Source organism: Miniopterus schreibersii, assembly GCF_964146895.1.
Source record: "Miniopterus schreibersii genome assembly, chromosome: 6".
Classification (NCBI taxonomy): domain Eukaryota; kingdom Metazoa; phylum Chordata; class Mammalia; order Chiroptera; family Miniopteridae; genus Miniopterus; species Miniopterus schreibersii.
In genome coordinates this window covers 71587273-71731451 of record NC_138107.1, presented here as the reverse complement: position 1 = coordinate 71731451, position 144179 = coordinate 71587273, and the positions used below count along the sequence as shown (strand labels likewise).

The following is a 144179-nucleotide window of genomic DNA, read 5'->3' as shown; positions in this document are numbered from 1 at the left end:
GTAACTTGCCAAAGTCATACAAGTAGGAAAGAGCGCAGCCATAAAAACCAGTGTTCTTAGTCACAACCCCAAATTGTGAAATTTGTTCAGGAACTAGAAGAAACCCTCTTCTTCCATCCGTGCCAGTTTGAATAAAATTCATAAAACAGGCCAAAGCAAAAGGAAAAACAAACCCTTCACTATGTATCAACCAAAATTTCATTTTGTAAGATACTGTAGCAACGTGACCAATAGATGGCAATGTTGGTTCGGAGGTCTGAGCACCCTACAGAGACCCTTACAGAAAGTTCTGGCCCTGAAGCAACAGCAGATCTTTATGGCTTTTTCAAAGAGGATTTTTGCTCTTGTTTACATGGTGATGCTGTTGCTTTCTTCCTTTATAATTTCTTTCTAACCTTCAAACATTAAATTAAGATTGGGAGCAAAGAAAAATTCTAGAAAGCTTAAGGTTTCACGAGATTTCACAATATTCTGGTTGGATACACTCAATGACAGAAACAGTACATACATGAAAACAGAAATTATGTTTTTTATATGTCATTTCAAAAACTCAAAACATTCATTTTTATCTTTATTTACTTGAAAAGAGAAGCAAAACATATTTTGCCCGTGATTGAAGAACTATAAAATCATAGAATTTAAAAGCTAGAAGGCAATTAAATTTTAAGTTCTTTATTATATTTCACACTCACTGAGTTGAAACACTGTAAAATAAGATAAATAAGATCTTTAATAGAAAATTCTTTAAATCATTTGTCTTATGTGATGTAAATATTTTTATAAATATTTACTTGCCTAATTTTTTCCAAGGCACTTGGTTGCATTATTCAATTTGTTTTCCACTAATAGTAGCAAAAATCACTTTCGTAATGAATTCATATCAAATTGCCATAAATGCTGAATATTTCAGGGAGTCACTGTGCCAAAATTAAAGGAAACTTCTCTAAAGCAGCTTTATTTTAAGGTTCAAGTACTAATTTATATGGAATCACCTGTTGTTAATGCCTGTCACAATACTAATCATGAACAAGTTTAGACAAGAAATACCTTATTTTACTTAGGATTAATTTCTTTTTAGCTGGTTCTACCTCTTTTGAGGTTAATCATTCTAGGGTTCTCATTACCTGTGTTGGTACCACCAAGTGATAAATTTGCATAGTGAATTTTCAGTTTCTGATACAGATAATAAGAACCTGTGGTTGATCTTCCAAAGTGGATGGTGGAGAAATTAGGATTTACTGTGAACCTAATTTATTCATTCACTACTTCATTCAATCATTCATTCATTCATTCAAAAAATACATACCAAGCACTGAGATACTAAGGCTAGAGGATTGAAAAAACTATTAAACCCCTGCCATTAAGGAACTTATATTCTGAGTAGCTTACAATGAAAACTAATATTTAACTATAAGATATACTTGCTGTTATAGTAACATCATGATGACTATTTAAAACAATACTCTTTAAATCTTCACAATAAACTTATTTGTTATCACTAATTTACATCAAGTGAACAGTGAATTGGCTTAGTATCTGAGCAGCAAGATATTATGACCTTGGAAGTGAGTATGAAATTTCCTTCTCAGTTGTCAAGAAATACCAATTGTGTAATTAGGAATTATCTATGGTTTAGATCAAACTGATTTACTCATCGAAGAAAATTCATTGAACATCTACTATGTGCAGATCCTATGTTATAAATTAGTGAAGAAATGTAAAATTAGTCTCTACCCATATGGAACATACACTCCAATGATATCACTGTTTATTTTTATTCCTTAATTTAATGTCCCATTTACTGTGGAGACTCTGATACATCTCTCTTCTTATTATTAAAATTCTTAGGAAAGGAGAAATATATGTGAAAGCATATAACACTGGAAATTAAGACTCTATGACAAATATCCCTTAACTTCAATAAATAACCTGGATTGAAACACCTAGCCCGTGCTATGACACAGGAAACGGAACAAACCTAATACCTCCCAAAACATCTGTCCCTGGCCGAGGAATGTAAGGCCTGAACTGAAAACAAAACAAAACAAAACAAAACCAGACATTGCCCCTTCTCCTTTGTGGCTGTTGTCTTTTTAGACTGCCAAATCGCCATCCCCACCTCCACCCTCCCTGTCCATATTCCTTTTAGTGCCTTTCTTCTTATATCCATTTAGGGACTGCAACTGGAGAGAAATAGACAAGACGGAGGGAGTGCACTGAACCTGGGGATGTGTAATTTCCATAACTAAAGTGTTGTGGACAGAGAGTGCCAGCTCTGGAGGGAACCATTTTTCATATTCTCTTTGTGATCAAAGTCAGGAAACTGGTAGAAGGGGTAGAATAAAATCCCATGGGTTTCACAGAAGAAAGCTAGATCAATGTAATTTGTTAGCTGCTAGAATTTGGGCTAGATGTAACCTATTAAATAGTTATAGATCTAAAGAGAAAATTTAGCCAGCATTCAGTCGTCAGAAAGTGAAACCAAGGGTATCCATCCACCCCACTTGGCAAATTCTGGATCTGGATCATGGGACTATAAACACACAGGCAAAGAAATGAGAAAACTAGGTATATCCATTACCTGTTAATGCATAACAAGCAACCACAAAATCTTAGTGACATACAACAGTAAGTATTTATGTTCATGGACCTGCGGATCAGCTAAGGTTTGGCTGATCTAGGCTGGACTTGATTGAACATATTCCTCCATAGAGGTGAATATTTTTTAGCAATACTCTAATCTATACACACAAACAAAAGCATGGAGCTTTTGAAAATGTATTATAGAACAAGAGAAGAGACTCCTAATATCAAAGACAAGAAGAAGAAACCTCTAAAAGTGATTTATGAAAAAAGATCCAAGATGGTGGCGGATTGAGTGGAAACTACACTGACACTCTCCTGGGACCAGTCTAGATTTACAACTAAAGAGAAAAACCATCCTGAAAACCATCTTGAAGACCAACTGAAGACAAGCTGGAGAGCACCCTCATAACCAAGGAGGAAAAGTGGAGACCACACAGAGACTGGTAGGAAGTGCAGACACGAGAGAGCTGGCTAAGCTCCCACAGGCAGCAGCTAAAGGTCCACAGGGATATTTCAGCTGTGGGGGTTCCCACTCAGGACTCTGGGGCCTAAACCCCAGGTGAGGCTCCCCAGCCCAGAGCACCAGGACTGAGAAAGGTGCCCACATAACATCTGGCTGTGAAAAGCAGCAGGGTTTCTGTCTGCCAGGGAGAGGCAACTGGAACTGCCAGCACTCTCTTAATGAGCCAACGCACAGTTTCCTGTGCAGCCACTCACCTTGGGTGCCAGTGGAGGGGGAGTGGAGTGGACTGGAGCTGTGTGGGGAGAGTCTGGGGAGAGTCATTCCCCCAGGCTGTGGGGGACATCTTTCTTGGGAGGCAAACTTTCGGCTTTTGCCTGAGGGGGGAAGCAGTTGGCCCCACCCTGCTGGAGAGCCTCTTGCCCTGCCCAGAGGAGTTTCTACAGCCTGAAGCTTGTTAAGAGACTGAAAACAACCAGTGCCCCATCCTGTGGAGCTTCTACAGCCTGAGGCTCATTAAGAGCATCAGATTAACAAGTCTGCAAACTGAGGCAAAGAGAGAATCTTAAAGGAAGCTGGAGAAAAGCAATCTGTTACCTACAGAAGGCTGTCATCTGACTTCTCATCAGAAACTCTACAGGCCAGAAGGGAATGGCATGAGTTATTCAAGGTAATGCAAAAGAAGGATGTGAAACCAAGACTACTCTATCCAGCAAGATTATCAATAAAGCTGTATGGTGAAATAAAGAGCTTCCCAGATAAAAAAGGTTAAAAGACTTTATCACCACAAAACCAACATTACAGGAAATGTTAAAGGGACTGCTATAATTAGAAGTAGAAATAAAGAGAATGAGAAACAGCTATAAAGAAACAAAATGTCAGTTGGTAAGTATCTTTCAATAATAACCTTAAATGTAAATGGATTAAATGCCCCAATAAAGATATATAGGGTGGCTGAATGGATAAGAAAACATGACCCAATATATGCTGTCTACGTACATAAAAATCCTGGAAGAAAACAGGCAGTAAAATCTCAGACATCTCTCATAGCAATATGTTTGCTGATACATCTCTTAGGGCAAGAGAAATTAAGGAGAAAATAAACAAATGGGACTGCATCAAAATAAAAAGCTTCTGCACAGCAAAGGAAACCATCAACAAAACAAAAAGGGAGCCCAGCGTATGGGAGAACATATTTGCCAACCATACATCGGATAAAGGGTTAATATCCAAAATATATAAGGAACTTATACAACTTAACAAAAGGAAGACAAACAATCTAATTTAAAAAATGGGAAATGGACCTAAATAGACACTTCTCCAAAGAGGGCATACAAATGGCTAAGAGACATGAAAAAATGCTCAATGTCTCTAATCATCAGAGAGATGTAAATTAAAACCACAATGAGGTATCACTTTACTCCTGTCAGAATGGCTACCATCGACAAGTCAATGAACTACAAGTGCTAGCGAGGGTGTGGAGAAAAGGGTACCCTAGTACACTGCTGGTGGGAATGTAGACTGGTGCAACCACTATGGAAAGCAATATGGAGTTTCCTCAAAAGATTAAAAATTGACCTGCCATTTGACCCAGTGATCCCACTTCTAGGAATATATCCTAAGGAACCCCAAACACCAATCACAAAGAACTTACGCACCCCTATGTTCATAGCAGTGCAGTTTACAATAGCTAAGATTTGGAAACAGCCCAAGTGCCCATCAGTAGATGAGTGGATAGAAAAGCTGTGGCACATTTACACCATGGAATACTATGCAGCTATAAAGAAGAATGACCTTTTAGCCTTTGGCACAGCATGGAGGGAACTAGAGAGTATTATGCTAAGTGAAATAAGCCAGTCAGAGAAAGACAAGCACCACATGATCTCACTTATATGTGGAATATAATAAACAAAATAAACCGATGAACAAAGTGGATCCAGAGACATAGAAGCTTGGAACAAACTGAGGGATCTCAGAGGGAAGGCAGGGAGGGGGTGTGGGTGGGGAGAGATTAATCAGGGAACTTGTATGTTTATGGTCATGGCCCATGGACGTGTACATTGGTGTGGGGAGGGCCTGGGGGTGGGATGGATGTGCAGTGGAGGGGATCAATGGGGTTAAAAGGGGGACATCTGTAATGGTCTCAACAATAAAGATAAACATTTAAAAAAAGATTTATTATAGAACTTAGAAGAAAAATGGAAACTTTCAATATGATCAAAATGGCATGGGCTATGTGAAATAAAGCCAGAAAGTTATAGAGAAAAGGCTGAATTTTAAAAAAACAAATGTATGCTAAGAGAATGAAAGTAAGAAGATAGTAAAACATTTTAATGAACCTAAAAATGCAGAAAAAATTAAAAATTTACATTTGAAGTAATAAGGAACAGACTTGATATTGGATAAAATTCAACCAGTGACATGTAGGTGTGCTTTTACAATGTAGAGAAGCTGGTAAAGAATAAACATTCATGATGTGAATTAAAGGTTTCCCTGGTTGAAACAAGAAATAATTATACACATTTGAGAAAAAAAAAGTATTCTGGGTTGTGTCACTGCCCTTCAGCCACCAGGAACATACTTGCAGTTAAACCAGGTTGGTTTTATTGGCATTACAGCAGGGAGAACACACATCATGAAGGACTGTGGCAAGAGGATGTAAGAACAGACATGGGATTCGGGCTTGTTACCTGATTCTGAGGAAAGTTCAATGAAGTAAGGTTTTGCTCTGGATCTGACGCTGTCACCAAAAAAAAGAGGTCATTTTGTGATTGGTTACTCATTAGTTCGTTAGGGCTGCCACAAACTGGGTGGCTTCAACAACAGAAATTTATTTTCTCACAGTTCTGGAGTCTAGAAGTTCAAGGTCAAGGTGTCAGCAGGGCCATGCTCCCTCTAAAGGCACTAGGAAGGCTCTGTTTAAACCTCTCTCCTGGCTTCTAGGTTTTCCTTGGCTTGTGTCAGCACAATGCTAATCCTCACATGGCATTTTCCCCTATGTAGTTGTGTCTGTGTCCAGATTTCCCTTCTCTCTAAGGACACCAGTCACTTTGGATTAAGAGTCCACCCCACTTCCGCATGACCCCGTCTCAATTTAACTATCTCTATGTGCAACAGCCCATTTCCAAACAAGGTCACATTCGGAGGAATTGAGGGCTAAGACTTCAATATATGAATGGAGGGGGGCACAATTCAATCCATAACAGGACTCTTATGGAATCTTATCTAGAAAAAACAGAATGAAGCTGAAGTTGTCAGTAGTAAAGAAGCAGCAGCCACGCCCACTAGCCAGGCTAAGGGGATGTTTGGCAATTTCTGTAGTAACTTGGAGAACGTGTATGTTTTTGTCCGTGCTCAGGCATGAAGCAGAGTGGATTCGTTTCTGTCCGCTCTGTCACAGTCAAGATCACAGACGGCCTTGTCTGGTGGTAATGTTCTGTGAAACTGTTCGTATTCAATAGGAAAGGACAAAGCTCGGCTGTGATTGCCGGCTGTGACTACCAGCAAAACTAAGGCCTGATTGATAGTATCAGGCCAGCTCCCTGCCACCAGGCGGCTGCTTTTCTCCTTCTCGGTCTACCCTTTTGATCGACGGTAGATGAAATTAGGTCACAGGACATTAACGTGTGATTTCCAGATCTTCTCCATGGCCAAAATTTTGCTGATTAGGTGGTTTTGAAGAGAACATAGTCCCTATTTCTATATTTGAACTATTTGAAGATTTCAGATTTAGCTCTTACATAACTCTCCTTTGAGCAGTATGAAGTTTTTGTTCAAAAATATTAAAAAGCCAATTTTACCCTAGTTTAAGAATTGCCAGTAGAAAGTCCAAGTAGAAACTGTACTTTCAAAATATATGAAGTAGTCAACCCCTCTGTTTTATAGAGAGAAAGAAAGGCTGATTCCATTCCATAGCGAGTGAAGGTCAGAGAACTGCGCTTTCAGAAGCCCCATATATTTTTGTTTTATTAAAGAAGTTCTGAATCACTGTGACAATGAGAATTGTTTCTTTTGAGTGTTTCAGCAAGGGTGAAGTTGTAAATGCTAGGTTTGGTCATTGCTGAGAAACTTTTAAATCAAAGCTGTGCAAAGATTTATCAGTAGCCAAAGGATATATAAATCTATTCTAAATCGGGATGAGGCAATGAGTTTTATTTTTTTCACTAAGTGCTGAATCTGCTACTTCATCATGTTTCAGCAATAGATTGGACAAAAATATAATTTCTGACAGAAATTCTCTGGTTTGATCATGAGATACATTAACATGGAATAATGGCAACATTTAAGGATTAAAGAACATTCATAATCAAGACATTGTTTCTAGAGTAAAGTCATTGTTTCGTTGAGTTGTACTTAGTAAACCCTTAAAATATGTACCTAGGTTGGACCTTATTAAACTCTAAAGTCACTTATATTGTATTCCTTTCATATTATTGCTAATTAAAGACCTGGTACCACTTTAGTAAGACGTAGAATGATGGTTTGTCTGTTTAATCAAACCACCCCCTTTCACTCCTTCTTCCCCATTCCTCTAAGAAGATTTTGTAAAAGAAAACAAACTGCTTTTTAATCTTCAGCTATATACTTCTGTGGCTAATAATTTTAATTCCAAAACACAAAGCAAGAGTCTGTAAATCCTATCCTTAACCACCCCCTTCCTTTCAAGGCAAACCTTAAACATTTTATCAGCATTTGGTATATGATCTCAAAACTGATAGATTCATTTCACCATTGGTCTAAATTAAATACAATAGAGATAGTTAATATTCTGCAGTTAAAGTCTTACAATCATAATGCAGTCTAAATGTCAACATAAGCAGTTTTGTGCTTGATGTTTTGGATATGGAGGATACTGCTGAGTAGTATGATGTAGCTGAAAAAACGCATCCTTGGTTCAGATTAGGCTTTTATTCTTCGTGGGCTCTATGGACTTAAATAATTTTTCAGATAACCAGGTTTCTCATCTATAAAGTGGGGATAAAAAGGTAGCTTGAGAGGATCCAATGAGAAAGTAGATGCCAGACATTATTTCTTCCTGTCTTCTTCATTTACCTAAGTGTGGATTAGTTATGCTAATCCTATAACAGAAAACATACAGTGCTCATCCCACTGGGCACTGGGAAACATAATATATTTCATTAATGTGGTCAAGGAGCATATGAAGGAAGGGGATGGAAAGTCCCTTAATTCCTACTTTTTCAGCCCCTTTCTGCTCCTCCACCTGTCTCGCCGCCTTCCTGCCTCAGCTCTCCTGTGTTCTCTGCTTCCCCCCTTTCAGACTGAGCCCCTTCCTCTACCATCTTACCCTGGGTCCTGTGGAGCTCATGCATCCTTGGTCTTCGACTCATTGTCTAATGAAGAGGTTCTTAAATTTTGGACCAGCAAACATTTTTAAAAATAATGTGGACCCTAATAAAGCTGCCCAATTTTTAGTTTGGATGGAGAATTTTTTTAAAGCTACTACTATTATTGCCATCACTCATGTTTTATGAAGGATATTTTAACACCAAAAAATGGTTGGAAGAACATAATCTCAGAATAAAGAACAGTCCTTTAAAACGAGTGACTTTACCTTCATGAAAAACTCTCTGGATGGTTTTTATTTTGTTTTAGTCTGATAGAATCAGGGTCCAGGGGCTGGCTCTAACAATAACTTTCTGCTTTTCTTCCTCCCCTCCCCTCCTCCTTCTACTTCTCTTTTTCTTTCCCTCCACTGTCATCAAAAGGTAACTGTCTTCCATTACATGTCTTGAAAGCCTACCAGGTGACAGGAATTAATTTAAAAAGTCAAATTCATGGTGAGAAATAGCTGAAGATGTCACCATGTCTTTTAAAATTTTTCTATCTACTTATTGGCTCAAAATAATAAATTTATTTTGTAGGCTTCCGAAACTCAAAATTTCAGAGGTAGGATAGGGTTGGTTTCACTTGCAAGTCCGAAGATGTCCTCAGGAACCCAGCGTCTCTCTTATTATTCTAACTGTGTAAATCTGGCTCCCCTTCGCGTTCACAAGGTTGTGGCAAATGATACCTGGGTGACCTGTTTCTTCATCCAAGTCCGAAAAGAAAGCCTGCCCACAGTTTATTTATAGTTATATTTTTATCCTGGCTGTCTGAGTCTTCCTTTCAAAGCAGAACTGTCTTGAAAGTCGTATTGAGTCAAACATACCTCCCCGCAGGCAGCTGCTTGTGCCACCAGAAGGTCCACTTCCAAGGGAAACATTAGGAATTGGCTATTTTATAACTGGCCAGGGTCCCATCTTTCCAAAAAGACTTCTTTCTGTCAACATACAAGTCCTGAGCTCCAGTGCTAAATCTTTAATGATGCATGAGTGAAAGGAAAGGTTAAACTTTTTCTTTCTTCTCCGCCATCAATGCTGAATTTTAAACCAACCCACCGAAAGTGCAGGAAGCAACCAGCCGATGTGTCACTCTCACATCGATGTTTCTCTCTCTCCCGCCCTCCTTCCCTTGCTCTCTCTCTGAAAAGCAGTGGGAAAATATCTTCAGGTGAGGATTAACAATAACAAACAAGCAAAAGAAGAAATGCAAATAAGCAGAATGAGATAGGAAAGGGCTGTCAAATAATTCTGCATCTATGTTTGTATTATGATATCACGGTGCCATAATTTGTTTGTCTATATGTCGGATTCTCCCACCAGACTAAGAATTGTGCAGCACAGGCTCCCTCTTATTCACATTTGTATTCCTGTGCCTAGCTCGGATTATGGCACACAGAAGGTGATCAATTTATTTTGGATGAATTAATAATGAATTAATGTTCTCACATTTGGATACTTAGATGACATATGTGCTATCTCTATTCATCTAAATTGCTACCTCAGGACTGCATTCAAACATCAAGAAGTCAAAAATCATGACTACAGAAGAATATGCTACTTTAACATAGACAATAATGACATGGAACTTGTTAATGATTTTTGCTTTCCTTGGTTCAATCATCAATTCAAATGGAGACTGCAGCCAAGAAATCAAGAGAAGGCTGAAACTCAGAAGGGCAGCAATGGAAGAATTAGTAAAGATCACCTAGAGCAAAGATGTGTATTCCCAATTACTACAGATGTGAAAGTTGGACAGTGAAGAAGATTAATAGAGAAAGATTGATTCATTTTAAACATGGGGTTGGAGGAGAGCTCTACAGATACCCTGGACTGCGAGAAAGACAAACGAGAAGGTCCTAGAGCAAATAAAGCCTGAAACACCACTAAAGGCAAAAATGACAGAACTGAAGCTGTCCTATTTTGAGCACATTGTGAAAAGGCAGGGTTCTTTGGAAAAACAGAAGGCAGCAGGAATAGAGGAAGACCACATACGAGATGGATTGACTCCATAAAAGAAGCCATAGACATGAGTCTACAGGAGCTGTGCAGGGCTGTTGAAAACAGGATATTGTGGACATCACTCATTTAGAGAGTCACCAGGAGTCAGAGCTGACTCAACAGTACATAACGCACACAATTCCAATTTCAGCTTTCCTCAAAAGGTACATTTGAAAATTGGATCAGAGTGAGCAGAATGGAAATGTAACTTCCATGGGGTGCAAGCAAAAAACAACTTTATTCTTTCTCTTCATTGCCCTTTCAAACCTGCCCTGTGGAGATATTTCTTCTCTGCCTGTTGAATAAAATCTAAGGCAGGCCCCACAAATCTTGTAATAACTCTCAGGAAATAAAAAAAGACCTCCAGTTATTTCTAGTCTTGGTAACAGCTTTATTTCAATATCAATATATCTAGTTCCATGCATATAGTAAGAACTCCAAGCTCTGTTAAGTAGAGGCTTCTTCTTTACCCAGCTCAGACCACCTTTGGGCTGGAAACTTGCAATAGAAGGAATGGGCATGGTCAGGTTCCTTTCTAGTTCCTTGAGCTTCTCTCTTCTTTCTATCAGCTGAGCAGGGGCTGTAAACAAGGATGGGTTATGGAGGTCCCAAATTAACTTTTTTCTTTGAGTGCACCTGTGGGGTCTTCAGAGGAGCCCTTATGAGACCTCAGATTGTCCAGTCCCCTGCCATGGGTGAGGCACTACCTAACTGAACTGTTGTGACAAGTCCCACCTGCAGACCCAGCAGGGTTCCTGTGCCCTGAGACTGATGGAATTGCCCCATTAGGGTGCTCTCCTGTGTAAGACTCCTTCCAGATCTACCCAGTCAAAATCCTTGCTGCCCACTTGGTCTACGTATGGCTCAAGCATCCTTGAGTATACCACCTGTCCCCATCACAGCCCTCTTTCCTTTCCTGTCTCCACATGTGGCTTCAGCACAGTATTTTAGCTTTGGCTTCATAGGCATGGCTCAAATATATCCCCAAACTCTAGGAAACACTTGTCAGTCTTTCCAAGTGTGCCTCTGAAGCTCTTCTCAGTAGGCTTGAGTAAAAAGGAAGCAGCCTTTTCCCTTTCCCAATGAAAAGAGCCTCAGTTTGCCAGCATTTTTCAAAGGAACCCTCTCTTCAACTTTAACCTCTTATATCCTTTGGTGAATAGCATAGGTCAAGAAAGCAGATCCTTTGCAACACCTCCCTCGGGAATGTGAGAACATTTCCACTTACTATTTTCAACTCAACCTTTTGAGGCCATAGTCAGAACTGAGAGCAAAAGTGTTCCATATTCGCTCCTTATACAAACACAAAAGGGAGGGTTCAGAGGACCTTCATTTCAAACCCAGACTCCTTTTAATATAAAGGGGTTAGGTTTCTGGTTCAAAATGTTGGATGAGCATATGGATTACAAGTAAAGAAATACAGGCAATTAGTGGATTAGAAATTTTGACTGATTTCTGGAATACAGAAAGAAGATTGAGGTGCATTGTACTGAATGACAAGACAAGCCATCCAGCACCTTCAGGGGGTGGCTGCCATACAGGTGGCATCTGTCTCCTTTGTAAGCTCCAGGAAGGCACTCAGCTTAGCATCAGCCTATTCAGAACAGAAGTGGGAGGCAGGCACGCCTTGGAAGGCTTTCTACAGAACAGTGGTACTGGTGGCTGCTTTCCCTTCTGTCTTCACATTTAACAAGCAACCGGCCACTATTGTCTTCAGTCCTAGGGAGAAAAACACGGAGATGTGGTAGCTGAAGAGAAAGTGTGGCCTATTCCACTGGGTTTAGGGCCCTAAGAGTGAACACTGTCACATCAGAGTAAAACCTCAGCTTTTTTTGTTAACAAAATTAGTATGTGTTCCCTGAAGGGCTTCCACCCAAAAGTAAGCCGTCATTCTCTCTCTCTCTCACACACACACACACACACACACACACACACACACACACGCTTCTCCCCAGACAGTATGCCAGTCTCAGATCTTCTTTGGTAGAACAGGTCTATGTAGGGGCTTTGGAAACCATGCCAACCACCCCCATTATTTAGACGAGCCTTTCATGTAAAAACAGGAAAGGACAACCAAGAGTCACTAGACCATCACCCAAGAGATGTGGGCAAGCACCAGAGGCTAAGTGTGGTGGAAGCTGGGAGGACCCTGGTCTCTCACATCCTGCAGAGAGACGTGATCTGAGGAGCAGCTGAACACACGGTGGGGCTGGGCTCCAACAGAGAAATCCTGATTTCCGTTGCTCTTTATTAAAGTGAGTATGACAGTGGTCTTGAATGCGAAAGACAAACATTTTGGCCTGGAGTACTAAGAAGTCTGAGCTTGGATGCCAGTTATTTAGGAACCTCCTGGGAAATGCCAGCTGTCTACATCTGAAAAATTTGAGGGTGCTTGCTACTGCGAGAAGTTGAATTTGGGTACCAGTCCTCCAGTGGAGGCAGGCAGAGCGCTTGATTACATACAAGATCTCAGGCTCTGCCCCCGAGAGGCGTGAACCCTCAGTCTCAGCTAGCTTGTTGCCAGGTAACCAAGAGCAATTTCCCAAAATTAATCATCTAAAGAGAAAGACCAAGAGGAATAAACAGAATGACTAATTATGAAGAAATCAAAGTTGGCCCAGGGAACCCACGAGAAGATACTGTGCCCACCACACTCCCACAGCTCTCCCAGGAACGTGCGCCGACTACCTGCCTGCAGAGAAGAGGCTGGGCTGTTGGAACAGACTCGCTGAACAATAGGCCTCACCCAGCACCCAACCGGACTGATCATTCAAAGGCGACAGAAGAGCCAGGCACTGGTGTGGCATTTCTTCTGGGAGGAGCCCAAATCTGTCAAACTCAGCTTTCAAAAACTCTCTTTCACCCTCATTAGAGTCCATTTTGTTTTCAGATTAAAAATTGGTTTCTGAACAATGTATATGTTCGTTCCCCAGCCAGTCTGCGGCGTAACTCCAGGCTTATTTACAATAAGTAATCTTGACCTGACGCTTTCTTCTTCCTTGAATGTATTTTAAGTTTTGCTGAGGTAGATCCTCAATTTTTTTTTCAAAAGGGTAAATAGTAGAACATTTTCTGAGGTATGTCTGAAAATGCCTTTATTTTGTTTTCATGTTGGAGTAATGGTGTGGGTTGTTGTATAACTCTAGGTTATCCTCTCTCTCTCTCTCTCTCTTTTTCTCTGTGTGTGTGTGTGTGTGTGTGTATGTGTGTAGTCAAGGTCAACCATCCCCCTCCTGTGTCCCCTCAGTGAGGCCACATTCCTGCTATTAACCTTCCCAACTATCATCATTCATCTCCTGCATCAGATCTTGTTGTCCTTTATCTATTAAAGATTATTGTTCCAGCTATTGTCCCTTGTCTCTGCTGTATCACTTTAATTTTTGCTCTTCTCTCCTAGATCACTGCCACCACCATATAAACATGTGAAGGGACCAAAATTCTGCTACCCTGAAGCTGCCCTTTTAGGATATGGATTTTTGCTGTTTATTAAGAAACAAAAGACTCTGAAGGAAACTTTGGCCCTTCCCTCTTTCCTGCCCAAGAGATTCAGACAGAGAAACCTGTTTCAGGAAGGACATCTTAGGATAATGCCTTAGCCTAATTTGAATTAAGTATAGTAAACAAGAGGGCTTCGGGCAGGTTCCCTGTTAGCTGGATGCCCCCTGTGGCCCATTGTTTCTGAGTTGCTTAGCAAGGATTTTCCTGCCTTGTGTGTTCTCCCTTCTCAATTTTCACCCGTTCTCTCTTCTGAAATCTAATACCCCATCCCCGCCCCTTTTCTCCTTTGTCCAAAAATGTCTTATATACCCAATGTTGCCTCACCATCTTTGGAATTTTTATGGAATTGTCACACCTATGTGAATTCCCCATGCACGTGTATTAAACTTTGATTTTCCCCTGTTAATCTGTCTCTGTTAATTTGGTTATTAACCCAGCCAGAAAAATTTAGAAGGTGGGAGAAAAGGTATTAATATTTTTTTAGCCCCCACACATATAATAGCTTTTCACATGTTAAATAATCTCTTCCCTTGTCCAACACCTGGCCCATTCACTCTGTTTCCTTAATAGAAAAACTCCTCCAGTATGTCAACTATTTTTCAATAAAACTGGAAAAAATTAACTAATTTTTTAAAAACCCACTTCTCCGTAGTTTCTCACTCTGGTTTGTCTCTTCCCATTCTCTTCTGAACCCACTCTAAACAACTTCTACCCCCATCATTCCACCAAAATCTTTCTTGCCAAGGTCACAATGTTCCCATGCTATTAAATACAATGGTGAGGCCATGGTGAGGCCGTGGGGGGTTATCAGTCCTCATCTTTCTTGACTCATTAACAAAAAATATACAGTTTTAACATAGTGATCACTCTCTCTTCTTTGAAACACATCCTTCAGTAGACATCCAGGACATCACAATATTGTGATTTTTCTCCTACTTCATTGGCCTACAATTTTCAGGAAGAGCAGGCAAATAAAGAAAAAGAAATCTTCCAGAGCACAGATTAAAAGAAAAAAAATTTTTCATAATGAAAATGTGTGTAGAGGGTGGGGCGTGACTAAGGGACCTGGGATGCAGCAGACAGATTCTAGGGTGGCCCCTCCATAATGCCCACCTCCTGGTGTTTATTCTCCGGTATAACCCCCTTCCCTTGAGTGTGGGCTGAACTTGTGATTTCTTCTAGTGCACTGACTATGTCTAAGGTGATGGGATGCCACTTTTGTGGCATTTACATTACATTATACAAGATCATTTCTTGCTCGAAGACTAATGCTAGGGATTCTCTCTTCCCAGCTGGCTTTGAAGAAGAAAACAGCCATGTTGGGAGGTCCACGTAGCATGAGTCTGAGGAAGGCTTCCAGAAGCTAAAGGTGGCTTCTAGCCAACAACCAATAAACCAGGGGCTCTCAGGCCTATAGCTGTGAGGAAATGAATTCTGCCAAGCTTGAAAGCAAATTCTTCCCCAGTCAGCCTCCAGATGAGACTACAGACCAGTTGATACCTTGACTATAGCCTTTTGAGACCCTGAGCAGAGGAGTCAGCTGAACTGTGCCCAGATTCATGACCCACAGAAACCATAAGATAGTAAATGTGTTTTGCTTTAAACTGCTTTTTGTGGTTATTTGTTATGCAGCCATAGATAACTGATACATGAGAGGTCAACCCCAAATCTAGTCAATGGGAGTTCCAGAAATAGAAACTAGAGAAAATAAAGGGGAAGAAATAATAAATGAAATAATACAAGAATATTTCTAAAATATAAAGAAGTTTAACAGCTCAAATTGAAAACTGCTGAGAGTGACTAGTCGATGGGGAGAAAAAATATTCATACCAAGATAAAAATTTCAGAATACCAGATTTTGAGAGTGGGGGAAGAAGACTATAATTTCTCTAAAAGGAATGAAAGGTGGCCATCCTATTTCTGGGTGACTTCAAAGTTCTAAGGTTGTTTTAACCTAAAGTTACATACCAACCCACATCATTACTCCAACATGAAGGAAAAATAAAGGTATTCTCAGATATGCATAGCTCAGAAGGCTTTCTACTACTTATTCTTCTGGAAAAAAAAATATTGAGTGTATATTTTAGGAAAACTTAAAAGATGAATTCCAGAAAGAAGAAAGTGAAATGTTAAAGCTGGTGGTGTGTGGGCAGGCTAAACGGCCATCTCAGACAGTGAATAAAGAAAAATTCAACTATTTAAGGAAATGGGGATGGGGAATGGGGATTTCCAAAGGGAAGGGCTACAGAGCGCTGTGCCAAAGGGCATTGGGTTCATGGTGGCAGCAAGAATACACTTAGGACAGTGAAACGCGGAAGGGCATATAAGAAGCAACAGGAAAGCCGATGCTGGGCTGCTTTGGCTACTGAGAAAAAGGGGCCTCGGAGACAGGTTCAGGGGGTTCATCCAGGATGAGATTCTGCCAGCCTTGCCCCCAAATGCCCAGGATACTGTGAAGGAGGGGCAGGTGTTGTCTCTCTAGGTGTGGAAATCACAAAGGCCCCGTTCCCTTCTCAGCTCTGTGGGGCAGTGCTCTCGGAAACCTCCCTCCCCTACAGCTGCTGGGGCCTTTTCAACTCACCTGGCTGGCTCTTCCTCTTGGGCAGCTTAATTCCCCTCAACCAGCCCAGGCCCGGGCAGGACAAAAGCCAGGTGCAGGGGTGTCTCTGGGTGCCCCGCAACCGCTGCTTCCCGGCCACACAAAGGCGCAGGGGCGCTGGACGCGCAGAGGCCCGGCTGCCGTCGGGGACGCGGCAGGTGAGCGCACCCTGGAGTGAAGGCCCAAACACCGACGGGTGTTCTCAAAGAGCGCAGGTTCCTCATTCGTCTCTCAGGCCCCCACCCCACGCGATGCTGAAGGCTGAAACTCCCCTACCCCGTGTCCCGTCGGAGAGGCTCGGGTCTAAGTTCCCCTGAGCTCAGTTCCCGTGCCCGGGCAGCTGACCCCTTGGAGAAGGGCCTTCCCCAGAGGGCCTCAGTGTCACACTCACGTGCATCACAGGGTTAGGATTTTCTTAGTCTGCTCAAGGCCAGATCACTCCCCTCAAGTCTGGGGAGGGCAGTGCTTGGCTTAAAGGAACCCGGCAAGGAAGAGAGTCAATTTTTTCACAAAAATAGACTTGGTTTGGGGTTAGAAGGCTCCTTCCATACTACTCTTCCTCCCATTTTTAGGACATTTGTAGGGTGGAGTAAAAGGAAAACTAGAGGAGGCAACTCTGCCTAATTTCTTATTGTTCAGAGTGTTTCCCCTCCCTGAACCCTCCCCGGTTCTCCAGGATCATCCACCAGTGTGACCAACCTGAATTCCTCTCTATGGTAAGAAAAGCGAACACAGGGCCTCTGGCTTCCCGAAACCCTCAGTGACTTGCTCTTAATTTTCCCACCTTGAGGCTAAGCAGGGCTCCTTGTCTTCACGGGAGCCACCGAGAGCCTCCTGCGTGTTGCAATAGCTTCACTTGGGTTCCAGGCTTCAAGGACCAAGTAAGAGCCACGTCTCTTCGAAGGGGTATCAGACCAGAGGGTAGTCTCTGTGCCTCAGCATCCAGCTTCCAGGAGGCCTGGGAAAGGGTGCCCACACCCAGCTCCGCAAGCCTGCAGGAGGTTGTCAAGGCTTTTTGTGGTTGTGGTAAATTCCCATTTATCACAACAGGCAGGATGTGTGCTACTGAAGTCAACCCATCCTTGATCCTATACTCATTGAAGTGAGCAATAGCTTCCTGGCCCCTCCCCTCCCCCTTTTCTTGGCTTCCTTCAATGGGCAAGAGAGCAATTGGGGTGGGGGAGGGGATTCACAGAGTCGGGGAGGGTGGGAATGCAGGAGAGTGAGGCTCACAGCTTTGCGTGTGCCCACGCCTGTTTTAAATTAGCAAGTTCCGGGCTCTAAGTGTCTAAATCTCCTTGGCCAGCTCCTTCTGTACCAAAGATTCTAATCTGAGTATAAATACAGACCCTGTCTTTTCAACATCCTTCAGGTGGGCGTCCAGGAATAGACAGGCCTGCGGTGTCCCCTGGTTTTCAGTGGGTCCTAAATCTGCTTCTAAAGTTCTTAGGCATCCCTCCGCTGGTCGGAAGAAAGGTGGTTCTGAGCACAGCCCTATTGTGCAACCCCATTAATATATTGAAGCCCCAACCCTAGGACCTCAGAATGTGACCTTGTTGGAAATAGAATCTTCACAGGTGTAATTAGCTAAGAAGAGGTCATACTGGATAGGGCGGCCCCCTAATCCCATAGGACAGGTATCCTTGTGAAAAGAGGACATTTGGACACAGACACACAGGCAGAACAGCACGTGAAGATTGGGGTTATGCTCCCACAAGCCAAGGACTCCCGGAAGCTGGGAGAGATATGAACAGAGTCTTCCCTAGCTCACCAGAGACAGCTCGGCCCTGCTGATACCCTCGTGTCCAACTTCTAGCATCCAGAACTGATAGTAAATTCTGTTGTTTAAGCCACTCAGTTTGGGGTGCTTTGTTACGGCAGCCCTAAAAACTAATACACCTGTGATATTCCATCAGCTGACATTATTTCTGGATTTGGATACCTGTGACCATGGCACCATCTACTTCTTATTCCCATTCTCTCAGCCTGGGACCTGCAGTCACTTATTTGCTGATTGATTTCTACCACAGGCTTCTTCCCCCACCAATTCCAACAGCTTAGCCTGATATTCAGGCAGCGTGGCTAGGTTGGAAGACACTGAGGCCGCTCTTGTGTTCCTGGAAAAGGTTAATTTTTCAAAGAAATTCAGAATCTGAGATACAGGCCTTAATGACCCCCATCTGTGCCCTTCCCTTTAGCAAAACAAATCTCTTCAATAAACTCAAAGCTCTCTTTGTGTTCTCTGTCTGACATTTTTGTTAAACATCTAGCCTAATGTTTGCCCAAGAGTTCTGAAGCATTTTGTAGTGTGTGTGTGTGTTTTAAACATATTATTTCAAAATTTAAACATATTATTTCAAAATCCCCCAAACCAACAGTGACTTCTGAAAGTTCTCACATAGCTCTGTTGACAATTCCCCAAAAGAGTCACGGTCTTGTCAAAAAAATTAATGGCGTCCAATTCTATGGGTTGTAATCAGCCATGGATTGTATAAGAATCAAGTAAATTCTGGAACTATTCCTCACATGCAGTTGTTACGAATTTCATTCTACATCGTGGTGTATAAGAAATGTCACATTTCTTAAATTTTTATAAATCTGCTATTTAAGTCCCAGTTGGCAAAAAAATTTATTCTCAGTCATTTGGAGATTCTCTCCCAGGTTTGCTAAATGGTGTGGTGGTCACAATGTTAAAAAGGACCCTCTGGTCCCGGGTCCACAATGGCCACTGTGGAGCTGATAGGGGCACTTATAATGTCCAAAGATTGAGCGCCTGAATTAATCTGAAATACAATTATATTACTTATAAAATTGTAGAACACATATACTTATGTGAGCAGGGATTTAAGGTTTTTTTTCCTTAAGTTTCTTTCTCCTAGGCCTTTGCACCCTACATTCCCCTTGATCCCAGACTGAAGCAATTAAGGAGGTGGCACAGCTGTGAGTGATGGGTTACGATATCACCCTGTGGAGTCATTGCCAGATGATCAAGAACAAAAGAATGATGTCTGCGGACTTCCAGGACTGCGTGTAGCTGCCCTCCATTCCCAGCCTCAGTTTGCCCCATATAACCCGATCCCGCAGGCTACTCCTTAAGACAGGTTGCGGATGCTCATATGCTCCCTGTCTTCTTGGTTGGCTAGCCTTCTCAATAAACACCTTATATGATTCAGCCCTGCCTCTGTTGAAGTGGATACAGTGACAGGTAGCCCAAGCCCCACCAGGGTTTTCCAGTTAACAGAGCCTTCTACTTGATAAGTCCCATGGTCCCTTGATGGGGTGATTTTGCTGCTTTGGGGTCACACTTGGACCCTAGGATCTTTGCTGAAGTGGTACTCACTGGGCTTTATACCCAGGCCCCTGTAACTTACCAGATAGCCATTGTAACCAAGGCCCTGGCACCACTCTAGGTCCCCCTGGGGGAGGCATTTGGGATCCTCACCAATTGTGGCATCAGAAAACCATCTACCTCCTCCCTCAACTCTCAAAGCCCCACTTGAGGAGGGTTGCTTCTGGTTCTTCAGCCTTGTACTAGATTGAATAGTGCCCCCTCCCCCTGAATTGATGTCCTTTCTGCAAACTCAGAATGTGATCTTATTTGGAAATAGGGGTTTTGCAGATGTAATTAATTAAGATGATGTCATACTGGAGCTGAATGAGTCCTAATTCTATATTACTGGCATCCTTATAAGAAGAGCAGAAAAAGATGCAGACATAAGAGAACACTAAGTGGCAATGAAGGAAAAGGTTGACATGATGTGTTTACAAGCCAGGGAATGCCAAGAACGGTCAGCAACTACCAGACACTAGAAAAGGCAAGGAGGAGCCCTTCCCTGGAGTCTTTAGAGAGAGCATGTCGACAACTTGATTTCAGATTTCTAGCCTCTAGAACTATGAGAGATAAATTTCTATAGTTTTAAAGCACCCAGTTTGTGATGCCTTGTTACAGCAGCCTTCAGAAACTAATATAAGCCCTCAAACACTGTCCCACCTTCCCTCTGGTTATTGTATAATTCAGCACAGTCCCCCTCCATCAGTTTAGACTTTGGCAAAAACAAAGGCAGGAAGCAGCTTGTTCTATCAGGGTCAGGTCACTGCTGTCTTCAGTCTGCTGCTGCTCAGGAGCCCTGAGCCCCGAGGCAGTGCACTCCAAGCCCTGCTTCCCTGTGGGAGGCCAGGTGGGGAAAGGCCAAGGGTGAGGGACACACTCAGAATCTCCATAAATTATTTATGTGAAATTCATACAATATTTGTAAAGCTGATGAGGGGAAAATGTTCTTTAGTGAGTCTTTAGATTTAAATTTTTTTAATCACCAGATATATTTGGACCCCACAGATCTGGTGTCATCACACACCAGTGAAGGGCTCAGACTCAGAAATAAGCACAAAATATGGCTTCAGCCATTCAAAAGAACTCTCACAATTCTGTGCATGTTGCTCACAGGAGAGGGACAGAGTTGCTCCTTCCTTTCTCAGGCTGAGAGCCTGTTTCACTAGATAGATGCTTTGGGGGTTTCTGTTTTCCTTTCGCCTGAGGTTCCTTCTTAAGTTCCAAGTATAGAGTGGAGATGTAGGGAATGTGAGGTGCAGGAATGGAGAGGGGTGAAGAGCTATAGCCTGTCAGGCCTCTCTGGCACTCAGCAGGCTGCTCAGCCATTAGAATTTATAAAGGAGGGAAAAGACAGCCTCGAGGTCCCCAGGCAGCTGCTGTTCTGCTCCGGTCTCAGACCATTGCCTTAACTCCCCACTATGTAGATGCAACCAGCTGAAATCTTTTGCCAAATCTGTAGACAGTGTAGACATCAAGAATAACAACAGCTCAGAGGCACAAGACTGGCCTCACCTTATCTTCATCGCCACCCACCCACCTGCCTCTGGATCCTGGAGCCAACTCCTCTCCAACCCTGGGCCTCCAGCAGGAATTCTCTGAGCACATCCATGCCTCTGTAACCACACAGGAGCTTCATTTCTTTAATATGACTTTTTCCCTAATTCAGGCTAGCCTTGTCCAGTCTAATAGCCCATAACTCACTTTTCAAGCAGACCTTTCCACCCTTGTACACACTACAGGTCTACTTCCATCCTTAATCACTAGGCCCTTAGGACATCAGATTCTGGCCAGCATCAAATGGTCTTAGGAACAAAGCCTCAAGCCTAGTGACCACAGAAATAGTTTCAATCAAACTAAAGATAACATCTTGACCTCAGTCATGTTTCAGCCCCAGGCCCATGAAAGTGGAATGACCCTACCGACCACACACTCATGAAACCAGACAGAATGACGCCATGGCTGACATGAGGATCTGATTCAATGATCAACTACTCTATACCCTGGCCCGAACCAATCAGTAGAGCCCACGACCTCAACTCCCTTAGTTACCATGATTAACAATTTTTTCCTATACACTCTGTCCCCATGTGGGCCACCAAAGAGCCAGGTTTTAGCGCACTGACCCACCTGTGTCTCCGGGCTTGGTGCCATTTTGGTAAATAAACCTTTACTTTTTATGCTGTAAACTCCTGTTTGCATTTTATTGGGCTCTGATGGGCACAGGCAAATGAACACCCTTTAGTTTGGTAGCACCTCTCCTCCCTGAACTTTTCTTCCCCAAAGTCCAAAAAAAAAATAATTTCCCTACTTCCTCACCCAGTCTCATCCCTTACTTCAAAGCTTTTGTTTTTTGGTTTCTAGATCTGCTCTTTCTCAGTATGACTGTGGAAATTTCCACCTGCTTCCTGGAGTTGCATCTGTATTCCTGAGGCGTTCACCTTCTTTACGGCAACCACACAGCAGACCAGCATTGGCGCAGTTGCTCAGGCCAGAGGGACTGAGTCTGGCACTAGAGCACCTGCCAGACATCCAGGGACCAGTTCAGATTGAGCTTAGTCAAATGTAGTCCAGTTGCTTTTTTTTAAAAGAATTTTTATAAATAGTAAGTTTAGATTCACAGCAAAATTGAGCAGAAAGTGCAGAGATTTCCTATATTCTCCTGCCTTCACTACCAACTTCCCCCACCAGAGTGGTACATTATTATGAGTGATGAACCTATATTGACTCATCACCACCAGAGTCCAGAGTTTACATTAAGGTTCACGCTTGGTGTTGTACATCCCATAGTTTTTGATAAATGTATAAAGCCATGTATTCACCATTATGGTATCATACAGAGCAGTTTCACTGCCCTAAAACTCCTCTGTGCTCTACCCATTCATTCTTCATTCTTCCCTTCCCCAATCCCTCACAACCACTGATCTTTTTATTCTCTCCATGCTTTTGCCTTTTCCAACAAGCCAATAGCTGGAGTCATACACAATATAGCCTTTTTATATTGGATTATTCTGCTGAATATATGCATTTAAGGATTCCTCCATATCTTTTCATGACTTGATAGCTCTAAATGCTTTTTTTTTTTTTTACAATTTTTCCAATATGAGATGGGATTTGGGCCTGCCTGCTCCTCATGGAATCTTCAGGTCTCAAGTTCCAACTCATGACAAATCCCCTCCTTTCTATCTACCATAGATCTATTTTAGAACAAGAATTAAAGACTGTCATAGGACATGCACATTAACATGGTTATTTGAACTTAAAAATCAGTTTAAATATTTCCTGATGGAAAATCAGTATTATTCAACTGTTTGGTGTGACACTAAAGCCTATCATGATATGTGACAGATATTATCCACAGACCGAATCTATAGTTTCTTGCTTTTAATGAATATATTTAAAGAATATATACATTATTCAGTACTCTAGAAAATACAGACTTTGCAACTTTTTAAATTTATGGTAAAACATTTAGATGTCAGCTTTAAAATACATAAAGAGGTATAGAAGTTTTCAAGAGTTTTTCAAATTATTTTAAGGTGTACTTGAGCAAAAATGTTTGGGGGCCACTAGCTAGAAGTAATTTAATGAAGGAGCAAAGTCAGCTTCATATTTCACACATCAGTTACTCTTTAGGACATCACTGTCCAGCAACTCAATACATTCATTACCCAGAATAATCTAGAAAATGTTCCATCAGTTCTTACCTTATGTTAACTAAGACAGGGAAACGTAGAATATTGCATAGGAGAATAATGATTAAAATAAAATTTCTTTCAGAATGTTCATTAAAAAATGTATTCATCATCTAATTCCCTGACCGTGGCAAATCTGGCTATTCTGTACATTTTTAATTGCTTGCTGTGGTATTTAAATGTTTTAGCATGTAGAGGAAGAAATAGAAAATACCTCAGGGAATAGGCAAGAGAAAACTATATTTACTGGGCCGTGATGTTTATCTTTGTCTTGTTCCTCACTTGCTCCTTGATCTTGGACTTGTCAGGCCTTCAGCAGGTTTGATTGGAAGTGAGAGTTGTTTCTTCAGGGCACAGCAGCCCCACATCAGGTAACTTGGAGCTAACAAATGTTTTTGTAAATAATTTTAATAATCAAAAATATCATGAAATTAATAATTCTACCATATAATAGTTAATGGCTTCCTTTGTAGTTCCGTTTTTTTACTCAATAATGATTATGCATCAGAAAAACACTCCTTGTACACCTGTAACTAATATAAAATAACATTAAATGTCAACTATAATTGAAAAATTAAAGAAATATATTAAAAATTATATTTTAGAAAGAAAAAACTCTCCTGAGCCCTAGAAAGGCTCATGCTCAGGATAATAACATCTTTACACCTGAAGAATTCCATGAAGATTTCTTCCCAGAGCGGATGCTCTTCCACGCTCAGGGTAGCTTCAAGTGGCAGATTCAGCTTCAAATCTTAGCATAAGACGATGAAATAAGAATTTTGGAGAGGAGGCCATTTATGACTGAAAAGGAAAGTGTCCTTACTAAACAGTATCTGGGAGTCTGGAAAACTGAAAAGATGGTCGTTGGATGTAAGAAGAAGAAAGAAGTTTCACTCAAAGGCTTCAGTCTTTGAGAGCCACATTTAGAAAGGAAGGAAATGAGCGTCAAAGGCAGGTCAGGCACAAGTGCAGTGAGCGTAGTCAGGCAGCCCGGAAGAGCCTCCCATTCTTCCACTGGGGTGCCTTGTTCTTTGTTCCACCCTCGTCACTTTGCATCGTACTAAGCACATAGTAAATGCACAATAAAGATTTGTATGGATGGGTGGACGGATGAGTCCATATTCCCTTTACTCCAGGCCCAAGGACACCTGGTCAGGCATAGACACAGCACAAACAAGTAGCCGGAGCCACAAAAACTGAGCATAACAGTTGACAAAAGCAATGCCCAGGACTGATGCTTTGCCCTCTCTTTTCCCAGTAGACATTGGCAGCCAAACTGCCATCCCCTCAGTCCCTTGCAGCTGGGAACCTGCTCTTCTTCCTATCTATCAAAAGGGGGCGGCAGAGAAGAGAAAAAATTCAGATTTGAGGCCTGCTGTGAGCAATGCCATCCCATCCCACAAGTATCTTAATGAAGATTTCCCAAACTACGCCTTTCTAAAAGTGAATGAAATTTTTTGGTTTTTAGTGGATAAATTAAGAGCTTGAAAGTAAAGAAGTTAGGAGAAATCTACATTAAAACTATTTAGTGTCTATACTTAAAATTGAGATTTTTATCTTTGAGATTAAGATGTTTTTGATGACTGAAAAACAGCATACAATATGGAGAATTTCTCAAACTTTTTAAATGATGAAAGAGCCCTCTCATTTTTTAACTCCTCAGAATGCCTATTAACATCTCAAAGGACACAAAAGCTCTGTAGAAGACAGATTAGGACGTTGTGTCCTAGCAAATTCATTTCCTCCTTAATACCTAAGTTGATTCTTTCAACTTTAAAGTATCAGCTCTACTTGTTAGTGGAAAGACAAGGACTGCAACATGGGCCCCTGACATTTCACGAGTAACCTCTCATATAGAGCAAAAGCACAATGTACTTTTGGGACAAATTTGACAACCCATTATGGAGTCAATGTCAGCCATGAGAGTTATGTCAAGTATTATGTCAAGGTTGTGGTAATGGGATGTAAAGGCCTGGAACACCCAAAACTACAAGCTTAAGCACTTAGATAAGGACTCCAACTGGACATCAATATGAGTGAGACCTCCACCCCTCACGGGCTGGAAGAACTCAGAGCTCCAACCGCTCAACACTTGAACTTGTACCACAGGTCACACCCAGAGCCCTGCTGGACCCCCACTGCACCTGACATGCTGCCACCGTAGCCTCCTGGGTTGAGACTGACGCCCGCCTCACCAGAGACGCGCTCTGCTCACTTCTATCCCATAAGCTCCTCCTCTCTTATGTAACTTGTGTGTGACTCTATTGGCTTACTGGGGAGTTCTCCCCTAATAAACCTAGCATTGTGGAAAGACACAAATGTGTGTGAGTGACTCCTTTGGAGGATATGTCCTTGCTCATGACACTTCTCTAAAGATGGAGGTTGAAAAATATAGATGTACCCCCAATCCTTTATACTTGGCACTTTCCCTTCTGACCTTCTCTCCTGGTAGGTAAGGCCAGACCCCAAGTTTTCATCTGAGAGTTTACGATCTCACCAGGGGCCTCCAGTTGGGTATGTGGCTCTGTGAAATATTCAGTCAGGTCATGCTATTGTAAAGGTGGAGGTTTGTGGACCTTTCTGGTTTATCACCACTGTATCAGTTGCCAGTCTACTGTCACATGCTGCTTCAGTTCTTATTCAGAAAGAGAGAGCATGATTTGAATGGATAAACAAATAGACTGAACATTGGTTCTCTTCTATAGTTACTATTACTGTCCTGTTGATGAATAAATTATATTTACATAGCACCTTAACAGTTTTTAAAATGCTTTCAAATACTTTTTTTAATTTTTTTCTTAACTAAAATCCTTTGAGAGAGTTTCTGTGAGGGAATGTTTGGACCCTGGCCAACACTAGCAAAAATGAACTTGTTGCTTGGCTTTGAAATGATTTACAGAACTGAAGGGAAAAATAAAGAACAAAGCCTTAGGAAGGGCAAGGGAGGTTCTGGAGAAATGGGTAATAGGAACCAGTGGATGGTCTTTTCTGGGTTTTGCCGTAGGGAAGGACTGACTTTTCCACCCAGATACAGTCCTGTCACCCGTCAAGACTCACATTCCAGAGATAGAACATCTGAATGTCATGGCAGGTAGTTACAGGTTACCCCTTGGCTAAGGGATGGTCCACCATAAAACGGCATGTAATTTTTCTAAAAAGAAATTATAAGAAGGTTGCCAAAAGAAGGGAGCTTGGCTGCTTGGCAAAAAGAATTAGTAGGTTAAGGCAAAGCAAGTGTTTGTCTCCCTATCTTAGAGTTGAGAAAACTGAGGGCTGATTTGAATTGTCCAAAGTCATGTGGATAATAAACAGAAAATCTAACATTAGAATTTATATTACTTTACTTCTGAACCAGTATTTTTTCTGTTATTACCTTCTACTTCTATGGAGCCCCTTGGATGCAGCAATAACAAAAGCTATCATTTATCGAGGATCACTGTGGTCAGACACTGTTCTAAATACTTTGTTAATTCATTTAATCCTCATAAGAACTCTATGAGATGGGTGGAATTATTTTCCCATTTTAGAGATGAGGAAAGGGAAACATAAAGAGTTTCCAGAGCTAGCAAGTGGTATAGTCAGAGCTAAAACTAAGACTAGTCCTAGAACCTACTTTCAAAATCATGTTGTAACAACACAACACAAGATCTATTTAAAGTTTTATTGCTCACACCCTTTTCTCCACCTTTTTTCTCGTATTTCCTTCAGCAAATATTTTGTGTGCAGCTCAAGGTTTCAGACGCCATGCTAGACTCTAGAGGACCTGCAGTGAGCAGGGCGGTCACAACGTGATCTCAAGCGTGTACAGTCTAGCAGGGAGAACAGGTTAGGGAATCGTCACGAGACTTCTATGCTCTATACCTAACCCCATGTCAGTGCTGCACCTGGGCTGTGGCCACCTGGGCCATGGCCACGTGGCCCAGCCTGGGGGACAGAGGTCAGAGAAGACTGAAGTAACTGGCAGAGAGGGATGGGGAGGGATGGAAAAGATCATACCACCCAAGCCCTCAAGTATCAAAGAGCTAGAATAAAACATAGCCAGTTCTCATAAACAAAAAAACAAAGCCCAAGATCATTCTCATGGGGCCATAGAGTTCCACCTCTCTGCTTCACTGTGATTTTGTTCTCTTGCTCTCTTTGTGCCTGGCTTTCTCTTATTTTGCATGTCTCTTTTGCTGCCTCTACCATAACTCTGGCTTGTACAAATTTTGGTCTGCCATGGCCTCGATCCATGTGTCCTATTAACCCAAACATTCACCATTATGGTAGATACAGTGAAGTGGCCCTCTCTACCTGCACCCCACCCTCCTTCTCATTAGGGAGATAAGAAAGCTACATGTCCCAGACTTTCTTGCATTGGGCTCTAAACATCACTTAGATGCATCTGCATGAAGGTAGATATGATGGGGTGGCTATTTCCTCTGCCTCTTTGGAGAGTTTCTGCTAGCCTATGGGATCAGGCACTGAACTGTGATACAACCAGTCTATAACTTAACTCAGAGAAAAAGATCCGAAAGAGAGGATCCTGGCCTATCCTATTGGTTTCCAGACCTCGAAAGGTCTGGTTTAGTTAGTTGTGCTGGGAGTGAGGTTGGGGCAACCACAGGGGTCAGGGGTGTTCAAGTCAGGAAGCAGTAGGAGATGGGTCTGGAGAGGTCAGCTCAACCCAGACTGCAGGGAATCACAGGCCACATTAAGAAATGTGGAAGCTGGTGAAAGGTTTAAAACAACTAGAAGCCATGTAAGGGACTAGAGTTTAAAAATAAATCTTGGCTGCAGTATGGAAAATGGGCTTCAGGAAGCAAGAATGCAGGCAAGGAGACCTGTCAGAGGCCATCATATATGTGCATGTGGGGGTGGGGGTGAAGTTAGAGTGTGGCAGTGGGGATGAAGGAAATAGATCAGGGAGATTTTTAGTAAGCACGGTCATCTGGAAAGAAGTCTATTCCCTAATAGATAAGACAGTGCCATTTAAAGGAAGATTATAATTTGAACAGCCCTATTAGTTGGCAAAATGCACCTTTGTGAAAATTAGATAAAGCCTCTGCTCCTTCATGATTTTGCTATTATTTTCTGGAAATTTTGTTTTATAGATAAATAAACAAACCTCTGCTGCTTATGAATGGGAATGGCCCACCTATAGTTGAGCAGTGTATATAAATTGTACAACAATATGTGACACCCCTAATTTTGAAGAACTTTTTTCAGAATTATATTTAGACATATAATATCATAACAACATTAAGGGAAAACGTGACAAAGAAGATGGCAGTGTCAGGATGCAAAGAGTTAGTAGTCTTAACTGACTGCAGTTAAATATTTTACTTTTGCAAACTTTACCGAAATGTATGATCGTATGAATGCATCGCTGGGCCCCTCCCAAGGCCTTGGAGGGGCCAGTGTGAGTGATGGGCCCTGAAGCTGAAACTATGTCAGCTTTGTGATTAATCCGGTTCTGCACACATAAGAAAGGACTCAGCTAGATAAGTTCAGAAACCAGCTCCAACTTGGAGACTTTGCAGTCAAAAATAATTCCCAAAGTCCTGCTCTGAGCTGGTCCAGCCACCACTGGGCACAGACCTCACAGGGTATATCTAGTTACCTTGAACACTGGCCATGGCGGCCAGAACCACGGTCACCGTCGTTGCTGGACTGAGGCCTGCAAATCCTGGTACTTTGTGCTGCCGGCTCCTGAGGCAGAATCCAGGGTGTGGGATCTGCTTGGCAGAGCCTGGTCCCAGGTGGAGAGGAAGCCAGAAAATAGACCTTTCCAGCTTCTGTGTGGGAGGCAGTCACTGTCCTTTGCAGGGCCCTCATCACTGACCGGAAAATAAGGCTACATGTAATGAAGGTAGACCAGAGCCCCCAAGCCAATAGACGCTGCTGTTGTCACACAACATTGAGGAACCTTTTCTGACATCATGGTCTAGAAGGAAGGATAGGCTAGTCATCGAATAACTAATGACTGCTTCCAGTCAAAGAGCATGGTAATAGTACTAAAGATTTAAAAATTAGAAGCAATTTATTTGAAAACATAGTTGATCAAATGGAGAAGGGTGTTCATTTTAAATAGATAAGCAATCCAGAAACAAACTCACAAAACTAATAAACAAGAGAGTGTCATTTAAAGGAAGATTATAATTTGAACAGCCTTATTAGTTGGCAAAATGCACCTTTGTGCAAATTAGATAAAGCCTCTGCTCCTTCATGATTTTGCTATTATTTTCTGGAAAATTTGTGTAATAAATAAATAAACCAACCTCTGATGCTTATGAATGGGGATGGCCCACCTATAGTTGAGCAGTCTATATATTGCACAACAGTATATGACACCCCTAATTTTGAAGAACTTTTTTCAGAATTATATTTAGATATATAATATCACAACATTAATACTTTTTACACATAATTAAGATTGGTCTAAATTCCTTAAGGTGATCTAAGATTACTATTGCAACATATTATTTTCAAATTTTCCAAGTTTCCTTCTAAATCTCTACCAATATGCACATAGATCTTAAAAAAGTATTGTAATGGTAGTCAGCATACAATTTTCTACTCTGATTTTCCCATTTAAATAACAGAAATAACAGGTTCTTACATTGCTATCTTTTACTTATTTACCATATAATTTTACATCAGGTGGACATAGAAATCATTTTAAGCAAACTTCTTCTGTAACCTGAGGAGCTTTAATCAATGCTATGATTGGTATTATTCTACACATGAGAAAAAAAAGTTACATTTAGAGAAAAAGAAAACTTTTAGAGAAAGGAGTTATTCAGGTAGTATAAACAGATTAAATAATAAATATCTTCCAAAAATCATACTAGGATGAGTATTTTATTGGAATATGGTTAATAAAATAGCTAAATTTGTATCTGGATTTTTTTTTTTTTTTTGGTCTAAAAATCATATATCCCCATTTGTGTTTACACTGTAATGAACCATTTTAGGAAAAAAATTCCGGAGGTACATTTTACATAACAGTGCAATAGGGTGCACCACAGAGAAGCAACAGGGTGTAGTGAAAAACATGTGGATTTTGGAATCAAGTGGACTTAGACTGCTGTGCTTTGAAATGTTATGTTGTGTGAAAAGACTTGCACAAGAATGCTTACAGCAGCTTTATTTATAATAGCGCTAACTAAACAGCCCAGGTGTCCATCAGTAGGGAAATGGGTAAATAAACTGTGATATATTCACCCATGGAATACTATTTAGATATAAGCAGAATGAACTACTAACCCACACAAAACCATGGATGAAACTCAAAATTCTGCCTTACACAAGAGCACACACTCTATGATTCCACTGTATGAAAAGCTGAACAGGCAGAGGTAACCCACATGGCAACTCATCAGAACATCAGTGTTTCTAGAAGAAATTTACTCAGAAGAGACATAAAGGAACCCTCTGGAATGACGATATTTTTAACTCAATAGGAATTTGGATTATACATATGTATGAGCTTCTCTGAACTCATATAGTGATACCCTTAGGATTTGTGCACTTCATTGTTCATAAAATGTCTCAAAGGAAGACAAAGAACTTAAACAGCTCTGAACTCCAGTTAATGATACACACACCAAAGTATTTCAAATTACTTTGACATGCACAAAAAGTAAGATACATCAGTGGTTGGATGGTGGGGTTGATATAGAGATAGCTGGGTAAAGAAAACACTTAGTAAAATGTTGATTATGGAATCTAGGTTTTCCTTATGATTGAAAATTTTTATGCTAAAACATTGGAAAGTGGTTTTTGATCTGAGAGATGTTCCATAATTTCTAAGGTGCAATTTCTGCAAAATGGACATAATAGTATTTACTTTACAAAGCTGTGAAGTTAAAGAAAAATTGCCACCAAAATAAGCCTGGTATATAGATGTTCACGCTGTGTGATGTCTGCTTGCCTTTTCTTTCATCCCCTCTTACCTGTCTCATCAGTTTCTAAGTGATGATATGTATTTTTGGATTTGATAGCAATGCCTATGGAACAAGTGGTCTAAAGTGGTATGTAGCAAAATAAACGGGGCTACAGGGGATGAATTGTCTATCTGCTGATTATACATTACTTGAGTGGAGGAATAGCTTTTAATGATGGTTGTGGCTCAAACTCCATGGAGGGGGGTCAGCCTTCGGTGAAAACTTATTCTAAAGAGATTGACAGGAAGGAGACAGAAAGGAAAAAGCATTATAAGCAAACCTCATATAGGTTTTGATATTAAAAAACTAAAATAAATAGTTATTCAGCTTACTAACGGCTCCATTGTGAGTGCTCATTTATATAAATATTTACTGAGGGTCTATTACATGCCTGGGATTGTTCTCAGAGATAGATGAGTGCACGAGACAGACATGTGCCTGCCTTCTTGGAGCTTACATCCTGGTAATGCTAAGTTAGTTGGATTTATAGGGATTGGTTTTTTAGCCAACAAATATTTACTGACTATTTACTCTATGCCAGGCACTTGGAATATCATAAAAAATCAAATAGACATAGTCACATGCTCTTGAATCTCACTCTAGCAGATCAAGTAGATTCAATAAAATCATTGTGTGTAACTATAATAAATACATTATAAGTGTGCAAAATTCTGTGAAGGGAAAGTGCAGAGTTATTAAGCAGATTTAGGCAGGAGAATATTCTGCTTTAGGCTAGGTAAAAATAACTTTCTTCCTAAACTTTTTTCTGAGTTAAGAGAGTCAAGTCGGCACAGAGCAGAGATCGGGATAGCCAGCGGCCCATATCAGGCAAACAATGGAATGTCAACAGAATTTGGCATTGTGGTCGGCAGCATTGTTCCCTTAGTCCTTTTGATTCCTTGTCTAGGAGTTCCTGTATAGTTGGCCTCTGGACAGCAAAGTGGGAATTGTTGAATTACTTCTAGCCATTGTAATGAATTCTGGAATTAGGTTTATCTTTTGCCTGGCCAAAGACTACAGCAAACACCCCAACACTTCCATGGTGCCAAAAAGCTGCTGGAGACACAGAGCTGGAATTAAAAACAAAGCAATTATACAACTGATTCATTGCAAGAACATGTCCCCCAGCTGAGATCATTGGTTCTGAACAGAAGGAAGATAGAAGCCAAGAAAATTTGGAGAGTTGATGAGAAATATGTGTCTCACGGAAAAAAACTGCTGCTCCTACAATTGTAACACATCCTGGGCACAAATAAAAATGAAACCATCATCGCATTATGCATTCTTTAGTGGGGACAAGCTGATCTGTAGGATTCTGAACTGCCCACCTCTTCATCGGGAGGGGGCTGGGCTATGTTTGGAGACTTCCATTTTTCAGCACTATTAAACAGACATACAATAGGTGCATAACAACTACTAGTTTAATTATTATAGGTTTGTTTTCATTTGCTACCTGATTCCCTGAATGATAAGAGAGAGATAGAAATATCTGGTGATGAGCAAAGGAAACGTACAAATTATAAATTAATTTAGAACTGTGTTATGATCCGGCCAAAATACTGAAAGTGAGTGCTGTGTGGGTTAGCTTCCGCCTCTACCAGCACAAATTTGTCCAGAGGAATGACTAGTCTAAAAGCCATATTTCATGGCATCTTCTTAAGGTCAAGATGGGCTGAAAATGAAATCAGAGGACAAGGCTGGGATTTTAGAATATAGGAGAGTTATAGCATTAGACCACCTGGCTTCATGGTCTCAGCTTCGCCACTGACTAGCTGGGAGACTAGGCAGGTTTCTCACCCTTTATTCCCCCTTCTGTAATATGGGCACCTAACTCACAAGTTTTTCTCAAACGAATCCTTTGAGTTCATGCCCTGACCACAATTTCTGGCACATAATAGGTGCTCCATAAATTGTAGTTTTCACTCCTAATGGTTTTCTAAAATAATTCTAATTTCTGCTCAAGATTTTTCAATAAATATGGTTTCTGAACACATAGCTGAAGGCAAACCGTCATAAAATTCTGTAAGACGTTTTCTACAAATATACTCACAAACCAGGAAACATCCTCTTTTTCACGGCCTGATCTTGTTACAGATTATATGGCCACCACACCCACCCAACGGGGCGCTTGTCTGGCCTCTCTGAATGGGAACTAGCCTCCTCCTGCAATCGGCTATCACACAACCCGGCAGAGATTTAGGGTCGGTTCCCCTCTTAAGGACGACTGTGCATGCATAACCTGCATTATTTTGCTGTGATCCGAGGGGCACGGAGTCCAGAGAGCCTGTGCACTCCGGGCGTGTGCATGCTCGGTCTCAGGCCTTGGGGAGGCGAGCACAGAAGGCTTTCACCTAGAGTGAAATCAGGCTGAGCCCATAAAGATGTTTTATGCTTTGTGTAAGCTGCGAAGTGTCATGACTCTTGGAATAACAACAGCCGTGCTGAAGATTTGACACACTTTCCCGCCTGGTATGCGTTGGCATAAACGGTCCCTGTCCCCGCAAGAGTAACTGACACCATCCGGGAGGCTCCGGGCCCTCAGCGCAGCCAGCGCCTGAGTCTCCGCGTTTCTTCTCTGTGTCTCTTTCCAAAGGTGCAGGGACCCAGCGAGCCGCCCCCCCGCCCCCCCCGCCCCCGCCGCCCCCGCCGCCCCCGCCGCCCCCCGCCCCCGCCGGCTCGGGGCCCGTCTCTCCGGCAGCCGCTCCGCCCCCGGAGCCGGCTCCGAGTCCGCGGGGCGCAAACAGCGCGCACAGCCGGGGAGCGGCCCGCCCCCTGCCTGCGATAGGCCGCTGGGAACGGCAACAGCTGTGTCACCGAGAAGGGCAAAGCCCTCGGAGGTAGAGACAAAGTTGGTTACAGATCACACCGGCTTTGCCCGAAGTTGTGGTTTTTTTTCTTTTTCTTTCCACCTTCTTTAGCGGGCGACATGGGGGCGGTGACCGCCGCTGTCGCGGGGGGCAGCCGGGGCGGCTCGGGGCGGAGGGAAGGGCTGTAGCTTCACCATGGTCCCTGCTGAGAACGCCGAGGGCCCCGGTCCGCTGAACCCCAAGGGGACCCCCGCCGAGACGGACGGCAGCGACGGAGCCCGCGGCCGCCGGCACCCCCCCTGGGCCAGAGGTAAAGCGAGGCCGACGGGCTGAACTCGCTCTCTCTCGCGTGTGCGTGTGTGTGCGTGTGTGAATGCGTGTGTGTGCACGTGAGCGTGTAGGTGCACGGAGAGAAGGGGACAGGGTCTGCTGGGACGAGTGACAAGGAGCTCTAATGTGAAGATTGAAGTCCCACAGATTGCTAAGCTGGGTCCCCTCGATTGTGCTGACGGTGTAACGTGCCAATGTTTTTTCATTTGGGGACAATTCACCGGCAACACAGTCACATATGTAAACACACACACGCACCCACCCACCCACGCACCTTTTCACTTGTCACAAATGGACAATCTGTAACAAGTGGACCTGATAACCACCATTTGTTAAATCAGTATTTTAAGTAGGATTCACGAAATTCTTAGTTACATAATCAATGAACACACCTTTGCTTTTTTAAGTTCGCAGCATCTGTTTGTAAGGAACTGGAGCTTTATGCCACTGGGAGCCTAAAACCTCTGCTTCCGTGCTCCTGCTTTCTTTAAACGCGGCCCTCTGAACTGAGGCGTAATGCTTTTTCTCCTGGAGGTGGAATCTGCTGAAGTTTTCATTCATTTCCGTTGTCTCGGCTACACCGAAGCTTTTCTCCAGTCCCACACTTACCAGCCCCACAGGCGCTCTGACACCTCGGCGGCCTCTGCCCTTTCATTCGGGTTCTTCTCAGAAGCACAGAGACAAACTCGTGTGAAATGAAGCCGGGCACAGAGTACAGCCTCCTTCCATCCCTCCCTCAGCTCCCTCCGCTCCTCCTAAGCGCGCGCACATCCCCAGGCCATGCCCTGGAATTTCATGGATAATCCCAAACCCGAAATGACAGGAGAGCGCTCGCCTTGGGTGGGTCTTTCGCACTGTGGGTGCGGGCTCCAGGGACCCATTCCACAGCCTCCCTCCTGGGGGCACAGAGCGGCCTTTCTCCCTGTCCTGCTCCTTGCTCAGCCTTCTGTTGATTTCCCACTTCCAGTCAAGAATGAGTAATACACGGGGCCATCTTTCAACATGGCCCAGCTCTCTCTTAAGCAGAGCTTTCTCCAAGTGTGTTCTCCGGCCCCTGAGGCTGAGAGCAGGCAAGGGAAACTCGTACTGGGGGGTGAAGGGAAAGAGTTACAAAGTTCTCTCTGAACTTCTGCAGGATGGAGCTGAAGGGCAAACTGAGGCAGTGACAGGCACAGAAAGGTGACCTCAAATAGTGTCAGTGATAATGACACAGAGATGAAAAGAAACTTTTTCCTGGAGGGGCCTCCACTGTAAAAATTGAAAATTGACTATTTATTATTGATATGGCTTTGAAAGCATAGTGTATTCTGAATAGGTTAAGTCACACAAGTTCATAGTTATCCCCAGGGAAGGTAAGATGTGTATACATTTGCAAAAGTTGAATACATACGCAAAATATAAAGTGCAGCTGTTTATGTTGTTGAAAAGAAGTGATAAGTGAATAGATACTATAATTTTTTTTTTTTAGTGAAACTTTATTATGTAGAAGGGGAAGCCTAAATGTTTCCGTAAAAGTTTAAATGAAATCAGCTTGTTTCCGTAAAAGTTTAAATGAAATCAGCTTTGATTTATGGTACATATAGTTCGTATTTAGATGAAGCCAAACCTTTTATTATGACTTTTGTAATTTTTTCTAAGTTGTAAACATCTCTTGGTACCAAAGCTAATTATACATATATATGTATATAATTAATGTGTAGTGCAGACTGACTCTGTAGTTTTGACAGGTTACTTAACCTCAGTTATTGGGATTATATTTTAGTATGTTTGATGAAAATGTTGAGATTTAATGAAATAATATTTGACAAATACTCCTTTCGACTTCTTTATATTTTTAAATTTCCAAGTTTCATTCAGAGTATTTAAAATATGCTTAATAATTATCACACAATTCCTGCGTTGAAGGTAGCAAATTTTTCTCTAGTCCTGGATGGAACAATTAAAACACAAGGAGAAATGCGTTACACAGTCAGGACAAGGTAATTAAATCATTTGAGATACTGAAAAATGAAACAAATGTCCTAAGCTCTGTGACTGCACCCCCTTAATGCTATTACACACAGCAAAAAGTGTTGACAGTTCTTCCTTGACCAACCTCTTTTAAGCTGGAAAGAATGCTTCGTTTCAATGACTAGAAGATAATGAATTTAAATTCATTTTCAAAAATCTATGACTCAAAATGGGTGCATTTTAAGTAAATTTTTCAGTGTTCATAGACATGTTATAACTGACTTCATAGGGCAGGGTTGAGCTCAATTTGAAACCCTGGTGCCTAGAGCCGACAACAGATATAGGTGAATTGGGAAACCTCTGCATGGCCTTCTAGAGCATCTCACCTAAGCAGGACATGAGGCCAGAAGATGTGTGGTTGGCCCAAGTTCATGCAGTGGCTGGTGCAAAGCTGGCCCTGGCCATCTCTGGCCTACACCTAATGCCTGTTCCTTCATCTCAGTTGCTGGGTCTCCTAGGCTCTTTCAGTTTCATGATTCAAACACCTGGCTAGGGTGAAGATTTCCTTAAACCTCTCTTTGCCCCACCAGCACTGCTTTTTCTTCTTGGATCTGCCCTAAAGAGCAGAAACCAAGAACAATATTCATTGTATGAGTGCAGGTTCTCAGCACTGCAGGTCGAGCTGATCAGGCAGAGAGGGCTGCACTTCATGCTCCCTAAGACTCTTCTAAATCCCAGATGCCACAGTCTGAGATTTAATAAATGCACACTTCCACTAATCAGATAAATACTCTAAAGAAATCTCAAATATTTTTAAGGCTGTGAACTTTTTACAAATGGAAGCTGAGTAGGTGGTCAGTACATAAAACAGGTAAGCATGGCCAGCTCTAGTGGAAAGAGGGGAGATGGAGAAAGGAAGGCCCTGTGTCCTGGCTCCCTCCCTGCTCCCTCCCATTCCTTCTAGCCCTGAACAGGCAGGCTCCTGGTTGGGGATCACACTGAGCAAACCGCAAGCCCATCACTACTCTGGTTAGGCAGGCCATGGTTTTTTGGTTGGAGTATATTTACAGTGTTCTTACTGAGTATTGGACTCCCAGATTTAGCTTAACCTGGCCCCTTGAATTCAGTCAGGCCCAGCTTCCTTTCTCAAGCTTCCTTGGGCAGCCTGAGGGGAAGTCTACTTGTAGGAGACTTTGGGGAACACACTTATCCCCAGGGAAGAGAGAGTCAGGTCAACCAGCTTGATCTAATATCAAAGCTTTAATTATGAGAGGAGCAATTCTAACAACAGACTAGCCACTTTAGGAAGATCCAGGTCAGGGCCATTCCCAATTTTCCAGACTTTCCATATATTAAAAAGAGAAGTTACAAAAAGTCTAAACTTGAGGTTTTTCATTACTGTAAGGCCTGGACAGATGGCTTCTTCAAGATCTAAGAAGCGAGAAAGCTCTAAATAAACATGGTAAGAACTGTTTCAGGACAAACTCTGGATGGTGTTTGGTTCACCCAGATCCCTTTTTTTTTTTTTTTTTTTTTTTTTTTTGAGAATGAGCAGCATTCATTTGTGTGGAATTAAACCCCTGAGTTTCCAAGGTCTCTTCTCCCTCTGTCCCTCCATGAAAGAAGTCCAGCTGTGTCATTAGCAGAGTAGGATGAAAGCCCTTGCCCAAAGTTTCTGTTCCATATTTACACAGTTCAGTCCAGCATCAGGCTAGCTAAGCTTGTGTTCCCACCTGCAGTCCTTCAGTCCATTGCATGTGGGGTCTGCATGGCCCATGGCTTCTGGGATAAACTGCCACTGCCCATTGCTGTCCTGGTTGCAAACCTCATGGGGTCCCTTAAAGTTTAGGAGATGCATGCCCCTGGGGAAGGGGAAAGGTACGGGTGTGCTCTTGGGAGGGAAAGAGCACTGGCTCACCCAGATCTTAAAGAGCTCTTGTTCCACTTTAAGATCATGTCACCAAGAAGGGCAGAGAGGCTGCCACTTGCCACAGACCACCTCTTGGCTGCCACGGCAGCAGCAGACACACATTCATGGGAACCTGTGGTGGCAGGTCTTGGCAAATATGGATGAAGGTAGGCCAAGGAGCCGCCAAGCAGTGCTGCTGACCTGGATTGACTGAAATTAGCTGGCAGGCACCAGGGAGCATGAGCTTGTTTTACAGTCAATGTCTACTCTGGTAGCTCAGTGCCCCTGTTCCAGTTGTTAATTATTTTAAACATTACTCTTCTCTCAGTAAGATTGTCAGCAGTAGTTGAGGCCTGGAGATCCCAGGAACAGGCCTGATGGTAGCTGATAGGACCCTAATATGAGCTCTCGAGACATGTTCTTTGTGAATTCTCAAGGGATTACTTTCTAGTGGTCTAGATCTTAGAGTAGGTGGTAAAAACAGAACTCAAAATACAATGAATCCACCCTGGAGCTGCCTAAGGAAATGTCAGTTTACAGGTATATATAAAAGATAAGTCAGCTGATTTAAAAATGTAATTTTTAATTGCTATAGCTGTGCAGGATTATATTTTTCATTCAAGAATAGTTAGCTCTTAAGCCTGGTTTTGTAGGTAACATTTTCTCAACAGGAGTAATTCAAGCACTATTTTGCCTCAGGCTTCAAAGAGTTCTGAGAGCGCCAAAACTCCCTCCATTAGAATGCAATTAACTTGGGCTTCTAAGAGCTGAAGCAGCTATTTTCTCAGATTTTATGAGCAAGAACTGGTTCTATAAGATTCTTAAATAGAGCTGAGTTCGGGCACCCTACTTCAGTTTTGTTTCTCATAAACAGTCTTCCACAAGAGGATGAGTTGTTGAATAAAATAAGGGAATGAAACAATGTAAAAGGACACCAAGTTATGGTCACGAGAAAGGAAAAGTTGGAATGGGCTTATTTGACCTATGGCAGCAGAAAAATAAATTTTCCTTTTACCTTTCTAAGTTCTGGCTTGACTAATAAATTAACATGAAACAGATTAACAGCAGAAAATGACCAAATTTATTACATATATACATACGGGAGCCCCACAAGAATATGAGACTGGAGCACAGATGAGACGGTTGAGGCTTACATGCCACCGTCAGCTAAGGAGGGAGAGGGGTGTTGTGGTTTGGGACATCACAGAGCAGGAAGGCAATTCATATGGAGATGAAAAGCAAAGGTTTGGTAAATAAATGTTTGCTGGGCCACATTTAATAGTGGGACACAGAGAAGACTGATCAAAGGGGCCTTGCTAGGTTCCTCTCTGTCTGTCACACCTAGTTCATTTTAAACTGTGGTTGTCTATGATGGTAGTTCTCTTCCTGGGTCAGGCCCTCTCTCTAAATTCTTTTAGGCAGTTAGGGAGAGGTCAAGGATTTTTTCCTGAGTCTTTCTTTTCTTAAAAATAACCAGGTTAAAATAATCAATGTTCCAAAAGGCATACTTTGGGGTACCAAACCCTTTTTCCCCTCAGACCAAAGACCATGTAAGGATGATTTCCCATCCTATCTTCCCTCAAAAAGTACCAGTTTCAGATAAAGGCACAAAACCTGAATTCACCGCCCTCCCAAATATTTCCCAGCTGAAACTTTGAGTCAAATATATTGCCTTTATAGTAAATCATAAGTTCATATGGATTATTTTCTATTTTAATTTGGTTCAATGGTATCATTTTCCTTCCTATGTCACAGCACACTCATTTAAGCATTTGCTAACTGTGATATACTAATTTTTCCATACAATTTAACTAGAAGCAATAATAAGACTAAAGTAATTTATCACATTATTCTAATTTTAGGAGGTTTGCCTTCATGCTGTTCTGCCAAAATATCAGGAGAAAAAATGCATTCTTTTATTTAACTTATAGGAGCATGTTTTTTTCCTTAAGTAAATCAAGTGCAATTTACCTTTAAACTGTTAAATTGTGTTTCCCTTGGAAGTAACGGCTTCTCAGAAACACATATGACTCAGGCCTGCCTGGCATTGTTAGGTTCTGGAAGTGTTAACTATGTCTGTATTATTTTATCCAAAATGTTTTGCTCTTGCACACACCTGTTGCCACACTTTGTGGAAGTTGGAGTCAGGAGCTCTGTGCAGTGCTAACTCTGCATTCCCACCAGGGATCACACACATGTGGCACAAGTGCCACCATCTTGTGCCACCAAATTCAGATGTAACCTAGAAAATGCCTCAACACAGTATTCACAGTGACCATCCTGCTGACTGCACTGTCCACCCAGATAAACCTCTCTGCCATCTATGTCTAAGATAGTGCTGGCACATGGTACATGCTGAATTGTTAAATGAGTTAAGAAGTGTTTGTTGAGCTGAACTAAAGAACAATTCAACAGTACTTATAGATAGGCACGGTGCTGGATACTTCAAGGTAAAAAACAAAACTAAGATGTTACTCATGTCTACAGAGTTTACCAACCCATGAGAAAGGTAAGAATCTAAATAACTACAAGACAATTATTTAACAAATTTTGACTGTCTACTAGGATTCAGACATAATGCTAGACCCTGGGTCCAATGGTGAACAAGAAACACCCATGCAGATGCTTATTAGCAATTGGTGGAGAGAAACAAGAGATCAGGACGCCTACAATGGAGTGGGTGGCCAGACAAATAATATTATGATAGTGCACAAGGGACAGCTCGGCCAGTTTTCAAAGGAGCTTGGAAGACAGTGTTGCTAAGCTGAATCAGGAAAGTATAACTGAGGCCAATAGATTTACAGAGAGCATTCGAAGCAGAGAAATTAGCTTGTATATAAGTTTGGAGAAGAATGTCACCTTCAGGGAACTGCAAATAATTTTGTATGATGAGAGCACAGAGTTCAAAGAAGGGAAAGAAGATGACAAAGGAACCTGAAGATGTATGCAGGGCCAACAGCGTGGGCCTTTGTGGGTTAAGTACCACAAGAGGAGGAATCCTCAGAGAGGATTCTCAGTTTCAGGGAAATCAAGAAAGTTCCTGAAAGCGATGGTAGTATTGACAGAATTAGGGAGTCTTGGAGAACCTCACCTGCAAGTCTCCAAATCCTCCAGCTTTATGGGCCCATCATTCTTTTACCATTTAAATAAAAATAACTCCAGCCCCCCATAAGGTTAAATTCACATGCCTCTTTGCCCCCCACTCCTCCTCCTGCCTCAGGGGACTTGTTCTTCTGATGGCTTCTTGAATCCACTTCCTGCTTCCACCGGACCCCTGCTCTGCCCTTCCTGCAGCTAGGCTTTTCCCTGTGCTGAATCCGTATGTGGCCCCCTGTACTTCATATACTCAAATGCCATTCATACAAGCTCTTTGTAGGTTTTTACTGATGATTCGAAGAGGGCTCTAGTACAATTAAGTATTAGCTGGGCCCATTCTTAAAATCCTCTTGTCAAATCCACAATAAGGAATTTCTTGTAAACCAACTTTTAAAAAATCCACAGACCTTTTGCCTATTGTTCCCTTGTGTTCTCTCCACATCCCCCACCCCCATCCCACCCCCCACTTGACAACCTGTCCTGACCTTTTTTCTTATTTCTGGACCTTGTAGTCTCCCTCCCTCTCTCTGTCTCTCTCTCTCTCTGTCTCTCTCTCACACACACACACATCAGCATTCTGCCTTTATGTTGTGCAAAACATCTTGGCGTCTCCTCCTTCTCTCCCCCCTTTTCCTGTATATTATCAATGTGCCATCCAGGCATTTATTTTTAGTAAATAAAATGCTCTTCCTAAGAGTTTTATAGCCACAGGCTTTACAAAGTTATTTATTTTCTTCCCATTTCACTTCCCTACGTAAAGAATTTTAAAGAACCAAGGCTGATTCTCAACCTTTTTTAAGTACACGGACTCCTTTTAAAATAGTAAAACAAGTTCAAATTCTCACATAGTAGTCTTCACAGTTTTTAATTGACTAGAAAATATAAAATGACAGAAAGCTACTATGCAGTCACTAGCACTTTGAATTTAAAAAAATTATCACATTTACATGTTTAAAATCTTGACGTACAGATATGTATGTTACTTACTACTTTTTCCAACAGTCAGTAATCATTGATGGAATGAAGATGCTTTTAAAAGACCTTGTCAATTTTAAAATGTCCTATACTGACCACATCTCATATGCGTTGAGAACCTCCACCCTAGAGGTTTGTTCTCCAGATTCACCCCTTTTAACTATCTATTGAAAATCCCCACAAAACATTGAAAGAGATGAAAAATTATAATAGCATTAAAGTCAGACATATTTGCCAATGAGTTCTGACTTAATCCTAAATAAAAGGCAAACATTTGGATGATGTATAAAATAGGGCAGTAAAATGTTAGATTTCCACAGGCTCTCACTGTGCATCCCTCGTTGAAAGAATGTTCACCAGCCAGAGAAAGAGAAGATGTCTTCATAGCCCCTAGAGCCGCTTACCTAGGTGGTCAGAGTGCAATTCTTCCCATCCTGTCTTGTCATTATTCTTTTTCTATATCTCTTCAGGAGCTACAATTTCTAAGATTTCAGCAATCTTGGGCTAGATAGGAAAGAGTACTCATTGCATTTTGAGATATGAAATCAGTGTAAGAAGGGGCAAAGCCCAGAGGAGCCACTGGAATGGTGCAGTTTTGCATGTACTGTTTTTGACAAGCAAAAACCTACAGGCTGCTTTAAATAATGCAGGAATAATATCCCTTATTCAGAGTCAGGAGGTCAAATAAATTTCTTTCTGAGTCCAGTGGAGCCACACCAGAAAAATAACTTCTAGCTGTGAGAAATTTGGCTAGCAACTGTGCACATCAGTTGCTCCTCCAGGTCTAACTAAGCGGAGTTTGCAACTGCAACTGGGTGGCTAGAATGAGGTCAGGCACAGCCAACCTAACAGCTGTTGCAACTCCCTTCTGACTTTGTGTCTTTCCTACTTGGGGAACTAAAAGATTCAGATACTCACTTCTAAGTCTCTCTTGCAGCCAAATTTGACCATGGATCCCACTGGTTCTGGTCAATGAGACATTAGGATGACTTTGTTAGAGAAGAAAAAAAGTTTTCCTCAATCCTCTTAGGGTCCCATGACGGATCTGAAAATAAACTGACAGAGTAACCAGGAGAAAAGCATCCAGGTTTCTTTAATATAAGTTTGATGAGGTGTGGGAGTCTTCATAAGGAAATGAAGACCCAAAAAATCATTGAACTTGAGTATATTTATGCCAGGTTTGATGTAGAAATATGATAGATGAGGGAATGTGAGATAAGTGTAGTAAACTGGGAGAAATTTTATAAGACCTGCTTGTTCGGATTCCTCTTGGCGTCTCTTTGGAGATAAGATCGGTCCTTTTCTTCTAGTATAGGGAGGGCACTTCTCACAGGGCTTTATGACCCGCTTCAGGGGGAGAGCGAGGGGAAGGCCAGAGGGACCCTCCTGCATCTGCCATTTTCTTAAACTCCTTCAGTTTAAAATATCCAATATGCCATGGTGCCATATTTTGGAGCATTGTGTCCTGAATCTCATTATCTTCCAAGGTACTTCTGGAACTTTCCTTTCCTGATAAAAGGAAAGGTCTTGCCCTAAGACTTCTTCCATTGTCTCTTGCCTTTGGATCTGGTTGTGGGCGAATCTTATGCTTAATGCTATGGCAGCCACCTGGCACCTATGATGACAAGTCTGGACAAAAGCCAACCCTCTGAGGAGGTGGGAACAGAAGGATGGCCAGAATTCTTGGAGACACCAACCTCAACTTGGTCTTCTCGCTAATTAATCAATAGGTGCCACAGTGTTTGAGGCCCTTGTTTGTCAAGCTTGGGGTTTCTTGCAGTCCAAAACATCACCACTGATTTGTGGGGACTGTGTAAAGAGAATGCAGCAGATCTGGTTTGGGGCAAGTATGTTTTAAATACAAAGGCAATGCATGCATTCTAAGATTTCTTTTTACAGGAAACATAAATTTTGTAGAGCACCTCATTTGTTTTCTATAGTTTTTTTAAAAATCAACTTTGAAAAAAGAAATGTAGGTCAACCTCTAAGAGTAAACGGAGGTGAAGCTGGAGCTCTCGCAGAACCAAATGCAAACAGACCTAGAGAAGACGCGTAAAGAGCGTGAGGGGGCTAAAAGTGCAAGAGAAGAATTGTTATCTGAAATCTGTGATGTGGAGGGTAAATATGAGAAGTTATTCTAGATGCACATGAAAGGACGAGGAGAGAGAGATAAGAGAAGAAATGAGTATATATAACTAACGCTAAAACAATTATTCTTAAATAAATTGGGAGAAAAGTACCCCAAACTACTAGAAGAAATCTTTTTTGAGTAAAAGAACTCAACTAGTTGCAGAAAAATGTAGAAGAAACAAGCACTTTATCTTCATTGAAGTTCCACATTGAAGGAGGGAAGAAAGGAAGAGCAGTAGAGAAAAGCCTGGAAATCGTACATGTAATTGGGCAGAAAGGATAGTTTAAAACAAAGTAAAATGCAGGGAAGTACTAATGTGCAAACTTAAACAATGTCTCCTGTTTAAGCACCCTGAGTCAATAAAATTTAGAAAAAATTAGTTCCAGGAAAGTGTGTCTGTGAAAGTACTACTAAATCAAACCTAGGATTGGAAAAATAAAAAAGAAAGCCAGCAAAGCTCCTCTCTTTTTGTCGGAGAAAGATCCAACAATGGTAGGTACGGAGAGGCCCAGTAGTCTTGTCTGAGTTGCATTGTATGCTAAAGAAGGAACTGACTTACAGGGGAGGAGGGGATAGCAGTTAAATAAAGGCTGGGACCCAATATATACTACCAGGTGGGGTGCCACGCATGGCCCAGGGACAAGGGGCAGCACCTGGGACCTTTGCCAGCTGTTGGAAGCACCACAGCTCGTCTCTCCGCGGGGCGGGACGTGCCCTCTGGGAGATTGTGCGGAAGCTTTCTGGTTAGGTCAGCGCTCCTCCTTCCCTCCTCCTTCCTGTGACATCCAACACTTCTGCCGAGCTCTTGCGACAGGTACAGTGTGGGACCCCCCCATACAGACACGTCTGCTCTCAAGAAACACCCAATCTAGGTGGGAAACAGATGTAACTGAGTATAACCCGAGGTGCTGTAAGGCCATGCAGTAATGCTCACCAAAGAGAGGGGGTCTGGGAAGGTTTCGGAGAGGAAGGGATGTTCCAGTTGGATCTTCCAAGACAAAGCAGGTTCCCTAGGCTCTGAACTAAGGGGAAGGGCACGCTGGGAGGGGGAACAGCGCGAAGAGAAGCACCAGTCTGGAGAAGTGCACCGAATTTTCCAGAACCAGCATGTGGTACCTGAGACTGCAGGGGGATACCTGGTCCACTGAAAGGGGACTGCTAAGTGCCGAGTCAGGGGTGATGCACTGGGTTGACATTTAGTAAAATATAAATACACGAGTGACAATGAAACGCTTTATGGTCTGTGCAATGCTTTTCATGTTAGCAGGCTCGTAATAATAGTGTTGAAAGCTTTATAGAAACGCTAACAGTGTGCTTTTCAAGGCTCGGCATTTATGTAAACATAAGTGTCCGTATGCTAGCCATTACATAATACTAGGTATTAAACTTAGTCTGCGGACAAAACTGTGCAGAGGAGGGGACCAAGGGTGGGTATTCTAGAGTGCTGCTAGCATTCATCTATTTATTCCCTCAATAAACATTTTTTGATTGTTTATCTGGTGCCAAAAGCCAGAGGCAGGAATACAGATAAAAGTAAAGCAGAGTCCTTGGCTTCAGGGGGCTTTCAGTCTAACAGGGGATGACAAACAGGTGAATAAACGAATCCCTTAAAAAGTGGCAGGCACCTGAGAAACATGTTTCATGCACAGTGGAAGCAGAGGGGCCTGTGGCTGTCATAGAGGAGATGGCACTTGAGAGGACTCTTGAAAGATAGGTTGTTATTTGGGGAGGAGCAGAGAAAGGGGAGACCACAGCTGCAAGGACATTTTGGAGCTACTGCAAGTTTTTCTCAAGCCAAATAATAGGGGTGTCTTTTAAACTTGTGAAGCCTTCACACACAGTGGGCCAGGCCATATAGTTCCCTGGCCGCCTGCCCCAAACAACCTGGGCCTGCACGCCTTCCACTGCCGTGGGACCGAGGCAGCCGGCCAGTGTTTGTTGTGTGCGCATTATGGACATACTCTGGAATAGGCATGTAATAGGGGAAAAGAAAGCAGGCAGAAACTCAAATATTGTGGAAAAGTTGAGTGTTTCAGTGCATTCCACTTAGTTGTGGTTTCATCTGAGTCACTGAGAGCTGGGCAGACAATGCGGCTATTGTAGTGGCGGCTGCAGTCTCATGGCTTCTGGGGGCTGCGTGTCCTTGGTGCCCTCACGGAGGGTCTCAGTGCCCTTGTTTGCAAAAAGCCTCCTGGCTGTGATCTCATCTTTGATGGGAACAGTTTCGCTCCATTACCTTAGTGAAGAATCCTTATTGCATCATCAGTTTGCTGGTCTTCTACCGGAGCAGCCACACAGGCGGTAGGCTTGACCCAGCAGCCCGTGGGGACCGGCTGCCGGGCTCCAGACAGTTGCCACTCCTGTGATGTCCAAGAAGGCTGAGCATTCCTTATGGCACTTTTGGAGAACACAGGGATGTCAAGGAAGGGCCCCTGTAAAGCAAGGCCATGAGCAAAATGGCTGGGAAAGCTAAACTTCATCGGGAACATTAAGTGCAGACTGCTTGACTTCAGGGTTGGTGTTTTGTTTAGTTTTGTTTTGTTTTTTGAAAAGGCACTAATTGTGATTCCTTACCCTGCTCTCTCCTTCAGCACTGGCTGCTTCTCCTGTCCACCCAACTGCCCCAAACTCTCCCATCGTGTTTAGGCCAATAGAAATCTCACCTTCCTGCCACATCCTTTCTCTCCTGTTCCCTGACAGATTTCTTGGAAAAGTTCTCTTTCCTTTTTGGCATTCATAGGATAACATCTTGCTTCTATCATCAAAAATAGACACAGGAAAAAGCCCACTCTTTAGGTCTCTCTTTATGGTTTTTATGTGGTAAAACAGCACCAGGAAAATTACCTGTGGGGAAGTTAAGAGGGAGGAAAAAACTTTCCTCTACCCTTAGGGTTCTTCTGGCTGGTCTGATAATCAGATATGAGACAGAATAGCAAGGGAAAATAACCAAATTTAATTACATACATGTGTATGGGAACCCCACATACATGAGCTAGCCAGAGACCCCACGTGCACAAGAGGTTCAGAGATAGAAAGGGGGATTGAGGTGTATATGACATTCTGAGCTAGGTATGAGGTTAAGGCACTTTGGGGCTTCAGGAAGCAATTGCAGGGAAAGAACATGTTCAGTAATTAAGAGTTTGCCCTGCTATATATGTAGGTAAAAAGTTATTTCTGGTGATAACTCTTATAATGGGTCAAACTCCAAATTTAAATTCTTCTAGGTAGTTAAGGGGAGGAGCAGTTTCTCTTGAGCCTGCAGAATCTTGGTTGCCTTTAGCTCACAATAATCTGCATACCCCTGAGGCACATCTTGGGGTAGCTCATTCTGAATCTCTACTAAGTCCTAACGTGTCACAGGGCTTCAATCTTGAGAGCATTAAGGACTAGGTTTCCACACTGAATTGGAATTCAAAACCCCAAATGGGCAGGCAGCTTGAGGACTGCAGTAGAAATTCAGCAGTAACAAGGGGCAGTCATGAGATGAGTGGGGAAGCTAGTTTTGGGCAGTACCTCTTAAAGCACACAACAGGAAAGGTGTACTCCCCAAATAAAATTCAGACAATGAAGACCTTAGCTTGATTCTGAAGCATATAACTCAGCTGGTATGCCCCCTTCCATGTGAGAATAGTGTCATAGAATATCCAGGGACAACTTTTTAAGCTTTTAAAGGCAAATTCCCTAAATAGATTAAAGTGATATATAATTTTGTAAAAAAAATTTTTTTAACCAATTCTTATAGAAATAACTTATTATATCTCTGAAGAATTATACTCAGTACTAGCTGCTGGGTCCCAAGAGGAACATTGACAAACTGGGATGGTTTCCAGACCCTTTGCACACATCCCATTTCGTCAATGTCCTGTGAGCCCTGGCTAAAGTAAGTAAGCCTATGACGTTAAATCCAGAAAGAAGAAGAGAAAGTTGGATCCCTTTTCTCTTGGAAGATATTTCCCTCAGACTGCAAGAAGCTGGTTGGCCCCGGCCCTTACTCCTGCTCCTCCTTAACGTGCCAGCTCAGGCTCTCTCTAAAGTAGGTTAATAGAGATCAAAGGCAGGGACTCTGGTATTTCACAGGCTCTTTCCTTTCGTAGGGAAGCACTTGTTCCCATCTCACAGGAAAACTAGGAAGGGGAGGGGACGGTCAAGGTTACAAGGACAATCTTCTGCTACTCAAGCTGCTCCGGCATCTATCCCCCTGCTCCCTTGACTCGGTGTCCCCATGCTGCCCTCTGTGACTCTAAATCCCCTTCTGGGGTGACTCACCCCATCTATCTCATTCTCCAAATCACTTATTTCTCCAATCTGAATATCAGAGACCAATGGCTAAAACATACATGCTAATCAACACATCAAACATAAATAAAATGAAGGATGACAAGTGGAGATACGAAGCGATATAATAATGTTCTCAAACAAATGTGAGAATTTGGCCCAACTCTCCTTGTGTAGAGGGATTCGTTGAGGATTTTAAGATCACAAGGGAAAAAGAATATGTGGAAACTGAGGACATAAGTGAACCTACAAGAGAGTGCTTTCAAGTCATTTGTATGTAAAAATTAAAACAGTACATCGTAAATAATAGATAATAGAGACTCACTAGAGGGACTAGGACCACATCTGTTTTGTTTCATTGCTATATATGTACCCCGGAATATTTAGGAAAATATCTGCCATGTAATGTTGCAAATATTTATTTGTTTTCATGATTAGCTGGATAAATGGCTGATTTAATTTCAACTCAGTGTTTATGTTTGGAGTACTCATGAATTACTTTCATTTCGATTATGGATTATTACATTTGCTCCTTCACCTACATATTCAATTCTTTTTATTTTTTAGAGTCTCCCACTTTTCTGTTTCTCACCAGGATCCTGGAAATGTAAAGCACTTTAGATATTTGTGTTGGGAAGAGATTTAGATCACCTTTATTTGACCTGTTTCTTTCACTAGAGCTAAACAGCATTTTTAACCACACGCTCTACCCCCTGCCTCACCTGTTGAATCCTGCATCCATTTCTTCCTTCCTTCTTTCTGACACAGCCTTGACCTTGTTAAGGCCCTCACACCTCCTCCCCCCCTCCCCATGCCTTCTTGTGCTTCAGCAAAAGCCAGCGGTGGCCCAACTGTGCCAAGGTTTCCTGGGGGCTGTGCTTCATTCTCCCTGGGGTACACAGTGGGTAGCTGGTAGCCCTTCTTGAGGCTCCTATCCTCTCTCTATATCCTGCCCTCAAGCATTTGCCTTTAGAGCACCAGGGTGGAACCAGAGGAGCCAGGCTATCTAAATTTCTGATCCAACACCAAGGCAGGAACTAAAGGTGTTCTCCTTTGTTCAGTCTTCATCATCTTCTGCTTATCTTGCATAACTGTTGGCTCAAAACTTAAAATAACATCATCATCACAAATAGAAGGAACCGGCTTCCTAAATGTCTCCACCCTTCTCCCAAAAATGAAAGAAAAAGGATTTTTTTCTTTTATAGCTAACCATTTTTTTTGATTAGCATATTATTTTACTGTACTTACGGATGTGTTTATACTCAGTGCTATGAAAACTTACTTATACAAGATTAAGTCCCCATTCAGACATAAAATGTTTAAGATAACAATTCAGAACTGACCCCTCTGTTTCTCCTCTCTGCTTGTAGGTTGTGGCACGTTTACCCTCTTGTCATCTGTCACAGCTGCTGTCAGTGGCCTCCTGGTAGGTTATGAACTTGGGATCATCTCTGGGGCTCTTCTTCAGCTGAGAACCTTATTAGCCCTGACCTGCCAGGAGCAGGAGATGGTTGTGAGCTCCCTCCTCGTCGGGGCCTTACTGACCTCTGTCATGGGAGGGGTCCTCATTGACAGGTACGGAAGAAGGGCTGCCATCATCTTGTCATCCTGCCTGCTTGGACTTGGAAGCCTCGTCCTGGTGCTCAGTTTATCTTACACGGTTCTTATCGTGGGACGCATTGCTGTCGGGGTTTCCATTTCACTCTCTTCAATTGCCACTTGTGTTTACATCGCCGAGATTGCCCCACAACACAGAAGGGGTCTTCTGGTGTCACTGAATGAGTTGATGATTGTCATTGGCATTCTTTTGGCCTACATTTCAAATTATGCATTTGCCAATGTTTCCCACGGCTGGAGGTACATGTTCGGCCTCGTTCTTCCCTTGGGAGTTTTGCAAGCGATTGGAATGTACTTTCTTCCTCCAAGTCCCCGGTTTCTCGTGATGAAAGGACAGGAGGAAGCTGCTGGCAAGGTTCTCAGAAGGTTGAGAGCCATCTCAGATACCATGGAGGAGCTCACTCTGATCAAATCTTCCCTGAAAGATGAATATCAGTATAGTTTCTGGGATCTGTTTCGTTCGAAGGACAACATGAGGACCAGAATAATGATAGGCCTAACATTGGTATTTTTTGTACAAATCACTGGCCAGCCAAACATATTATTCTATGCATCAACTGTTTTGAAATCTGTTGGCTTCCAAAGCAATGAGGCGGCTAGCCTAGCCTCCACAGGGGTTGGGGTTGTCAAGGTCATCAGCACCATCCCGGCCACCCTTCTCGTAGACCATGTCGGGGGCAAAACCTTCCTCTGTGTTGGCTCTTCCATGATGGCAGCTTCATTGGTGACAATGGGCTTTGTGAATCTCAACATCCACATGAACTTCACCAGTATCTGCAGAAACCATAGTCCTATCAACCAGTCCTTGGATGAGTCTGTGTTTTATGGATCAAGAAACTTGTCAGCCAGCAATGAAACTCTTAGAGAGCTCTTTAAAGGGATCACTACCCACAGTGTAAGCTCACTAACACCCAGAAGAAATGATGTGGATAAGAGAGGGGAGATGACCTCAGCATCCTTACTAAATGCTGGATTGAGCCTAACTGAATACCAGTCAGTCACCGACCCTGCGGAAGTGTCACCGTCTTTGCGATGGCTGTCCTTAGCCAGCTTGCTTGTGTATGTTGCTGCTTTCTCAATTGGCCTAGGACCAAGTAAGTACTTTATTACCCATTCCTTCCTCCTCACCCCTTATAAATGCTAATGAACTGCTTCTGACCTGTGAGAGCATCCCACTGCTATGGTGTGTCGTACATAGAACTGCTCTGAGCAGGACTGGGATAACCCTGGCAGAAGCATGCCTGGTTTATAGCTGCTTAGTGAAATGCGCAGGGCCAGTATTCACCCGAAGGGTAAGTTTGCCATTGTCTGTTCCCATGAGGATACTTTTAACACCAATTGATTGGAGACGAACCAGACCTTGAAAGATATTCATGGCCCAACAGATTATATTGTTTTACGAAAACAAAGTTTATTGGGATAACATTTTTTTTTTTTTTTTTTACAATATCATTCCTGAGTTTCTTCATTGGTGAAAGGGGGGAAAATCAGGATTTTTCTTAATGACACAATAGTGGGTGCATTCCAGTAACAATGAAGAAGAGAAGATTATGAGGTGGGAAGGAGGGCACAGTAGTTCTTTAAGTATATTTTATCACTCGAGTAACCTCCCAGGGCATGTCACTCTCCTCTATTAAACAGGACAGCGGAGTCAAGTTACTCCTATTAAACAAAGTACAAACCATCTACAGGGAGATAGCCACAGGGTGTTTTATTTTATGTAGCCAGTCTACTCCAATGATAAAGTTGAAACCCTTCTCTGCAGCAAACTCTCTAGGGTTTGCTAGAATAGGTGGTTTGTTGAAGTTCCCTAGTCTTTTAGCCTCAGCTGAAAGCCTAACCCTCTCTTCAGAGAAGCTGAAAAAGGTCTTTTGTAGATCTCCCTAGAAAATAAAGTGCTTAATCTATCATCCTCAACTTCCACCATTCCTCTCTCTCTTTACCCCCCCCTCCCACCCTCCTTTTCACTCTCTCTAAAAATCAATGTAAAATATTCTCTGGTGATAATTAAAAAATTATTCTATATGATTTTTTTAAAAATTTAAGCTTTATATTCAACTAATATTTATTGATACCTATTATGTTGAATACAGTGTTAGAAAGTTTTTACATAGTTTGGAGGACTTCATTTTACTTTCACAATAAGCCTGTGAAGAAAAGGTTTTCACCATATTTTACAAATAATGGCACCGAATCTCAGAGAAGTTAGGTGATTTGCTCAAAAAATGAAAACATCTCTTGTCTTCTGAAATTCAGTATTCATCCCTGTCCAAGACAAGAACAAGCAGTCTTGTGTTGGTTTTGATAGCAAAGGTTAATTACTTTTAGTTTGGCCCTCTCCATGAAGATGCATTAGATGTAAGAATGAATGAAAATAGTGCATCATTGTCCAACACATGAGGCTATTATATGGGCCACCCTGCATTTTATTCAAAAGAGAGACAGTCTCTCTTTTCTTGAAGCTCTGCTAGGTAAGTAAGCATGTAATTTTTATAAGGCTGAGCTACAGGATAAAAGAGAAGGGTAATGATAAGAAGACAGAAGTTTTTGATGTGCATTTGCTTGAATAACTAAACTTGGTTAAAATAATGTTTAAGGTGTATATTGGTTAGAATTCAAGCTCGGCTAAACAAAGACCAAAAAAAACCCAGTGGCTTAAGCAAGATAGAAGTTTCGTTCTGTCTCTCACTCAACAACTGAAGCTGGGTAGTTCTGGGTGCTGTGGAGGCTCCAGGGTCAGGCACCTACCTAAAGCCTATGGATAATGTCCCTCGGTCTCATTGGAGCCAGAATTTTAATATTAGTTCTCAGTCTATCATGATGGCTATTTAATATGAATATGCATTTTAAAATGTTGTCACCCTTTCCTGGTAGCTAATTGTCCCTGAGAATAAGTGAAGTGCATGAAGTACAGTCAATTAAAGGGAGGCGGGGTGTAGAAGGCCTAGACAATAAGACAATGTGAGCAATTCTGTCCAGGAAGCAAAAGCACTGCGAGTGCCATGCGACAGGGAATTTCTCACAGGGCTTAGACCCAGCACAGTTGTGGGGATGCTGAGAAAGCAAAGGTCTGGAAGGGACAATTGGGGGAGAAGGCCCTGAAGGGAAGCCGGTGAAGATGCCTGGGTAAGCCTGAAGTCTCCGCAGGTCAGCAGGGGAGGCAGGGGGAGCGCTGGACTCCCAGCAGGGAAGCAAAGCCAACAGACCTTGCTCGGAGAAAGTGGAACCCGTGAGAAGAAACTGGAACCCACAGCTGTCTCTCACGGCCGCAAAGCCAATGACGATGCGGGCCACCTGGAGAAAAACGGGCGTTCCCCATAGGGACCCGGCCGTGCGGCTGGCCGAGTAGTGGGAGCCTCTGGAGGAGGCGATCTGGTCCACTAGCTGTGCCCCATCAACAGGGAGAAACAGCGGCTCACAACAACGTGCAAAAGCTACAGCCATGTCTAGGGTCCTGTACCCCCCCCCAAGCATGGGGCTGAGATGTCACTTGGGCCTTTCAAGTCTCATGCACATTTCTCCTCCTGCCAACCCTCACCCAGGACGGTACCGGGGAGGGAATTCTGGGGAATGTGGTTTCAGCTTAGCTAAGTTGACGCAGCACAAGACTGCCAGAGTAAATATGGAAAGAAGTATTTCGGGATGTCAAGGGCCCTGTATTCTGTTTTCAGTTGTTGTGACATTTATTTCTTCTCATGAAAACATTAATTATTAAAATATATGGCTAGCTTACATTCCATCTACTTATAAAGAAGGGGTGAGGTCATTTCATTAATGTCTCTTGGCTTTTGTTTCTTTAGCTGTAAAACCAAAAAACCACTCTCCCGCTAATGCGTTATGAAAGCTTTCATGTTTATTTTCTCAGGATCGTTAATTATCTCCTCTGAGCTGCTGAATCTCACTTACCTTTAGTTCTATCGGCTCACGACTTCTAGTTTCTTTCTTCCCAGTGCATGCTGGACTTTTCCACTTTGATGCTTCACTGTCGGCACACACAAGAAGCCCAGTGTTGGATTCTCATTCCCCTCTCACCAGGGCAACTTTCTTTTTCTTGGGGCAGTCACTCTGCCAATCACTCAGGTTTGATGCTTTGGACCTTTTCCCAATCCAGTCAGTGACCAAATGCTCTTGGATTTTCCTCACAAATGGCTCTGGTGTTTATCTTTTTCTTCCCATTTCTGCTAGCCTTGCCTATCCCTTGTGGTCGTTCTTAGAGTGCTAGGAGACTGTAGTTCCCTCCTGTTCCAGGCCTTCCTCATGCCATCCATCCTCTATACCAACATTTCTTAAATACCATTTTCCTCACGCCACCAATGTTCCCTCACCCTCCATGGTGTCCTACTTTCTACCACATCAGGGAAGTCAAATGCTTTACAAGATGAAAAGTAGATTAGAAATGATCTTCTCCAGCATTTTCCTTTTATCAAAAAGAAACAAGAAACACCAGGAGATTGAGATCACACAGATTTAGAAATATAACCCCAGGCTTTGGAAGCCTAATTCCATGCTTCCTGTACTACTATATCACACATCTTTGAGGGAGAAATTGCATGACTTTCAAGGCCCTCCATCATCTCACCCAACTATATCAGGGTGTTTGCACCACCCCGGGGGCACCATTTACACTGTAGTTTATGGAGTTGTGCTCCAGGGCCACCATTCATACAGAAGTACAGACAGACTCCACATAGGCTACAAAGTGAATGGTGCCCCCTGGCGGTGTGCAATGAGCCAATACCTTACCTCTTTGAGCTTCTTTATTTCCCACTGCTTTACACTTCCTCTACTCAAATCCTTCCTATCCTTAAAGCTCAGTGAAATTCTTCTCTCCTCTGTGAATTCACATCATTTCTTAGAGGTCTTTATTTATATGAACTACTAGTTATTTCTAGTGTAGAGTAGGTCAATTCTGGGCTATAAGAAGCCTGAATTTAAAATCAGAAAACTTGAGTTCTAATCCCAGGTCTTCTACCTTCTGGCTGTGTGATATTTAAGTCATTTATCTTCATGAAGCTGTTTCTAATCTATGAATTGGGCATAAAAATACCTGTCTTATGTCACCGAGTGAGCATCAGGTAAGGGAATGCATGTGTGTTTTGGATGCTATAGCGTATGATATAAATGGAAGTGACAATGTAATACATACACAGGGTAATGCCCAGTGTAACATAACTTAGTCCTTACTGATACAGTTATTGCTTCGGTGTGTTTGTCTTGGTTTATTAGCCAGAATATGGTTACTAGGTTATAAGCTCTTTGAGGAAAGAAATGATATCTTATATTTTTTCTTCTCTCCCTTTAAATGAGCACAGCATAAATCTGTTTGAAAACTATACAGGAACACATTTGTCCTTCTAAGGGGGGACTTTAAAAATAAGATGCAGATAAAGGGAAAATCTCAAAGTATGCTTGTTTACATGTGTCAGGCTATGGGGCAAACTAAGCAGCACATAAGTTAGAAATGCTAGGTGGCCAAAGAAACTCCTGTTTCTACCAAACTCCATCATGAGTTTTTTTCTGCAGAATAATTCATCTCATGGGCATGAGTTCTATAAATCTCTCGTTTTGTTCATAAGAAAAGATGCAAGGGGTGTTAGTAGTGCTTGGAAACAAGTAGTGGGAAGCATTTAGGGCTTTTCTTTGTTAAATCATAGTTATTGGGAATTTCAGAGACAGACGACCTAAAAGTAGTCCCAGATATATGTATATATGTAAGAGACACCTCTACTTTTTGCTACAACATGGAGAAGAGAGTCCTTTTGAGAATTTCTTAGACCTGCACCAATACTGGTGAGACAGAGAATCTCAGGGTTGAAGGAGGTTTGGGTATGGGAAAGGGAAATAACCCTTCATCTCGTGGTTTCTCCAACTTATAATTGCAACTCAGAGGACTGAGCTGGGTATTAACGCCCAAGGCTGGAAAGCATGCAGCCCGAGACAGAATTCCCAGCCAGCCCTTCGCTCCAAGCAGAATTAGCAGCTATTTCCCATCTGTGGTTTGGGGCTACTGGCTCTCCTCGAGTTTTAGAAGGGATTTGAATAATTGTCCTTTTTTTTTTCTTGCTAAGAGTCAGTCATTTCTGTCCATATTCATGTTGTAGCTTATTTTTCTTTTCTAAAGAAAGCGTACCACAGAAATTCCAATTCAATCACCAAATTTGTATTCTAGAGCATTGATATAAACTACAAAAACCAGTTGGAGTTTAAAGAAGATTTTTATTAGGAGCAAGATTTTCATGCCAGATCCTGAATGCTTTCTAAAGCTTATAATTAACTATTGTGATTATTGCTCAGGTATTTCATTTAGAGAGTTGGTTGCTTGTAATAAAGCAAATCCTTTCTGTAAATACAGGTATGAAAGAAAAGTACTTGCTGTTCTAAAGTAAAATCGAAAACAAGATTACACCATCTTTTTAAACCTTCTTAAATATGGGTTGGCTTAGAACAGCAAAATTAATTGCATTAAATCACAGCATAATTTCTTCTGCCAAAGACATGTTTCTGTTTTTAGGTTAAAGTGTATGTCCTACATCCTTTTGCTCTCGGGTCCTTTATCTCCTTAACTGTAAAATAATAGGGTTGCCCTAGAATCTGGAATTCAGGAGGGGAAGTAAATTTGATGCCAAGTAATCTCATGTATTGTATTTTATGCACTTAAATTATTGCTCTAGCCCTGCCAGTGTGGCTCAGTGGTTGAGCACAGACCTATGATCCAGGAGATCGTGGTTCGATTCCCAGTCAGGGCACATGCCGGGGTTGCTGGCTCGATCCCCAGTAGGAGGCGTGCAGGAGGCAGCTGATCAATGACTCTCATCATTGATGTTTCTATCTCTCTCCCTTTCCCTTCTTCTCTCTGAAATCAATAAAGATATATAAAAAATATATTGTTCTAAGAAGGAATTCACAAGCTTCAGCAACCTGCTGAAAGGGTTCACGGCTGAAAGAGGTTAAGAACCTCTGCCTCGCATTTCTCTATAACAGTGAAATTCTCCCATCAAATAAAATCAGGATATATACTCCATTGTTTTTACTGGAGACTATGATTAAACATTTTGTTTTCCATACCTGAGCTTTCACTTTAAAATATGTTCAAAATCTTAACCTTACTCTCCATGGTGTTTCTGGGGTGGTCCTGGTCATCAATTTAGCTTCTTTTAATAGCTGAGTATTTTTCTATCATGGTTCAAGCTTCTGGGTAGAACCAAAGAGTCTACCCAGGACTTAGAGCCACATGCTTTAAAAATAAAGCAGAAATGAGCCCAAACACAAGGCATGAAGTTATTATCTCATGAGTTCATTTGAGGTGATATGTGTGTAGAAACCCAGCCCTTCTTAAAATAGCCACCATAACTCAGAAAAATGTGTGTGGCTGCTTTGTTCAAAATAATTAGCAGGGCTTTTTAAATTCACAAATCCCTAAACCTCCTCTTCCGTATCAGGAGTAATATATTTTCCTTATGAGCAAATGAAAGGAATTTGTCTAAGGTCACATATCAAGTTTCGTTATGAGACTGTGATTGTCATTCTCTAACTACCTTTGTATTCACACATTTGAACAGAACCTTACACTGAAGACTGAGTGACGGGTGACACCCAATCACCTCCCCTATCAGATAAGCAGGAGTTCCAGCAAGAAGTCATCTTGGAGTGACCAACAAGAGAAGAGAGGGGGAGAAAGCCTGGGGGTTTCACTGAGTCACATACTCATCCAGCACGTGTGTGTTGCTCACCCAAGATGTAGCGGGCCTGGTGCCCGGTGCTGGAGATGGCTCAGCGAGAGCCACACCCTGCCCTCACCTAGCGAGCATGGGGACAGGCAGTGAGCAAGAAAATGAAGATATGTATAATTTAGGGAAAGAGAAGTGTTAACACTTAGGTGGAGGAAGAGTGATATAGAAAAATGAAGATGGGTAGGTAAAAGAGCATGCTTGGAGGAGGGTTATTTCAGATAGGGTGGCCACAAAAGGCCTTTCTGAGATGGTGACGTTGGGCCACCGCTTGTATGAAGTAACTGCATAGTGTGAAACTCTGGCAGGAGGAAATTTTAAGCAGGGAGGTCAAAATGGCTTTGAGGAGGACACGTGTTGAAGGTTTAGGAGAACAGCAAGACAGCCTATCAAGGCTGTATAACATGGTGTTTGAATTTGCATGAGGCTTTGGCATCATTTGTGTCCCAGCTCCACAAGGTAGGACTTTGGGCAAGTCAATTCATCGCTGTAGGCATCAGTTTCCCCATCTAGAAAATGGGGAAGTACTTTCTATCTCACAGTGTAATTGTGAAGTTGAATGAAGCAATCTGTATAAAGTGTACCTAGTTTAGTGTCTGGTTTGCAGCATGGACTCAATACATTTAGTTCTTAGTACTGTTAAGTATCTGGCTATGGTCAGCTGAGATGAATAGTTCTGATAATGCCAGCACTGACCTCAGCAGGCATTTTGCTTCTGTCATGTCAGGACACACAGGAAGTGCTCCATAGCCTCATGCTGAATTACAATGCCATGATCCCCCTGACCTCCCTTCTATAAACCATTCTAGTTGGGTCAAGACTAAAAAAAATACATTGGTGATTTGAAGTATAGCTTAAATCTGGATTACCTATAGTTAAGAGAGCTTCCTAGAAAACCAGACAGATTGTACAGAAAATCCCAAGGCTTTGGTGAAAGGTGTACGATGTGATGTAGGCTGAGAAACACCCAAAAGTCTTCTCTTATAAGTTGGTACAACTAATTTAGACTATATATATGTCCTATGTGCACAAAAACTGTCTTGTTTGCTATTGTTTCCTAAGGCCTGCCCCACAATAAAGGCTTAATAAATATTTTTAAATGAGTCGAAAACATCTCAAAAAGAGAGGGAGATGTTTCTGGACCTCTCTCAGCTTCTGTGATGAAAGTGGAGCTCTCCTTCAAGTCTGGGGTAGATACATTTCAATCTTCTCAGGCATGTATCTGAGTCAGTATCTAAGGAGTAAGAGATAAATGTGGTTTGTCTTGAATCCTCTGGACATTTGATCTAAAATTATATCTGAGCAAAGCTACTCAGTTGAGAATTCAGGACCATCTCCAATTCAACTGATGACTAAAGAAAGTTCATGTTTTGAATATACTAAAATTAAAGCCATTTAAAATTTTATGGTATTAGAAAAAAAAAACATTCCAAATATCTATTGTTTTCTCCAAATATGAGATTCAGCCCTTCTCTGGGGAAAAAAAAAGATTGAAATTAGTCATATCATGGGGTGGTTGTTCCTACCATGGTTTAATAATTGACTGTTTTAAAACTTGACTCTTTACCAAAAATAGCTTACGGTAATTTTTTCATGGTTTTCCTAAGAGAAATATGTGAAAATCTGAACCTGGAATTTGAGGATTGTTTTTTGCTCACTTAATTAGTAGTAGAGCCTAGAGATTTATTTCAGTGGATTATTTCAAGGCTTAAGAATCACATTAAATCATTCAGATATGAATGGGCAGTCCAGGTTAATAATAGTAATAAAAGATCTTTGTAGGAAAATTATACCGTAGTCATAACTAATCAAACTCTCAAGAACTGCAAACTGAATGGTATTTTAGCCCACTTGCAAGCTAGCAAATTGGCCTGTCACAGTTTTATGGATATTGGCAAAAGACTGCTTGGTGAGAGACAAAGAACCATTTATTACTCCTAGAAATAGCAATAGCCAAAATATCAACATCTGCACCAGGTCCCCAAACCCCAGTACTCACAGGACCACATGAGGAGGGCCAGACAACACCTATACACATGATGGATTATTTTAAAGAAGAGGAACCCCAAGTTTAGGGAACCCAAATCTTTTATAATAGGCAGTAAGCCAGCTTGATTTCTTCCCTGCAGGGAGACTTTATCTTTAATTTACTGGATAGTAAAAACACCTTTGCTCCAGATGAGATACTATGTCTATCTTCCAAGGCTATTTGTATAACAAACATCCTTGGAAAGACAGCCTGGAACAAAGACAGTGAGTGTCTTTGCTTGTAAGATATGCAGAAATACAAGAGACCCATGGAGAATTGTCTCTCACCTCAAATATCCTAAAAAGGCTGCTTTTCTGTTTTAAACAAGAAAGTAGAATTTTTTAAGGTTCAAAGATTATAGAGCCTAGCTTTGTTTGGTTTGGTTTTATGGAGTTTAACCAGCCTTTTGGATGGGTATCAATAGGAAGCATAAGACTCTTCTGCCATAACACTTAAATTTAGACATTATACCTAAATAACTCTAGCTCTTCAAAAAGAAATTTTTCATGTGCTGTTTGCACAGTTAAAGATTATGACAGTCCCAGGGATGTGGAACAGAAGGTTCTAATTTAGAAGTTTATATAGCTGTTTCACTCCAAAATATATTGGGTTTAGAGCAGAGAGGCTTACACACTAGAAGTTCATCAAATGTTTCAAAAGAGATTTTAATATTCTTCATGTTTCTCCCTAGACCCCAGGCCCCTGATATTCAGAACCACCACAGTCAAAGGTTTTATTGGTGTTCAGCATTCTTTTCCAACATTCTTGTGATAATTACATATCTTTAGAGAAAAAGTATATTGCATAAATTATTATTCTTTAAACAGGAGAGTTTTGTTATCAAGTGCAGTCACCACACAATCATATTCACACACTGGGGTTGTGCTAAATGTAAGCGTCTACCTTTAAGATCTTGCAAAACTTCTTTTTTTCCTTTTAAACCTTAGGTTTCAGTTATTACCAACATTCACACTGCCACTGCTCCTTTATTTTAGCTAATTAAGTTAATGGTCATTTTGATTGAATAAAGTGGTGAATTATTTGGTCCTCTGGTGTCAGTCATTAAAATAATAACAAAATAAATTTAAAAAATAGTATCTGAATGATTTTAGACTAAATTTGCACACAAGAAAAAGAGGAAAAACTTGAAGAAATGTGTGTCCTTAGCTAATTGAATCTCATTTTCCTCTTTGGAATTAGATGATGAAGCGATAGTACCTAACAGAATCAAAGTCTAAAACTGCATTTTGTAGCATAAGCACAGCTAAGCACACGGTGGAGTGACACCATCAATTCTATTACCATCAGCAACTGTTCACATAATACATTAGTGCTGAACGTTATTTGCAGCCCAGCACAATGACAGTCCTATGCCCTTGCAACTTATGAATATTGGACAGTAAAGATATTCAAGAAACAGTCCAAGGTTTTAACACTATCTTAATAAATACAAGCATTCATTTAGACCCTGGCTCCTGGGCAAATCAAGCTGTTGAAAACTCTGCAGCCTAAGCATAGAACTTCCTCCAAAGTTGATAGGCGTTTTCTGGTAAGAGTTTCAAAACTTCCATGAGACTTTCAAACCTGGGCCTACCATGTCAGGTGGTTGAGGAAGAGCTCAAGCCAAAAAGAAAGTGTGCCTGGAGAGCCACAAGGTTTAAATCTGAAAACACAGGGAGTGAAACAACAGCCTCTGGGAAAACTGTATCAATGACAGAAATACAGAGGAGATAAGCATGGCTGTTTACATGCAGTAGGGCTCAGTCATTTCCATTGACTGCCCCTGTTAATCCAAATACATGTCTCCACTACACATGGAGACACTTCAACTTATTTGCCCATCATGGTCTCTTTATGACACTCTGTGCAGTCATAAACACTGTCTGCAGATTGCATCAGGACCAGGCAAGTTCTGACGGGCAGCCTGATTTAATACCCTGTGAAATGTGAGTTCCAATATCTGTGCACAGTTGTCTCCCAGCAAATCCTTGCAGCATAGAAAAGGCCTTAAAGACACGTGCTGATGCTGACATTTATAGAGACATATATTGTTGAGGTAGTCCTGGGGTGATGAGGTTAAAGGTGGAATAATAGGGGTCAGGGAGAATTGCTTCAGGACCTGCTAAACTGCAGTGGCTGTGCTCTCTGTAGGCGTTCACGATGTCTCTGGAAACTGTGGATTCCTCACAAGCAAATAGCACACAGCATCTCCTGTGGGCCTATCATCAGGGATGGGGGCAATGAGGAGAGCCAGAGACAGCCACCACTTCTTTACTGTGGCATGTGGCAATAATTTGATTTTCCTTGGTGGAGAAATTAGGCCATCTCATTAGAAAAGCATCAGTGATTTTAAGAAACTTTACACTTGTCATTATAAATATCAACATATTAAATCCTCAAGTGATGGTGTATACCTTTATATGAACTGAAATAAAGCTTCTCTGTTTCTCCTGTTTGGGGTATTCACACAGAGACCTGTGAGATTCTGGCACTGTCTTGCTCCTAGGTCTGCGTGGAAAGCCTATTGTCCTTTCAGTTAATTGGTCCTATCTTGCTGCAAGTGCCAACTTGATTTTTATTTCACTATCTCTGGATCTGAAAACCTGTGATTTTATGGTTCTGAAATCATAATTAAAATAATATCTTCTTTATTTTTGACTTGACAGGCTCCATATTAGGAGGTGAACTATCCTCATCGAAACACTTGTCAGTTGTTGCAACATCCATTCTATTAGATAAACCAAGGTATCAGTTCTTCATTTCTTTCTATTAGAAGAAGAATTTAGAAAGAATTTCAAGTTCTTTCTAAAAAGAAGTAGGAGCTTTCAGCAATGATACATCATCTTTTGAACTGTCAGGTGCAAGGTTTGCCTTGAGAGACTGAAGGACGTCTCTCTTTCAATATTCAGTTCATTGCTCACTGACCGGTCAAACTGCACAGGGATGTGGCTCAGTGCTGCACTGACTACATGCCTAGGAAACGCTCTGGGTTTGTTCTTAGGCAGGCCCTCGGCAGTTCAGACTGAATGCTTTTAACTAGTACTTTGTGCATCTGTCCCATCTTGTTGGCGACCCATCACTTTCTGTAATAGCAGGACTAGCTCATTCTCATCTGTGGCCAACATGACTCTGATGACCACAGCAATGATTTTCCCCAAAGCCACCAAATGATTCCAAGAGGCCATGATGAGACATGATGAAAGGTGGGGAGGGGAAGAAGGGGGTTTCGAGGTGATGAGGTGGGGATGGAAATAGATCAAGAAAGCCTGTGCTAATGCCTCCACTAAAAGAAAATGTGTCCCTTCCCTCACCTCCTCCTCATGGCTGCTAGAGCAAAAGGCTATAGGGACCCTCCGCTCCGCTTGAGCCATATTAAATACTCACAGCAGGGAGGGACACAGGGGGACTAGTCTTGGTATAGATTGTTTAGCGTCAAAAAGTTGGATTTACATAATTGTATCTCATATTTGCCCAAGGACAGATTTTACAGAGGCTTCACCAGAATTCTGCAGCTATCATTCTACTCAGAGCCAGATCCCTAGTCTTGCAGCGCTCAAGGCAAGTTACCTGAGCAATGCACTGATTTCTAAGGATAGAATCTGCAAGAACCTATCGAAGATCTTTGGGAGCAGGAAGTGGAGGGGAGGGATATGGAATTTTGTGTCTGAATTCCCTGCTAATTAGAACAATAACAATCATGGTCCTTTTCTTAACAATTTTATTCCAGGCTCTAAAGGTAACCCTATATAGATTTACTTGGAGAAGATATTCAAGAAAAAAATGTTTTTCCTGCCCTCTTCTATTATTTATTTTTTTCTTACTTTAAAACAGCAAATTTACTAAGAGCAGATGTTTTCTCTACAGAGAGTGATGGTGTCATGAAAGACATTGTTAAATTAGAGGCACAGCTGACTGTGTGGTTCTGGCACAGGTGGCCCAAGTGGTTGCTGGAAGGTGGGACTCCTCCCTGGCCTCCTCTAGGCTAGGGTGGTGCAGCTGGTCCATATATAATCGATGGCTGTCCAACACAAGGTGACTTAGTCAGCAGTAAGCCAGGGCTGGGCAGCTCCTAAATCCTTCTTTCAAAGGTGTTTGTACTCCAGATTTAATTATTCATTAACTAATACTTATTGAGTCACCCCCAAGAGAGCACCGTGATTAAAAAGCATGAGTTCCAGAGTGATTTGCCAGGGCTTAATGCCACCTCCGCCACTCATGAGCCCCATGACCTTGGCTAATTATGAATTCCTTAAGCCTCAGTTTCCTCTTCCATAAAAGAGGGAGAGTAATAGTTCTGGTCTTGTAAGATTTTGTGAGGATCAAATGAGATAAGGTCTGTAAAGTGCTCAGCTCGTTGTAGGGACTCGCAGCCAATTTATTAGGCAAACTCGGTTAGATAGGCTGTGAGCAGGAGACAAGTTAATTTGCTCCTCGGCTTCCCTTTCTAATTCCATGGAGCAGGTCCTATTAGGTTCCCTGTCATTCTCAGATAATAAAAAGTCCTTTGATGAGTTTTCATGCCAAGAAGAGTCTCAGAAATTCAAATGTTTAGTCTGGTATACTAATCAAACCTTGGCGCTCTATTTAATTTAGAGGTTCTCTCTTCCTAGCTCGCCCCAGGCCAGGAGGCCCAAGCAGAAATGAGAGAAGCCACGTCCCTCCTCCCAGCCTCAGAGCTTTATTTCCTACGCACTCGGTAGCTATGATGCTGGATTTCTCCAAGGTCACAGGCAAATAAGATTGCAGAAAAGGGCCCAGAGGGACTGACTTTGAGGTTTTGTGCTTGGCAGGTGGCCCCACCCCTTGCCCCTCTCATTTGCATTTGTCAGGCCTGTGTCACATACAGCACTTCAAATCCCTGCCCCTACTCTGGGGACCACTGTCAGGCTCTCTCAGGGTTCCTCCTGAACCCTTCCTCACTTGGCTGGAGGTAAGGAGCAAGCACGTGGCCTGCTCTCCAGCTGCGAATCACACAGGACGAGGGTGGAGGTTGGGGGGCTGCCCTCCGTTTCAGTGGTTTCTGATCATTGTGCAGTGCCCGCCCCCTCTGCCTTTCCTCTAGTGCCCTGGCTGGTGCTCAGTGAGATTTTTCCCGGTGGAATCAGAGGAAGAGCCATGGCTTTAACGTCCAGCATGAACTGGGGCATCAACCTCCTCATCTCGCTGACATTTTTGACCGTGACCGGTAAGGCTGTGTCTTCTTCTACTAATGCCTTTGGGAAGCACATTCAACTAAAAAACATTTTACTGTGGGCATTTTCAAACACATTCCAAAGTAAAGAGAGTGGCAAGGAACCTGATGTACCCACCACCCAACTTAAAGGGTTGTCAACCTTAATTCATTTAAAACATCACCTGCTCTTCCCCCCAACATTGTTTTATGACACATCTCAGACAGAATGTCATTTGTCTATAAAGTTTCAGCATGGACCTCTAAAAGATAAGACATTTAAGAACTATAACCACAATATCATTATCGACCTAAAAATATTAATAAAAATCCCTTGGTATCAATATCCAGTCGGTATTCACATTCTTCAAAGTGTCTTATAGTTACTTTTTTATATTTTGTTTGTTTGAATATGTATAACTTACAGTTGATTGATATGTCTCTTGCATTTTGTAGGTTTCATCTTCATTTCTCCTCCCCTCCCTCCCCCTCACTTTATATTTTTAATGAAGAAACTGGATCATTCATTTCATAGTTTTCCCCAGGCGGGATTTTGCTGATTGTCGTCATATCGCAGGACCTCTGTCCTTTGTATGTCCTGAAAACTGCTGTTTAGATCTAGAGGCTTGAGGAGATTTAGATTTTCTTGTCCCTTTGTTTGCAAACTCCTTTGTAGGTGACAGCTCTGCCTGGCCATCGGAGGCCTATCTCATTTGCTTGTCACATGGGCTTCCTTTGAGGATCATTGCCCAGATCCATTATTTTTATTCTGTCATTCCTTCTAAATTTTTATCTCTAATACCTCTCTAAGAAGAAATGTCTTGTGTAACTATTAGAAGGAATTTCTAATAACTATCAGTTATTTGCCTATCCTGAAGTATGGGTCATTTAAGAAAGAAAAATTAAATACTTGAAACTTTCTCTTTATTTTTTAGTTTTTGAAATAATGCGTGGTTCCGTAGCATCCTCCAAAACTGACCAAGGAGTTGAGTTTTCGTTCTTTCCTTTTTAAAAAAATATGTAGAAATACATATATATATAAAGGTTGCAAAAAAAAAATCTAAATCTCCTCAAGCCTCTAGATCAGCAATTTTCAGCTGATCAGCAATTTTCAGCTGATGTGCTGCAAGAATTTTAAAACATGCGATACCTGGCTATTTCATCAGGGCACTGACCTCTTTTCTCTTAGGTTGTCAAATAAAAAAAAAATGACAACAGCCAACACAACAATAGCTGTCCAGTGTGAATGAACCAAAATTAAACCTATTTTTTTCAGATCAGCAAAATATATAATATATTTTTGGTGTGCTGCAGAATTTTAGTAATTAGTTTATGTGCCAGGAGATGAAGAAGGTTGAAAATCGCTGCTCTAGATCTCAACAGCAGTTTACAGGAAACAAAGGACAGAAAGTCATGCGATATGAAGACAATCAGCAAAATCCCACCTGGGAAAACTACAAGGTGAATGACCCAGTTTCTTTATTAAAGATATAAAGTGAGAGGGAGGGAGGAGAGGAGATATGGAGATAAAACTTACAAATTTTAAGGGACATATCAATCAATTTAAGTTATATGTTTGAGTCACGATTCAAACAGAGTATAAAATATAATTATAAAACCATTGGAAGAATGTGAATAATATGTACATATTATGTATAAATTTTCAAAAATGGATGTATATGCAAAAGTGTATACATCTATATATCTCTATATAGTACTTCTTAATCTTGTCAAGCACTTTTTTCCAAATACATCTACATCTGGAACTTTGGGAGTTGTTAAATAAGCATGGATTGAGTTTTATATAAAATTTTAAAATGTTTGTATCCTTCCTACTTTTTTAGAAATAGCCCAATATTAAAAGAAACAAAGGAACTGGTCATTAACACCCACCATACCTCTCCTACTCAAATCACACCTAGAGACCTGTGCCCTTCACCTTCACACACACACACACACACACACACACACACACACACACACACACACCCTTGTCTGCTGTTTGGTGTGGAAAAAGAGAAATATAAAAGGAAGAATGGAAATCATAAGAGACAAAAACAGATGGCACGAACCTCTGGGAAGGATAGTGAATATATAGGATGACTAAAGAAGATTCCCAAGTTCTTCAGGGGCTCTTAGAACAAATGTTGGGATAATCTGAAATATGTAGATGACTTTTAACTAGGCTAAGCCTGAAATTCTACACTTGCTTTCAGAAGGGTTGTAGTGTGTCCACCAAGCAAGTGCAACCTGGATGACATGGGCACGTGATGGAACTCAAGGGGTTCGCTGGTTAGATGAGACATGTGAGACGTGTTTGTCACAAGGGAGTTTTATTTACTTGCAGCAGGTAAAGGAGGCAGGGGATTGACATCCAAAGCTCTGCCTCCCTGAAGGGGGGCTTAGCCATTGCTTATATACACTATTAGGTCAGTTACATGTTGTTACACGTATTAGGTTGGGTTCAGGTCAAGCTTATTCTCCTTGCTGGTCTGCAAAGTGCTGTACTACATTTTAACATTTAGCAAGAATAGCATTTAGCAAGAATGACCCAGACCCTGAGAGGCTTGTCCTATCTAACATTGTGGTTGTGGAGAACAGTTGCAAGAGTTCAGGGTGTTTGACTTGGACGAGAGGATGCTCAGGGAAGGGATGAGGGTGCACAGAAATATTTGAGTTCTGTCTTGGAGAGGGACGGGGAGAGCTGATCCAGAAGACAAAGCAGAACCTCTGAACCGGAGTTCCTGGAGGGCAGGCTTGCACTTAGGAACTGGTAAGGAGCGCCTTTCCAACAGGTAGGGCCGCTCACCTTGCACAGACAATCTTTGTAAAGTGGTGAGCCCCCCGTTACTGAAAGTGCTCAAACACAATAGGGGACAGACAACCTTTGGGGGTTTTTCACTCTTCATATACTGGTTTTATGCTCCAGAATGAAATACACTTTACTAGCCACTCACTTGGGCAAAACCCTGTGCCAGCAGCAAGAAGAGCACAGGGCCATCAGTGTAGATAGAATGCCGGGACAGCAGTGCTGTTCCTCCTTCCTGCCTCTCCCCCCCGCGGCACAGCTGACTGTCTGGTGGTTAATGTGCTCAGCTCCTTCCACACTGCGCTTATGAAGCTGCTTCGTATGGAACTGTTTGGTTAGTTTTCCTGGTTGGCCGGTCGGGATTAGTGGCTGCAGCTGCTGAGGACTGTTTGCAAGGCTGCAGCCTGTGGTTGGTCTGAGCCTGTGTGCAAAAAGAGCCAGCTTCCTTCTCACCACTCTCAGCAACCCTGGACTCTCTGCTGCTGAGCCAGGGACGGCCTGCTGCAAATGCAGGCTCAGGTGCATGGGGGGCCATCTCTCACCAGCTAACGTACTTTGACCTTGGTCAGTAACTACAAAGGGACTGTACCTTTGGCCAGAAGTCAGAGGGAAAACTAGGCTGGCAGGTGAGATCCATCTGGCTTCTTGCTGCTGCATCTGAGCAAGCAAATGACTTTCATCATCATTGCTTTTTTCTCTGAATGCAGGAAGAAGCATTGCAAATACGCTAGCTACTAAATGATAAAATATTGCCAACATGACATGATTTATTGACTCAGAGTAAAGAAGGGTTTGTTCCAAGAAAATCTATCTGTATCAATATGTCTTTTAAAATGTCCATTAATAGGAACCAAACTGCTACCGCAGTGATTCCCAGAGAGGAATTGTGGAGCTGAGGAGAGGAGGTATTTTACCTTCTGCTTTATGTTTCTGTTGTTTCAGGTTCTCTTTGCAATGAGCAAAAAGAAAAGCATGCTCACCAAGAAGACAGCATTGGGTTTAAATTGTGATGGTTACACGACTGCTATTTATTCTGCCAGAGAAAGTTGGGTGGTTTGTAAACATGAAACTCTCAGACCCTGGCTATCTCGCTTTCATTTGTATTGCTGTTTCCCAGGACACTACCTGCATGCTTGAAAATACATGTTTTATGCTCTAAGAAGCAGCTGTCCACAAGCAACACAAAACACATTTCTAACCAATTCCTTTTGTCCTTTATAGATCTCATTGGCCTGCCATGGGTGTGCTTTATATACGCAATCATGAGTCTTGCAGCCCTGGGCTTTATTGTCATGTTTATACCTGAGACAAAGGGATGCTCTTTGGAACAAATATCAATGGAGCTGGCAAAATCGTAAGTAGGATGTGCATTGCTCTCTGAACAGCACTCTTTGGTAAAAATGCAGCTTTTATATACAACTAAATCATAATACCTGACAGTATTTTAGGATATTCCCTTTTGTGTGAAACCATATCTCAAAGCATAATTCCAGTTTCTCTGCCATATATTTAGTTTGGGTGACTCAGCTAAGGAATTAGAACCTTTTAAAGCTCTTTCCAGCAATGATCAAAGAACCCTTCGCATCTCCCTAGCGTCCCCTGACGCAGGGTTTTTTTGTTTGGGGTTCAGGGTAGATCCCGGAAAGTCAGGCTCACCTGCGCTAGACCCTTCTCTTCAGTTCTCCCATCTCTACCATACTTGCCGGTCTCTTTAAGCCGTAAGCACTTGTTAAGGCTAAGATTATCAGGAAAATTAAGGCTTACAAGTCTACAATTATTCCAAATAGGCCACAAAGTAAATTATTTTTTTTTAATCTTCACCCGAGGAGACTTTTTTCCATTGCTTTTCAGAGAGAGTGGAAAGGGGAGAGAGAGAAACAGCAATGAGAGAGAGACACATCGATTGGTGTGTATAGTGGGAGTGGGGAAAGGTCTGTGCTCAGCTGAGTGAGACGCTGGCTGTCCCAGAGCACTCTCTCCTCCGCCCCTGCACATGTCACTTATTGAGCACTTTGCTGACCATCTCCTGGCCAGGCACCGTACCAGGAAAGAACTGAAGGTACAGGAGATAAAGAGCCCATCGCTTCTTTAAGAGGCAGGCCAGCAAACAGGCCACGGCAATACGCCGCGTCGGGAGGCAGGAAGGAAAGTACATTGGAGGGTTTCATCTCTCAGCGCTCCCCGAAAGAGAGAATGCCAGAGCAGGGTCCCGAAAGCGCTCCCTGGCCAGAGGAACGTGTGGGCCGCAGAGGAGGGGTGCCAGGCAGAGGCCAGCACGCTCACGGGTGGGATGAAGAGGGCAGCTTCCGAGCTGGGGACCGAGGGATGAGCCCAGAGCACAGGGCGGAGCCGTCAGCAAGGGTCTTATTCGTCCTGGGAAAGGATTTGGATTTTATCCTGAAAGTAGTGGGACATGGTTACAACAACAGTGCAGGGGGAAAGTAGGCAGATTTTTGAAGAAGCACGCCGGCAAAACCTGGGCAATGGGAGGGGAGATGCCGAGCGAGGGAGGCCTTGGAGGAGCGTGTTGGGGGAGTCAGGACACTTGGGGGAGTCAGGACACTGCGTGTGGGGATAGAAGTCACACAGCTCGGAGCCGGACTGGAAAGGCCGCGAGGGAGCAGAGGGAGCTGGGATCTCTCGCTGGCTCAGGGAACTAACCCAGTAAACGATGGGACATTCAGTGAAGGCCCAGAGCGGGAGAAAGAGGCGGCTTGGGAAGCATGAGTTTGGGGGCTGGTCGGGGACAACACCGAGTTCAGTTTGTAGTGTCTGTGAGGTGCCCTGTGGGACATGCAAGTGGAGGGGAAAGGAGGCCAGTGTTCACTGGGAGCTGGAGTTGAGAAACACCTGCGTTGGAGAAATAGATTTACTCCTCAATACACAGGTACACAAGCAGGGGCAGATCCACATTTTGTGGAGCTTAAGCTTTTGAGGGCCTGGTTAAGAAAGATTACAAATTATGAATGCAAAATTATACACGACTACGTGGGTCTTGCAAGGGGCTGTGCAGGTGGGGGTCCTGGGGCTTCCGTCTTATTGGCTTTTTGGAAACCCACCTCGTGTATGCGCCCTTTTGAGCTACCCATCTACTAGCCGGGGGAGCAAAATCCCCTTAAAAATAAAGGTTTGTTCAAATCCTTGTGAGCAGCTCTAGCTGAAAAACTGAGGCAGGGGGGAAGTAGTAATGAATTCATTGAAGGAAGCTACCCTGCTATATCACTCCCTTTTTGTGCTCTTTCTTATAAAGTCAACTTGAAGGCAGAATGTTCTGGATGAGTTAAGGTTAAGAAACTTTCAAATCTATTCTGACGTGGCTGTCAGAATGTATCAAACTGCAAACCCAATGAAAATGTGAAGGCAAAACTTAAGAAGGGCCCATCTTTCAGTCTAGTGGGACTCCAGAATAAGACATTCCCTAAGAACATACGATCTAAAGCTGAACAAAGCTATTCAGTCAGAATCTGGGGTGGGAAAGGAATCTGTCTAAATGAGTAAAACTGAATTAGGCCATGTTTTTGAAAGAATCATATTTCTGTCACTTTTGAGTCATGCGGTAACTCAAACCCAAATGCTCTCCAAGAAAGTTATAAATTGTAAAGTAGGATGGAAGCTAAAGCCAAGGGTAGACCCCCAGACAGACCACACAAGTCTTGAGAAGTTGGTATTAAAGAACAAAAGCAGGTAAGGGCACTGGTGCAGAGAACCATGAAAGATGAGGCGGCGAAATGATTCTGCATTTTAAACTCATTTCTAGCAGCAGGGGCAGTGTCTGCTGGGGTGTATCCGTGTGGCGAAGTCCAGTGCTGACGGCAGGCAAGAAACAAAGTTGTTTGCAGAAACCTTGGGGAACTCCCATTTACGCAACACTGGGGAGGCTGGGGCTCGTCTTAGCTTGAAGCAGCAGGTTGGCAAGGCTTTAAAAGTGAAAATGTAAGCAGCCTGAGTCGTGTCGATTGATCAAAGTATGTATGAAGTATGCATGTTAAACAAGGGTCCCTGGAGGGAAATGTCAGAGGCAGAAATAAAAATAAAATATGTAATGGTACTGAAAAGTATCCAGCTCGCGCAGTAAACGTGGGGTGGCAGGAAGCCCAGGGAACTTGCGAGGACACAGAAGCTGAAGTGAACCTGAAGACTGAGGGAGGACAGGGCTGAGTGAAGGGGGCGGTCTGTGAATTCAGGAGTTAAGGAAACAACGAGGCAACTTTTGTCACCAGGGAAACAGATGGTCCTTCTGTGTATGTCCCAGTGATTTGCTACGGAGAAAGGAAACTAGACTATCAAAGCAACTCCAGACTCATACTACACATTGCTCTAGGTTCCTCGGGTATTTGGAGGTGGGTTTCTTACTCCTATCCCTACCAGCCTGAGAAAACAAATACCCTTCCAAGGCTGTGAAGTTTCTTATAAAATAAAGTGACTCAGCGGAGAGGTCGGGAAAGATTTCAGCAATAACGTAATTTGCAAGGATTTTATTTTGAATTTCTGCCTTGCAAGTTACAAACTCAAAATGGGACATTTGCTGCATGTGCTATTTCAGCTGTGACTTTTCTATTTAAGTGGAATCATGTAGAGAAACCTAACAAGTTCTTGCTTAGTAAATATTTTAATTCTGGGGCCTATCCTTCACTTTCACTAGTGAATTTTATGTGCCCATTCCTTCACTCATTCAAATTCATTTAATATTTACTGAGCATCTCTTATGTGCCAGGTGCTACAATTAATCAGCGAGCAAAACACACTGATAAAATAGTGACTGGGGGGCTAGTTTTGATTGAAGGAGCTGAGAAATTATTGTGAGAGGTGACATTTAGGATAAAAATCTGGGTGATAATCATGAGCCAGGAACCTAAAGAAATCCAGGAGGCTGCAGCCTTTGAGATCCAGTTAGAAAGTTGGGAGGGACTGGTGTGTACAGGTTTGTAAGCTGAGTTTGGATTCATTCTAGGTGTAACGGGAAGCTACTATCTTAAGCACAGGAGTGACATGATCTAATTTACACTTTAAGGCTTACCGTGTGCTTCTCTGCAGCCACGGAGATGAACTTGGCTGAGAATGCACACAAGCACAGGCCCGGGTCTCACTTAACATCATAAACATGGACTTCCAGTGGCTCTCAATGCTGCCTGCACACCCGTTCCTAGTCCATTACCTGCCTCTGTCCTAGACAACTGCTCAACACCTCCTCTCTGGAAGCCTTCCCACCTCGCCCTGCTTACTCCCACTGATGGCCCTGCTCCCCACTTCATTAAGAAAATGGCACAATCAGAAGGGAACTTCCATAACCTTCCCCATCAACCCCCACATTGGTATTTGTATCCAATCCGCCACCATCCCTCTGGCTCTCTTAGCTCCACCATTCCTATGTGAGGCCAAACACTTCCCTCCCTCTCTCTTCTCTGGGACATTCTCCAACAGCTCTCCCTGCTCATCCCTGCATCATTGTATCTTGCCTGTCTGCTGGATCTCTGCTTATTAGCGTAGAAACCTGGTGTGGTTTCTTCCCCATCTAAAAACAAAACAAAACGCTCTTTTCCTTTTGTGTACTTGTCAGTGCTCCAGCCATATTGTTCTTTCTGTAAGTACAATGCTTAACTTGCAGTTCACTTGGTTCCCTCCTTGACTCGTTTCTGATCAAATGTTACCTCTTTAGAGATGCCAGAAGTATGATACAGCCCCTACCAAAATAAGTCACTTTTCATGTTTTTCTCATTTGCATTTTCATGACTTGAAATTATATGCTTACGTGCTGTCCTATTACAATGTAGCTCCTGGAAAGCAGGAGTCCTTTTCTTTCTTCTCTCTCCAAAGCACCTACCCTAGTACCAGGCAAGTCTCAGTCACTTGATTAACTGGTAAAATCCCAGAAGCTATTTGAAAGGAGAGGTTCAAAGGTGGACTTCTAACAAATGTAAAATACTAGAGCATATTTTCATGACGAGGGGAGAAATCCTGTAGAAAAGAATGTATTAAAGCAGGAGCAAGGGAACAATGCACAAACAGGTAATCTAAATTTTATAGGCATCTTGGCAGAGTTTGAGAAATGGAAACAAATGAGAGGATCTGGGACGCTACCTCCATTAGCACTATGCAACTCTCTCCTCGGACTCCTCTGCATACAGCAGTGGTCTGAGAAGACACCCCCCTGACCCTCCGCGCGAGGTTGACCGGCAGCTCTACGCAGCTGACTGCATTCTATGACACATCAAGGCTCTGCAACAGCAAATGTGTTTTTGTTTTTTTTTTGTATAGCTAAGATATTAAAGCCCAGGGGGATTTAAAAAACAGTAGCCTGCACATTGTTTTTCAAGGACTGTAAACTAAGAATGACGTTTTCATTAGCGCCTCTTTCTCTTTCAGGAACTACGTGAAAAACAACATTTGTTTCATGCGGGATCACCAAGACGAATTAGCGCCGAAACTCCAAAGAAACACACAAGAACAGCTCTTAGAGTGTAAAAGCTGAGTGGTGGGCGACAACCGGGGCAGCTTTTTCCGGAGACCCAATGGCCTCAAAACCTTATAAATGTTGATCCAGTGTAAGAACATTTAGTACGATGTCTTCATACCAATACATGTTGGCCACTCCCAGGTTGCCTTTTAGTGTCATGAAGCGAATTTATAAAGACCACCTTTAATCTCCACCCACAACAGGGAAGTGAGGTATAAGGTCCCAAGCCTCTATTATTCTGAGCAGGATACCGGGTGGAAAAAAAATACTGGCTGGTTCAACACTTTCCACCTTTTCACAGAGCAGCTCTGAAAAACTGAACCAGTGATGCAAGCACCTTTTGCCTTCAGGTGCGTATGCAGAGAGGCAGTTGCAGCTGTACCATCCAGACAGTAAGTGGGCTAAACACAACCTTACAGTTTTTTCCCTACTGAGACGCTACTTGTACTGGGTCTCGTGTAGAGAAGAACCAGGCAGGACAATTGCATGTATGTTCTAGATTAGAATAGGGTGCTGGCTAGGACTTTAGTGATAATTCCTAATTACAGTTTAATAGGTACAAACATTATGCATCTTATTTTATGAATTATGAGCTATAATGTAAGGCAAAGTACCTTACTTTTATGAATTTCATATTGGTGTTATAAAATAATGAGAGAAACAATTCTGCAATGGCTGAGAAAAATAAGCATGTTCCCATCCATTTAAAAAGTATGAATAGAAAGGACAATTTGAAATCCCTGGGACATTTATTTAGAAACAGCCATTATTAAAATATTAGGAGTCAGGCCACTAGGTTATTTATTCAAATCTCTAAGCAGTTAGATTTGACTTTTCAAGACAAGCTCATAAAATTCTCTTTGTAAGGCATTCACGGTAACTTAATAGCGATCCAGTTTCCTACAATCCTTTGCACTTCTCAGGATTACCACTACCTCAGGTTACAGCACACACACTATAACTGATGCTGACTTTCAGATAGCTGCAGACATGATAAATGACAGACAGCAGGACAATTCCCTCACTACATTCTTCTCTATGGTGAAACAGATTGCCAGCTGTACCAGAAACCTGGGTTTTCACCCACACAACAATAGGTTGCTCTCTTGTGCATTTCTCCAGTTGAATTTTAAAACTTGGTGAAGCATTTTACCAATAGAATTTAGATGTGATAGAAAATCTACAGTAAAGAATCTCAAACCACTAATATAAGCTATGGAAGACACTAAAAAAACTTAATGAGCAACTTACCTTGAAAATGAATCCAAAAATATGATTAACCTGAAGAAAAGAGAATCCTAAGTCAAAAACAAAACCCCTTTTTATTTAGCCTGGAATTTTCCTCCTGGCACATAACAAGCTGTCCCAACTTTGATATAAGGATACGTGATCTACTACATTTCCTTGTAACAAAGTGGAAGACTGATGTACGAAATAGTAAAACTATATTATCAGACACTCAGGAGAATGACTAAAAGTCTTGGTTCTGAAATGTACTATCTCGATTAAAACTGGCAGGGAAATTATGAGGAAAGACCTGAGGTCTCCATTCTGCCACGGTACATTTCACATGCAAGTTAGAGCATGCACTGTTTTGTTTTTTTCATTTGTTTGTTTTGGAAGAAGAGAGTATGTTCTGTAGAGGATCAATTTGAGAAATTCATTACGAATCTTCGATGGAATTAATATTACTTTTTAAAAAATCAAGATAGGTAATCAATATAAAATTTTGTTCTTTGCTAAGCATCACAGAATATAAGATATTTAACAAAATTGTTACATTTTCTTTGGAGTTCAAATGCTATATATACTTTAGCTATTTCTTGGGTTAGCCACTCATTGTTAACCAGCAGGAAACTGTTTATAAAACTATTAGATTTATTATAGTGATTTCAACTTCAGTATCTTAAAATACTTTGTTCTATTTTTCTATTCTGAGTCTATATCTAAACAATTCTGTCTTCAAACTAATTTTTACCCAATACACCCCCAATCAGAGCTTTTTGATTTTCAAAAATAAAAAAGGGGAAATACTTATAATCTGTATGTATATATTCGCAGTTTTTATTTATAAAAACATTTACAGCACTTGTGAAAAGCCAGCGGAAGACATCAGACCCGCTCCTTTCCCACCAATTTTGTCAGGTTCTGCTGGTCGTCCGTGAGTCTGCCAGGTGACGCTCCTGCAGTGGCCCTGAAACCAGACCTGGTCAGATTGTCTTCTCCTCTTTCCCGAGAAAGCATTTTGATGAGCTGCTTACTGGTCTACCTAGTTTTCAAGTCACTCGAATACTGAAAATATTACGACATCTGGTTATGTACCTTGGCCATATAATCATGTGTTTTCCCCTTTTCCATATTTCTTTTTTGAGAACACAGCAAAACAGGAGGTCATTCATTAAATACTGTTAATTAAAACTAAATGGAAAATCTCAAATTTTTAAAACAGTCTTCACAGAACCTGGAACTTTTTCATTGAATTTTATTCTCTATTTTATGAGGTTATCTATATCCTACTAGAACTTTAAATGAAGCAAACAAACACAAATGTTAAAAAAAAAGAGAACATAAGTCTGACAACCACAATTAAGTTTTTCACAAAGAAAATATAAAAGTTAGCCTTTGCCCCCTGCTTATGAGGGAGTGAGAGGCAGGGCAGGGGAAGGCATCGAGAAGATAAAAATTAAATAATATGTATTGTTCAGTGCAGTGCTTAAACCAAGTTTTCAAGATTTTATAACATGGTAAGGAAAATGTTCTAGAATATGGAGGTTAGATGTTGCAATTTTTCACAAAGGTTTCAAAACATTTTGGAAATTCAGGTTTTCAGGGAAGATTGTGCTGGAATACTGTCTCTACTGAGAAGCTAATTTGATTCTGGACTAGGTCTTATTTCTAGATAAAATCACTGTTGGTTATACTAAACTCCCAAACACATGTGGCAGCGCACAATGGCAGCTGATTCTGTATCACTACTCCAGGGCTCGAGGTGAGCCAGAGAGCCACTATTTCACAAATACATATTTATTATAACTTCAAGAGCAGCCATCCTATATACTCAATAGTCACTCTTTAGGTCCATTAAATAAGACACAGCAAGGGGAAAGACATATCTTGCAAAAAGGCTTTCAGGTTCAAGTTGAACTAGATTATAATGATACCATGGCACAGAGGCAGCTTGTGGACACTTTTTGTTAAAACAGCACAATATACCACCTTTTGATAAGACTCTCAGTATAGCCTTGAGTGCCAACCTAAGATTATTACTTTCCTACAACTAGAGGTGAGTCTTTCCAGAATACAAAGGTACATATGAGGTACAACCCATCACAGCTTCTTTCTCATATCCATCTTGTAAGTAAGAGGTTTCTCTTTTGAAAACTACAATTTTGTAACTTTTAAAAGATATTTAAACATTTTCTATCATATTAAATTAGCAACATAAAACATTACCCTTAATCTATAAAGTTCTATTCTGGTTCCCTGGAATTTATACACATTTTTATTTCTAATCTGAAAAAAAAAATTCCTATTTGATATTTGGTAACAGAGCATTAAAAGATACTATATACATGTAGCATATATATATTTACAAAATACACTTCAAAAAGAAGCCAACACACTTTAGCAAAAGTCTAAGCTTGCATAGATTTAAAAAAAAGAATTATGAATACAATTTTTATTAAAATAGAAAATGGGGAATAAAAGTTATAGAATGGATATGAAGAGAGACCTTTTCCAAACTTTTATTTGTGCACATTCAATTGAAAAAGATAACTTTTACAGGTTCTTTGGTGCCCATATTCAGCATACAAAAATGTAAAAGACTATTCACAAATAAAACACATTAGCTCAAACTGGAAAAAAATAACAACAAAACAATTTAAGGTAGTGCACACTGTGACAGCTCTGCTTGTGGGGACATGAGAATTACTGCGAAAATAAATAGAATGTCCTTCTGTAAAAGCAGCAATGTCATGTCTTGTAAACTTCCTTTTTATATTACAGCAAAGTTTGAAATAAAATCCAAAGGTACTGGAGCTTACACTGTAGCCGTGAATGAATAAGAGAGTCTATTTCCTCAATTACTGTTGGTCCAGTTTCCTTTTGTTTAGAGTCCAATGTGCAGCAGGTTTTAAAAGGTGCTCAGTTAGGGATTCTAACCAATTAAGTGATGAATTATAAAATCTCTTTCCTGCTTTCAAACACAAATGGGTAAATCTGTTCCACAGCAGTAGCAACAGCCTTTACATTGGGCCCTGCAATAGATACAATGGAGGAAGGGCTGAGAAGAGGCAGAGAAAGCACTTGGAAGAGCTAATTTCTCACAATTAAAAATACCCAAGTAGTTTTGGGGTTATTGTTTTAAAAAAATTTACACACACAATTATACACATAGTCATAATAAAAACCAAGAGAATAAAATGTTTTTCTGGACAGTTAAAGGAAATCGGAAACAGATGATGTTATGCATCCTGCTTTAGGGCACCAGTGTGAAAAGAGTGTACATAAACACTGCACACAAGCTCTCTGGGAGAGAATAGAAAGTGCTAGAACATGCTTCTTAAAGGAAGAAATGACAAATGGGCCTGGAAACTATCATCCCCCTGATCACTGCAGTCTGCCTTTCGGTCAGATGACTGAAGCTCGCAGGAGTATCGAGAAACCCAGCAGAGGAAAACAAAGCTGCTTCCAAAGTGTTGGGAAACCAGACGCTGTTATAGAGGCTACATGATCTAAAAATGCCCGCAGACTTGCTACTACTTGGCAGCAGCGTGTTTACTACTCATCTGGCCGCTTCACCCTCACAGCTCAGTCAACAGGGCGAAAAAAGGCCCGAGGGAATGAGGTGACGCTGCAGGCTAATTATATACCGCTGGGGACACCTTCTCAAAAATGTAACTTTTCATTTAAATAGCTCAAGAGAAACATAAAAGTGAACAGTAGAAAATATTTTCATAAAACTTACTCTGAATGAAAAGGGTTTTACTAACTACACTTACCTCCTCGAAGGACCCTAACAACATGCGCGTGCGCCACGTGTACCCGGAGGGTGTGACGGGCCCACTGCCTCCCCACTCGGCTCACCCCTCGCCCGAAGCGCACTGCCCCCGGGAGCCACTGAGTGCGTGCTCATGGGATTGTTACAACATTTCGTAAAATACTCCACATGTGAATATATAACGCATCCTAATTAACCAGGTCAGTTGTCTTCAGTGTGCTGCTGTGCTGTTTAATTCTCTACTCGCTCAATAAAAGGCAGTTTTACACATGCCTTGCTTTACTCTGTGCAGAGACGCGTGGCCAGGCTTTGGGAGCCCTCCAGAGTCTGCAGGCCCAAGGCCAGACACAGGCGGCTGGAAGAGGGGCCCACGCAGCCTTTTCCTCACCGCTCCATCCTTAGACTCAGGCACAGCCCTGGCTGAGGGAGGTGTGGACACCCATGGGAAGAGTCAAAACTAAAACTATTTGTTGAGCGTTGAAAGGTGTTAATAATTTTCCTTCTCCTTTAAGGGCTCAAGGCCACTGAAGAAATTTCCCTTCACAATGCGCCAAAAGCTGGGCCTGATTCCCAAGTAACATCTGCAATGTATAACCACGGTGCCTTTAAAAGTCATCCTGCACGGCTAACGCTGCCCTTTGGCACCGAGACCTAGTGTCCTGAAACCACCCCTGCCAAATACCGATTCAAAAGTTGTAAGCAGCACACATAATATGTAACAAATAGGTACCAATTATATTTATATAGTTTGCTTATGTAAAACCTTTATAAAGTTCATTAAATGGGATTCTCTTTAGTATTTCAAACGCAAGATACTGTAAATTAAAAACAGTATTATGAAAATATATACTAGAATATTCTTCATAGCTCTAAACTGGAAGCTATCCGAATGCCTGTGGACAGTGTATTCACACACTGGACAGTGCACAGCAATGAGAATGAGTGACCTACCACCACACGGAAGGCACAGTAAGGATGAACCTCACTAGGATGACAATGAGTGAAGACAGACACAAAATAATATACTGTAGTTTTAAAATAGTATATAAAAGCAGGTAAAACTAATCTACGGTGTTAAAAGTCAGAAGACCGGTTCCCCTTCAAGGGCAAAAGTGACTGCAGGGGACAAATTAGACATTGTTTCTATTTTGGTATGGGCACCTCTTATCTCATTTAATACATAACTGACAAGTCTGGTTTTAATGTCATAAAATACCTGTTACTGTGATACTTCCCGTTGAAAAAATCTGTAATGTGGCTCGTAGAGACTTTATCCGATAGCACACAGCAGGATGAAGTTCAGGTTCATAACTACACAAAAAAAGCCACAATGTAAGTATTTATAGCCTGACAAGTAATTTCAAATTTGGTAAGTTATTGTGAGTTTTCAAAGGCCTACCTGGCATGAGGTCTATTGTTCTTTGTGAACTCTGGCAAACGGATTTCAAATGGCATGTTACACACTGCTAAAACGTTAACAACCTTAAAATCTGTAAATATTACCTTCAGGAGAGAAATAAAACTCAATGAATTATATTGAAACAAAAAGAAAATCTTCTCATCAGAGAAATCCTTAAAAATTAAGTTTCAATCCTTAAAAATAAAAGCAAATAAGATAAAACAAATATCTTAAGCATGGACCCACTATTTTAAGTTATCAGTGACTCATTAAATGCTGTAATTAAAAAAACCCTCAAAAACTTCATTAAGAAAATAAAACCTGACATATTTGCATGATTGAAACAGTACATCTGCAGTCTTTTGAATCTCATGTTTATTTTAATTTTTGATACTTTAAATGAGATATTTAGTCTACTGGGATAGGAGAACAAACAGACAAAATCAAAGCACAGTACAATCCTCCTCTTCTCAAGAGTCAAATGGAAAAGTCACTTTGAAACTCAATAGGGGCGTGGCTCAGCGGTTGAACATCCACCTAGGATCCAGGAGAGCGCAGTTTGATTCCCAGTCAGGGCACATGCCCAGGTTGCAGGTTCGATCCCCCAGGCAAGGGGTGCAGGAGGCAGCCCATCAATTACTCTATCTCATCATTGATGTTTCTATCTCTCCCTCTTCCTTCCTCTGTCTCTCAAATCAATAAAAATATAAAAACATACCCACATGGACAAGTTTTGCTACTAAATTTTTACATGGAAGAACAGTATAAAAACCCTAGATAAAGGTCAATCCTGAAAGTATTTTCTGTAGTGATTTCTTTTAACTTTATAACAATAAATCCTTGAATATTTGCAGTCTGGATATTTTTTGAAAATGTTACCTGAAAACCTAGTTTCTGGAGACTGCGGGCTAAACGTCTGGCACCAAATTTAGCTTCTTCTTCACTATGGTTTTAAGGAAAGAAAAAGATTATTATACAGGAAATCAATTTTACACAGGAAATCAATTTTATACTGAGGAACATGACAAACTGTACATATGATTTTGTTTCTAAGCCTACAAATGTTCCTTCCATGAGGGGAAAAATTAAAAAGTTAAAATTAAAAACCTAAGTAAAATTTACCTTGTTGCTCCAGTGCAAATAATTTTTCCTGAGGACCAAATTGTAGCTGTAATTCTAGGTTTTCTAAGTTTCATTAATACTTTCTGGGGAAAAAAAAAAAAAGGAAAAAATAGAGTTAATTCTCATATACAGGGTGGGGCAAAAGTAGGTTTACAGTTGTAAGTATGCAAAAACAGTTATTCTTGTATTATTATTATTTTTTATACAAACAACTGTAAACCTACTTTTGCCCCACTCTGTATGCTTCTGCTCTATGTGGCTATTTTAATGCTTAAATAGTACTCCAAGCTTATCCAAGATCGAAATAACTGTTCTCTAAATCACCCACCCATTCTGAAATCAAGTACAATACTGAACAAAAGAATGTATTACTCTAAAAGGACATTTAATTAAAAATACATGGGCTATATAAATCTCTTCCTAATACTTGAAATCAATGAACTACCAAGTATGTAAACATTTCATCTCTCATTCCACTTTGGTCAGATAGCTGCAATTTATAATTTGCATGGATCCTCAAATATGGCAAATTTGTTCACATCTCAGGAGCTTTATATTCATCTGGAGTATTTTTCCTTCATATTTTCATTTCATTCAAGTTTCTCACCAGATGTGACGTCCACAGAGAGCCCTTCCCTATTTCACCTCCATCAAGAGGCCTTCCCTGACTATTCCACCATCCCCTCATCACTCTGTAAATTCTAACCCTGCTTTACTCTGCTTCATGGCATCCATCACTACTTTATCTTGTTTTAGGTTAAAATGCCTATTTCATATGCAAATTTTGAATGCAGGAGAAAAGTGTGAGCTAAAGATGTAATTTTACATTTCTTAGATATGAAAGGCATTTAAAGCTATGGCTTTGAATAAAATTACCTACAGAGTGAGTATAAATAGGTCAAGAACTAAGGTCCAAGATAATATGTGAATTTAAATTTTCATTGCAACTTTTCATTTATGGAAATATTTATCATATGCCCATTACATGTAAGAGATAAATGTTTATTGGATAACATAACACATAAACGAATCAGACATTTCTCCTTAAAACTTTTGTTACAGTCTGAGGTCTTCCTTTTCTGTCATATGCCATATTATCAAACTAGAAAGCTATTAAATCTGGGAACACAAAATTTAACTAAGATCCAAAATAAAATCTGAGCTAAAACACATTATAAAATTTCAAACACAAGTGGCTGCGAAACACCAGACTGAGTTTATTCTATATTTGTCTTTCAGCACCAGCTTGTCCATCAACTCAGCCTTTTCAGTTAACCTTCCTAGGAAAGATGACATCCCTGCCATATGGTATGTTAAAAGTTTCAAAGTAGCATTAGGCAATTTCCTCTCTAAACTTTTTAGCAGACATAGTCATTTCTTTTTGCAAATGAACAAGGCATTATTGATGAACTTGAAAATCTTTAATTGTGGGTCACTGAAAATTTTAATTGAATTAATCTTTACTTAGTTTCTGGTACTAAGAACTAATAATTTACATAGGTATACTGGCATCTAATTTTTAGAGCTTAAATAAAGCTTTCATATATATTCTTAATTTTCATTAAAAAATATGTAAGATATATATCTCATCATTTTTTGGTTTATAAAAGCCGAATGAACACCCACTATCATTTATAATGTTAATCTCAAAACACTATGGTTAAAAGCAAGTTATTAGCTTTTATTTTCAGTATTATAGGTTTAACAAAAGCTACAATTTAGAATGTACAGGTTAGGATATGAACCATATTTTCAGCAACTTGTTACTAAAGAATACCAACTCTCTTCGCTAATTAAAGACTTCTATGACAACATACTACAAAATTATCTATTTACCTACCTACCTACATTAGGGTACTGCTCACTTAAATAAATATACATAAAAGTATAAAAGTCCCCTTCTTCAGTCAAAAGAAATTGAGAGACCAGTATAAAATGTCTAGTAGCCAGTGAGTTCTTTGGTAAGACGTGGAGATAAGTATCTCCAAAAGCTGCTAATTCATGAGAGGAGAGGCCACTTCTACAGGCCTCACTGTTGTATCCAGTACAACTAGCACATGGTAAGGTGTTCAGAAACCATCTGTGGAATGAGTACATTTTAGTACATCATTTCTCACTATACAATTAGGCTATGGAGCATATATACCAAAATTCAGATACTTACTCCAACATCACGCTTATAAATTACATTTGCTCCCTCCAAAGCAATCTTCCTTAAGTTCAAATGGCATCTTGTTCTAAAAACACAGACTACATTTGTAATTAGAATGTCCAATGCAACATCACTGTCTGCATCCATTGGGGTAGTTTAAAAACTTAGCTTCCCACCACGAAGATCACATCCTGAGAAATGAAACAAAATAAAGTAATTAAACTTCAATGTTTCTGAATTGTCACAAATAATCTTGAAAACTAAAATGCAAAAAATAAATGTATATTAATTTTTAAATGTTACTCAAATCATGTCCCTTCTTTTCCCCACTAAAAATGCCACTTTTAAAAGAATAACTTGTCATATAAAATCTTTCATAAGTAACTTTTAATTTAATAAGTAACTTTTACATGCCAGGAGGCTGCCAGACTTATCTCCTGCTACTTTCCTATACAGCCACTATGTTCCAGGTGTATCACAGTTATGGCAATTCTCCAAACACACCAAGTTCAAAGGTTGGACTTTGTGGTTCCAATGCCTAGTCATTAATGCTACTATAACCCATCTCACACTTGGGCTATAAAAAGGATGATCTATTTTTCCTTTATTTCGAGTAATTGACTTAATTAAGTTTAAAGAAGAAGAAATATTATTTATAACATTTATAAACCAATTTCTCTCATTTACCAGTCATTCATTCATCATTCACTTACTGAACACCTAGTATACACTGAGGATATTGGAGGAAAAAAAGAGTAAGGCCAAGTCTTTTGACTTCGTGTGTGTGTGTGTGTGTGTGTGTAGGGAGGAGCTCTAACAAATAGCATAACACCATTTTTATTGAGATCACAATCTTCCAAAATACATATCTTTTCAAAACTACTGATAGGAACATTTCCAAAATCAAACAAAACGAGCCCTAGTTTGTACTAACCATAAGACCCATATTCCGGCTAAAAAAAATTTCTTGGGTTTCCACATCTTAAAAAATAAGTAATGATAATTCAGCTTACCCAATTTACAAAGAGAAAGTCAGAAAACAGCAACACATTCAAATTATTATGTGATGAAACAATGAAGATGCCAAGAGTCCAAGTAAAGAATATTCAACTTTGTTTTTCTGCCTTCTGGTATACTAGAACACAATGACAAGGCAGACCAAGACTTCTAGCTCCTCCACAGGATCCGACTGCATCCAATTCTGTGTATCAACTGCACCTCACGTTTATGCTCCCTTCAATCTGCTTATTTTCTTGTTTTTCTGTTCTATGTGTATGTTTATGCAGCCTCAAGTGATTTTTATATATAAGGTGTGGGGCAGGGGTGGCAGTGGCCCGCCTTAACAGATACACAGGTAGATTAATAAGTGAAGGACAGAGTCCGTTATCAGTACTGATCTTAAGCAGCAGGCTCAATGTCTGACCAACCACTTACTAGTTATGAGAACTTGGGCAAGTTATATGGTCTCTCTATGCCTCGGCTTTCTCATCTGTGACATGTAATAATAGATGGTGCCTACGAAATAGTGTTGTGGGGATTATATAAAATGTGTGAAAAGTACTTAGCACATGTACCTGGGAATAATAACACAAAAACGACAGTGATTATGGACAAAATGAGTTCAAGTTAACAGGCAGAACAGATTTCTTAGCATCACTTCCCATGATTATATTATAACTGTGAGAAAGAGGCTCCTAGTTACACACCCCAACATCCATTCCACCCTTCCTTCACAAGGAACAGAACCCAGATGTCTAGCTGCAAACATTGTGGCAGAAATAAAATACTACATCTTTCAGGTACAGCCAAAAAGCCACAATGCTCTGTCTGGTCAATAAAATGTAAAGTGAAATGGTTTTGTGTCTTTTGGAAAGTCTGCTTAGAGGAACTGATCTAAGCCAGCAAAACCACCCTTTGCCTTTCTGCCCTTCTTCATTCTTGCTGCTTGGAGCCTGAGTGTGAGAGCTGGGCCTCAAGGAATCATTTGGGATGGTGAGACCATGAGGTAAGGATGGTAGAGAAGTTAGACAGAAGTCTGAGTCTTTGGTACCGTGAAAACTCCTTATTATCCTGGTACTAATTCCAGATTTCATGAATACAAGAGAAAAACCCATTTCTATATTAAGGTCCTTGTGTTGGATTTCTGCTGTGTGCGGCCAAATCTAATCCTAACTGACACACATCTCATGAGAATAAGCTACAAGAGACACGACTTAAGGAGAAATTACATAGAAAGAAGCTATGTCAAACTTACTGCTTCACACAGACTTTTACATCAAACAGGCTGAAACAAATTTACTCAGGTCTTCTCTGAGCAGTAAACTAGTGAACTGAGGAGAAAATTCAAGGATAATACGCAGGGTAAAAGTCAAGACAGAAGGAGTGAAGCAAATCTTTGTGAATGTAAAGCAGCCTTGAAATTCAACAGAGATGATTATTTTTGTACTTTAGCAACTTAAAGTCTAAAGGTGAGGTCACAGACATAGTTCATCGTAAGTATGTACTTATATACTTATACAGCCAAAATGTTAGAAATTATTCTATTCAGAGATTTGGCATCTGAGTGAGTTAACTTTTCTTCTCTTGTTTTGTAGTCTAGACTTTTCTCTTTTAAAACAACAAATATATATTAGATTTACTATAAGAAAAATAAAGTTAATTCCATTTTGATTTAAATATAATTATCAGTTATTTGTCGAAGGTCTAATACTAAGACGTGGTTTAACCAGCTGTTTTGTCCTGTTTCTGGAGTAAATACCTAGTATGAGTTCAAATATATCCTTCTAATAAAAAGCAAAGTTCAAAATTGCAGCTGTTCTAACTTCAGGGAATGTCGTATTTCTATCTTTCATTAAAATGCATTATAGAAGTTGAAGCAACTTTTCCCTTGACCCATGATTTTACAGACAAGAACACACTGTGTTATTTAGGTCCTCTGCCTTTCTAGTGGTATTTAAAAACATTCCTTCAGCAACCTGTAACCTTAAAACATCACCTGGAAAACACTGCCACCTCCTGGCTTTAAAGACAAATTGCACCCAAGACTATTAACATTTTAAATTCCACAGCAGAAAAGATATTTAAACTGAAAGGCCACAATAAACACTGTCATAAAAACAAAGCAAAAACTACTCTAAAATCAAACTAAAAGCCAAAAAAGAAAACCTTAAATAAACCTTAGTTTACAGAAAAGTAGATTCTAGCTACTTAAAGTGTATTCAAGTTGCATATGAAGATACTGAGGGAGGGGCCTAAAATTGCCATCCATGATTTAAGAAATGGCAGAAGGGGAAGACTAGATATAGGCTTATTTGCAAACACAACATGAACCCACATGGTCTACTAGGGATCATTCTTTACTAAAAGTAAGACATGCCATTTAAACCAATTCTTCTTTATAAAGCTCCCAAAGTAGATTAGGAAATAGATATTTTGTGTGGTGATTCCATACAAAATACCTGCTTTTCCATACAAAATACCATACAAGTCTCCCAACACATGCTTGTGACCAAGATGGAAAAAAATGAAACATTTTGCACTTGAGAAAGGTGTTCTTTTACACATGTTTAATAGTACAGCATATATCTTACTTTTCTGGAAATTAATAATAATATCACTGTACCTCCCAGGGTGCTTCTAAGAATTCGATTTAATTATCTATGTCAAGTAGATAGCACACAACATGTTTATTAAATGGCAGCTATTACTGTTTGGTAGATTCACGTAGTTGAATATTGTAACCAAATAGTATTTAATGAATTAGTACAAAGCTTGAGAACAGTCACATTAACAGATAGAGAAAACTGAGATCTTAATAGGTCAGGAAGGAGTCAGCAAACTATAGCCAAAGAGCCAGTGCTTGTTCTATAAAAAAGGTTTTATTGAAACAACCATGCTCATGTGTTTATGTAATGACTATGGCACCGCTGAACAGTTCTGACAAAGACCAAATGACCCACAAGTCTAAAATAGTTACTCTCTGGTCTTTTAAAAAAGTTTGCTGACTCCTGGGCTAGTCCAAATGAGGCAATATACCAAGAAAATAAAATTTAATGCTGATAAATGTAAAGCTCACATTTTTATTAAAATGACCAAAACATCTGTATATCATGATCCTTCAATGGATCCTACTTTGAAGAGAACAGATGGTAAGCGATATGGATCCTGAGTGATAAATGATGTTTGGGAATTACTGTAAATTTTGTTAGGTGAAAGAGTGGTTATGTAGACAAATATGCTTATTTTTTTAGAGATGTGTACTGAAATATTCAAGGGGGAATGTTATGTCTGTAATTTATGTTAAAATACAGGTATTTTTCACTATCAGACCTCAGCAACAAATAGATTTGGATAAAGTTTCAGATGACTCCTTTGGTATCTAGAATCTTGCCCACAGGAATCAAACAAATTTAGATAACCTATTCAGAATTGATGTGGCTAGTAGGTACAACTGTATTTTAAGAAAAAATGCAATATTACTGCTTCATCTCTTAACAATTGTTAAATTGAGGTGACAGATAATACATGAGTGTTTGTTACACTACTCTCCCTACATTTCTGTCTGAAAATTTCCGTAATTTTACAAAGCTGCTTAAGAAAAAGACTTTTCTTCCCAATAGGTCACACTAAGACAACATGGAGTTTTAATTATATTACTTTAAAGAAAACCAAAAAAAACAACAAACCCTAGGTTAGACAGTGTCCAGGGAAAGGGAAGTAACAGTCTCTTTGCTATTGAAACATGTAGAATATCCTGACCTTATCATTAAAGAGGGTACTGATATCCAGAGGAAAGTAGGTGATATGAGATATAAAAATAGTTGTGTGAGGAAAGTCTCAGGACATTTAGCACAAGAAAGGGAAGATGGCAGTTGTTCTCAAATACCTGAATAAAAAGGAAACTTTATTTTATGAGATCACACAGAAGTAAATCTCATGAAGCCACACCAAAAAACAAATACTTGCACAGCATAGGGCTCCACAGAAGATAAGTGTCAAAAAAGAAACAAGTGGAGAGGTAGGGCTAGATAATTAACCAACAGTTAGGCAGGTTATAGAACGAGTCTTCTGTAAGGTGGGAGATGACTGACACTAGATGGTTTCTAAAATCCCATCTAATTCTAAAATTTCAGATTCTAACATCTTAGATGAAGACACACTATAGACACATTTAGGAATTATATATAAATTTCTATTTTAATTCTATAGCTATTATGTTAGTTTAGTTAAATTAATATCAAAATTCTGAACTTCCCACTTCCCTCAACAGCATAGACAGTGAATGAAACTATAAAACCTTTAACTTGTTTGGCAGGGTGACATTCTAACATGAGGACATATTTTCAGGCATGGCCCAAGAGCTTATGCTTCAGGAACCAGTCTTTGGGGTTGGCATTGTATTATATTCTAATCACATGAAAAAAATGTTATTAATAGTATGCATGGTCACAAAAACCCTTGTGTTTCCCAAGAAAAGGATTATATATTATACCAACATATAATATAAAACACTTAACAAATGCTTAAATAAAAGCAAAAGTACTTGATATACAAAGTCATCATTCCACTAAGTTGAACAGAAAGTTGGACTATGTTCATGACATGTCTCCAACTACTGTCCCTCTGACTCACTCTAAGTACCAATTCTGAAGACCAGTGAAGCAGGTGCCATTCACGGGAATAACTGGCATCAAAACAAAGTGTTACAATTTTTAAAAAACCTGTATTAAGAGAACTACACAAATTTTTAATGGGCATTAATTAATAACAGTAACTCTGAGGGTTGCCAGCAACTATCTATTTTAAAAAATAGTGAAGAGGAGTGTATTTTATGCTTCAGTCTATAAAAATATCTGTAATGGTACCTAAAAGGTGGTGAAAAAATGATGCTGATTTTCTGAATGGGTGCTTAAGGAAAGAGAAGTCTCATTCACTGAAAGAGAATGAAGTGTTGGACAATTTAAGAACACATAACCTCATATCCATCCCGTACTAATGATGTTTAAACAGCAGCCTACTTAAGAATTTCACTATTTCAGAATGTACTACAGTGTATCTCCAATGGAAGAAAACTTGGATGTTTAAGATGTGGACCCTAATGTAAGCTACGAACTGTTACTACCCTTACTTGTAAAATGCAAACACCACCATTTACTCACCACATAATTGTTTTGAGAGATTAATGAGCACCTCACAAATTATGCTCTATTAATGTCATATTAGTAAGTGCTAACATAAATATTGATTTTAACTGTCTAATTACAGATAATAAGAAAAAAAGTACATATTTACTGAATACAACCTGAAATTCTGGGATTCAAACTGAAAGACAAGAATTTTAGCACATTGATTCCTTATGTAAAAGCAAAATTTTGGACAGATTTAGTATTTCAAATTAATGTCTTAATGTATGGCTTTTAAAGAAGATAGCACGCCATTTTCTGATTACATAAGAAATACTCACAGAAAAAAAGTCACCCATAATCTCACCACAGTGATAATTACTAAGTTTTTTCTATGCTTACATAGAAACATGTTTTGAAGCTGCTAAATTCATATATTTATCTATGCATATTAAACAAGATTGGGGTCATGTGTATATGCTGTCATATCTAGTCAACAAAGAATTTTGTAAAATTCTTTGACAACTGGAGATATAAAAAAAAGGCAATATTGAATTGACTGATTTTCCTTGAGTGCTAAAGAGGGTGAATTTTCCAAATATTATTTAACTAGTATTTATTGTGTTAATGGTCTCATATCCTTTGTTCATTTTCCTTCTGCGATTTCTTACTGATTTATAAAGTAAAGGCTCTTACATGTAAAGAATATTAGTGTTTTGCCTGCTTATGCTATTCTTTTGGCTAAAAATTATCTATCCCTACTTGTACACCTGGCTAACTCCTAGTTGTTCTATAGCTCGGCATCACCTTCATCCAATCAATTCTTTCACAATTAATTGGAAATCTAAGCATTCGTCCCATGCTAGGGGGTGGGGATCCAGCAGTAAACAAGACCTGGTAAAAGGAACAGCAGATGTTCTCAGCTCTGAGGTGAGTTAAAAGTATAAACTGTTCAGACCTAAAGGAGGGCCAGCATGGCTAGAGTGGGAAGAGTGAATGGGAAACTGGCATATCAGGCTGCAGATGCACGAAGGGTCAAATCATACCTTCTAGGCCATGTTAAAACTTTTCATATTTATCCCAAGTGCACGGTGAGCTAAAAGAAAAGCAAAAGATGACGTGATGTATTTGTTTTTAAAAAATATATCAGTTCCACTTCTCTAACAGGAGAATGGAATAGGAGATAATAATGGGCAGAAAACTCAGTCAGGTCTATAGTGGGGCAGTCCTGGGGAGAGATGACAGTAGTGGGGTGATGACAGGTGAAGGACGATGGAAAGAAGCAGAGAGGGAGACAGACTGAACAGAGCTTTGTGACTGATATAAGGAAGAGGGAGATGGAGGATGACTCCAGGTCTGTAGCCTAAGATACTATTTACAGAAATAGAAACACTGGAGGGAGAGGGGGTTTGCAGGGGAGATGGAAAGAGGAGGGTTAAGGATTCTGTTTTAGACATGATGTAGTGAAGGAACTTGTGAGACATTCAAGAGGAGAGACAGAATAATCAGTAAGGAGTCCACTGCTTAGGACAAGTCTAGGTCTAGACTGGAGGTGAAAATTTGGAAACCTTGGTATAGAAGGTAATTAAAACCATGATGGGTAAAATAAGAAATCAAAGGGACTAAGACATCTGATCCCCAAGACTGAAACAGACTACCCCTACTCTGAGTCCCATTACCGTGTCACTATGCATACCACTATTACTGTATTTTCCTACAATCTAGTAAATTTTTCTATTTATATATGTCTCCTTGGTAGACAACAAGCTTCTCAGATGTACAATCAAATCTTACTTATTTCTGTACTCTAGCCTTGGCATAGTTCCCAAGGCACTAAACACATTCAATAATGTGTCTGTAAGAGCTTAACTGTTGGTCTGAGATTATTAAGAAGCAGTATCTACACACACACACGTGCACACAAGTTTAAGAGCTCAGACTCTGGGGCAGATTACTTGGGTTAAATCCAGACTCTACCATTTACCAGTCATGTGACCTTGGGTAAATTACTCAGTGCCTCTGTGCTTCAATGTTCTCACCAGTAAAATAAGGCAGATAACACTATCACAGTGTTGTGGAAATTGAAATTTCATGCAAAGCATGTAGCACAGTACTTGCGCATGGTAATAAGCATTCAAATTTAACTGTTCTCACTGTTACTATTATTATTCTCCTTCCTTCATTCTTCCATGGTTAGAGAAATGTTCAAAAATAAAAAGGATTTCCAGTTATTCATTGGGTCCTCAAGCTTTGGAACACAAAAGCAGATCATGTTCTTTCCAGTCTAAAAGTAAAAAACACAATTTTGATGTATCTGATAAATAAAATTAGTTATTAAAAAAAAAATAACTAAATTTAACAGTAAATTTAAAAAAATCCCCAGTAACAACAAAGTCATTTCAAACAAAAATAAATAGTTATTGGTGTGGATTATTAAATTGCAACAAAATTGTTTATCATGTTCTTTTCATTTAAAGTATAAATTTATTATGTTCACTTCAAGTATTAGGCATCAGTTTTCCCCACAGGTCTTATACGTGTCCCTATTTTCCCATATCATGGGTGATCATTTAGAAAACTAAAAAGTTTATCTTTTTCTAGAGAATCTTGATATTTGTCCCAAGTTACTGATAAGTAATACAATTCTTGAGGCTAATTTAGCCATTACGCTGATGCTAATAAAACAGCCTAATTTTGTAAAGATTATTTTTTTGCAAGTATAAATATTAATTCACTAGGTAGCTAACAAACCGAATAAACCCTCTCTCAGCTTCTGGTTGGTGTCAGGATTGGCATGTGTAAAGTTCAAACTTCTCTGTATTCTGATTTTTATTTCGAGTGTGAATGCAGGGTTCAAACTGGAACTGCTGACAGCTCATCAAGAATTTAATCAAGAGAAAGCACTGCAAGGTGAAAACACAACAGGTGAAACTTCCTCTTTTGAGTTTCCTTTCAACTGCTTTTATAGGTTTACTAGTCACATAAAATGTCTGGGCTAATATAGACAAACTGTTAAAGGTCTATGTCATACATAACTGCCATGTTAACAAAACGAAGGTAAGATTATGAAATTAGCTTCTTGGAAAATAGAGTTCAAACTGTTCTAGTTAAAATAGTTTTTACTATTTAGTAAAAAACGTAACATAAATAAAAGCAAACTGGCTTACAGAACACTCTTTCCACATATAAGCCACAAAATTTTTTATATTGGAAACTAAGTTCTATGAGAGAGACTAAAAAGACACTGATTTAAAACTAGCACAATAGTAAACTGGGTAATTAAATAACAACATATAAGTAAAAGAAAGGATTCTTACATAGAACACACAACAAGAGTGAGTGTTCTGATTGAACATTGATCTTAACAAGAAGATGAAACAAACAAAAAACTATGAAAAGGCTCAACCCTCAAAGACATTGATTGATTAAGCTTTGTAGGGCCCTGATTTTTAAAACATTTCCAAGTTGTTTCTAATGGGCACCTGGTTAAGAACCACTGGGCTGAAACACCACACCGTATTAAGTCATCAAAATAATGGAATTTTCCTTTCAGTAAATAGGCCCTTAAATGGGACTATATATATAGCCTCATATCAGGGCTGGTTATCACAGAGAACATCAAGATTTCTGTACGCTGTTTACCCGGCATTGTTGCCTTAACTCAGACTCATGCACTAAATCATCAGGATCTGCCTCTGCATGGTATAAAATGTTATCAATGAATGGCTCACTGCCAAGTCCAATGTCACAGTTGAAACTCCTTCCTACTGGACCTCTCCAGGGCATAAAGCACTGGGAACCCGATTCTCAAAATTCTCCCTCTGGTACCACCTTGGCTTCTAAGGTACCTTTCTTCCTACGTTCTCCTCCCACCTCAAATACTTTTCTGTCTGCTCCGTAAGTCAGAAGTTCTTAATTAAATTCCATGACAGATGCCCTGCTGGGCATGGCTCAGTGGTTGAGCATCGACCTAGCATCCAGGAGATCGCGGTTCAATTCTCAGTCAGGGCACATAACTGGGTTGTGGAACTCAATCCCAAATCGGGGGCGTACAGGAGGCAGCCGGTCAATGACTCATCATTGATGTTTCTCTCTCTGTCCCTTTCCTTCCGCTCTCTGAAATCAATAAAGGTAGGAAGGGAGGAAGGGAGGAAGGGAGGAAGGGAGGAAGGGAGGAAGGGAGGAAGGAAGGAAGGGAAATTCCATGACAGGCATGAAAAGCTCAACAATAGGTCCCAGAGGTGAGAAACCCCTTGAAGTTATACATGTGCACACAAATTTTAATGTATACCCGAGGAGGCCACTGTTTTCTTCATGTTCTCAAATGAGTTTAAGATTCCCGAAGTTTAAGATCCCTGCCTTAAATCCTTTTCTTCGTTGAGCTTTCAGGCTTCAATTGCTATACAAGAGTTTATGGCTCCTACCATCAATCCTGACCTATCAGAGATCTGAACCCATCTTCCTAACTGTCTATTAAGGCATATTCATTAGATTAAACCAATACATCCAAAAGTAATTAACCCCCCCAGAAATACTTGCTGTTTCTTGATTCTTAATTTTACTTACTGGAGCCACCATCCAGCATTCACACACTTGAATCAGAAACTTTAGGATCATCCCTCATCTCTTTTTTTCTCCTATACCCAGTTAACTTTTGATCTAGCTTCTTTTCTGCATCTAAAGCATCAGTGTTTATTTTAGGCTTTCACATGTCATTATGGCTACAGCCTTCTAATGGAACTCTCTGCTTTCGATCTCCACAATCTGGTCCATCCACCAAATGGCGACCAGAGAATTATCTTCCTGACTGTGCCACACCCGGCTTAAAAAAACATCTCTTGGCTCTCTTACATGGACAAAATAGACTCTAACTTGCTTTGTTTGGAATGCAGTAAGCTTCATGTTTCCAATATACTTTTTGTAACTTTTTCTACTTCCAATACACTTTAACAGGCTCAATTTGCAGTAACAGACCCTTTCCTGATTTTATATCTGCCTAGGATGCCCTTCCCCACTCCTTCAATTAATAAATTGTTACTCATAATTGCATTCATTTAGTATGCAACTAATGTGAACCCAGCACTGTGGCTAGACACTGGGAATTTAGCTCAGAACAAAATAGTCAGGTAAATCAGTTGTAGTTCAGCAGAAAAAACAGGCAACAAATACAGAAGCAATTAAAATAGAGAATGTGATCTGGTATAAAGGAAATATGATGACACAAGAGAAATTTTAGGAGAAATGATCCAGGAAGGCCTCTTTACTTCCTCAAAAATGAGAAATTCTTCTTAACATTAGATCTCGAAGGATAAGGAGCCAGCATATGAAAGGCTGAAAGAAAAGATCCTGAGCAGAGGGCACAGTAATGCAAAGGTACTGTTGTATTATAACTGCCTAACAGACTGCAGACCATGCTCCTTGAAGAGAACTGTTTAATCTAAATGTATGTCTTTAAAATTTGGGTTAATAAATGGCACTTGGTCATCAACTCAATAAATAGTTATGAATTGAATGAATACTTGAAAGAATTGTGGGGGTAGGGAAACAGTGGGAAGAGCAGACATTTTCACTATAATAATAAGAATCTCAATAGCCCCAAACCGCTCAAGTTCTCCAACAGCACCCTATTATTTCCTTATTTCACTTTCTGGTATGTTCCACTTAGTACTCCTGCACCTAACATGTTAATACTGGTTTTAGTTCAAAACCCCAAATCCTGAAGGGCAACTGTGTTCCAGGAACTTTTACAAATATAAAAATAATAACACACTTCTGATATAAAGAATTATTTTAATTAAAACACATATATAGGCCCTCAACACTTTTGATATTTATATTTCCTTTTCCCTCCCCTAAGAGTTTTGCTCTTTCATTTCACCAAGGGTCCTAACTCATCCATATGCTAAATTCATTCCATGATAGTTGCTTATAGAATGGCTACCCTGTCAGTTACCTTCAGCACAGCAACCATCCAATTAAACAGGCTGATAAAACCGTGATTCCTCTCTTTACAAAGTGAGGGTGAGGCTACAAGACAAGATAAATTAAGGATATAAATTAAGCCCAGCCCCGCATGGGTCAGCGGTTGAGCAGTGACCTAGGATCCAGGAGATCGCGGTTCGATTCCCAGTCAGGGCACATGCATGGCTCGATTTGGTCCAGGGTGTGCAGGAGGCAGCCAATCAACGACAACTCTCTCACCATTGATGTTTCTCTCTCTTCCCTCCTCTCTCTGAAATCAATAAAAATATATTTTTAAAAAAAGAATATAAATTAAGACATTTGAAACTCTTCCAACTTAATGGGCCCAAAAGCCTAGAAAGAGTAAATTAAAAGGCACATATTCTTAATATACATACAAATTAACAATTGTCCAATAATTTACACTATGCATTGAAGCAGAATTTTCAAGATTGCTGGCCAGCTAAAGGTTGTTATATTGATCTAAAGATTTACAATAGCAATATGCTGCTGAGAAAATGGTAAAAGTATTAATATAGCTTTTTATCAGTTGTGAACTATCAAGACATCCCTTACCTCAGGTCCCGCCTCCGAAAAAGAACAGAGAAATAAGTAAGGAATCTAGTGTGCCTTTGAGATTAGCATACAAAGTTTGTGTTGAGGAAGGTCTAATGAATTGTGTCTGTGTTTTCAACATGGTTGTGCCTCCTACAACTACCCTGCCGGCCACCAGTAGAGATGCTGGGATGTGGTCAACCCAGGAGCAATTATGGGATGCTCATTACAACTTCACTAGATTGCACATGCATACAAGTAACTGGAGATACCCAAGAAGCTCACGATAGCCATAAGCAGATAAGAGAAAAAGACTCTGTGGCTCAAGAAAAGTATCTAGTAAACTAAAAAGAGTGAGTTGGTTCTTGTTCCACAAGTTTCAGGTTCACGACAAATCTTAGCTGAGGTTCTAACAACAATAGGTTCTATAAATGTTCACCACAGTCGAAAACCAAATACCCACCTTCATATTTGCACTTTTAGGTTACACATTGGTTTTATTAGCTTCATATCTGAAGGACAGTAACATCTGTCCCTGAAATAGTGTGGCGGAAAGAACACACTAGGGAAACATTAGCAATGTGTTAAACAGATCTTTATCTGAAAACAGGCAGGCTTTATTATGGACAATAGTATTGACACCTTGGAGACCTGTTTTTCTAAAAAACCCCTAATACAGTGTGTGATTATGTGTGAGTGTGAGACAGTGTGTGTGCATGCGTGTGTGAAATAGCCATAATCATTTCCTTGCTTATCTCAGTATTTTTTGATCCAAAATCCATGATGGCTACGGGAATAATATTAACAATATTCTATCAATACTAAATCTATTCTGGTCAACGCAGCTATTAAATAAATCAACAGTATCAACTCAACTTTACTCTCTTTAAACAGAAAAACAAAACCCACAACTCTAAATACAAGCATATTTGCCAATCTTCTTTCAGGAGAGATATAAATACAAACTAAAACAAATAAACAAAAATAGCACAATGTGGAAGGAGGAATTATAAAACTTTACCCCTGTACATTTAAAGCAAAATATACTTTTAATAATATATTTTATATAAACCTCTATAATACATATTTTATAAAAATATTATTTCCCTAAAAAAAACAAGACCTGAATAGGAGCCAAAATAGAGAAAACAGTTTGCAATTCATTGTATTTTAGCATAAATACTTTCTAGTCAGCAGTTTCAACTGTACATACTAAAACTAAACTATATTTGGACTTAACTTTAAAGTTAGACATTTCAGTAGCAGCGTAAAAAAGCTATAATCAAGTTATTCCCAACTAGGGAGCTCAGTATTTGGTGTTAGTCTTACCATAAACAAGTAATTTGCAATTTCATGCGGTCATTCTTGAGCCACCTGAATTATTGGAGCAGAGTAGAAGTTGCAGTTACTGCTAAAGTTACAAGATAGCTACTATCTAGAACATTTATAGTGGCACAGAAAACTCAAGTTAAATGGCTTGACAATGATACCAACAAGTTTCAAGTTTACCATCATTTAAGGTTATACAAGGAAAAAACAGTGTCTTCTAAAGAAAGACTAATTCTGCTAAATGAAACCACTGGAGTCTATTGCTTTTATTCAGAAGTACCATACAGCTAAACAAGCAGTCAAGTCCACAGGGAAATAGCATTTCAATAGATTCAGCACTGTGCCAGACAAGGCTTTGTTGGCCTTCCTTTTCCAAGAAACAGAGATGTCTCTTTTTACTTAGTCCATCTGCCATAAGTGATAACCAGATGCCTGTGTGACAATTCAAAATTAAAACAAAAGTGCTTCCCCCCTTCCAAAGCCTAAGAGCAGAGATGAGTCGAATAGTCAGTGATCACAAAGAATTTCAATGCTTTAATAGAAAGCCTCCAAATGAAAGAAATAAAGCATTCAAGTGGTCTAATGGTTCACCTTTAATGTACCAAGTACCACTGCTACTAGCACCAGCGAATACTTTTTGATCTAACTAAGCCGACATTGTTCTAAGTGCTTTATACTTAGTAACTGGCTCAATGACATTAATAAGCAGCATAGCCACCATGCTGAACACAGGCAGGCTGTATTTAGAGTACCAAGAAAGCGTAACTAATTTTGATCAAAACTGTTCTGTCTCAATGAAAATACTTGTAATTTATCAGGAGGAGGTAGGTTAATAACATTTAATTAATAAAACAAAATTTTACTTCTTTTTAAAAGTTGTGAGTTAAAAAACAAAAGCATTCCATGGACCAATGTCTGCAGACAGATGTTTATGGTGCTAAACGCAAAGTACTAAAGCCATCCACACATGTCCTGAGAAAACTGTCATTAACACACAATGTGAATTTCAGTATTCTTTCGCCAGGCAAACTTTTGTGCTGCATGTTTTGGGTGAAATTTTAAAGTTTCATTACTGACTCCCACATGAAGGCTGATTTGAACTGTCCCAGAATTCATCTTAGTGTTTTGTGTTTTTTATGGGATCCCCAGAAGCATGCTTTCAGTATAAAACTAGACATTTGAAACAAATTCTGTATTTCATCACCCATTAGTCAAAAGATGAAACCAGATGTATACAATTTCTGACATGATCTGATTCCTTTTGACTAATGACATACTTCTGGAATCTTGCTTTTTCACAACTACACACACACACACACCATCTCTCTTCTAAATAAAAGTTTGTTTCTATGAGGCCCTTTTGAAATTTTCCAAACTGGGAGTCATGTGACAAGAGCAAATACTGTATTTACTCGAGGAAGCAAACCATTATTATTATTATTATTATTATTATTTTGATTATTTTTTAAGAGAGGAAGGGGGAGAGAGAAAGAGAGAAACATCGACTGACTGCCTCACGCACCTGCCCTGACCAGGGATCGAACCCACAACCTGGGTATACAGCCTGAACAGGAATTGAATCTGCCACCTTTCGGTGTGGGGGGAGGGCCATCCAACAAACTGAGCCATATTGGCCAGGGCAATAAACCATTATTTTTACTGTTGAATTGCTTTAAAAAAAAAAAAAAGAAAAGGAAAAGCCCTAATCATGTTGAAGAAGTGTCTGCTGCTTATAACTAGCAGCCAGTATAAAAAGTTGAAATTTAGGGATCAAGAATTAGACTAGATGCCTACTAATTAGATTAGATGCCTAAAGGTTGCCCTCATCCACTAGATTAACTCCCTTAAGTAAAATAAACTTATATCTTTCTATTAACATTAATCTTCAAAATACACACACAAGCGACATGAAAAAACAATATGATGGCAACTCATAGTCCTGAATCTCAAGAAACTTCTAATTTAGCAGGCATGATGAAATCGACACACCAGTAACTATAGCTCTAAGCAGTATGTAATAAAGAATTTAAAATTCAAATTTGGTATCCATGCATGTCATTTCTCTGCTATCTACAAGTGTACAAAAGGCTCCAGAAGAAACACTGTTCATCCAGCTTTGCATACCTGATGTGGCATCAGGCATATAAAAGGTGCAACAAATATAGGTATAAGTTGCAGGAAATTTTTACTTATTAATTAAAAAATCACAATACAGCTAAATTTTCAAAACACTACATGTTTTAGCTCAAAGACAGTGTGGGAACATTCTACTATAAATTCTTCTAAAATCAATTTAAACTTTCTTTTATCATAGCAATAATAATTTCATCACATGGTCTATAATGCAACAGAAGGAAATGAACCACCAGGTTATTACTGGCCTACTTCACCTAAAACAGCACTGATACCACCCACTCAACTATATTATACAATATTTGCTGATTTTTAAATAATGTGCCACATCCATAAGAAATAATACTCTCCAAAAACATCCAGCTGTGTGTTTTATATGTATCCATTCTATTTTGTAATAAATTCTATATATGTATAAATCCACAAAAATTTTCCACATGAAGAAACATTTGTGGGAATCACTTCAATTGTCCGCCTCCTGCCCAAATCTGGCAAAATGTAATTTCAGTCTAATATTCAGATGCAAAATGATCAGGAAAGACTGATGTTAATAAAAGTTTTTTTAGACTAAGAATTGTGAAAATCTGAGGTTGAATTAAAAACCCATAGCAGGCTCTACAATAGTCTTTAATCTTTAAAAAAGTGACCATGTCTACAATTACAGTATTACTTCTGAACTTCTAAAACACCTTTTATTCTAAAAGTTTAAATATTGTTAAATACCTTACTTCAATACAATCTTTTGATTCTCAGCATAAGGCTCTTACCTGCTGTATTGCACAAACCACAGTTACTCAGAAAGAATACAGAATGTATTGCACAAACAACAGTTACTCAGAAAGAATACAGAATGTATGACATGACCACTCCCAATTCTCCAAATAAAGGGGAGGGATACAGAAGGAAAACCCAACAGACAAAGTGACATTAATGAAAAGGATGTATAGGCCAAGGATGTATGATGAAAACTCCCTAAGAAATGGAAATAATAAGAATAGAATAAAAAATTTTTTTTGATTAGGATACAATGAAGTACAGAGAAGAAATAACACCAAATGTTGGGAGTGTTGCAGCAGAGAGCAGGGAAAGCAGAAATTGGATTGTTAATAAAGGTGGAAAGTAGGGCCTGACTTCTCACTTAAATATGGAAGGAACAGAAACAGCAAAAACGGTCTAGGTGAACCGAGTATGGTGGCAGCCATGAGACCGAGGATTGAATCTGCTATGTCTCATATGCACTATGAAAATCCTGGGGCTCGCCATCCAACAGCCTCAAATGTGTTCATCTCCCAGCATATCCTTCACAGAAGAACAACTATATGAAAAGATTATGCAACAATCCTTCATTCACTAACCTAAAGATGACAATATCGGATTTTTCTCCTTAAGGGTCTTAAAATGCAATTTTAAGTTTCCCAGTGTTTTATACGTCCCATCTTTGTTAAAGGAAACTGTCCACCTCTTTGCACATGAAACTCCTTTAACAAGAGGCACTGAGCCTCTATTCCATGAAAAAGCCCAATTTTAAAACTCAGTATTCCAGCATCAAATTCAAGAACGCACACCAGATCGCTACAGTTTCTGAGGCTGATTTTGAGGGCAGAGTACAGAAAGAGATGCCTGGGAATGAGGATGACACCTTTTTGTTTAAGAGATGCCAGGCTTAGGGAAAAAAAAAAAAAGGTGGGGGACAAATAGAAGCTGTGCTTCACATAATTGCTTCTGTGGCTTTCAGTCTTCATCCTTAATCTTCAAGTTTATGTAAAGAGCTTTGTTTTCAATGAACACAAAATCAGTATTATTGTAGTATGTACAGGGTGTCCCCCAAATGTATATACATTTTAACAGCTGATAGGTCAAATTTGAAAATAAAATGTATTTCAATAAGCACTGCCTTTATAATTATCAAAAGTGTGTGTATACATTTTTCTGGACACCCTGTAAATGTGGTCTTTTCAGTATGCCACAGGAAAACCTCACGACAGAACAGTCGTGGCAAGTATTAAACCTTTAAGTAGTTAGTGATGTAAGGCTTAAGGCAGCAGCATAAACCCGTAAGTATTTAACTGGACATATGAAACTGAGTAATTCTTTAAACAAGATAGTGTTAAGAGCCTCTTCTCAATTTGAATGAACTGCCATTTTCTTAAACTTTCAGAGAGACTGCGGATTATAGCTGAACCTTCTCCTTATATTTCTTTTTAAATTCCCCCAGAGAATCTGCCATTGTTTCTCCACACAAAAATCACGCCAGGCTTGTTTCCTTTTCTCTTCTTGCGCCAATTTTAAGGCACTGTTCTTAACTCTAAACACACAAGCCCACGCTGGTTAACTGCCAGTGTCGCTCTGGAACTGCAGGTGACAGATGCAGCCCGAGAGCTCGCAGATGTGGACTGGCTGCAGCCTGAGCCTGATTGCAAGGAACGCACTGACACGGCCCGCAGATGCACATCTCCGCAGAAGGAGAGTTTTAAAAACCGTCATCACCGATTACATTTACTTTTAGGATTCTTACGGGCTAATATTAAGCTCTTATCTCGACCCTTGTCCCTGCTCAGCCCTACCCACAATTCATTCCATCGGCCTCAGTTTCCAGATCCTTCTTCACGTTTTCGGTTAATAAACATCGTAACATAAAGCGGGGCTCTCGACGGGGTGATATGTGGGAGCCCTCCCGCCGCGGCAGAGGCCGCTCAAGTTTTCCGGGAAACAACGGACCCTCAGCATCTCCGCGCGCTCCCTCTTCCCGAGCGAGGGCTCCGCAGAGATGGAGACTCTCCCTTCTCCCGTCTCTCCCAGGGGTGGCTCACACGAAAAGCCAAACACCTCTTTAGGATCCTGCACCCCGCTGGGTAACGCTCGCAGGCAGCGACGCCCCACCCCCACCTCGTCACCCCGAACGAGATCCCCCCAAATGCCACCGGGTCCTGAGAGCTGGACCCTCCCTCGGCTCCCGGACGGATTTCCCGCACCTGAGCTGATCTCCGCCAGCGACCCGCCCCCGCGCCCCACCCGCAGCATCGCTCCGTTTCCTCACACGCCCGCCCCGCGCCCGGACGCCCGGCACCCGGCTCTCGGGCCGCCCGGCCGCCCGCGCTCCCCGAACCCAGGGTCGCCTACGGGGGTTACCGTGGGAAGAGGGGGCGGCGGCAGAGGACGCGGCGGCAACGCTGCTGCCGGTTGCGTCGGACGCGAAGGATAAGCTGGAGGACGAGGATGATGATGAGGCGGGCGCGCTCCCCAGTCTCCATGGAACTCCCGCCCCGGCCCGTTGCTAGGAGCCCCCGAGGCTCGGGCTCCCTCCTTCGCGCTTTGTTGTTCCGGGTACAGGGCGGCCGCTGCTTCCCCGCGACAATAAATAGACGAGACGCGGGGGGGAGCATAGAAACAGCGCTCGGAGGCTAGAGCGTCACCGCACTTGACGCCCCTCCGTGCCTCGCTAGCCACTCGTTTCCGGCTCTCACTGCTCCCGTCACTTTCCCCGCCCTTGCCCCTACTTCTGCTTCCTCCTTCCTGGTCGCGCAGTCGGGCGGCTTCTGCCCGCGAGCTGGGCGGAGGGGGAGGGGAGGGCGGCCGTCCTGCTGGGCTACTTTCGCTTGAGCCGCTTAAAAAGACTTGTGCATGTTTAGCTGACACCCAAACACGAGTACGTCATTTCTGGCGTAAAGTATAATATAAATGCACTGAGATTTTCTCACAACCTTAGAGCTTTCTCGTTAGCTCATTCAATTTATAGAATAGGTCCACCATTTAACATAATCAGCAAAGCTAGACCTGAACCACTAAGTTGATTTCCTAAGACGTTTCTGTCGAGAAAGAGTCCCACTTCGCCCTTCCCGTTAGAGTACCCGAGTTCATTTACGTCGTGGCGGTGAAGCTCTCCCTAAGGAGTTCTAACCCTCGCCCTGGCGTGGAGCGATGGGAGCTGAGGTGACGGGCGGACGGGGAGGGGACGGACGGACGGACGGGGAGGGGACGGACGGACGGGAGGCGAGAGATGGAGGAGCGGGGGCTCAGGTCACGTCCGTCTCCCGTCTCGCCGAGGCCCGTCCTTCATGCGGGCGTGCGGTCGGGACGCCGCCGGGGTCGGGAGGCGCTGCGGGGCCGAGGACGGCGCTGGGAAGGGCGGCCGCCGGCGGGGCGGGTGCTGGGCCGGGCGGGGGGGGGGGGCGCTCACCGGGAAGCTGGGCGCCTGGGGACGGGGACCCCTTCCAGGGCTCTGCGCCCAAGTAGCCCTGAAACGGCCCGGGGAACCCGAGGGGCGCACCCTCGCCAGTTTGAACGGCCGCGCCGCGGTCCGAGGGCGCCCTCGGGACCCCTCGGGGCGGGGGGGGGGGCGGGAGGGCTGCTGGCGGGAGCGAGACTCGAGTAACGGCCCCCCAGCCCCGGGCAACTCGGAACCCAGCCCCCCCCCCCCAGCCCACTCCCCGCGGGCGCGGCTCTGCCCGGCTCGGCCGCGCGCAGAGGCCTCGGCCCGGGGAGGCCCGGGGCAGCGCCCGTCCCCTCAGAGGCCGCGCGCGGGCCCTCGGGCACCTGGCCTGTGACTGTGGGAATCGTGGAGGAACAAGCATCATCTCTTCTTTCCAAGGGGGACGGGGCCGACTGCTGGGAGGCCTGGGCGTAAGAACCACTTGGCCCTTTCGTGATTTCGGGCGTCTCCACGGTGCCTCTTGGCCTTTTGCTTCCCACTCGGAGTGTTCAGGAAAACATCCGAGCGGTTAAAAGCGCTATAGAATGATGGAATTTCTACTTCGTTTCACTTCTGTACTAAGTTACTTTTCAAATAATATTACATAATCGCAGCTTGTGTTAGGTAGGGGGAAGAAAATGCACGAGGGGCTGGATTAGGAAGTAATGTCTATGTATGTGGTGGTTGGGAGACAACTCTCAGGAGGTGGCATTTCAGCAGTTCCCTGAAAGGAGAGGCAGCCCCCAGCGTGGGCAGCGGCTGGGCATCCACTAGGAGCCGGAGATCAGCTGGATCCCCAGTGAGGGCACAGGCCCGGGTTGCCCGCTCCGTCCCCAGTAGGGGGCGTGCAGGAGGCGTCTGATCAATGACTTTCATCATTGATGTTTCTATCTCCCCTCCCTCCCTTTTCTCTCTGAAATCAATAAAGATGTGTTTTTTAAAAAAAAAATGTTTAACAGGAATGGGAGTGGGAGGGATGTAAATAGTGTTCCAGACAGAGGAAACAGGATATGCTAAGAGGTTGCTGTGCTCCAGTGTTAGTGTAGGTTGATAGGCAGAGCATCCTGAGTAAGGAGAGCAACAGGAGATGAAGCGAAGGTCTTGAACATTCAGTGCCCTGTAGGCCATAGAAGGGAGTTTGGATTTTCTTCCAAGTGCTAGGGGACATGAGGGGTTGTAAGCTGTACAGTTGCATGGACAGATTTACCAAGAAATGGCAGGGGAAAGGCTCTGTTCCGGTGATTACTGCTACTGCTGAAAATCAATTTTACAGCAACAGTGGCCCAATTTTAAGGTCTTTATGAGGCACCCTCCTTCCAGGGGACCAGCAGATACCTGATATCAAGCACATCAATTACTTTGGACTCCCTTTTGTCATAGACCAGTGAACAATTTGTCTCACTACAATAGTTCCTCATTTTGGAGTTGGAATTGGTTTTGCTGCAAGCACCACTCTCCGTAGACTTGGTAAATGCTTATACACTATCATAGTAGCCTATACACATTCCTCTGACAAAGGAATTCACTTCACAAAAGAAGACAATGAAATAAAGGCCATGGGCCCTACTGGACTAATAATGTGTTCCATTATTTGGGTGTCAGGTAAGGTTAAAATATACAGTGATGTTCTGAACCATGACCCTCAATTAATACAGAAATTGACACATAGGCTGGCCAAATAGTGAGCTTTATTAGTTAGATCAGTGCTACTTAAAATGTGATGTATAGACCAAAGCCAGTCTGCAAACTTTATCGATCAGCAATGAAATAGGTATAGAAATTGAGAGGAGCATTTTGAAACTTTTAATAATTGGACAGTAATGTGACAACTAAGCACACAGTCATATTTATGAAAACATTTGTCTGTGGTTGGTTGGTAAGTAAAAAAAAAAAAAAAAAGTGACCCTTCACCACATATAGTTATGCCCATTAAGGATCTAGCTTTATGAACTTGGTTAAAAAAAAATCAGTCTATTGGAATATGTTAGCTACTGCCTGCCACCCTTAGTGCTATGAGAGAGACAAACTGGTTCAGCATGGCCTTTACAAAAGAGATAGGCAATAGTGGGGTGGTACTTGCACAAAATTGTTAGGAGTCCTTTATGCCAGAGTTTAGCTATCCAATACTGATGGGGATCAGACATCTACTCTGTCAATTTAAACAATTTCTGCCCCATGTAGAGTTAATGCACTAGCAGTGTGAAAACCCAGCACAGTGAGGAAGGCCTTGTTTCTCAGGAGTCTTCTCAAATATCTTCTGCAGTGACCCCTTATCATTATGCCAGTGGAGTGGTGTACAGCTTAGGGCACAGAGTCTGATGCCATAACCTGGCTTTATGACCCCATTCTGTTCCCTCTGTTTGCCCTCAGATAAAGTCTATGGCAAAAATAGTGAACTAAGATCCAGGGAGATTGGCACAGTTGCCAGGCCAGTTTCCAAGAGATAGAAACCAGAAGGGCAGAGTCCATATTCAAAGCTCATGTCTCAGTGAGATTTCTGATAACAAACTAATGGATTTTCCCCAAATGACATCAATTGGCAGCAAAGTAAGATTTAAGGGATTGCTGGAAGTCCCCAGCCTGGCAAAAGGCATCTACTGATATGCGGTCTCAAAGATAATGTCCCAGTCTCTGTACCTGTAGAAAGGTGAATTTGGTTGTCAGGGCAGCTCCAGATTTCTTCTCTCTGCTCCTCTAAGGCAGGGTCTTTGAGGATAATAGACAAAGTCTTGACACTTTGATCAAAGATCTCACTTCTCTGCTGGAGAAATGATGTCCTTCTTACCCTTATTACTCTTGTCCAGCTGGATATGGCATATGCTCACAACCATTGCATATCCAGCCTCCTTTTTGCCCTTTCTCATTAGTTTTTATTATCTCATCCCTCCCTACTTTATTATATATTTGTGCATTGGGGAAATTTTCATGATTCATCATTTAGCTATATCTGGACCTGGTCGAGACTGACTACTCTCAGAGATCCTGAATTTGGGCTGGATGTGACGTTGAGTTTCTTCTCCTACTGAGTAAGGATTGAGTACATTTTCAATTGCATATGTGATAGCTGCTCTATATTAAGAGAAACTCTAGATAATAGTGAAAACTCTGTGTGTGTGTGTGTGTGTGTGTGTGTGCGCGCGTGCGCGTGCAATGAGCAGCCAAAGAACGGTGTAGGGAACACTTACTGTTTTGTCAGCCCAGGACTTTTCTTTTGGGAAGAGTAGTCTACTCTCTTACTTGGGGGAACTACGTCTACATTTTGCCTTCCTCCATTCTCTTATGGGTCCAAATGAGAGGTGCAGCAGCCACAATGATTGATAGAGAATTGCATTTTGAGATAAGCTGGGGCAACTATGTAGTACCTGTACTGTAACTGAGCTATTGCTCTCAGTTCCAATTCATTCTTTATACCTGCTCTGTGAAGATGAATCTTGACCCTTTAAATATGCTTCTTTTGCCAGCTATCACAATGTTAAACCCCAAGAAATATAATAATGGATTAAAAATAATTTAAGTTATTTAACAGAAATAATATATTCTATGTATAAATATATTGAGTTCACCAGTTTAAAAACAGATAAATTTGGTAGATTAAAAAAAAGTAAACAAACAGAAAATATATTGTCTCCAAAAGATTTTTTTATATTTAAAGAACAGAAAACATGAAAGTTAAAAAAATGCAAAAGATTCCAGAAAATACCATAAACACTAGTGGCCATATTAACATCAGGAAAATAAAAGCAAAAATTAATATATGATAAGAAATTGACAAAATTAATCAGAGTAGACATGCTAATAAATCTCTAATAAATCTTTAATTGATAGGTAAAGCAAATAAAAATTAGTGTAGATATAGAAGAGTTAACTAACACAATTAATAAACTTTTTATTTGCTTTGCAAAAAAGCCTAAAAATTCATGAACTAATCGAACTTAAGAAATTAAGACTGGACATCGGAATCTGGTAATCGACCATTGCTCTCACTGGAAGCTACTAAAAATGCTGGGAGAAAAATCTAGAAGCCATTCTTAAAAGCAAATGCTGAAAAGAGAATAAGAAACTGTAAGATCAAAATTAAGAGCCAAGAAGAACCAAGAAAGGTAGGTGAGCGTTAGATGTTTTTGCTCTGTGAACACTGGCCAATCCTGAGGGTTGGAACTTTGATTTTGATGACTTCACTAGGTGAAGGGTACAGCAATAGCCCACTTGCACAAAGTGGAAGGTTAAATGGGAGATTCTCCTGACACTAAGGTGGGACACAGAAGGGCTGTATCCTGAGGGTAAGAATATACCTGACGTCAACAAGTTCTCTCGTTGTTTCCATCCCCTCAGTAGGCTAGGGAACTTCAAGTGTTGAACTTACATCAAGATGATCTCAGATTGATAGTGTCCCTAGGTGCCTAGAAGAAACACAGACCTCTGTAAGAAGGTAGATTTCTATCAGGTTTCAAATGATTCCTACAAATAAGTTTTCAAATACTATTACCAGCATGTATATAGACTTAAACAGGCACATAAGGAAAGAAAACAACGTGAGCAAGAACCAACAGAAACAACAGACAGCAGAATAGAGCCACAAATACTTTGAATTCAGAAGGTTACCATGCAGGTAATAAAACAACTATACTTATTATTTACTAAAATAAAATATAAATTTGAAATATCTGTAGGAAAAAGCCACATAGCAGATATGAAAACGACAAGATGGAATTTCTAGAACTAAAACATAATAACAAAATAAAAATTTTATTGATGGCTTTAACAGCAGAGTAAACACAGCTGGAAAGAGAATTGGTTAACCATAAGATAAGTCTAAAAAGTATTTTAGAAATGAAACAAATGCAAAAAGAAAATACAGAAGAGACAGTAAAAGACATAAATGACAGAGGAGAAAGGATTAATGTACATTTAATCAGAATCCAGAAAGTAGAGGAGAGAAAAAATGGGGCAGAATGAAAATGGTAACACCACTTTAGAAAAACATTGGCAGTATGTTCAAAGTTTAATCTCTTTCTACCATGTGATTCAGCCATTCTACTAGAAATGAAAGCATACATTTATACAAAGACTTTAGCACATATGTTCACGGCAGCTTTACTTGTAATAGCCCCAAACAAGAAGCAATGGTGGATGACAGACAAATGGTGGCATCTCCATAAAATGGGGTACCCAAGAATAAAAAGGAATGAACTATTGATACAGGCATTAATAACATCGATGAATCACAGAATACTTAGGCTGAGTGAAAAAAGGAAAAACTGAGTATATACTATGTGATTTTATTTACATAAAATTCCAGGAAATACAACTAATGTATAGTGATAGAAATCAGATCAGTGGTTCTCTAGGGACGAGGGGAGGGGTTAGACATACCTGCCATTTGTCGGGTATCTAGTATGTGCCAGAACTGCTCAACATGTTACGTTCATTACCTCAATTAACCCTCACAAGCAACGCTCTGAGGTATGTTGGTGCATCTCTACAATGATGAGGAAAATGTTTAGGTTCAGTAACTGGCTCAAGAGGCAGGACGGTTTGAACCTGCTATGCCTGATTCCAAAGCTTGTTTCTGAAACACTTTGTTTATATGGTCTCCAAATAAGTATTGAAAACAAGATATTTCCTCTATAACAGAGATAGCTGATGATTAAAAAAAAAAAATCCTTGGATACTTTAAGTCACAAGCATTATCAAAGTAGGATAGCACCTCTTATTTAAAAGTATATTCACTTCAAACAGACAAAATAATATGCAATATGATCAAGACTTTCTCGCCTGAACAATGCTAGGGAAAGTTTTAAATTCTTTGTGTCCCCTTTTTCAGACACCAGAGATAAAAGCAGGTAGCAGACTGCTATCTATTTTTTTCTTCAGAGGAGTTGCAATATTATTGACCAGGTATTGTGTTTATTTTTTCCCTCCCGAATCTGTGCCTTGATTTGATTGTGTGGTTTTGTATTTCTCCTCCAAGAAGCCGTTAGAATTATTTTCATTAGAAATTGATTTTTTCTAAGTTCCCTCTGAGATGGTTATTTTATACATAAGGATCGGTTTTAGCACATTTCCTAGGATATGGAAATTAAACACTTATCACAAGTGTTTTCTAGCTCATTTATAACTTCCATCACAATCTTCCTTAATTTCTTTTGTCCTGGCGACCCTCAACTGTTCAAGAGGTTTGCTGGGCTTGTTTTCCTGCCTCCACTTGGAAAATGCGGGGAACATCCTCAGTGCATGCCCTCCTTCACTCCTTCCCTCCTCTCTGCACGTGCTGTTCAGCTCCCTCCCGAAGGCTTTGTCCCCCCATCCTCTAGCCACAATGGGTAGATTCAGGTTCAGTGTCAAGTTGGTTTCAGAATCGTCAGTTAGAGCTAGAAGGGACTTTGGAGATCAGTTTAGTTTTATAAATAAGGAAACAAAGGCTCACACTACTTTTCCTACTAGTTTTCTCCAGAACTTGGTTCTGCACCCGTAGGTTCTTCCGAAACCCAACACCGGCTCAGTAACAGTGAGAATCTCTGCCATGAAAATACAGAAGAAAAAACGAGAAACAAGGCTGCCACCCTGTGGCGAGATCGTAGGACCGAGAGGAGCGGATTGCGCAGCGTGAGAACCGGGAAAGCAGGCAGGTGAATTGCCATTAATTAGAACAGCAATTACCAACCTTTGCGATTGTTATTAGGACTCAGTGAGATTTACAATAATATGATACCCTCTTTAGGCTATGTAAGGAACCCCTGGCACTGCCATTAGATCTAGCCCAGGAGGTGCCTGACCGCCCAGGAAGACATAATTAATTAACCGATCGATATCCAGGACAGAGCCCTCTGTAGAAGGCCCTTCAGAATATATGTGTTTTTTTTAATCTTAAAAATAGGTCTAAATATGCACAATTTTATTTTTTAAAACCGAATTAATTAAAATAATATAGGATATTAAATTCTTAAAATTCTCTTTGTTCCTACCTTTTTCACAATCAGGTACTTTTGGTGTGATAGTTATGTTATATGAATGACATTAAATAGAATTTAATGAATGGCAAGTGAAGCAAACATTTAAATATTAAGTAGATTTTCTTTTAGTAATTATATAAGTTCTGTTCCAGGTTGAGTGTCACAGAAATGTGCTCTGAGATCTATTTTTGGTTAAACGTAAGTGGAAGCCCAAGGGTACACAGTGCTTCCAACAGCACACTCAGGGTAAGAAGCCAGACCATGAAAACTGAGTCCTCCAGAAATATTTACTATATCAGCCCCCGCCCTCATCCTAGACAACTGCAAATTGCTCACATCAGGTTCCCATGGGGCTGCAGTGCCTCATCTTAATGAGAATGGGCAAGGGACGCTGAATCAGTAACTCTCCCCCTGCTAATCGAATAGGGTTAGGGATGGGCTGCACCCTGTACGACCACTTAATATTCTTAAAGTAGTCTAATAATCTCAAAGGAGCAATCTCCTTTATTAATTGAAAGAAGCTGAGCAGTATATTAACCTCATTTTATATTTTAAAAACTTAACTATCTAGAACATTTGAAATAAGGGACACAACAGAAGGTGACCAGATGGCCTCATGGTGTGTTCATGAACTTGAGCTTTGAGTCAAACCTATTTAGATCCAAATTCCAGTGCCACCACTTAGGTGATGACTTTGGTGAAGATATTTAACCTCTCCAGTCTTCAGTTTCCTCATCTGAAAAATGGAGTAGTAGTATCTACCCTCTGGACTGTGGGCAGGATTACACAGGAAAAGGCACATGCAGCACTTAGCACAATGCCTCGCACGTACTCGGTGCTCCATAAACGGTAGAATCCCCCAGCAGTGGAAATGTGTGTACAATTAGACTTTAAGTGTGCTCACAAACGAATTTCATAGAGGAAATTGTAACTTCTATTGCCTTTTTAAGGCATTCATCTAAATGTATCATCCAAAAAGTAACAATTGATTGATAGAAGGGTTTCTCAAAGGCCTTAGTTGAGGCACCACATTTTCAGCCTAGACCCTGAAATTTCTTAGCATATCACACACACAAAATTAATCTCTCTGCAAGAAATTAGGTCGAGTTAATGAACAGAACACCTATTTCCCCACGTTCAGATTTTTATACCCATTACTAACTGTGTGTTCTTAAGCTTCAGTTTTCTCATATATTAAAATAAAAAGAATGGTAGCATGCACTTATATGTTGCTTAATATAAAATACAATGCATATTACATTATTCTACATCAGGGAGATAATATATGTAAGCATCTACTCTAGAACAAGTTTCAATGTTCCCTTGGGATTCTTTGGCATCTAGAGCAATCCTGGGATTTAGATACCTGGGAAGTTGATTTACAAATCTATTCTGTCTGCTGAATAAAAATGCATTGCCTCTCAGCTCCAAATCCACTCTGTTCTGGAGCTTGATTTTCTAGGCATCCCTCTGTTGCAGTTGGCACACTGTTAAGATTTGTCAGTAGAGGGCACTGGAGGGACACTGCAAGAGGAAAGTGCTACTCTTTCTGTTTCACCCATTGTGCTGCTTCCAACAGTCTCCTCCTGTGGTCCAGCCTCTGTAGACCAGGCTCCTACAGCGCATGTGGCAGCCAGCAGTGTCTGGTGGCCAGTGGAACACAGCACTGCCCTGTGGGAACCTCTACCCAAGATTTGCTCAGGTGACATCTCTTGTGGATGTCTTTCCCTTACAAAATTCCCAGCCAGGGTTCTCAATTTTCCAGTCTCTGCTTGCCTGGATCCCAGAAGAGTGTTCCCTGTATGCTAGTCCCTACTCAAATTCCTTGCTTGCCAGCCTCTGCTCAGAGCAGCTGCGGCCCAGCTCCGGCCCAGAATAATCCCGGAATCTTCTCTGTTCAGTGGACTTCTCCAGTAAGGCCTGGACGCTAGCCTTGTGTAAGGGCTTCTTTTCCAAGTTTGTTCCCTCTGTGAGTATACTCCCTCAGCCCCAGGGTTCTCCTTTTCTAGTTAATCTTCTCCGTAGTTAATAACTTTTTAAATAAAACTTTACTGGTTCAGATTACTACATGGTTTCTGTCTTCTAATGGAACATGGACTCTCAAGGTGGGTCCTTTGTCCAACCTTCATGAAAACCCAATAAACTTGATTTTACCAAAAAAGTACCTTTCTGGTGACAAAAATTTCTTCTGTCCCTCATATCTTCTTGAGAAGTTCTGAATATAGAATAGAGATTTTGCTTCTTTATGTCAATTATATCCCTTTTGTCAGTCCATCCTTGGCTTAGATGTATAAATTTTACTAAACAGCCAAATTAATACTGATGGGAACCTGCAAATGTTTGCCTTTTTAGTTATTAGTTTATTTAACTAGGTCAACTTGAACCACTCTAGAATCTACCTTATGCACACTGAAGCTAATACCTTCAAGCTAAAGTGTTTGGGAAAAGTGTCATGGTAACTTGCTCTTCAAAACTCTGTTCTCACCTGGCCGGCGTGGCTCAGTGGTTGAGCATAGACCTATGATCCAGGAGACCACTGTTTGATTCCTGGCCAGGGCACATAACCCAGTTGCAGGCTCGATCCCCAGTCAGGGGCATGCAGGAGGCATCCAATCAATGACTCATCATTGATTGTTTCTATATCTCTCTCTCTCCCTCTCTGAAATCAATAAAGACATATTTTTAAAAAATAAAATAAAATAAAAACAGTGTTCTCACAGTGCAGTAATTGCTCTCCTGGGACACTGCTCTTTCAGGCCTCAGTGGCTAGTTTAGAGGATGGGTAGGTCTAGTTTCTCAGTCCCATGGAGCAAATCCACGCCCTGCTGTGCAGTTTAGGCCAGTCCACTCTTTCTCATTGCCCTCCCCCCAGTCCAGATGACTTGGGGACCAGTGGGTTATCAGGTCTGTACATCTCTGAACTCCAATTGTAAACAGAGTTCAAGTTATTTATCACAGAACTTCTGAGCCCCATGCAAACCAAGGGGTACAACTGGGCATCTGTTCTACATGTACCTCATTATATCCTAACAGAAAAGTTAATCATGAAGCAATGTGACCGGACCATTTAGGGAACCTCTAGGGGGTGGTGGTGCCTAACTCCAGTTGACTGAATAGCTCAGCAGCTACCTAACCCAAATGCTACAAAGGGAAACAGCTTGCCTTTCAGAGCAATCCTTAAACAATTCTGGGGGCAGAAAATCTCAGTTCTTCTCAGTAAAAGCTATATAATACAAATAAGTAAATTTACCAAAATGTGGTTTGAGAGCAACCTGAAAAAATAACAAGATGCAATTAGTAAAAATTTATAAGGATAATATTCAGTGTTCACCATAAGGACTCATTAGAATGCACTTTCTTATACACGGCTGGTGAGGGTTTGAGTACAGCCTTCCTATAGAGCAATTATGCAACATTTATAAAGAATCACTTCTAGAAATCTAACCTAAGAAATAATCTGGGAGGTAACCAAAGATGTCAGGATGTGTAAGGATGTTCAATACAGTATTATTTGACACAGGAAAAATTAGGAACAACTTAAATCCAAAAATAAATTACGGCTTATGCATTAAATGAAAAATTGCCCAATCGTTAAAAAATCATGTTTCAAAAAATTGTATGATGTGGCAAAAAGCTTATTTTATATGATTAAATAACAAAAAGTAGACTATGACTAGATATACAATATTAACCTTATTTTGTTATGTTAATCTGTGTCTCTGGAAGTAAACCTTTTCTTTCCAAATGCTTTAAAATAATCAGATTTTTTTTTTTTTTTTTTAATTCTCACCCAAGGATATTTTTTCCATTGCTTTTCAGAGAGAATGGAAGGGAGAGAGAAACAGAGAGAAACAGCAATGTGAGAGAGACATAGATAGGCTGCTTCCAGGACATGCCCTGACCAGGTGGGGCCAGGAATCGAGCCTGCAACCAAGATATGTGCCCTTGGCCAGAATCGAACCCAGGACCCTTTAGTCCTTGGGCCGACGCTCTAACCACTGAGAAAAACTGGCTAGAGCCAGAGATTATTTTTATATCAAGAAAAAAAGTTAAGAGAATTTATTTTAATTTGGCAACAACTCATTTTTGAGGTTTCTCTTTTGGGGATAAAAGCCTTTCCTGTAAGTCATACAAGGTAAAATTTTGCTTTTAAAGGTTCTTACAGATGGAATCGAAAGGCAAAAATTCAAAAACAAGTTTACTCTCTCTCCCAACAGCTACAAAGTTATAATAGTTTTTATTTTTTCATGTTCTCTCTCAGCCTTTGCCCAAGAACAAATATTATTATTTTTAAATTTTAAGTTGATCCAAAAGGGGTGATAATATGAATTAGCGGAGAAGAGAGAAACTCATTCATTTTAACCCCATTATCTGCTCAATGGTTAGACTTCTCTATGTGGGCAAGAGAAAAAAACTGTTACATTTAAAATTGAGTTTAAGTAGTGACCTGGGAAATTGGTGGTGGGGTGGAAACTGAGAAGCAATTTGGCGGTATATTTGAAGAACCTAAAGTTGGTCCCACCCATTGGCCCAGAGTTCTCCTTCTGGAAGATGCAGACAAAGATTTAAAATGGCCATCACAGCCTAAAGCGAAACAGTGTGAAGTCAAGCACAATCTGAATCTGGGAAATCATGGAGTGGTTAGCTAGGCCGTGGGTGGAAGAAAAAAAATATGGAAAAATATTAAATCCTTTGAAGATTTAATAAGTCTTCAGAGAATGCCATGCCCTTGAGCCACCATCCTATTTTTGCTTCTCTAGCCATTGGTGGAAATGACCCTGAACCCCAGGTCACGGTCAGACTGGTACCTAAATAGATGCAAACACATAATTTATTTTTGAACTTTCTCTAAGTATTATGTAACTTGTGGAAAAGGAAATCATTCTAATGAAAGAGAGTCTTAGAATAAATTTCATGTTCTTCTTGGTTCTGAGAGTCATGGCTAACAGAGGTTCCCAAACTTGTCATGGTACCAACAATTGCTGGGACTTCCAGCAACATCCAGCTGACAATGGGTGGGCATTTATCTGGCCAAATACCAACAGCCTGGCTCAAAAACCACAGGAAGTTCTCTCTAGAGTCATGACTTTTTAAAAAAATGCTATAAGGAACTTTAGAAATCTTACTGGTGAAGAAACCAAGACACAGAGAGATGAAATGATTAACTCAGGGTCAGAGCAACTTGTGGCAAAGCCCCCAAAACCCAGGCCCGTCCAATGAGCTTTTGAAAATATCACTTTTTATAACCCTTATTCTAATAAATTAGAATGTACCTGATATGAAATAATGAGAAAGATAGTGAAATTTAGCACCTTATAATTTGTGAGTTGATTTATAAGATTCAAAAAAGAAGAAAAAGAAAAAGATAGATTTTGAAGACAAAAGATCTGGAAAATTAATAAATTGTTTGAGGGGGAGGCCTCTGATTTGATGCAGAAGGGTTGGCAGGTGAGAAATGAGAAGTTAAGCTCAGTTTTCACAGGGCATGACTGACTCTGATGATCTATCCTTTATAATTTCGGTGTTCATATTCTAGTAGTAAAGATAAGTTTTTGCTAATGCACCTTTCATATTCTATTTTTTTTCCTTAGGACTGAGAGCACATTATTTGTAAAATGGCTGGCTATATCAGTCTAGCAAAATGATGACCCATTTTATTTAGTCAATCTCCAAACGGCCTGAGATTCCATTTTAGCCGTAGGAAAATAAAAACCTCTAGTACACTACCTTAGATGTGGAAAGGAACCTTTGAAATCGCTTCCCCAGGTATTTGCCCACTATCGGGAGATGAGTTAGTCTGGGGTAGAAGCAGCTGGGAGCACTCCATGCTGCACTAGCTTCGTGAATGGCAGTCTGAGGTGCCTGTAGCCCAGTGGCTGGAGTGTGGCAGGGCCAAGCAGCATGTCCTGGTAGCCCATCTTTCTGGAAATTGGCACACTTGGTGCTTTTCAGAATACAAGATTGCCCTACCCTTCCAGGCCCTTGCATAGAAGAGATTCTGCAATTACTGGGGAGGAAGACTGAGCTGGAGGTCAGCAGGGTGTCATCTTATTTATCGATTTCCAGTGCACAGGGTCCTGCACACAGTGTATGCTCAGTGATGATGCGTGGAATGAAACGAGCCATTGTATATCAGCATTCTAAGATGCAGCATTTTTCACATGCACACATTTCTAAAATTGGGATGCATCTCAACATTGGTTTCTTTGAATTATCTAGTGTTGGTATTACCCATGTTGGGTTTAATTGCCAGTAAAAATGTCTTTTAAAAGATTACACTCTGATTCAGTATTGGAAAAATATTATTTTTTAATATAAACAGTAAATATAAAATGTTATTCTGTTTTACACAGAAAGGCAAGGAAATAGAAAAGGAGTGTGTAGGAACAAAGGCACTTGTCACTGAAAGAATGTCTATAATTCTATACTTTCTTACAAAGTAACATCCAAGTGTTTACAGAATGTAGAAAAGGAAGAAAACCATAAACCACCTTAGATGTGGAAAGGAACCTTTGAAAAGGTTCCTGATGACTCTGTTACATTTTGTTATTGTGATATGTGCTAAGGATTGGCAATCACACGCTGAATTAGTTTCCTGTGACTGTCATAAAAAATGACCACAATCTTAGTGCCTTAGCAAAACAGAAACTTCTTTTTTCTTAGTTGACCAGAAGTTCAACATCAATTGCACTGGGTCAAAATCAAGGTATAGGTGCGGCCCCAATCCTTTTGGAGGTTCTTGAGGAGAATCCATTACTTGCCTCTTCCAGCCTCTGGTGGCTGCATCACTCTAGTGTCTACTTCTGTCTTCACATCACTTTTTCCCCTTCTGTGTATTGAATCTCCTTCTTCCTTTCTCTTATAAGTGTATTTGTAATGGTATTTAGGGCCCACACAAATAATCAAGGTTAATCTCTGCACCTTAACATTCTTAACTTATTCACACTTGCAAGAACCCTTTTTCCAAATAAAGTAACATTTACAGTTTTTGGGGATTAAGATCTAATATGCCAAACAACAGAACTAGAGTCAGAAAAGCCTCTAAATTTCTAAAAATAGGTAAAAAAAGGTTGGGATGATTAATTTATGTTTTCTAATAAAATCAAAAAAGGGAAGCATTGAAATTTTCAGAACAGGTATCAGTGGCTTGGGGGGAAAAATCACAGTGACAATAGAGAAGAACTCTTCTAAGGAATGTTCTTAATGACCCTGAGGACAAAATTGGGTAGTAAATCACTAGATACTGACAATTCAAAGTGAAAAATGATTCAGAAAGTCTGGACTCTCAATATGAAGAAGTTTCAGAGAAACCTTAATATGGCAAGTTAATTCTAAAAATGGCCCCAAATTTCTACCCTTCTCTGTATCCATGCTTTATTCAATATGACTTTGCAGCTTCTCCCATCAAAAGATAAAATCTATCTCCCCATCCCTTGAATATAGGAAGCTCTTGTGACTGGTGTTAGCCAATAGAACACAGCTGAAGTGATGCTATACCAGTTCTGAAGCTAGGCCTAAGGGGCCGTATGAACTTCTGTTCCCTCCTTAGTCTCCCTGAGCACAAGTACAAGCTAGTCTACTGGATGGGGAGAGACATGTGGATCAGTCACCCTTCTCACTCCAGTCAGTAGCCACCCAGCCACCAGACATGTGAGTGAGGCCATCCTTGACTAGCTAACTCTCAGACAAATCACCAGCCAACCACAGATATATAACCAAGTCCAGTGAAAACAGCAGAGTCCATCCCAGATCAACAGACCTGCCCAACTGACCTCAGACTCATGAGCAATAACAAATGTTTATTGTTTTAAGCCATTGGGTTCAGGGATGGTTTATTATAAGTCAAAAACTGATACTTGATAGTGGAAAATCACCAGATTTTAATTACAGAGTGAATAAATAACTTGGAATGAATTGTACTCTGAATATAAAACAGTTTTTAGAATATTTTGCCTAACTTATTTTGCTTATAATTTCCTTTTTTTGTATCCTTAATGGTGATAGAAGATAAAATAAGTGTAAAAGGGATCTTTAAATAAGTATAAAATAATCCTATTTGAAAAAAAAGCATGATGTTATGCTTTTTGGAGAAGCATTTCTTTCCTTTTTAGGATTATAATCATCCTTAATTTATTTTATCCTGAGGATTCTATGTTCAAGACAAGAGCTCTTTTCAGTTTTAATGAAATACAAGAATTCTGTACTCAAATTTCTGCTACTTATTCACTAACTTTTCAAGATTTACTTCCTCTCTCTGAGTTTCAGTTGCCCTATATGAAAAGTGAGGATGATTATACCTCCTGGTTAGGGTTGTCTTGAAGATGAAATATGAATGTGTTCTGTGTAATGCAAATGGAGGGGAAAAGTAAATGAGCTGAATCTATGCTGGTATTTATTTATTTATTTAAAAAATATATCTTTATTGATTTCAGAGAGAGGAAAGGAGGGGGGCGAGAGAGATCAAAACATCAATGATGAGAGAGTCATCATTGATCACCTGCCTCCTGCCCAGGCATGTGCCCTGACCGGGAATCGAACAGCAATCTCCTGGATCCTGGGTTGATGCTCAACTGCTGAACCACACCCAGCCGGGTCTTGCTGGTATTTCTTAAATATGCCCAATAATTGCATATTATTGACTAAAAAGTGGGGATTTTCTCAATGATTGCCCTGTTCCATAAAGTAGATCATTTAGGTTCTATGAATATATGTTTTCATGTTGTTATCTCTACCCTTCCCCCCATCAAAGACACAATAACACCTGTGAACATGACTTTTCCCAAACACATATTGCTCCCCATTGGTGTAGCAGAATAAAACCAGGTGGCCCATATGCAGACAGCCCAGCCCTGATTGCAATCGATTGCATTTGTAGCAAACAGATTTGGGATTCTCATTGCACCCAGAGCCCCCATCTCAAAAAATTCTGCCCCAGACAGCAGCCAACCTGCTCACCCATCCCCAGGCAACTATAGCTGATAGAACAAGAGGCATACATACAACTGACCTGAAGAAAGCAACACGAGCTTACCTAGCAGACAGAGGCATCTCTAAGAAGCTTACTAGTAAGCTTCATGCATTCATTTCTCTTCAAGCGCTTACCATGTGCCTGTCACCTGCTAGGTGCTAGGGAAACCAACTTTAACCAGCCAGACATGGTCCCTTCCCTCATGGAGCAAGTGGAAAAAGGTACAAATTCAGTAAAGAAATGAAAGAAAATAATAATTACCTGTTATTGATAAGTTGAAAAGTGCTGAAAAAACAGAATTAGGAGCAGGATCCACTGCAGATCATGTGATAAGGTCTTACCGAAGAAAGACGAGGCCTGAATGATAACCTGTTTTAATCACACTCAAGATGACCTGAAGCTGCTGGATTATCACAAGAATTTAATAATTGTTTACTATTGACTAGATAACTATCTAGGGGAAATGCATATCATTCTTTCAGGCACATTCTTTCAGGTAATCTAATGACTAGGAGAAGCAGAGAAGAGAGGAAGAAAGCCAAAATTAATCAATGCTTATCATGTACCAGACATTGCCCACATGCACATCTTACTGAAGTAGTCACTGTTATACCCATTTTATAGACAGAACAACCAAGGTCCTGAAAGGTCAAGTACCTTGTCCAAGGGCTCAGTCGCGAGCTCTCTCCAGTGTACGGTTCACTTGATGTATGTATACATGAATCAGTAAAAGGCAACAAACTCCTTCCTTATCACCAGCTGTATTAATTTAAAAATAAATTCCCGGGAACGTTTTATTCTTACAGTGTTTCAAATTATTTCCACTCTTCAAAGCACCCTTTAAGCGAATGATTCTGATCTCTGGGCCATATAAATTCAAAACTAATGATGTCACCTTCAACTGGAAAGGGAAAGAAGCGGTTTCCCCTGAGCCTCAGGGCGGGCAGTGCATACACCTGCCTCCTTGATGGCATCCAGTCCCACCACGCCTGCTGGCCGCGCGCTTTTTCTGAATTTACTTTTATTGAATGCTTGCTGTCTTCTTTGCACAAACATGCTCCCAGACTTGGGCAAGACAGGTTCCGTTTCAGTTCCAGCACAGCAACAGCCCCATTGTCAATTCTTAGTTCCAGCTGCCCTCTGTCTTATCTGCTGTCTTCGCCGAAGCCTGAGATAAGGATCGTGTGACTCCTGGGGTGCCAGGCACCACGACGGCGGCGGGTGCGGCGCTGACGGGACGCTGCTCCCCGGGCGTCCCGGACCGCGGTCCTCTGCGCCCTCGCCACCCCTCCCCTCCCTCCGCCCTGGGGGGGATCTCAAGCCCAGGCCTCCGAGGGGCTGCTCCTGCCGTGAACCCGCACGAGGGGGCGCGGGCGGAGCCTGCCCTGGCCTAAGGACCGAAGGCGCGGGGCAAGACCCGCGGGGAAGCCGCCTGGGCTCTCGGAAACGCCGCAGGCGCCACCGCAGTTTCCAAGGGCAGAGCGCGCCTTGGAGCGAAGAGTGGAAAGCTAGGAAAGGAAGCTGGGCGCGCCAGCTGCGTGGGGCCCGCGAATCCCCTCCCGGCAGTGTGCGGTCGTGACCCCAGAGCCTCCCCGGGGCCGCGCGTGGGGCGCGTCCGCAGCGGCGTGCGCACCGGGAGGGACCGTGACCCTGGAGGCTGTGGGCCGGGGCTCGGATCGCCGAGCCTCCTTCCTTTCCTCCCGCCTTCTCCCTCTAACTCTGGGGGTGGAGGGAGACGGTAAGGGGGGTGAACAGAAGAGCCACCGAGGGGTCCTTCCCGACTCCGCTTCTGGGCTCGGGTCCCCTCCTGCCCCCTCCACCCCGCGCGCACTCCCCGCTCGCCCTCACTCCGGCACCTCTGCACCCCAGCCGCAGACCGACTTCCAGGAGCTGGACGTCTAGGGCCCCAAACAGGAAAAAACCACCTTCTTCCACTGGGGTGAAGGGAAAATCTCTGCTGGCCCGGCCCCAGGGATCCTCTGCGCAACCCAGGCTCGGGTTCTGGGTTCCCAGATTTCTCTCCCTTTTGGGGGTCGCCGCGGAGGCCACAGCAGCCGGGGCCCAAACCCAGTCAGGTCCTTAATTCATCACCTGATGACTGGAATCCGTCTTTGAGCGCCGGAAAGGAGCGCACACACATCCACACGCCGGGGCAGCAAAACCCTTTATTTTCCGAGGATGAATGGTTTGATTCCACAACCATATCATTTAAGCGTTAAGAACGCACTGCATGCCACCGTGGCGTGAATAGAAAAGTAAATGAAACTGGAGCCCAGAATGTGCAGCCTCTTAAGAAAAAGTTCCCAAATATTTTCTTTCCCTCTGTATTAACTTCTTTTGTTTCTCTAATGAGACAGATCCCAAAACAGTGGTTCTCAAAGTGTGGTCCCGGGACCAGCACAGCAGCAGTATCCCTTGGGAACTTGCTAGAAACACACATTATGGGGCCCCACCCCAGATCTCTTGAATCTGGAGCTCAGGTGGATGGGACCCAAAACCTTATTGCCACCAGCCGTCCAGGCGATTCTGATACGCACCGAAAAACCACTGGCTTCAACGTCTGCTGGGCAGCGTTTCCCACTGGTCACTGTGTATAACCAGCCAGTATGGACCTTGTTACCACATGTCTTTAGAAAGAAGTCGCTGATTTGACGGTGGGAAAACCTGCTAGAAGCAGGAGTTACTCGATAAAAAAAAAAAAACCCATATAAGCAATGAGAGAGCAAGAGAGACGGGACTTCCTCAGCTACAGTCCGTGTTCAGTATCTGTCCACTCCTGAGAACTCCCAGACACACGCTAATTTGAAACACTTCACTCTCCTCCCAGGCTTCTACAGCCTGTTCCAGATGGTCTCCCGGTTCTTTCTAAACGCACCTTCTAAGATAATTTTCATAACCAAGAGGCCACAGAGAGAACCCCCCACCCTCACTCCTAAATATAGTGGCTTGTGGCAAGGGGGCCCCCTTTCCTCCTCAGGCAGCCTAGCTGCCTATTCAATCAGGACACACCAATGTGTGTGTCTTGGGCACAGGCGGGCTGGGCACAGGTGGGCTGGCGGTGGAGCCCTCAGGGGCAGACTCCAGGAAAACAACAGACGTGGAAGAAGGGTGTGGCAGGCGTGAGGTGCTGGTGATCTGGTGTAAGAGTCCCTGGGCAAGGAGAGATGCTTCGACTGCGGATGCCTGTGTGGGCTGGTGGGGGGCGGTCAGGTTTTCACGTTCTTTGGGCTAGTGGTGGCCACAGCACAGTAATTCCCACTACGTTGTGTGTTCCTTTCAGTGGACAACTGTGCGATGTCCAGTGCACCCGGGGGCGCAGAGCTGAGGCCCTTATGGGTGGGGCTTCCCAGCAGCCAGACACCCATGTAGCCCTTCTATCTGCTAGTCCCACACTCGATCTCTGCTCTATAAATTTTTCTGGATTCAAGATTTCTAGGAAGCAGTCATGTTTGTAAAGAGCTATGGACAAATTCGGAGAACATTAGAGAAGGGTAAAGGGGTGTGGGTTGTGTGTGTGTGAGAGAGAGAGAGAGAGAGAGAGAGAGAGAGAGAGAGAGAGAAATGTGAGGTTAAACATAGCATCCAAGGGAGGTGTTTTGATTCATGCAGTAAAAAGACCACCCCCTGTCCGTTATAAACAAACACGCTTTTGAGCTTCCTGCCTGACACACTTTCAGGTCTGGTCTGGAATAGACAGCTCAACACCCGCCACTTAATAAAAGTAACGGATATTTCCAAGGACCTTTCCCTTCAGAAATTAATTACACAAATATAACCTAATTTGAACCCATTAACGCTTTGTGAGGCAAAAGAGGAAAAGTATTATTATTATCATTATTATCACCTTTATCCCCATTGGCAGAGATGGGAAAACTGAGGATACGGTCCTTTTTCCTTTTACGAAAAAGCTAGACCCAGAACCAGGGCTTAACCCATGTCTGTCATAGTCACAGCCTCAGGTCTCAAGCTTAAAGCCAAGGTTTCAAATTGTAGTTAGGAAACAGGGTCTTTTTTTTTTTTTTTTTTTAATCTGTTTGCAGTTTGGGATCCTCAGAGAATGAGCACGAAGTTTTTTCTCTGCGGGTCCGCCTGCATCGAGTGCTCAGAATTTGAGCTCTGCTTTATAAAAACCCTCAGTGGGAGCTTAGAAAACGGGCTGAACCGAAATACAGAAACCTCACATCTCACACTTGAACTCTGGGCGGGTGGAGGTGAGGGCAGTGTCCTCTGGTAGGAGAATTTGGGAAATTAGGAGGTGGCCAGATCTTAAAATGCGCCCTTGAAGGTCAAGTGTGGGGGTGGGAAGTGGAAGGGTAGAAGGACACCCCAAAGGGCCCCTGAGGGGCACAGGGCAGGCAGGTGCCTGAGGAACCCCCGCCATCCCAGCCCAGGAGAATGCATGCAGTGGGAGGTGGTAGGGGAGCCTGGCAGAGAACGCTCCCGGGCACGAGGGTTCTCTCTCCCTGACAAGCCCCTTCTTTGAGGCCCAGCTGAGGGCTCCACCCCTAATCCACCTTTGGGGTTAGTAGGAGCTAAGCGCTGGAAGGAAAGGAAGCGGGGGAGCTTTTACTCCAGGTACTAAACCGAACGGAGAAAATGAAGAAGAAAAAAAAAATTGAAAAGAAAGAGCAAAAGAAGCGGAAGTTTCAAGGCCCTCTGCGAGGACTAACAGTATAAATAACCGAAGACGTCGTGTAAACACTGCGGTCATAACCCCGAACATTAAACAGCCTCGGTGGCATCTGGCTCATCGGCCGCCGCGGGCTGCGCCGGGGCAGCAAGGGGACCGGGTCCCAGGCTCCCCGGCCTTGCCTCTCTGTTTATCTCAACTTAATCTTCCCCAAGGAGCTGTTCCGTAGCCTGGAAGATGTTTAAATTAAAGCCCAGCCCGCCGGAAGTGGCGGCGGGAGCTGCGTGCACGGGCTAACCTGAACCAAAAGGCGGGCGAGGCGCGTCGTTACAATGAATTGTCAATAAGAAATACATAGTGTACGTTGCAGCACTTTGAAAACCGGAAAATACCTCCCAAGGATTATGGATTTTACATTTCTCATAGCTCCCAGTATTTCTTCATTGGTTTGTAACCGGGGGCTACGTGCCCTCCCACGGAAGGTTGTAAGACGCCCAGTGCGCCTTCCTACCCAGGTCAGCGGCTACACCGCGGAACACGGGATAATCCGATCTCCCTTTTCTGGAGTGCTTATCTCTTGAACTGTGTAACTAATAATAACTTTAACCCGGCCCTTTCTTTGTTTGGTTACAATATTTCTAATTGTATTCAAAGTCACCTGGAAACCTGAGAGATCAGAGGCGCGCGCCCCCTGCCACGTTTCAGTGCAGAATATGATCTGGACCTTCACAGTGGAAATGAATTTAATCTTCTTCTGTCTCTAGACGTTTGGATTGAGGGTCAAAAGAGCCACTTTTATTATCAAGCTTTCCCACAGTTACTCACTTTTCTATTCCAAATAGATATATTTTTTAAATCACACCAATGTCAGGACTTCTAGCAATATAAAGAAAGATTTATTTTCGAAAGTAGCAAAACTTGTTTGAAAAATATATATATATCTTTAAGTGAATTACTTTATAAAGGTGACTGTCAAAGTCAGCTATTCTATGATCTACACTTTACAACACATTGTACAAAAGATACACATTGATAGGCTCTTATTAGCTATTCATATATTTATAATTACATATTGCACTTGGACCAGCAAGGCTGCAGAGTCATTCACGGTAGAAATTAATAAAGTTAAATAGATGGGAATCTCTGTAAGTACACTCGATCTCCTCTGGTTTGGAAAGGAGTCTCCTCGTCGCTGTAAAGTGTTCTCGCAGGGTGGGCCAGGGAGAGGAGCTTTGCAGGGGGAGCAGAGACAGAGAGCAGGGCGGGCAGGGGTCGCCTTCCCGGGGCTGTTCCCCCCGGGAGCGCGCCTTTCCCAGACTCGCACCTCCAAGGTCAGGACGCCGTGGTTCCACACAGGCGGCTCGCGGTCACCACTTCTTTCAGGTCACTCTCGGGCTTCCCGGCCACCATAAAGGGCCACGTCTGCAGGAGAGAAGAGGGTGGAGGCGGTAAGTGGCCATGGAGGAGGGTCGGGGTGGGCTCGGGGGCTGAGACGGGAGGAGAGGGCGCGCAGGGGGGCAGGCGGTGAGTCTCACGGACCAGCCATCTCTGCAGCTGAGCCTCGTGGCTGCATAAAGCAAAAGGCAGCCCTGGCGCCAAAGCACCGCTCGGGTGGCAGGGCAAAGAGGAGATCCCCGCTTGGGCTGAAAGTGAAACCCCAGAGAGGAGGCCCTTCGGAAGGCCCCAAGTGGCCCAGTGTCATGGCACAGTCCTGAGACCCAGCGGGAAACCCAGAAGGACTTCTCGGCAGCTGGGCACCGGGTTTGAGGCGAGGCGCCCTCCCAGCCCCTCTTCTGGGGCCCTGGTCAGGTTCCCTGGACCTCCAGCTTTCACCCCATCGGTTCCCCGGGCCCGCTTTAGTTTCCTCCGTCACAGATGCGGGCTTCGAAAGCGGTTTCTAAATTAATCTCCACCTCTTAAGGGGAAAAATAATAACACTAACGGACGAATATGCGCGCATATTTTATTTAGGATCGTCTTCCTACTGGGCTGAGCAAGGATAACCTTCGCTTCCCTGACGTTTTCTAAAAAAAGTTCACTTCAGTTTCTTGTTCAGAGATAAAGGAAGCAGCAGATTGTCAGGGAGGGCACCACCTTCATTCGCCTTCCAGATTTTCAAAAGCTGTTTACTCATCTCATTCGAAAAATAAGCTTTTAATGGGAGGGGAAAGTATTTTTCGAGGCAAAATGTGGTGTCGCACCCCCTCCCCCCAATTCCTGAAACTCAGCGAGAAGACGATTCGAATCTTCAGCCCCGTCTCCCGCGCGCTGGCAGATAAGACGGCTTTGGAGAGGAAAACCTCTCCTTATCATATATAAACACAGGGGCTAGGGAGCTGTTTTTCTTTAGAGCCTCTTAAGTTCTACAATGAAATCGAACGAAAAAAAGGAGTCAAATATATTTCTTAAACAGCAAGACGCATTTGAGAAAAACATGAGGCTCGATGAGCGTGTCTTGTAAAAATAAAAAAAATTAAAACGCTCTTAAGTCTTGAACGAGAGTGGCCTTTTTAATATTATGTGTTGCACCAGGACTCGTGAGAATGTACTGATTATGCTGAAAATTGCTAGAACTTCTGGGGTTTGAAAACGCTAACCCACCTATAGGCGGAGCGCAGAATATTTAAGCAGCCGGGACTTGTCATTTGACAATTATGCGGGACGTGATGTGTCCGAGCCTAAGGGTCCTACACATGCTGGAGAAAGAGAGAGCGTTGAGTGGTTTCATTTACAAGAATTAGAGGGGGAAAAATCGAGTTCTCCTCTTTAGCTAGAGGAAGAATTGGAGGATTACTAAAACGCCTCGGTGGCGCGCGGCGCGGGGCCGGGTTCCCCGTCCCGCGCCAGTCCCTCCCTCCAGCCCTCGCGGCGCGGGCACCAGGGGATTCTCCCGTTTGCCAGCTCAGCGCGCTCGCAGGCTCCTAATTGGGCTGCCACGTCAAACACTCCCATAAATCATCCCGCTCGGCAGGCTCGTGGGGCAGAGCGCGAGGGCCGTGTGGGGATCTCCAGCCGCGGTCCCCAGAGGCGCCGGGCGCGCGGTGGCGGCGGTGCGGGGGTCCCGGCCGCGGGCCCCACCGCGGGCGCCCTGGGCGGGGGCCCCCCCGCACCGCCGCAGCCGCCCAGGACAACTTACCAGGTTGACCGGGTGGATGTAACCGTTCTCGTATTTGTCGTTGGCCAGGATCTGCCTCAAGTGGGCGATGTAGCTGGACGCCAGTCGCAGCGTGTCCAGCTTGGAGAGCTTGGTGTCCGGGGGCACCCAGGGCAGGGTGGTCTTGAGCCTGGAGAAGGCCTTGCTCAGCACCCGCATGCGGGCGCGCTCGCGCGCGTTGGCCGCGTTGCGCTGGACCTGCTTCCCCTCCTGGCTGACCCCGCTCAGGGGGCTCTTCTTGGCCGGCGCCTTCCTCCTCTTGCCCAGGCCGCCGCGGCCCTTCTGGGGAGACCCGGCCTCGCAGTTGGAGCTCTCCTCGGTGCTCTCGTTGGAAGTCGCGAACTCCTTGTTCGGGTCCATTTTCAGCCCGTCGCAGTCCAGCATCTCCACCTCTTGGAGGTCCTCCACGTCGCTGAGGGACCCGGTGGACATGTTCGCGGGAGAGGATGGGAGGGAGAGCGGGGCGGGAGAGAGGAGGAAGAGACCCGGACACCGGCGGGCCCCCTGCCCCGCAGTGTGGCGCAGCCCCTTCCAGCGGGGAGTTGCAGCTGGGGTCCCGGTTGGGTCTCACACCCCTTTCGCCTTCGCCGGAGGCACGGCCAGGGCGTCTTTGGGAAGGAGCCCGCCGCCGCCTCCCCACCCCCGGAGTCGCGGCCCCAGAGGAGTGAGAGCGCGCTGAGGAATTCGGTGGACACTAGGAATTTATCTGGGGGATTGAGAGGCGGATCCTTGCAGCCCAGGGGAGGGGCCTGCCGGGCCCCAGCGACGCGCCTCGACCCCTCGCTCGACCGGAGGGAAACTCTCACTCACAGGCCCGTGGTTTCCAACTGGTGATGTAAATCAACTCACCGCCACGCGTAGATACCATCACCTTCTTCCACTCGGGGCTGGGCCCACGAGGCGCGGGGCGCACGACAGACACCCCTCTCCGGCGCTCACCGCCCGTCGCCCGTCTCCTAGGGCCTGCTTTCCCTCCTGAGAGGTCGCAGCTGGTTGTACGTAGCGAACTTGAGTAAAACGACCAGATCTTTTGTTCTTCCCGGGCCTTTCACCCACCAATCTCTCAAACACCCCTCTTGCCTCCTTTCCCGCCCCCCTTCGCCCTCCCCAAGAAAACGCCAATTAAAATCCAGGCAGAGATCAACTACCTCCTGCCAACAGCCTGTGAGACTACAGTCTTACCCAGATATCTTTCCAGCCTTAACTGGGATAAATTAAGAAAACAAGCGCTCCATACGCTCTTTAGGGGGATGTCAGAAAAAGTGACAACAAATTCACCTGCGCCTGGTGGCTTGAAAGATATCAAGGAGCTTCCTGTGTGGACACAGACACACCTTCCTGTGTGGACACAGACACACCTTCCCGTGTGGACACAGACAGGCCTTCCCGTGTGGACACAGACACGCCTTCCCGTGTGGACACAGACAGGCCTTCCCGTGTGGACACAGACACGCCTTCCCGTGTGGACACAGACACACCTTCCCGTGTGGACACAGACACACCACCATGCACAATCTCACACGCAGTGGGAGTGCGGGAGTGGGCGGACTACCACGAGTGTGCCGAAAGTATTTTGTTAGGTGATAAGCTTTTCTTAATGGAATGAAAACTTTTCCCTGCATTTCTTTCTAGAAATGTTTTTGATATTGTCCTAAGAATCTTAGTTGCTCTCAGCTCCAGCTTGCCTGGGGCTTCTTGTTTTCTCCCTCCCGGTGCTGCTCCTTTTGCCTTCTCTTTACATCTTCTCTGCTACCAGGGCTCCTCCTGTGAAGCTGACATTCCAAAACACTAAACAGCATTATCCCTTTGGCAAATTTTTCCTGACCCCACCCCAGCCTGGACCATCTTTACCAGAGAATAAGAAAATATGAGGAGCAGGCGAGAAAGCAAGGGGAGCCAGGAACGAAGGGATGCAATGAAACTGAAGAGATGAACCTGGGTAGAGTGAATGCGTGAATCTCTCTTCCTAGCTCTCTGCCAGGTTTTATCTCCTCGCGGTTAGGCGCTGAGGTTGAGGGGCTAACGTGTAAGAGCCGTGTCTGAGCGTTTGGCTGGGAGTCTGCGCCCCTCTCCTGCATTAAGATATCATATCTCTAATCCTCGGCTCAGCTGGGAATTCACTAACCTCTAACGTTTTGTTTTGTTAGCAGGGTCTTGTTTGCTTTCCCCCTATGCTGTAAACTAAACAGATTGTCAGCAAATCAGTCTTTATTAATGAATTAGCGAGACCCCCCCCACCACCACCACCATAATATCTTTGCCTAGGATTCAAAATTTGTTAATCACCAGTGTAGAGATTTATGAGCGCTCTTATTTTCTGTTGTTTGTGCAGGTGGAGATTTAAATGACCATATCCACCACCAAGATTTATTGCGAGAGTGATTGATGTTATAAACCAGGAAAAGGACTCTTCCCACAGCAGGGATGACAGAAATATCAAGTCGAAGTTCCCTTTGTCCTCATGCACAAGTGACCCAGGACTAGAACACAGAAAGCGTAATAACTTAATCTGAGATCCAAGATAGCCCTAAGAGAACACCCAGCAGGCCTGTTAAACGTTTCCCCACTGATTCCCAGACTAGTTTTCTTTCATTTGCCCTCCCTTTTCTCAGTATTGGTAAGACATGAAAGTTAAAGTTATTTTTAGACTAAAAGAACCATGTGAAATGGGCATTGGCCAATACTTTCTGAAACGTGTGTGTGTGTGTGTGTGTGTGTGTGTGTGTGTGTGTGTGTGTGTGTGTGTAACTACGGAGATATGTGCAAAATAACCACGGAAATTTTATTTTTTTGGGGTCTGGAATAGGATAGTGATTAAGACTCAGAACGATGGCCTTACCATGTACCAGGCTATTAAGCTGTAAAGATTTTGCTTCTTGGAGCTTTCCTTCTGGGGGGAAAGGGAGAAGGTGTGCTTTTGTGCTACACCTGAGTTTGTAGGCTGGTCAGGCTGTTTGCAGGATAGCAACAATCACAGTAACAAATACCACTGAACAGATTTCTGCTGTCTATTTTTTTAAGGTCTGCAACTTAAAAAATAACAGTTTCTGGAAGGGAGCAAAACTAGATTCATGTCACAGGCTGATGATTTTTGTGCCCAGCAATTATTTTATTTTTTTTTAGATAAGCAAGAATTAAATACACTTATCCTGCAGTGATACATTTGGGCTGGAAAGGGTAAGTGAGCTGATAATGAACTTTGGGGTGTTTGTAAAAACTTCCTAAGGGATGGCTGCCAGTTTGGGAGCAAGCTGTGAAGAAGGCTATTATTTAGGTATCTTGATGTGAAGTCTTGAAGAAAGTAGATTAATATGAATAATGGATTTTTTTCGTTTGACATTTTATGTCTATTCCTGCTAATAAACACTAAGGGACAAATGGGTGAGGGGAATGACTTATTGTTGGAGTCTACTAAGAAAATCAGTGAAGCTGTAACTAAAGCTGTGCCAAATTCTCCCCAAACATAAACTATATTCTGTGAGAAGAGAAGCACTTTGGAGAAACTGTATCAACTCTTTCAATGACAAGAAAAATACTTTGAACATTACTGTTTCAAAGTCCTGGATAGAAAACTGGTGGTTTGAAAGCATGAGGTAGTTATTAGAAGCTCTTACCTTTCTTTTAAGAGAGTGTTTATGCTCCAGAGACATCTGGCCAATTTGTTGCACACTTCTAACAATTTGTTTTTCAAAAAGGGCTATCTCTGAAAGATTTCAGTGCAGAGGAAAATTTATCTCCAAAAGTTGTAAAATGAAGATTAGGCATGGAATGCACCCTTGAACTTAAATCCTGGTTTATCAACTGTACATTTTCAGGAAGTTCAAATTTGATTCAGTTGCACTTCGATGGAATAATTTGCTTTACTTTTTACGAGACGGATAACGTCACAGGCTTCTTTTGAACTGACTCCATGTGCCATGACATTCTCTTACCCAGGGAAGAAAAAAATGCTTTAAATTCAAATTTTAATTCTTTTTCATACTTCCTATTATCTGTCCAGGAGGCACACAGACTTGCAAAATGACAAAACTGCCACCCCTGCCGCCCCCAACCCGCTTCTAAGGAGCTCCTCCTGATGTGTCATCCTCTTCACTGGATGGCAGCCGACAGCCCCACAACATGGGCTGACCTTGGATGCAAATTGGCGCCTTTTTCTTCATTCCACCAATTTGTCACTATCCTTGGTTTGCTGCTCACTGATTGGTTTTCATCTTCTGCTCGTAACCCCCCTGACATCTGACACTATTTTATTAAATTTCATCTGTATAGTAAAGTGAGCATTATCTGTCATTATTTGTGCCAAATTATAATGGTGCTGGCCTATTATTTTGGCCGCCAAAGTGAATATAGCACAAGATTGGTGGCTGGCCAAGAAGGTCAGTACGGTGATGTGAGGTGTTGCTGTTATCTTTGCCTGGCATCACTTATGATCAACGGTTCGTGAATGCACCAGCTATCAGAAGTCCTCTTGGTGTTCCCCATACCCCAACCCCCTCTTTTCACCTGTAATTCAGTGAATTGTGGGTCGGATGCCACAACACTAAGATTTAAAGCTGGCGAACACCAAAACGGTCTGAAGAAAAATTCACCATGGTCCTTTAGACCCAAGGGGTAATCCTGAATCCCACGGGCTCCATCGTATGACTTTGAAAGCAGGCAAGTCTGTGCGGGTGGAAACGGAGTTTACCTTAAGGAGCACGTGGGCTGAAAAAAACTCAGGCAGAGAGTGAGAGGTGAAAACTTTACAGATCCAGTTTAATGTTCTCCTAGGTCTTCTAATACTAGGAGACTTAATATCAGGAAAGAAAGGAGGAAAAATTGAACAGCTCTCCATTCTCCCATTTAATGTAGAATCTCTCCTTTCTTTTGTCACTACTACAGAAAGAGCTGCTATGTGAAAGGAAAATCTTAATAGAAATGGGTGCCAGAGACTTCAGCCGTAACAGTGAAGTTTTAGAAAAACTGGCTTGAGCGATGACTTTTCTGTATTTTAATGTAAAGCCTCCCAAGTTTTCCTAAAGAGAACAAATCTTAGGGGTGATATGAAAGATACCTGTAAAGCACTTATATGTTAAATATGGTTTATGGATGGCGAGGCAACAGATGCAGGCCAACTCGCTGTCAGCTTCCTTCCTATCAGATCAAGAGATGGGCACTAGGATCAGCGACTCCCTCTGCCGATTATCCCTTTGTGATTACGTCCTTGTGGCAGGTGCTTTTAGCCTTGAGGAGCCAAGAGGCATGAGGTTTAGCTCCTGGGACCAGTAGGAAAGTGCTGAGGGTGTGAACTCTCACTTTAGGAACATGAACTATTTCCAGGTGATGTAGTATTTTAAAGAGAGCCTCAAAGTAATAGACTGTCAGAAATGGAAGGGGCTGAGAGCCAAGGTGGCTCTGAATGGTCAAGAATTCTGTGCAGGTTCACAGAAGTTGGCAGTGACAGTGTTGCCACTTGAACCTGTGTCCTGATTTCCTTGTAATACTCCTTCCACTAAGCCAATTGTTATTATTTGAATAATAGTAATAAGTGTGTAAGGTAATTTATATTCTGTTATCTCTTAGTAACAAGAATCTGTAACAATTGCACCCTGAATTATATAAAATGAGTTAGATACTGAGCCATCCTGGAGTATAGTGATTAGAACCCTGTCTAAGGGGCTGTAAGTAATGTAGTTTCAGAATGACCTTGTGAAAATAAAATCTCATCTCTGCCACGGGGCCCCTGGGCAGCCCAAGGGCTGCTCACTCAGCGAACGCATCCTCAACCTGCCCTCTCGTCTCCATGCCCTCTGTTAAACTCCAGTTGGAGTCAACAAAATCTTTTACTCAGGTGACTGCAAAAGTCTCCTTAAAGGTCTTTTTGTTTCCGGTCTTGCCTTTCTAAAATCCATTTCCCAGACAGTGGTCCAAGTCACTCCCCTGCTTAAAATTCCTCAAAATAGAAAATCCAAATTCCTTATCAGGGCTTGCATGATTCTCTGCTTCGCTTACCCCTCCCCCAGCCACACTGGCCATGTCTGTGTCCCTCAAAGCGGTGTCCTTGTTGACCCCTGGACCCTCATCCTGGTTCTCCTCCCTGTCTGAATCCTCCACTCTGGCTTTTTCAGGTCTAAGCCAAAGTGTCACCTTAATTGTAAGAACTTTCCTGAGCATCCACTTAAGGCTATTTCTGTGTCATTGTCATCCTATGTCATTTATTTATTTATGATTATTTTTTAAGATATCTTTATTGATTTCAGACAGAGGAAGGGAGAGGAGGAGAGAGAGATGGAAACAGCAATGATGAGAGAGTCATTGATCGGCTGCCTCCTGTACGCCCCCCACCGGCGATTGAGCCCACAGCCCGGGCATGTGCCCTGCCTGGGAATCGAACCGCGATCTCCTGGATCCTAGGTCGATGCTCAACCACTGAGCGATGCCGGCTGGGCCTACTTTATTTATTAATAATAAATAACAGTAACCAACATTTTCTAAATGTTTACCCAAAACCAGGCACTTTCCAGATTAACTCATTTATTTCTAATAACAACCTTATGAGATAGGAACCTTACAACTGCGAAGACTGAGGCACAGAGAGATTAAGAAATGTGTTTCATTCACAAAGCTGGTGTTCCAGTTGCCTACTGCTCTGTAATAGTCCAAATGAGTGACTTACACTATTATTATCTTGGTCCTCAGCTGGGTGTTCCTCATGTGGGGTCTCGTGTTGCAGTCAGAAGACATCTGGAGTTGGAGTTACCTGAAGGCTTGATGGGGTGAACATCAAAGGTGGCTTCTTCATTCACACACCCAAGGTCTCAGCTGGGATAGCTAGGACAGCTAGCATCTGCCGGGCATCTCTTTCCATGCAGCCTCTCTACATGGCTTCCTCAGCCCGGCAGTCTTAGGTTGTTGAACTTCTTTCATGGCAGCTGGCCTACTTTTGAGAGACCATTCCACAAATCCCAGGTGGAAGCTGAGAGTCTGAGAGCTGAAAGTCCTCTTTGACCCAGCCTTAAAAGTCACACAGTATCACTTCCATCTCACTCTGCTGGTCTAGTGAGTCAGGGGGCCCACCCAGATTTAAGGGGAGGGGCCTATGTAAGAGCATGGATGCTACGAGGTGTGGTCCAGTGTGTGTGGGGGGGGCAGCCATTCTCAGAGGCTGGTTACTGCAGTGGATAAATGACTGAGCTTGGACTTAAACGCAAACCATCTGACTCGAGAGCCCTCACTTTAAACTACCGTTATTGTTCTGAAATTATTTTGTTTAATTGTGTTTCCTTTGTTGCTGTCCCTCTACCCTCTATCTCCCCCCTCACTGTTATGAAAGGTTTATTAGCTCAGGGACTTTGCGTACCTGGTTCAGTTGTGGGGCCAGAGCCCAGAGCAGGGCTGGTACATAATACGTACTTAATAAACAGTTGAACGATTGATGGATGTTCTAGACCGTAGCATATGGAAGGTACACTGCAAACTGTGAGACATACACATTATTTAGAGTACAAACACAACTCCAAAATAGTGACTCAGATAAAACACAAATTTCTTTCTGTTTTTCTTAAAGGTAAGTGGTCCCGGGTGGAGGGATGACTCTCCTCTACGAGGACACCCAAGGACTCAGGTTCCTTCCATCTGGTTACTCTGCCACCCTTTGGGAGGTGCCTTCACATTCACAGGTGAAGCCGGCTTACCCTCACCAGCCCTCAGGAGGGGGGAAAGGAGGCTGGGGGCAAGCAGATTCCTTACACTAACGGGAGGTGGGGGTTGTACAGCCCCGTCCTGTTGGCTGGCTTCTTCAGTTGCAAGGAAAGTCTGGAAACATAGTCTCTAAATATACTCTCTAAAACTCAGAGTTGGGGATCCATTAGCAAAAAGAAGGTGAACCAATTCAGCTTCTGCCAGTGTATTGGTAGCATAAAGGATAAAGTTAACTGTATAAAGAGTAGAATATTTGTTTGATTTTGATAGAAAATGCATAGCACAAGTTCCCTATGAAGTTTATAGTTAGTTCAAATCAAGTACCAGGGGCTTCATTTCTTATTTGGAATTCAGAACTAGTTGAAAAATATTGAACAGCCTACTTCTGTCTACATATCCGAGAACGCTCATCAAAGTGATCCATTTCAACAAAGGTTTTCACTAACTTACGCTCAGTAAAATGGCTTTATAAAGTTACTGTTTTTGAGGAATGACCATAAAAAATGTGCAACTTGTTTACCAACAAGCATTGGCCCTCACTGAAGTCCTCTAAGTTGCTTGCTTACTTGCTATCAATCTGATCATGCAGCAGGTATATTTATAAGGGTTTAGAACAAGCAGAAATCTCCTTTGAATGTTTTCATTTTTCTAATATACTTTCAAGCTTTGATAGTAGCTTACTGTCTTAATTTGAGCTGTTATAGCAAAATACCATTGACTGGGTGGCTTAAATAATAGACATTTATTTTCTCACAGTTTAGGAGATGGGAGTCAGAGATCATGGTACCAGCATGGTTAATTTTTGTAAGAACTCTATTCCTGGCTTGCAGATGGCTATTTGCTGTGTCCTTACATGATTTTTCCTCTACTTTCGGGAGAGAAAGAGATCTCTTTCTCTTTTTCTTTAAGGACACTCACTAATTCTATTGTACTCCACTCTGTGACCTCATTTAACCTTAATTACTTCACAAAAGTTCTTTCTTCATGCATAGTCACATTGGGGCTTAGGGCTTCAGCATAAATTGGGGGTGAATGGGAGATACAAATCAGTCCATAGCATTTATTTTTCAAAATTATAACTGAAAAATGTGTTATATTTTTTTATTATTATTTTCATTTTCAACCTACATAGGATTTGCAGAGGACTCTTTTGTCATTTGAGGGTTTACTGTGTTCCAATGTCATTATACCAATGACAACGACAACAATAATAAAAACAAACCTCAGGCTTTGTTTATCTTGGTTTTCTTTTTTGAGGAATCATTAGGATGAAGAGCTTTAAATCCAGATTCATGGCCTATGACGAGGAGGGTCATCTGATACTCATTCCTAAAATTTGCAAAGGACAGTCCTCCGAAAGAGAGAGAGGAGGATCATTCTATAGTTAGAAGCTCTAAATCAATTCTAAAGAACCCATTAGTGGAAGAATTTAGGAATTCCTCCAGTGCACTTGAATATACCATACAGCTCCCACACAGAAATAGACACGGGTTAGATCAATTCAGGATTAAAATTTGGCAAACTTTTTTTGGGTTAGTCTATAAACAAAACAGTGGATTGACTATACAGGGGTCTTTTTAACTGATCACTCTGACATATTCTAGATAAAGCCAGTATTATTTTTAGCTAGATTATTAGGGAGATACTAACCTCCCTCTCACATGGTAAGTAAGTTGTTTTTTCTTTTAACCCAATTGCAAAATTGACCACAATGAGACAACCTGCTCAGGAAGGGTAGGGTATAACTCTTCTCAAATGAATTTAGGCAGAAGAGTAAACTAAATATTGAATGGAAAGTGTAATGCTCACATCCCATTAAATTATAAAATATGAATGTTCTTAATAGAATTATAATTTTTGTTCTTCTTGTGTTTTTCTCTTAAGATGTTATGGGACTGAGTCCAAGTTCTGCTTATACAACTAGCTAGTCATGTAAACTTGGACAAGATCCTTAACTTTGCAGGGCCTCAGTGTCCTGCTGTTTATCATGGTGACTGCAGTGATGGGCTCAATAGTGTTTTGGGTGTGTTAATTGAGATATAGGTAAAGTGAGTTAGGTTGGTGCTTAGCATATAGTAAACACTTGTAAATATTGGTTGTTATGGTGATTACTGTTTTGACTATTATCTCTATGGTCCTTTTTAACAATAGCTTTCCATTTTTTTTCTTCCCATTTTCACTTTAGGATGGTGTAAGATTATAAAGGATTTAAGACTTTCAACAATAACAAAAGAAACCCCTTTTCTAAAAACTAAAAAAATGTGGGGGGAAGAGAAACAATTTCAATGAAATCTAGCATTCTATTATTTTGTATGAGAAGCAAATTATGGTTGCAATCGCAAAATTAAAAATCTATTCAGTATTAAGCTCTAACTGCTTTAGTTTTTCCTTTCACTTTCTGGTGATTTAAAAGGTTGTTTCATTAACAATCATTCTTTTTTGCTCCAAATTAAATTTATGAGCTCCTGACCATGGTGGAATAAAAATGTAGTATGTTTTCATAAGAACCTCACAGTAGGTGACTGATATTACCAAGATTTGACCCTGGAGGTAAAAGTCATAGCTTTCTTTGTCCTGCTAGTAACTACACTTAAAAAACAAAAACAAAACAACAATGAAAAACTACCACCAAAGATTAAAATGCAGACACAACTATTTTTATTTGGGATATTTATTTTTAAATTGATCTTGAGTTAGCATCTCTTTTGAATTTTTTGTGATTTTAAAAAGTGATGGAATTCTATTAATAAATGATTTTCTTGTTGTGGAAGAAAGAGGTGCTTGGTCAAACAGACATCTTTATTTCTTTTGGTTCTTTCAGTTGGTGTTATTATTTCTACACATATCCCAAAAGGTCAGAATATACTCTCCTTTTAAGATTTTTCAACAAATCTTTAATTTAAAAGATGACATGACTATGATACAACCAATGAAAATTTGTTCTGGGCACAAGCAAGAGTACATATTGTTTGGTTATTTAGTTGGTGGAGGTGGGAGTCAGGGAGGCCCTGGGTCACTCCAGTCAGATGTTCAGCCCAGGTCAATGCTATTCTGTCTCTGCTCATACAACCAGTTCACCACTCAATGGGAGGGAGTTAGCTCTGATTTCTTCTCTTTGTCAAGATGTAACAAACTCTTGGTGTATACAACTCTTTCTTCCAACACTGAGAAATATAAATTAAGAAATAAATAAATATTTGTTTCTTATAAAGAGCCATTAATTATAAGTCTGAAAATAAGTAAATCAAATAATTACAGACACAGCTACAAATGAAAGAAATGTGTGTTTGAATCAAGGATTCCATTGTTAAAAGTTTGCAAAACAATAATTTAAGGGTCTTCTGAAAGTAAGAGAAGAGATATTTATTCTGATATTTACCTTAAATTATGGCGTTGTGATAATGTTAAAATTATTATTTAATGCAATGATTTGATCAGATTCTAGTCTCAGTGACCTTTGGGATTGATTCCTACAACATGGAAATAAAAGTATATTTCTATTCTTTCTTGCAGGGTATTGTCAGGACAAAAGTCTTTTGTTTGCACTGCAGGTACGTAAGGATTTCAAAATGCCTTAAGTGGTCTAGATGGGGCATGGGCCCATTGCACAATGGACTGTCTGGCTTCTACAAATTTATATTTTAATGCTTTACACTCTTTTGGAAAATGTAATTTCAGTACATGACCTTGATGGGTTGAAGATAGGGTAAGGGTGGCAAAGCAAACCCTCTTCTTCCACAGTTCTTTTTTATTATGGGGTCTTTGGTGAGATATGAGAACTGACTCAGGTGTTTTTTTTTTGTTTTTTGGTTTTTTTTTAATTTCAGAGAGAGGAAGGGAGACGGAGAGAGAGATAGAAACATCAATGACTGGGGAACGAGCCCACAACCTGGGCATGTGTCCTGCCCGGAAATTGAACCTTGATCTCCTGGTTCATGGGTGATGCTCAACCACTGAGCCACGTCAATTGGGCCTGACTTAGGTCTTGAACAGAAACTTATACTTAACACAAATCTACTGAATCAGTGGGAGAAATGCTAAAGAGTGACCTTAGAGAAATTCTTTAGGTGAGCTATCATCACTAAATTATTTAGTGATGTTTGGTTCAGATGTGCTTTTTTTAAAAACAAAAAATAAAAACTGACATATGACAACAACTCACATTGTATTAGACTTCCATCTTTGATACTTGAAGTGTTATTGATACATACCATGTGAAACTAATTAAAAGAATATTATTATCTTAAGACCTCTGTAGATTTTTTAATCCTTCACCTATCAAAAATGGCATATAGGAATAAAACATTCTCTCTCACACCCTAGAATACTCCTGAATTTTTAAACCAAGTGACTGCTATCTATTTTTTAAGAAATATTTAGAGCACCATAGAAAGTCAGACATGTTGAGAAACCAAATACCTGGAACAAGATTATTATTATTATTATTATTTTATTTTCCATACAAGGAAAGAGTACTGCAAAGTTTGGGTGATAGCTATTTGTAAGAAGACAGAACACTCTGTTATCTTACAATTTCTCTGCAGGTAAAATGTTGGGAGTGATAATCTCATTTTTGACTACTTGTTTCTGGAATGTTTATTACTTAGATTGTTTCTGTATATGCTAAACTATTAGAGGAATTTTCATTATTAGGATAATTCATGTCATTTTTTTCCTTCTTAAATGTAAAGATAACTGAGACAAAACTGGTTATTTTGGAAATGAGCTTAAATTCTCTAAATTGACTTTTTTTCCCCTCTGCTCCGCACATTATGATAAATTAAAAATATTTTAAAAAATTTTAGCTTTGTTATATTTTAGCTCTGGGTCTGGTTCATATCAAGGTAAAAATGTTATATTTTATCTAAAATTATATCCAAAAGAGTAGTACTGATTTGGCCAAATCATTCTTTTATTCCTGGCTTTCTATCGTTGGTTTCCTTTGGAAATATTTGGTGCATGATGTTCTACTTCAATTAACAACTACCACTTCACAGACCAAACTCAATTGAGAGTTACAAACTTGTGGAAACAAAAAACTTGAATGCCTTTGACCAAAGGAAAGAGGGCTTTAAAAAGAGCAGGCAAGGCATAAGTTATAATGAGGGCTGTGGGTAACCCTATAGTGTAAGTAGCTATTGACCTGTCCACTGAGTTACTGAAACCTCTCCCGGAGCTCCAGGAAGGAAAATAAAGTGTTAGTAGAAGTTTCCTGTAATCCTTCCTCATCATGACATAGGATCCCTTGGGAAATCTGCTGCTCTTTTAGGATTTCTCTTCTCTGAGGAGTGGTGGTGATCTTCCCAGTGCCATATTCTAGGCCCCTTAAGTAATTCAACTCGTTCAGATGTCATCTTCATGAGCACATCATCTCTTGTTGCCCTTTCTCTCCCATTCTAGTTTCACTTTTAAATTGACACATTAAAATGTTCATGTAAATGTTAAAATTTACCAGACCAAAGCTGTTTCTTCAAAAGCCCAAACAACTTATAGAGTGAATTAATTAAGTGAAATCAAACAAACAGAAGAATCAGATTTAGTATTTTAGGGACATTAGCAGATATAGCATTTATTGTTTGTTTATTGTTATTATATATATTGTTCGGGATGTACATATATATCTGATAAAACTATATATAACCATAGGGAATGCTGAACACAAAATTCAGGACAGTGATTTTCTCTTAGGGTACTAGGGGGACGTGACTGGGGGAGTACACAAGTAGATTCACTGGTGTTGGCAATGTTTAGTTTTACATTAAATGATGGTTCTGGGTGTTTGTCTTAGTCTATTTGGGCTGTTATAAAAGAATATTATAGGCTGAGTGGCTTACAAAAACCCAAAAAGTTACTTTGCACAGTAACTTTTACTTTACACAGTCACTCAGCATTAGCAGGTTCCCTGTCTGGTGAGGATCTGCTTCCTGGTTCACAGGAGACTGTCTTTTCACTGTGTCCTCACAGAATGGAAGGGGCTAAGGAGCTCCGTAGGGTCTCTTTCATAAGGGCACTAATCCCATATATGAGGGCTCTGCCCTTATGACCTGATCACCTCTCAAAAGCCCCACCTACATATACCATTGTATTGGGGATTAGCTTTTAACACACAAATCTGAGGAGGGAAAGAGTCTTTAGCAGTGTTTTTTATTACTATGTTTCATAACATACACATGTATTGCAAAAATTTCTTTTGTGTGGATCAAATATTATGTAATTATATCATGATGTAAACCATGAGACAATGTCGATACAACCACATGAGTTCTAGGAAGTCATTAACTTACATCCTCTCAAATAATATGAAAATGAAGAAAGCCACTCTTCGATAGTATTGAATATTTCACATGTTAACATTCAAAAGAAAATCTACCATTCACTCTCCCGCAGTGTGCCGGGAAGAACTACCTGTGATAACTTCAGTGGGGCCAAACAGGTTTTTACAGACTGGACTGAATATCTTTGGGGCTCACTGCTTGAGCTTTTGGGAATCAGAATCACAGTTCTTTCTCATTCACCTTTTGGGACTTTTCACTACTCATTAAGCACCTCCATTAGAGAGGAGGGAAGGAAAGGAGGGGTGAAATTCAAAACGCCCAATGTTTTTTCAGTGTTGGTTAGCAAGCTGTGTTGGTCAGAGCTTCGGGACAGACAATGAAATTAATGGCCATGCTACATTTTTTTGGATATCTTGAAATTCACTTTAGTGTGTCCTTTCTTACATTATTTAGAGTTCCAAATAAAATAGAGCTTCTGGATGGGATCTGCGTCAAGTGACAGAAAACTCATCATGATTTAATCAGACAAGGGGATTTATTGGCTCTTACAGTTGTACAGTCCAAGGATATACACTAGAAGTTGGTTCAACACATCAGGGTTTAGTACTTAAATTCAGCATTAGAGCTCAGGCCACATTTATCCTCTGCTTTCTGCTGGGTTGAATTCTGTATCAGGCTCAAGATGGAACCAGAATCACTGCCTGAAGGTCTAGTCGCACCTCCTCCCATGTATAACCTTGGTGGAAAAAGAGGGAATGTTCTCTGGCAACTGCAGCAAAAGTTCTGATGTCCGTGCCATGATTCTGACAGGCTCACTGGACACTGTTCAGATTAACCCTGACACATGCGAAAATAAAATGAAACTAGACCACCTTCTTACACAATGTACAAGGATAAACTCAAAATGGATAAAGACTTAAACGCAAGACTCAAAACCATGAAACTCCTAGAAGAAAACATAGGGGTAAACTCTGACATTGCTTTTAGATTACATCAAACTAAAAAGCTTTTGCACAGCAAGGGAAACAATCAACAAAACAAAAAGACAATCTACTGAATTGGAGAAGATATACACCAGTGATATGTCTGGTAAGGGGTTAATATCCCAAATTTATAAAGAACTCATACAACTCAACACCAAAAAACCAAACAATCTAATTAAAAAATGGGCAGAGGACCTGAACAGAGATTCTCCATAGAGAACATAGAGATGACCAATAGACATATGAAAAGATAGTCAGCATCACTAATCATCAGAGAAATGCAAATTAAAACCACAATGAGGTATCACCTCACACTTGTCAGAATGGCTATCATTAAAAAATCATCAAATAAGAAGTGTTGGTGAGGATGTGGAGGAACGGGAACCCTTGTGCACTGTCGGTGGGAACACAGATTGGTGCAGCACCTACAGAAAACAGTACAGAGTTTCCTTGAAATATTAAAAATGGAACTGCCTTATGATGTAGCAATTCTACTTCTGGGTATATATCTGAAGAAATCCAAAACACTAATTTGAAAGGATATATATGCACCCCTATGTTAATTGCACTGTTATTTACAATAACCAAGATATGGAAGCAACCAAAGTGCCCATCAATAGGTGAGTGGATAAAGAAAATGTGGTACATCTATATAATGGAATATTACTGTCATTAAAATAATGAAATCTTACCATTTGCAACAGCATGGATGGACCTAATGATATAAGCCAGTCAGAGAAAGACAAATACCATATGATTTCACTTATACGTGGAATCTAAAGAACAAAATAAATAAACAATCATAAAAGCAGAGAACAGACTGATGGTTGCCAGAGGGGTGGGGGTTCACGGGGTTGGG

At 41.5% G+C, this 144179-nt stretch overlaps 3 protein-coding genes across 12 annotated transcripts; 1 reads left to right on the top strand and 2 right to left on the bottom strand.

The window, feature by feature from the left end:
• Positions 1–34139: 34139 nt before the first annotated feature.
• SLC2A12 (solute carrier family 2 member 12) lies at positions 34140–84615 on the top strand. Of its 5 annotated transcripts, none has more exons than XR_013998979.1 (6): positions 34244–34551; positions 50278–51618; positions 65316–65465; positions 69481–69613; positions 74623–74801; positions 83476–84615. XR_013998979.1 is itself a non-coding variant. In XM_081139887.1 (5 exons), the coding sequence occupies exons 1-5, from the start codon at positions 34437–34439 to the stop codon at positions 74726–74728; spliced, it is 1818 nt and encodes a 605-aa protein (XP_080996013.1). In that variant the 5' UTR covers positions 34140–34436; the 3' UTR covers positions 74729–77312. The 5 variants fall into 5 exon arrangements, 3 of the variants coding, with proteins under 3 accessions (XP_080996013.1, XP_080996012.1, XP_080996014.1); XR_013998980.1 differs by having other exon boundaries at positions 34262–34551; positions 65343–65465; positions 83476–83810; XM_081139887.1 differs by lacking the exon at positions 83476–84615 and having other exon boundaries at positions 34140–34551; positions 65343–65465; positions 74623–77312.
• TBPL1 (TATA-box binding protein like 1) lies at positions 76756–103881 on the bottom strand. Its single transcript, XM_081139892.1, has 7 exons — positions 103618–103881; positions 84401–84473; positions 82237–82319; positions 81994–82057; positions 81115–81218; positions 80932–81026; positions 76756–78972 (listed from the first exon to the last, which is right to left on the bottom strand). Exons 1-7 carry the CDS (start codon positions 103869–103871, stop codon positions 78893–78895), a joined length of 753 nt encoding a protein of 250 aa, XP_080996018.1. The 5' UTR covers positions 103872–103881; the 3' UTR covers positions 76756–78892.
• A 22122-nt stretch (positions 103882–126003) lies between these two features.
• TCF21 (transcription factor 21) lies at positions 126004–129915 on the bottom strand. Of its 6 annotated transcripts, none has more exons than XR_013999061.1 (4): positions 129565–129658; positions 128365–129389; positions 127830–127924; positions 126105–126650 (listed from the first exon to the last, which is right to left on the bottom strand). XR_013999061.1 is itself a non-coding variant. In XM_081140844.1 (4 exons), exons 3-4 carry the CDS (start codon positions 128764–128766, stop codon positions 126561–126563), a joined length of 492 nt encoding a protein of 163 aa, XP_080996970.1. In that variant the 5' UTR covers positions 128767–128794; positions 129232–129389; positions 129661–129714; the 3' UTR covers positions 126105–126560. The 6 variants fall into 6 exon arrangements, 4 of the variants coding, with proteins under 4 accessions (XP_080996967.1, XP_080996969.1, XP_080996968.1 ...); XM_081140844.1 differs by lacking the exons at positions 127830–127924; positions 129565–129658 and adding an exon at positions 129661–129714 and having other exon boundaries at positions 128365–128794; positions 129232–129389; XR_013999060.1 differs by lacking the exon at positions 129565–129658 and adding an exon at positions 129661–129866 and having other exon boundaries at positions 126108–126650.
• Positions 129916–144179: the final 14264 nt, after the last annotated feature.

Coding starts and splice junctions, on each gene's coding strand:
- SLC2A12 (XM_081139886.1), top strand. CDS start 34,437: ATGGTCCCTGCTGAGAACGCCGAGGGCCCCGGTCCGCTGAACCCCAAG. Junction 51,619..65,315: donor CTCAATTGGCCTAGGACCAA/GTAAGTACTTTA, acceptor ATCATTGTGCAG/TGCCCGCCCCCTCTGCCTTT. Junction 69,614..74,622: donor TCAATGGAGCTGGCAAAATC/GTAAGTAGGATG, acceptor TTTCTCTTTCAG/GAACTACGTGAAAAACAACA.
- TBPL1 (XM_081139892.1), bottom strand. CDS start 103,871: ATGCTCCCCCCCGCGTCTCGTCTATTTATTGTCGCGGGGAAGCAGCGG. Junction 81,219..81,993: donor TCCAGAAACTAGGTTTTCAG/GTAACATTTTCA, acceptor TCTCTCCTGAAG/GTAATATTTACAGATTTTAA. Junction 81,027..81,114: donor AACAATAGACCTCATGCCAG/GTAGGCCTTTGA, acceptor TTTTTTGTGTAG/TTATGAACCTGAACTTCATC.
- TCF21 (XM_081140841.1), bottom strand. CDS start 128,814: ATGTCCACCGGGTCCCTCAGCGACGTGGAGGACCTCCAAGAGGTGGAG. Junction 126,651..128,364: donor ACATCCACCCGGTCAACCTG/GTAAGTTGTCCT, acceptor TCTCTCCTGCAG/ACGTGGCCCTTTATGGTGGC.